The sequence below is a fragment of the Stegostoma tigrinum genome, unplaced genomic scaffold, assembly GCF_030684315.1.
Source record: "Stegostoma tigrinum isolate sSteTig4 unplaced genomic scaffold, sSteTig4.hap1 scaffold_118, whole genome shotgun sequence".
In the NCBI taxonomy this organism is placed as follows: domain Eukaryota; kingdom Metazoa; phylum Chordata; class Chondrichthyes; order Orectolobiformes; family Stegostomatidae; genus Stegostoma; species Stegostoma tigrinum.
The window spans coordinates 305,647-449,825 of NW_026728068.1; the positions used below are offsets into that span (position 1 = coordinate 305,647).

At 45.2% G+C, this 144,179-nt stretch overlaps 1 long non-coding RNA gene across 3 annotated transcripts; it reads left to right on the forward strand.

Moving 5' to 3' along the window:
• Positions 1 to 10,288: 10,288 nt before the first annotated feature.
• On the forward strand, positions 10,289 to 73,742 carry LOC132207663 (uncharacterized). 3 transcript variants are annotated; one of them, XR_009443683.1, is made up of 5 exons: positions 10,289 to 10,476; positions 11,583 to 11,714; positions 18,875 to 19,086; positions 20,618 to 20,731; positions 72,794 to 73,742. It is a non-coding gene; the product is annotated as an uncharacterized LOC132207663 (long non-coding RNA). The 3 variants fall into 3 exon arrangements; XR_009443682.1 differs by lacking the exons at positions 18,875 to 19,086; positions 72,794 to 73,742 and adding an exon at positions 23,016 to 23,212 and having other exon boundaries at positions 10,301 to 10,476; XR_009443681.1 differs by lacking the exon at positions 18,875 to 19,086 and having other exon boundaries at positions 10,302 to 10,476.
• Positions 73,743 to 144,179: the final 70,437 nt, after the last annotated feature.

The following is a 144,179-nucleotide window of genomic DNA, read 5'->3' on the forward strand; positions in this document are numbered from 1 at the left end:
TTAGTCAAAATGCTGCTGATTTTATGGTTGTTATTACTGAAATTCACTTTCGTTACAATTCTTATCATTAGAATTTAAGTTCTACCACCAACTGTGGTGTGATTTGAAACAATATCTTTAGAGTAATAACCTGTGTCTCTGGAATTACCTGCTGAGTGACTTAATTGATCTGACATGATGTTCCTATCGTTGATTACTTCAGAAACAAGAACAAGGGTGTGATCAAATTAATTGTAACTTGGAAGACAGGTCAGAAATGAGCTGGAACTATCAAGTCTGAATTTTACCACGTCATAGATAATGGTTTATTCAGTAACAGTACAGAGGCAGAGGGGGAGAGTGGGGACATTATGGAGCTGGTGTTGGACAGGTTTGGCGATGGAGACAATAGCGAAACATAAATCAATAAAGGCCCTCAATGATGTGAACAAGTCTTCTTCTCAGATGCCTTTGAAGGATGAGTCTGAAATTCATGAACAATGAAGTGAGGTTTTAGTTAAACTGAAGATAATAGATTCCATCTTTTCCAAATGTCGGCAACAGAAACAACAATAAAGTTGAATATACTTTGTGGAAGTAATGACTGGACAGAGATAGAGAGACTTACCAGGAACACCAACAATAGCGAGAATGGGATAGTAACCAACTTGAATAACCCACAGTACACCAAGTATCCGCTCTGGTAATGTCGACCTATAGTTAGTAAGATAGTAAAGACCCGAGGATAAACTCCTGCCCATTGTTGTAACATTCCAGTCTATTGTTCTCAGATTCTGATCCATTGTTGTAACATCCCAGTCTATTGTTCTCAGATTCTGATCCATTGTTGTAACATCCCAGTCTATTGTTCTCAGATTCTGATCCATTGTTGTAACATCCCAGTCTATTGTTCTCAGATTCTGATCCATTGTTGTAACATTCCAGTCTATTGTTCTCAGATTCTGATCCATTGTTGTAACATTCCAGTCTATTGTTCTCAGATTCTGATTCATTGTTGTAACATTCCAGTCTATTGTTCTCAGATTCTGATCCATTGTTGTAACATCCCAGTCTATTGTTCTCAGATTCTGATCCATTGTTGTAACATTCCAGTCTATTGTTCTCAGATTCTGATCTCTCCGCCCCCTCTCTCTGCAGCTGCTGATCCCTGTTAGTGTGTTTGCTGATGTCTCACTTGTACTGTGGGATAACACACTGAATGGAGCCCCTTAGTAATAGGAGAGGGAAAGCCTCCTGTGACACAGTTCGAATCTGTGGAGACTGACATCAATCACAGTCACCGAACAAACAGTTCCAGATAACGCCTTTCAATACACCTTCAGTGAATCTTCAGTTCACAATTAAAACTGGACTGGATTGCACGTTAACATCGTTGGCTGTAGGTCTTATATACCATTAGCTATTGCTCTAATGACGTCTGTCGTGGGGGAGAATGATGGATGTTTTCATTTTTCAGGCTAAATGGCTCTGCCCTGTTGTCCATGTGCAATGCTGTAACCACCTGCACCAACACCCTCCCCCTCCAAAAAAGAACACAATCAAAATGTTATTACTGTGCTGATTACTCTGACACAACCAACAACAACAAAAAATAATCGCTGGGCATAGTCGGGCTGACCTTGCAGAGTAAGTGTGGTTTTCTCGCTGCTGTAATAAAACAACAATGTATCTTCAACATGCAAAGTTCTTCATTGCAGTTTATGTGCTTTAACACACTAACATTTACATTTCTTGATTCAATTGACCAAAACTAAAATCAAATGCAGCGTGTACAATGACATTGTCATTAAACATCATGGACGAAATAGTCAGGGACAAAATGAATGTGACATTGGTTCAGAGACGAGTGGAATGGTGGCAGTGGCTGTAGTGACTGGAGCGGAAGACAGTAATATCCCAATGTCACCAGTATTTAACTAGCACTTATTCTGACAGACAGAATGAAATGCAAAGCAGAGCAAGTCAATACGTTATACTTGGGAGATGGAGTGCCAAACAACAATATGATCATAGTATGATAACTTTAAATGTGATGTAGGAAATTACGTATTATGTATACACTTTTTAATCATGGGGTATCCCCAGGATATTCAAAATTAAAAGCAGATCAAGATTTCAAAATGTTAGGTGTATCTCGAGATGACAGAATAATAATAGTAGGAATACAGTTCATCCCCAGCCGGTACAGAGATGATGGGCTGAGTGACCACAGCTTTGCTGTAAATATTCTGAGATTTGTATGAAAAGTTTTCAGAGCCTGAGGGGAGATGCTTTCAGTGAAGGGCACGGATTGTGCTGTCATGAGTCATCTATTTCTGTTGTCTCATGAAGTGCAGCCACCTCTAAAATTACTTTTAATCAAAATTGATTTCCAGATATTCATGCATTTAGGATGATATTCGCATTTTTTTGGAACTTAAAAGAAGAAACAGACACTGGGGCATGATGGGTGTAATCGGCAGAATAACGCTAATGGAAACAGGAATGGATGATATTGTCAAAATCCGACCAAGCTGGGCCAGTCCAGAAAAGCAAAATGCTGGAGATTATGGAAATTTGAAACAGAAACAGAAATTGGTGGAGATGAGGCAACATCTGGAGACAGACTTTGAGTTAACATATCTAGTCTGTTATGAACCTGTTCTGAAAAAGTCATATTACAGATGCTGCTGGACTGGATAAGTTACATTCCAGAATTTCTTTTCTTTCTTTTGGACTGTCACAATTTGTCTGATCTGGATCAGAACAATAAAGCTGCCATTTGAGTTGACCTTCAAGTATTTGTGAATGATCATTAAATGAGTCATTGCAAAGTTTCCGCATTAAAGATCCCTAATATTGATGCCATGTCGCATTGAGATAAATTGCCAAGAATGGATTGAACTCAGTGCCACTGATATCGCATGGTCAGTCCTCTGATTGAAAACGATGAGGATCCTTACCACAATGTCATGCCATGCTCCTGATGTTGCTGGGCTTATACTCATTTGGCAAAGTCTTACCTTCCAAGACTTTAGACTCAACTTTGAAACCATAAAGTATCTTGATATTCTTAATAAGACACACTCATCCATGCATTTTAGCAGGCACGAGCAAGGACAATGTTTATTTTTCATCAAGAGCTCTAGAGAACGTAACATGAAGCTGCCTTCCTGAAACGCTTCCAATCCAAGTGGTGCAGAAGTACACACAGAACTGTTTATAAGGGGTTCCAAGATTGTGCAGGATTGTCTCCAATTTGCATTGATCACGTTTTTACTTCGGGTCCATGATGCCATAATGAGTGAAGTAGCATGGGCGGCATGGGAAGTTACTCTGATCTCACTTCAAATGATATTGGAACACCAGCTGAAACAATAAAGAGTGAAAGTACAGAACACTGTGCTCACTGTCCTCACAAAATTCCGAAGAATTTTCAGTATAGACTTGCAATTCTGTCAGGTGATGTTTGTCCTATTTGTGACGAGGCTATTTGGTGTCTGAAATGTACTGCTTAGGAGGATAGCTGAGGCAGGTAACATGCCAAACTATAAAAAGCATTTGGATCACCTGGTAGTGCAGTCTCAATGAGATTTTTCTCAATTGTCTGATTCTATGTGGTAGCAGCCATGAAAGGCCTGATATATTCCAAAGTACTAGCCAATGGCACTTGTTTGTCTGTTCCATCAACTGTGTTCAGAAAGTTTTTTTCAAAACCGCATCTCTCATAAAGTATCAGCACTCACTCAACCTGGGACTGCCCAGCTGTCTCTGAAAACATCCAGCTTTTTTCAAATGGTCAGTGCCAGATTATTCCAGCTGTTAATCACCGTTATTTTAATGAAGCTAATAAAATGGATACAGCTTTCCCTTCATTAGAATAATGTATTTTAGCTGTTATGTTGTCATTCCTCAAAAGAACAATAAACTCCTTGTTCCCAAATGCACATTTTGATGATGTATTTGTTTTCCTGCCAGTTCTTAACCTCCACTCCCTTCCAGTGCTGTTTCCATGATCCGGTTCCATGTTTGTGTCACTCGAATATGCATTGTCAAAGAGACTGTTTCTGTTTGAGCCAGGATTGTGAATGCTCACAAACTAACAGAACATATTGACAGGAGATTAAAACATCAGCAACCCAACTGTACTGAAACCGAGTCCTCAGCACCATTTCATGGTCCTCAGTTACTGCAGTCATCTGTGTCGTTATTCCAAAAGATGTGGGCACCATTCAGGTTTAGCTGATGAATGGCTAACAAGAGTAGTCCTTCAGTGCTGTCTGGCAGGAATTATCTCCAACAGGAGGCAAACCAAAAGCCCTCCCTTGATATTCAATGAAATAATCAACTTCCAGAAACAAATATCCTGCATGTAACTATTCATCAGAAATTCACCAAATCATAGAGTCAGAAAGTTGTGAAGAACGGAAACAGAGGCTTCAGTTTCACCTCGTCCGTGCCAACTACATATTCCAAATAAATCTTCTCCCATTTGCCACCATTTGGCCCATATCCCTCTAAACCCTTTCGAATCACATACCCATCCTTTCAAATGTTGTAATTGTACCAAAATCTAGCACTTCCCCTTGCAACTCATTCCACACACACTCACACCACCCTCTGTGTGAAAAAGTTACCCCTGACGTCCCTTCTCAATATTTTCCAGCTTACCTTAAACCCACACCGTGTAATTTTAGACTTCCCGACCCCAGTGAAAACACCTTGTCTGGATGCCCTATCTATTCCCCTCCTGACTTTACAAACATCAGTAAGGTCACCCCTCAGCCTCCGAATCTCCAGGAAAAAGTTTATTCAGTTGCCCCCTGCAGCTAAAACCTTCCAACCCTGGCAACACCGTTATAAATCTTCTCTGAACCCTTTCAAGTTTCACAACATCCTTCCGATAACAGGGAGAGAGAATTGCATGCAATATTCCAAAAGTGGCCTAACTAGTGTACAGCTGCAACAGGACCTCCCTACTACGATACACAATGTACTGGCCAATAAAAGCAAGTTGTACCAAATTCTTTCTTCACTATCCTAGCTGCCTCTGAATCCACTTTCATGGAACTATGCGCCCACTAACAGGACACGTTTTCCAGCAATACTCTCCAAGGGCTTACCATTTAGAGTACAAGTCCTGCCCTAATTTGAATTCCAAAACACAGCACATCACATTTATTCAAAATAAACTCTATCTACCACCTCGTGGCCCAGTGTCCCATCTGAACAAGATCCCATTGTACTCTGAAGTAACCTTTTTAAGTGTCCACGACATTTCCAATTTGGTGAAATTCGGGCTGGAAGTTTTCAAGGTCAATTAGGGCTGATCTAGCTACATTAAAATCCCAAATGAATTCAAAAGAAAGTCTGATTTTCCCGAAGATTATAAAACAATGTAGACATTTGTAATGATCTATCGAGCTAATCACTGTCTTTGATGTTGTGGGATATATTTGCAAAACGCAGTTCAAGCATAAAGTGAAAGAAAAAAGCAAAATCTCAGGTCACAGATAATTTAGATAACTCAGCATTTGAGAAGCAGCTGGAGGAGCATTCAAAATGCCAGAGCCTAGTGGCTGTAGACTTCTAGGTAAGTGTGATTAATGCAGTTTTGTTTGTTTGACTGGAATAGACATGCTGAGCTGAAGGTCCTGTTTGTCAACTGAATGACTCTCTGACCTTAATTTTTGAAAACAGAAAATACAGTCTTACAATTTCCATATGTTGTGAGCATCAAATGTTGAGGATTACGCTGTCCAAGGCCACACAGCATCCTGGTTTGGATATATATCATTGTCCATTCACTGTCACTTGCTCAGAATCCTGTACTTCTCCATGAAACATATCTGTTAGTGTCCCTGGGTTTCATCATCATATTCTGAATGGGAATTAGACAGAGGCAATAAATGCTGCTCTTGTCAATGAAACTCATCTCACCAGAACAAATAAAAGTAATCTGTTCTATTAAAGACATATATTCAGCCCAATCTGTTTACTAAAGCAGTTTTAATGAGAATTTAACTTTGTTCTATTCCTCTGTTCTTTCTGGAAAACCATGAAACTTTCCCGAATATTTTCATAGTGCTGTTTAAAAATCGGATTTGGAAGTTGTACCCATTGTTCTGAAAGGGAGAGCCTTCGTGGCCACATGAATTCTTTCCTTATTTTCCAGTTTATGAAGACAATAGACGTACAAACTTGGATCAGAAGTAAGTGATCAGAAAAATCAAACCCAGTCTGCCATGCCATGAGTTCTTGAAAGATCTGGATGTGGCCTCAAATAAACATTCCTCTCCACCCCTTATAACATTAGTGTGCCATTCTTAGTCAAGAATCTTTCTGCCTCTCCCTTAAGAATATTCAATTTTTTATCCTCCATCTCTCTCTGGAAAGACTTCCATAAGCACACAATCCTTTGAAAGGGTAAAAGAAATAAGTCACCATTGTCTAACTGAGATATTCTCCATTTTACAGTCCATCCACTGTTCACAAATGGAAATATTGTTTCAGCATTCAACTTGAAAAGACTGCTCAGAATATTTTGGGTTTAAACAAGACCATGTGTCATTCGCCTAAAGTCCAATAAATCCAGGGCCAGTCTGGTTATGATTTCCTCTGAAGATAAATATTTCTCACAGGAATCAGTTCAGCCAATCATCTCTGGATAGCTTCTGATTTCATCGTGCCCACAGTGCTCTCAATGCAGTCTCACCATTACCCTGGAAAAGCTTCCAAAAACTTCCCTCTTCAGCCTTGAAACTGCTCGACCACATCCTGAACAAACCAGGTACTACTGCCACATCACCTTTCTGCGTCCCTGCCTATGGAACCAGATCATCCCCGTTGGACTACAGTCCACATTCAAGCCTTCCCAATTTGACCCCGAACGTGACAATGTCTACATCCAGAACTTCAGAAGCGTTCAGTACATTAAGACATTTCAGAAGTGTTTCTCCCTGTGCCTCCTGAAACACACACTCGCAACAATGCGCCGGCATCTCCAGGCACTGCAATCCAGCCTTCCCCAGCTCAGAGCCTCCCTCTCTCAGACCTGCAAAGGAGCTCTGTTTTCTTTTATTCTTCGTAGGATCCACAACCTGAACTCACAATTCTACTCAGCTTTAGTGGACACAAAAAACCATAAGTACAGTAAACTTACTGGTGCCTACCATCCAAAACGGGCTTCCTCCACCACCCAAATCGCCAACCCTACCCAGGAACTCCCCCACAATGTGCCCGCCACCATTGGCCATGTGGCCACTGTCGGAGCCACCAGGAAAGATGTCACATCCTCCGCCGCCGGATACACCGTTTCCAGGACAGTGAATGCCACTGCCTCCATTTCCGAGTCCAACACCATAGACACTGAGGACACACCTACCGTCACCGCGGCTGCCACCTCTTACCATGCTCCGCCCACCGCCGATGCAACTCCACCCACTGCCACCGTACGTAATTCTGCCCACTGCTGACGCTGACGCAACTCCACCCGCCATTGCCGAAGCAACTCTGCCCACCGCCTCCACAGCCAGCAGCTCCAGAGGAAACAGAAAAACTGAGCCCTGCCAAGTCTACACCTTCCCTTCCTTACTACCCCCCTTACTGAGGACGAACGGTCAGTCCTCAGTAAAGGGCTCACCTTTGTCCCCCTCCACCCACAATTCAACGAGAACCGCTCATGCTTGGACGCTGAGTAGTTTTTCCACCGCATCCGCCTCCACGCTTACTTCTTCAGTCGTGAGCCTAACCCTCCCTCTACTGGCCCCTTCTCCCTCCTCCAACGCACCCACCCCTCCTGCACACCATCCCAAGACCCCCGACCCTCCCTCAACCGCTTCATCATTAACTGCCGTCATGACATCAATCGCCTCGACCTCTCCGCCCCTCCCACTCACTCCAACCTCTCCCCTGCAGAACGTGCAGACCTCTGCTCCAATCCCAACCTCACCACAAAACCCAAGGACAAGGGAGACGTAGTTGTAGTATGGTGCACTGACCTCTACATCGCTGAGGCTGTATGCCGACACTCCTACACCACCTCCTACTGTCTCCTTGATCATGACCCCACGCCCGATCACCAAACCATCGTCTCCCAAACCATCCACAACCTCATCAACTCAGATGACCTCCCACCCACAGCCTCCAACCTCATCATTCCCCAACCCCAAACTGCCCACTTCCATCTCCATCCCAAAATCCACAAACCTGCCTGCCCTGGTTGACCCATTCTCTCCGCCAGCTCCTGCCCCACCGAACTCATCTCCACCTATCTGGACTTCATTTTCTCCTCCTTTGTCCAGGAACTCCCTACCTGCATCCGTGACACCACCCACACTCTCCACCTCTTCCAGAACTTACAATTCCCTGGTCCCCAAAACCTCATTCTTACCATGGACACCCAGTCCCTGTGCACCTGCATTCCCCATACAGATGGCCTAAAGGACCTCTGCTTCTTCCTGTCCCACAGGCCTGACCAGACCCCCTCCACTAACACTCTCATCTGCTTAGCCAAACTCGACCTCACACTCGACAACTTCTCTTTCAATTCCTCCAACTTCCTACAGATGAAGGGGATGACCATGGGTAACCGCTTGGGCCCAAGCTATGCCGCCCTCTTTGTAGGTTACGTGGAACAATCCCGCTTCCGTACCTACACTGGCCCTAAATCCCTTTTCTTCCTCTGTTACATTGACGACTGTATCAACGCCGCCTCATGCTTCCAGGAAGAGCTCAAACAGTTCATCCACTTCACCAACACCTTCCACCCCAACTTTAAGTTCACGTGGACAATTTCTAATACCTCTCTCTCCTTCCTTGGCCTCTCTATCTCCATCTTCAGCAACCACCTAGAAATCGATATCCATTTCAAGCTCACCAACTCCAACAGCTACCTAGAATACACCTCCTCCCACCTACCTTCCTGCAAAAATGCCATCCTCTATTCCCAATTCCGCCACATCTGCTCCCAGGACGAGGCATTCCACCACTGTGCATCTCAGATGTCTTCATTTTTCAAGGACCACAACCACCTCTCTCAGTGATCGAGAACGCCCTCAACCATGTCTCCTGCATTTCCCACAACTCATCCCTCACACCCCCTCCCCGCAATAACAACCAAAACAGAATCCCCCTCCTCCTCACGTACCACCCCACCAACCTCCAATCCAACGCATCATCCTTCGACACTTCAGCCATCTGCAATCCAACCCCACCATGAAAGACATTTTTCCCTCCCCACCCTTATCTGCTTTCTGGAGGGACCACTCTCTCCATGACTCCCTTGCCTGCTCCACACTCCCCTCCAGCCCCACCACACTCGGCACTTTTCCCTGCAACCGCAGGAAGAGCTACACGTGCACCTATACCTCCCCTGTCCCCCCCATCCCAGACCCCACATCTGTTATTGCGGTATACTGCATCCGCTGTTCCCGTTGTGTCACCCTCTACATCGCGGAAACCAAGTGGCGGTTTGGGGACCACTGTGCAGAACACCTATGCTGGCTTCACACTCAACAACTGCACCTCCCAGTCGCAAAACATTTCAAACCCCCCTCCCATTCCTTCGACGACATGTCCATCCTGGGCCTCCTGCAGTGCCACAACGATTCCACCTGAAGGATGCAGGAACAGCAACTCATATTGGGAAACCTGCAGCCCAATGGTATCAATGAGGACTTCACAAGCTTCAAGATCTTCCTACCCTACCGCATCCCAAAACCAGCCCAGATTGTCCCCACCTCACTAAACCTGTTCTTGCCCCAACCTATCCCTTCCACCCACCCCATTTCCTACCTCCTAACCTCATCCCGCCCCTTGACCTGTCTGTCCTCTATGGACTGACCTATCACCTCCCTAACTCCCTACCTACACTCACCTTTCCTGGCTCCATCCCCGCCCCTTTAACTTGTCTGTCTCCCCTCCATCTATCTTCTCCTCTCTCCAACGTCTATCCACCTCCCCATCTCGCCCGATTTATTTAAGCCCCCTTCCCCTCCCCAACATCTGATGAAGGGTCTAGGCCCCAAACGTTGGCCTTCCTGCTCCTCTGATGCTGCTTGGCCTGCTGTGTCCATCCAGCCCCACACCTTGTTATCTCAGATCCTCCAACATCTGCAGTTCCTACCATCTCTGTTGGAAAAGCTCAGAGATCATGGGAACTGCATTAAAACTGCCCGAAACACCAGCTTTTGTGCCCCTGAGATGCTGCTTGTCCTGCTGCGTCCATCCAGCCCCTCACTTTGTTTTGGTGGAAAAGCTCAGCCTGTCTGCAGCATCTGTGAAGGATCAGGCAGAGTTTAACGTTTCGGATCCGGGGACCCGCCCCCAGAATTGTGGCCTCGTCCTCTGATTGGTTGGAGAACAAGCACATCCGGGGCCTTCTTCCTGTTCCGCCTCTTGCTTGTTATTGGTCGTTAGATGTTTTGGTCAGCTATGGAGCATGCGTATTGGGAGGGATATCCGGAATGAAATGGTCCTCCATGAGAGCCACAAGCGGTGAGTACAGGTTGAAGGGGAGGGCAGCTTCGGTGCTGTATTCGAGTAAGAGGGCTGCATGACAGCTCAGTTTAGGTCTCAAGTCTCAAACAGGGGTCTTCTGGTGCTGCGTGTAGATTGCAGAGAGCCTCAGGCTTCCTCCCTGAAACAGGCCCAGACTGTCCTGTGAGAGGGAAAGCCCTGTCAGGTTTTACCCTGTCAAGCCACTTCAGAATGTGATTACAGCAATGAGAGGTGTTCTCAGTAAAGCAGAACTCCAATGTGCACTCATTGGTTAGAGGTCTTTCCACTGTGACCTGTGTTAGCACCCTCGCTGAGTTTTTAAAAGTCATTTTGGCTTGAACCTGTGAGTTGAACGGTGACGTCTGGGCTGTGAGCAGCAGTTGTGCTTAAAAAATACAAAATCAATTATTGGTTTCTGAGGCCAGGCCTGAAAGTTAATTGCTGGATGTTTCTTATTCAAAAACTGTGTAGACTCTTGGCCATTAATAAGGTCAGCATCTGAGAACAGGTGCCAGCAAGTCTGGGAGGGAACATGGTCAAACAGAAGGACTTTACAACAGGGGCTTTCTGAGAAAAGGTATTTATCTGCTGATGTGACAGGGTAAAGATTTGACAATCCTCTGTCCATGTGAAACAGTGCATCATGGAAACTGCTTATGTAATGTGGTCAGTTTTGTTTTTTTTTAATTTATCTTGTGACTGTCTTTGGTGTGAATGGGGCTGGTATCAATAGCTAATGATTTAAATCATTGCTGTGTACACTGAAGACTGTTTGCAATATGCTTGTCCTCGTGCCTGAGACTGATGGAAAAGTGTCCGTCTTCATGCACATCTTTGCTGAGCTGACTGCTGGTGTGGCAGAGGCTCAGAGAAAGACCAGAGTGGAGGGAGAGAGCTGCACAGGGTGTGGCTGTGTGGTTTGCATATTGGGGTTATTCTTCGCCCATCACCCCAACACAAAATCCAGCCAGTTGTTTCTCTCATTGTCCCTCTTCCCCAACTTTACCCCCTCCTGTACCCCCAGCCACTGTCCCACCCCACAGGTCCCCCAGTATCAGCAAACGTCCAAAGATATTTCTGACATACTATGTTGCTTTTCTCAGGGCATTCAACAACTTGAAAACTGGATTGAAAATGAGAGACAGAGCAGCCACTCCAGAAGCTTCCAAAATCACGCTGCACCTTCTTGAACTGCTGCGATCCATGTGGTGACGTAGCTCCCATGTTGCAATTTGGTAAGGAGTTATAGGATTTTCATCCAGTGGTGATAAGGTTGTGCTGATATTTGTGTCAGTTGTAATCATTTTGTTCTTATTCCACCTTCACCATATTAGAAACATAGAAAATAGGAACAGTTGCAGGCCATTGTAGCTTTTGATCCTTCTCCGATAGTCACTTTGATCATGGCTGATCATTCTACTCAGCCTCTTCCCACGTGATAGTCATACCCTTTGATCCCTTAAGCCCTCACAACTATAATATCGTCGTCGTCGTCATCATCATCAGCATCAGTGTTTGGCCTTAACTGCTTTCTGTGGCAGCAAATTTCACAGGGTCACCAGTCTCTGTTTTTTTTAAAAAAGGTTTCCTCATTTCAGCCGTTAACAGCTTAGCCCATGCCCCTAAGATCTGACTCCCTGGTCATTGACAACATCCGTCCTGAATTTAGGCTTGTTAGAATGTTATTGGCTTCTGTGAAATCTTTCCTCATCCTTCTAAACTAGGGCGGCACGGTGGCTCCGTGGTTAGCACGGCAGCCTCACCGCACCAGGGACCCAGGTTCGATTCCAGCCTCGGGCAACTGTCTGTGGAGTTTACACATGCTCCCTGTGTCTGCGTGGGTTTCCTCTGGGTGCTCCGGTTTCCTCCCACAGTCAAAAGATGTGTAGGCTAGGTGGATTGGCCATGCTAAATTGCCCGTAGTGTTCGGGGGTACGTGGGTTGGAGGGGGATGGGTCTGTGTGCGATACTTCAAGGGGTGGTGTGGACTTGTTGGGCCGAAGGACTGTTTCCACACTGTAGGGAATCTAATCTAATCTAAACTCCCGTGAATTTCATCCTAACCAATCAGTGCTGGACTTATACGTAAGTCTTGCCATTCCAGGAATCAGTCTCATCAACTTTGTGAATAGCGTCCATAGACAGAACATCCTTCTCCAGATAAGAATTCCAAATTTGCACATACCATCCCAGGTGTGGTCTCACTAAGATCCTGTACAATTTCAGCAAGACATCCCTGCTCCTGTACTCAAATGCTGTCACTCTGAGGGTCAAAATACCATTAGCCCTCTTTGCCCCCCGTTGCACCTGCATGCTTACTGTCAGTGACTTGTGTTTTCCTAGTTTTGTAATCCAACTGGATAGTCTTGAACTTATCCACATTATATTTCATCTGCCTTGCATTTTTGCCCCACTCACTCAACTCCAAGTCACACTGAAGCATGCTTGCATCTTCCTCACAGATCACTGTCCTAATCCTACAAGCTTGCAGATACGATATTCAAGTTTTCTCATTTAAATAGCTAATAGACGATGTGAGTACCTGGCGTCCATCACTGACCCCTACACTATCACACTGGTCACTGGCTGGCACACAGAAGCAATCAGATCTCATATGCTTTAACTTTATTTGCTAATCTCTTCTGTGGGACCTTTTGAACGCCTTCTCAAAGCGCACATGAGCATCATCCACTGGATTTTCAACTCCAAATGAAACTTTCCAGCAGTTTTGTCCAGCATGACTTCCCTTTCATAAATCCATACTGACTCTAATTCTGTTACTGTCTTCCAGTGTTACATTAAGGTCTATAATTCTCAGGCTTCTCCCGACATCCCTTCTAAAACAAAGGCATAATATTAGCCATTTCTGGCCATCTGGCGCCTCACCCATATTTATAGATGATACCAACATTTTTGCAATTTCTTCCCTTCCCATAATGTCTTGGGATACATTAGATCAGGTGCTGAAGATTTATCCATCTTCATATTTCCAAGACATTTAACTCTTCCTCTCCTGCAACATGAACTGTTTCCAAAATGTCAAAAATTATTTGAGTTCTGCAGCCTCCTTCGTTCCAACTTGTCCATGCCGACCAGTTTCCCAAACTGAACGAGTCCCACTTGCTTGTGTTTGGTCCATATCCCTCTCAACCTTTCATATTCATGTACCTGTATAAATGTCTTTTAAATATTGGAAGTGTACCTACATCTGCCACTTCCGTTGGCGGTTCATTCCACATAGAAACAACCTTCTGTTTGAAAGAGCTCCCACTTGTCTACCTTTAAATCTTTCTCCGCTCCCTTTAAAAATATACCCTCCAGTTTGGACTCCCCTCTACAAGGGAGAAGACCCTTGCTGTACACATTATACCCCTCATGATTTTATAAACCTCTCTAAAGTCATCCCTCAACCTCCTATTTTCAAGTGAAATCCTAGTCTCTCCTCATAACTCATACCCTCCAGTACTGGTAAACTATGGACTGTAAGTGTGGCATGAAGCCACCCAGAGTAGAAAGTTAATCCAACCACGAGAAGCATCACATAGTCTCCATCTGTTTGGCCCTTCGTCAAATAGTTTGGCAAAAGGGACTGTCCAACTTCATACATAGAGAGTGAACGTTTCAGCTGGTTTTCTCCAGCCCCCTAGTCTTGAAATACCTCACGTGAATGAAAAGGGAACTTCCATTCACCTTATCTGTACTCTTCATGATTTTATAAACATATAAGTCCACGCCTCCAATTCTTAGACTGCAGTGGAAAAAGATCCCAAGCGATCAAGCCTCTCCTTAGGACTCAAAGCCTCCATTCCTGGCAACATCCTGATAATTTTTTTCTGAACCCTTCCAAGCATGATGATATTCTTCGTATGACAGGAGATCCGAAGTAGACACATTATTCCAGAAGAGGCCTCACTGATGTTCTGCACAACTTCAACATCACATCCCAACTCCTATACTCAAAAGATCTGAGCAGTGAAGGCAAGCAGGCTAAACACCGACTTAACCACCCTTTCTACGTGTGATGCCAACCTCACAGAATTAAGGGCCTGAACCCTGAGGTCTCTCTGTTCGACAACACTAACCCCAAGACCCTACGTTTAATTGTCTACGTCCTGATCTTGTTTGTTTTACCAAAATGAAATAACTCGCCTTTATCCAAATTAAACACCACCTGCCATTCTTCAGCCTGTTGACCCTATAAATCAAGATCTCTTTGTAATCTTGGACAGCCTACTTCGCTGTCCACTATCCTGCTTATTCTGGTGTCATCTGCAAACTTACTGACCATGTCTCCACTATTCTCATCTAAATCGCTTTTTTATATAAAGTCAAACAAAATTAGAGCGAGCACTGAACCCTGTGCAACACCTCTGGGAACAGGCCTCCGGTCTGATAAACAACCCTCCACCACCAGTGTCTGTGTCCTGTCACTAAGCCATATTTGTATCCAGTTGACAAGCTCCCCCCGAGTCCCATATGATCTAACTTTACTAATTAGTCCTCCTTGTGGAACATTGTCAAAGGATTTAGTCTTCTCAATATAAACTACTTCCACCACTCCGCCCTCAATTATCTTCTTTGTTACTTCTCCAAGAAAATCAATCAACTAATCATTCCTATCTCTCCAAATACATAAATCCTACATTTCACAATTACCTTCAACTACATACCCAAAACCGAAGTCAGACTCTCAGCTCGATAGTTCCCAGGCTTCTCCTTATGTCCCTTAAACGAAGGCACAATTTTAGCCACTCTCCAGTGATCTGGCACCTCACTCGTAATTATAGATGATACAAATATTTCTGCAAGGGGGCCCCATGTTTTCTCTTTAACTTCCCACAACATGGTTTGATGCACTAGAGCAGGACCTAAAGGTTTAAAGTCAGAGTGTAACACAGCACGGAAACAGGCCCTTCGGCCCAAACTGGTCCATGCTGACTCTGTTGCCCACTCAACAAGTTCTAATTGCCTGCATTTGGTCCACGTCCCCCTACAAACACTTTCCATCTATGTACCTGCCCAAATGTTTTTTTTTTAATTGTTCTTTTTGAGCCTGTCTCAACCACTTTCTCTGGCAGCCCGTTCCAAATATGCACCACTCTCTATGTGAAGAAGTTGCTCCTCGCATCCTCCTTAAATCTGCCCCCTCTCACCTTAAATCTGTACACTCCAGTTTCCCATTCCCCATCCCTGGGAAAAAGACTACATGCATTCTTCCTATCTAAGCCCCTCATGATTTTATCCACCTCAGTAAGGTCAGCTCTCATTCTCCTACATTCCAAGGAATAAAATCCAATCCTGGCCAACCTCTCCTCAGAACCCAGGCCTACTATTCCTAGCAACATCCTTGTAACTCCTCTTTGCACATTTTCCAGTTTAGCTATGCCTTTCCTGTAACAGTATGACCAAAACTGTGCACCGCACTGCAAATGTGGCCTCTCCAATGACTTGTACATCTTTAATGTCCCAACTCTTATAAGCACTGCCTTGACCGAAGAAGGCCGGCCTGCTAAATGCTTTGCTCACCACCCTGTCTACCTGTGATGCTGCTTTCAACCAACTATGTACTTGTACTCCTCAGTGTCTCTGTCCCACAATACTCCTCAGAACTTACGATTCACTGTATGGCTCTGACCTCGGTTGAACTTTCCAAAGGCCAACACCTCACACTTAGCTGTATTGAATTTCATTTGGCAATCCTCAGCCCACTTCCCGCTGTAATTTTTGATAACTTTCACTGCAATCAGTGATACCTCTTAATGTTGTATCATCCGCAAACTTACTAATCATGCTGTGTACATTCACATCCAGATCGTTTATGAAAGTGAAAAATAACAAAGGTCCCAGTACTGACCCGTGTTACACCATGAGCCACAGGACTCCCGTCCAAGAACCAACCTTCAGCCATCAGGCTCTTATTCCTACCATCGAAAACATGAGCTAGCTCTCCCTGGATCCCGCACAACCGAACCTTCATGACTAGCCTGCTGTACAGGTCCTTGTTAAAGGCCTGACTAAAGTCCACATAGACAGCATTCTCTGCCTTACTCTCATCAATCCTCTTGCTTACCTCTTCGAAAAGCATGAATAGATTTGTCAGACATGATTCTTGTGCACAAAGCCATGATGACTATCCCAAATCAGACCTTGAATATCCAAGCATTTGTGCACCCACTCTCTGAATATCTTCTTCAATGCCGTGTCTACCACTAGTTCAATGGACTGTAGTCCCCTGGCTGGTTTTTGCTACCTTTCTTAAACAATGAGACAACACTAGGCACCTTCCAGTCTTCTGGAATTTCAGCAATGGCAAAAGATGAAGCAAAAATCTCTGCAATTTCTTCCGCAGCCTCCCGCAGTGTCCGAAGCTGGACTTCATCAGGTCCAGTGGATTTATCAACCTTAAAGTGCTTTAAGGCTGTAAACACCTCCGCGATGGTCCAGAACATCCCCACTTACTTCCCTTTTTTTCCTTAGCATCCATGATTCTCTACTTAATAAACACTGAGAAGAAATTCATTAAAATCTCCCCCATCTCGGTGAACTGTTTTCAAACCAAAATATTTCTACTCCTGACTTGTCTAGCCTCCATTTCTTTCTCAACAGTAAAAACTGATGCAATATATTCCTTTACGATCCCTCTCTCCTCCTGTGGTTCAACACAAAGTTGACCTTTTTCAACTTTATGGAGCCCTGCTTGCTCTCTCGGTGCTCTCTTCCTCTAAATGCACTTGCAAAAACTCTGAATTATTCTGAAGCTTATTTACCATGGCAGTTTCAAGTTGCTTTTTTGCCGTCCTGACGTCCTGTTTAAGAATTCCCCTAACACTATTTACACTGTTCAAGATATTCATTTGAGCCAAGTTGTTTGCATCTAATAATTTATTATTATTATTTTCTTGACTGAAACCTGAGTATCTTTTTCACCCATTGTTCTCTAATCCTACCAGCTGTACCTTTCACTCGAAAAGGGACATAATGACTCTAAATTATCACACTTTTGAAAGCCTCCCACTTATCAGACATCCTTATACCTGCAGTCTACTCCTGATACCTTTTGAAAGTTACAAGAACAGAAGTTGCTGGAACAGCTTACCAAGTCTGCCAGCATCTGTGAGGAAAAATCAGAGTTAACATTTCGGGTCAGTTGATCCTTCCTCGGAACTTTTGAAAGTTCTTGTCTTATATCATTAAAATTTGCCTTCCTCCAATTGAAAACTTGTAATTTTTTTCTGGAAGACACATCCTTTTCAACAACTGTTTTAAAACTGATAGAATTACTATCACAAGATTCAAAGTTTCTCTGTTCTGCCACTTCAGTCACTTGCTGTGCCTTATTAACCAAGAAAAGCTTTTTATTTTCATAGGAACATTGATTTATTGGTAAAGAAAACTTTATTGAACACATTTCACAAATTACTCACCATCCAAATCTTTAACACTCTGTCAACCCATTTAAATGTTTGGAAACTGTAGATCACTAACTATTATAATCTTATTATTCTTACACCTATCTGAGATCTCTCGGCACATTTGTTCCTCAATTTCCCTCTGACTATTAGGAAGCCTATGGTACAATCCCATGAGATGATCGTTCCTTTTTATTTCTAATTTCAACATATGTTTTCATTGGATGGTGTTTCTAAAATATCTCTTCTGGTGATAGCAGCAATGTTTTCCTTATTAATAAAAGCTACTCCCTCACCTGTTTTGCCCCCCTTTCGATCTTTCCTCTGAAATCTGGAACATTATTACAGGAAAAATATCTTGCAGGAGTTGGATGAAGTGGAAAAATTCTTCCTACCAAAATGAATGGAGCAAAATATTCATTAAATGGAATTCTGAAGTGCAGAAGAATTTAAATTAAGAAATTGAGTTTCAGAGTTAGTGTGCAGATATAGAATGTTATCAGAGGGTCATACAGCATGGAAACAGGCCCATCGATACAACTAGTTCATGCCGACCATGTTCCCAAACTAAACTAGTTCCATCTTCCTGCGTTTGGCCCATATTCGCACTCAACCTTTCAAATTCATGTACTTATCTGAATGTTTTTTGAACATTGTAACTGTACCCACATCCACCACACTGAGCACTCTGTGTAAAACAAAAAGTTGTCCGTCATGTCCTTTTTAAATCTTTCTCCCCTCATCTTAAAAAAATGCCCCTGGTTTTGAAACCCCCCACCTGAGGGAAAATACCTTTGCTATTCCTTATCTGTGTCTCTCATTATTTTATTAACCTATATAAGGCCATCTCTCAACCCCTTAGCTTCCAGTGAAAGAAGTCCCAGCCAATCCAGCGTATTTTTATAACTCAAACCCTCCATTCCCAGCAATATCCTGGTAATTTTGACCAAACCCACTCCAGTTTAATAATAATCTTCCCATAACAGGACGACCAGAGCAGCACACAGTCCGACCGAAGAGGACTAGCCAACATAACTTCCCAAGTCCTGTACTCAGACCTGAGCAATGAAGACAAGTGTGCTAAACGCCTTCTTAACCACCCTGTCTACCTGTGATGCAAATTTCAAAGAATGATGTACCTGAAACCCGAGGTTTTTTTCTGTTCTGCAACACTACCGAGAGCCCAACCATTAATTGTGTAAGTCCTGCCTTTGTGAAGTATTGTGTTGTGGTAAAACAAACATTTATGCAGATAAAATTCAATCTGCCATTTATCAGCCCATTGCTCCAATTGATCAAGATCTCTCTGAAATCCAGAAAGCCACGAGGCCATCTCCCTTGTTATGACAACAAGTAATAATCAATTAAAAGATGTTCTGCTTCATTTGTACAAGGAAGGGGTCAGACCAAATCTCAAATACCGTATCAGGTTTTGGCCTTCCGTTCTTTTATTCAAAGTGTCTCAGAGGAGGTTTACAAGATTGAAACCTGCAATCAGTGGGTTGTCTGAGGAAGATGGACTGGGCAGGAAAGATGGTAAAGGATTTGTCAGGAGCTGCTGATTAAAACAGGAAACTCATGTGAGCCAGGATATAGGGTGTAGTGAAGTAGAGTCTGTTTGGGTTGAGCTGAGAAACACCAATGGACAGAAAATGACCTTAGTGCTGCATATGGACCCCAAGCTGCAGTAATATTGGGGAAGGCATTAGGGTGGAATTGAGAGATACAAGGCATAAAGTTATGGCTTTAATTACAGGTGACTGCAACCTACTTATAAATTGCCCAAATCACACTGTACCAGTACAGTGCAGGAGGAATCCTTAGTGTCTATACGGTACAATTTTATGAATCAACATGTTGAAGAAGCAGATGGGTTTTGTACAATGAGGATGGAATAATTGACAATCCAGTTGAGTATGGGCCCTTAAGGTTGGATGAGTGACCACAATAGGATAGAATTCTTCACAAAGCTGGAGAGTGATCATGGGATGTGCGGGAGTGGAATGTCTTATCGTGGGAGCAGATGCAACGGAGGCGGAGGAATTGGGAATAGGGGATGGAATTTTTTGCAGGAGCGTGGGTGGGGGGGAGGTGTATTCTAGGTAGCTGTGGGGGTCCTGCACTTTGTAACAGTACAGTGCAGGAGGAATCTTTAGTGTCTATATGGTACAATTTTATGAATCAACATGTTGAAGAAGCAGATGGGTTTTGTACAATGAGGATGGAATAATTGACAATGCAGTTGAGTATGGGCCCTTAAGGATGAGTGACCACAATAGGATAGAATTCTTCACAAAGCTGGAGAGTGATATTGTAGTTTCTGAGACTCAGGTCCTGTAATTAAATGAAAGAAGTTAAAATGGTATGAGACACGAGCTAGTTGTGATAAATGGTGAATCAGTGTTTAAATGGATGATGGGAAATGGGTAATGACAAACATTGAAAGAGGACAATGACAAGCTGTGGAAGTTATTCATCGCAGCCTGGCATAATAACAAAATGGGAAACATGATCAAACCACAGCACAGAAATGGAAATGAACAGGTATTAAATTTAAGGAAGCAGCATACACAATTAGGCCAATAAAACAACTGACAACAGGATTGGGAGCAGTTTAGATTTCTGCAAAGGGAAACAAAGGGATTCAATCAGAGTGACAAAACAGAACATGAGTGCATGCTTGCAGGGACCATACACCCAATAAAATGTTGTTTTATATTCATTTACAGGACATGGACTTTGCTGGCTTGGCCAGAATTTATTGCCCATCTGTGATTGCACAGAGGGCTATCAAGTGTCAGCTGCATTGCTGTACGGCTGGAGGCACTCACAGACCAAACCAGGTAAGGATAACAGTTCCTTTCCCTGAAGGATATTAGTGAGCCAGATGGGTTTTTCCTGACGATCAACAACGGTTTCATGATCATCATTAAACTCTTAGTTGAAGATTGGCAGTGAAAGACTGGTCAAGAAGAATATAGGATCTCCTTACAAGCAGAAACAAGGAATTTATAATGGGGTGCAAAGTGATTGCAGACCAATTAGATATGTCTGACGTTTTCAATAAGGAGGATACAAATAACGTCCCAAAATTAAGGGGGATCACAGGGTCTAATAGGAAGGTGGAATCAGTATTAGTAGGAAAATGATATTGGGACAACTAATGGGATAACAGGCAGATAAATCCCCAGACACTGATAACCTTCATCTCAAAGTACCTTAGGAAGTGGCTGTAGAAATAGCAGATTCACAAATGGTTTTCCTCCAAATTCTCTAGACTCAGTTTTTATGGATTGGAGGATCGCTAATGTAACCCTAATATGTAAGAAGGGAGTGAGAAAGAAAACAGGGAATGTGCATAAAATTGATAGTTGAAAAAATATTTTCGGGTCAGCTATAAAAGATGGAATAACAGTGCACTTGGAAGGTAGTGTCAAGATCAGCCAGAGCCAGTGGAGCCTTTTTCCGTGCTGTAGACTCTGCGTTGGACGTGAATTCCCTCTACACCACTCACCATCCTGACTTGGAAATGTATTGCTGGGTCAAAATCCTGAATTCTCTCCCTCAGAGCATTATGCGTCCACCTACCATTCATGGGCTACAGTGGTTCATGGACACAGAACACTGCCACCTTCTTAATGACAATTAAACACAGCCAGCAATGCCCACAGGATTTTGTTTAAAAAAAAAACTATCGAGGCCAAGTGGGAAGGTTGAATTGAAGACTAAATAGATCAACTTTGACCTTTTTGAAGCTCGAGAGGCAGAATGGATAACTGATTCCTAATTTGTGTGTTCTCTACTCCTATTAAAATGCATCATCTCACCAGGAATGATGTATTCCCTGTAAGTTGGAAGGATGACAGCTGATGTGATTAAAACTTTTCAAATGTAAATTGAAGCTGGTCGGGGTGTAGAGAGGAACTAATCCACTGGGTGAGTGAAGTGGGAGCACAAACACCCTCCTCACCCACAGTAATCAGACAAGACTTGAGCTTCTTTGTCCTGCGGTTTATTCAAACGTAGGAATGAGGAACAAGTGTGGGTCACTCGGCCCCTCGAGCCTGCTCTGCGACTCAATAAAATCACTGCTGATCTAATTTCAACCTCTGCTCTATGTGCCTATATATCTCAGAATATCTTTCATTGTCTTGGTCAACAAGAATCTGTCTCTGCCTTTAAAAAAAAATAGATGCTGCATCCACTACCTTTTTACGAAGGGAGTCACAAAGATTCTCAGCCCTCAGAGAAAATAAATGTTCCTCACTATTTCAAATGGACTCACCCTTACCTTTCAACAATGACCCTCAGTTCTAGATCCTTCCACAAGAGGGACCATGTTTTCACCATGCATCTGGTCAGGTCCCCTCAGGATCTTTCATGTTTCAATTTAGTCTCCTCTTTCTTTTCTAAACTCCAGACAATACAGGCCGAGCCTGTATTTTCCTCTAGATCATTCCAGATATTAGTCCATTGAATCTTCCCTGAAATGTTTCATAACAACCTTCTTTAAGTCGGGTGACCAGAACTGAACACAGTACTCCAAATACAAATCCCACCAGTGCAAAAGGGGAATTAATTATCGAAAGGAGGACCATGAATTCCGACTTGCTTACAGGAATGCATTTTCAGCAAGCCTCGGTCATTTACACGTATCCAGTTACAGAGTGACACAGGTTATGGTCAGATAGGTGTACGGTTTGTATTGTTACACCGACAGCATTGTTGTGGTCTCACTGAAACCTCCCACTCTGGCTCTGCACAAATAATGATTGGCTCTGCAGCCAGTTCCCACAGCCTGATTTGTCCTGTATTTTTCATCTTCTGTCCTTTCAAAGATATCAAATGATCCAAGTGAAATAGCTCAGCAGGACTGACAACATCTGTGAAGGAAAGAACAGAGTTAATGTTTTGAGTTCGGTGACCCTTCCTCTGAACTTCAGAAAGGATCATCAGACCTGAAACATTAACCTGTTTTTTTCATTCACAGATGTTGCCAGACCTGCTGAGCTTTACTAGCAAATTATTTTTCACTCCTGATCTACAGCATCTGCAGTTTCTAATGATCCAGGTGACAATCTAGCAGCTTTCATTCTACTTTTAACTGTTGTAAATTTATTTTTCCAGGGAATTGGAAAGGAAGTATTTACTGACAGGCTGCTCAACTCAAACTTTGGATCAAGAACTGTCAGATTCACTTCATTCTCAGGAGCTTTGAACATTTAAGGAACAAGTGTCATTCACAGTGAAGAGAAACCATACAGGTGGTCTGTGTGGACAAGCCTTCAGTCAATTGTCTGGCCTGTCGATACGTAAATGCAGTTCCCTGGTTTCTCTGTGCTGTGCGTGTCCTTGTCTCTGTCCAGATTGGGCGATCAGGTGAAATTGAGACAATGCAGAGAGAAGGCCTATTTTTTTCTTGTTGTGAATGTGTTTTTGTTCTTCCTTATTCTCCCATAGGAGGTGGGTATTGCTGGTCAGGACAGCATTTGTTGTTCATCCCTAATTTACCTTGAACTGATGTCAGACAGCAGATAGGGATCAACCATGTTGTTGTGGGCCTCAAGCCACTTGTATGCCAGACCAGGCAAGGACTTCCCTTCCAAAGGGACATGAATGAATGGGATTTCAGGAAATTAAAGCCATGGCCTCTGTTCCTGAAATTCAAGTTTACTTTCCAGATTTTATTCATTGAATTTAAACTCCAGCAGCTGCTGTGTCTCAGTCCCCAGGGATTATCACCACTGCACTGCTATCTCTCCGCTGTATTGCCTTACTGTAGAGGATAATGTTCACTGTTCAGATCATCCCAGAGTGACAGAGAACAGGAGAAGGCCATTTGGACCATCACACCGGTGTTGGTTCTTGTTGAGAAAGGGATTGAGTGAAAGGAAAAAGTACCAGCTGATGCATGTTTGCAACATTTACAATGTGTGTCCATGTCAGGATAAATGTGGTTTAATGTAGATTGAAGTGGTTACTGAGAGCAAGAAGCTGATGCAGAGACAATGTGAGCAAAATTAACTTAGCTGCTAACAAACATCAATTTGTTGGTGACGACAGCAGAGAATGGTTTCAATCCAGTGACCTTCTGGGTAATGGGCCCAGCATGCTCCCTTTACACCACGCCCTGCCAGGTAACTCAACTGGAACACATTTGACTTCCTTCTTGCTTTCGAATGGCAGTGCGCACACACACACACACAAACACACACACAAACACACACAGACTCACACACACCAATGTATGATTAACTTACACACAATGTCACAAAGCTGCATTAGAACATTATTCAAACGAGCCACCACACACTGCAGCGCAGAGCAGAAGAAAATCACCTATACAGCGTATTCAAAAAGAATGGGAACCCTATGAACACAGTCTGCCGATTCCGCAGCAATAAACCCAAACAAACAGGCAAAACGGGCTCAGAAACCATAACCACGCTCCCCTACATCAAAGACATTTCCGAAATGACTGCCAGACTACTCGGACCTCTTGGCATCAGGGCAGCCCACAAACCCACCAGCACACTAAAACAGCAGCTAATGAACTTAAAAGACCCTAAACAGACAACAAACAAAACAAACGTCATCTACAAAATACCTTGCAAGAACTGTGACAAACACTACATTGGACAAACTGGCAGAAAGCTAGCCACCAGGATACATGAACATCAACTAGCCACAAAACGACATGACCCACTATCATTCGTATCCTTACATACAGATAAGGAAGGACACCACTTTGATTGGGACAACACATCCATCCTAGGGCAAGCCAAACAGAGACACGCACAAGAATTCCTAGAGGCATGGCATTCCAACCGGAACTCCATCAACAAACACATTGGCTCCAAATCAATCTACCATCCCCTGAGAAAAAGAACAGGAAATGACATCACCAACCCAAGGAAACCTAACCGGATAAATAGAACGCGGGACATAACGCCAGTGCTTCATCGGAGGCTCACTGATGATGTTACCTAGAATGATGACGCAACGTCTGAAAAATAACCTTCCAGCTCAGCGAGCAAACTCACATCCAGAACAGTTCAAGATCCAACAAAAGAAGCTAGTCTTTTTACAAATTCTGTTCATACCAACATCGCTCTGTGATATTTCCCACAGCCTGATGACCTAATATTCCCTGCTCCATGTTAATAAAAGCAGCTCTGGGTGAGGTTCAAGTTCACAGCCTTGGCATTTTACGCACCTCTGTACCATCACAGAAGGACCGCACGCTCACCGATTGTGTGATAGGAACCACAAAGTAGCCCAGAGCGCTCATTGCCATTCCCCATTTCCCGTTGTATCCTCGTATCTGGGCCACTGCGGCTCTGATTCCAGGCCTGGGAACTGGGATTATCTGGTCTTCTGCAGCAGTACCTTGTGCGAGGGAATTTTGGTGAGGTTGCTGATGTGAAACAGACAACAATAGAAGGACACAGTACGGCCTCACACACTGGCCACACTGTCATACATCAAGAATATATTAGAAGTGACAACAAGACCCCTCAGACCACTGAGAGTCATGGTGGCCAGACACACCCACAGCCGCTCAATGACAAACACGTACAAGAATTAAAGATCCCATTCCCACAACATGCAGAACCAATGCAGTTTACAAAATACCATGCAATTACAACTGTAAACATTACATCGGACAGACAAGAATAAAACTAGACATCGGAATTCAAAAACTTCAACCAGCAGCAAAACGGAATGACAAACTCTCCTCAATATTGAGACACGCAGACAATGAAGGCCATCAGTTCAACTGGGACAAGATAACCATAGTAGCCGAAGCCAAACATAGACACACACAGGAATTCCTCGAGGCATTGTTCTCCATCCGTCATGCAATCGTCAAACATAAAGAATTGGACCCCATTTACAAACCCACACAGATCAAAACCAGAAATGACACTCCTCACCATAACAGAGCAAACAGTATAAATTCCAAGTGGAGGAGAAAAACATTGTTTCAACGGAGGCTCTACTGATGATGTCATGTAGCATGGTGATGAACCATCTGAACAAGAACAAGCCAGCTCGGCGAACAAGTCAACAACTCACCCACAAACTGAGCTATAAATCTTTGCCAAAACTTTGAGCCGAGTTCAGCGTGAGAGCTGAAGACCAGTTTTCCTGTTTACCCTGGTACACAGATCACTCCGGATCAATCACCCACATTGACAATCATTTGTGTGTTGCCCTTTCCATGTCTCACCTTGGTTCAGCTTTCTGAGGGGTTCCATGCAATTTTCATTTTGCACATTTTACTGCGGAGAGTTTTGCAGCCTCATTTCAAGACCATTGAGTTTACAAACAGAAAGAGACCATTCAGACCATCACCTCTGCTCTGCCATTCAATGAGATCCTGTCTGATCTGCACTTTGTTGCCTTTCCCCATAATCCTTGATACTTTTATTGCTTAAAGATCTGTCAATCTCAGCCTTAAATATACTTATTGGCCCAGCCACAACAAACCTCTGCTGCAAAGAATTCCACCAATTCACAACTGTCTGAGAGAAAATTTCTTCCTCATGTCTGGTTTAAATATGAAACCCCACTCTGACATGAGATATTCTGGTCCTAGACTGTCCTAGAACGGAACCAACCTTTCTGCAACCAAACCGTTAATTCTCCAAAAAACCTGCATGTTTCAATAAGGAGCAAGGTTTTTACTTTGCAGTACAGTGTTTGGGCAGATGAAGGAAATGAATTCCAGAGCTTCAGAGCGTTAGAAAAGGATTTGCAGATCAGAAACTTGCTTAGATACAGCAAGATCTAAGCGTGCCACTTGATTCTTTAATCATTCATCACTGGATAATATTGGTCTTTGAATGTCAGTATTGAGAAAAATAAAAGTAACATTAAGTTACTTCCTTTCATCTCCCAGTAACTATTGCCCAATATCTTAAATCTCTGTTTCTAATAATTTTACGATCAGTGAAGAGGAACAGCTGCTCTTTACCTACCTGATCTAAATCTATCATAAACCTAGACACCTTTGTCAAAGATCACCTCAGTCTCCTTTGCTTTATGCAGAAAAGCTTCAGTTTCTCCAACCTGACCTTACAACTAATATCCCTCAGTTCCTGAATCATTCTGATCAATCTCCTTTCAATCACTCCACAGACCCTCACATCCTTGGTGCACACCACCCGTTTGTGCAGACGCGAATGCTCTGTGTTCAAGTGGGTGATGTTATCACACACGGGCAATTGCTTAGTGACATCACCCCAATTCATGGGCATTTCATGAACTGTGGGTTTCCTCTGACCCCAATGGTTCTGATGCCTTTTGAGCTGCAGACTCCAGCATTTGGTTTTAAAGTTGAAGACAATGAATTTATTTCAGTATTTTTAACCAGTAATGTACACATTTTGTATCAGAGATAATGGGAACTGCAGATGCTAGAGAATCTGAGATAACAAAGTGTGGAGCTGGATGAACACAGCAGGGCAAGCAGCAGATTAGGAGCACAAACCCTGACGTTTCGGGCCTAGTCCCTTCATCAGAAAAGGGGAATGGGGAGAGGATTCGGAAATAAAAAGGGAGAGGCGGATCAAAGAGGGAGAGTGGAGAAGATAGGTGGAGCGGTGAAGGCAACGGAAAAACTGCTCGATGTCCAAACATGTTTGGTATTCGTTGATGTGTGTGTAGAGGGGGATAAAGGTGAGTCCCTGACTGAGGACTGACCATTTGACCTCAGTCAGTGGGAGGTCTAGGGGTGACGGTGAAAACTCGGCAGGGTTCAGCGTGGCTGTCTCCTCTGGGGCTGCTGGCTGTGGAGGCGGTGGGCTTTTTGGCCTGCTGTGTTCATCCAGCTCCATGCTTTGTTATCTCATGTACATATTTTGCTTCACGTGCTGTTCTCAGTTATCTGACTCTGGTGTTGGTGTGATGTAAATCACGTCCCACTAACTTGAGTATTTTGCAGAGGTGACTAAGAAGATTGATGAAGGCAGAGAGGGTAAACATTGTTTGGATGCACTTCAGAAAGGTGTGTGAAAAGGTTCCTCATGGTAGACTGGTTAGATCACATGGAATACAGTGGAAGCTAGTGGTTTGGTTCCAAGACTGGCTTGAAGGCAGGAGGCACAGAGTGATCGTAGAGTGTTATATATCGGACTGGAGACCTGTGACCTGTGGTTTGTCACAAGAATCAGTGCTGGGACACTGCTTATCCATAATTTTATATAAATCATTTAGATGGAAGCATAGGAGGGATGGTTAGTAAGTTTGCAGATGGCCCCAAAATTCATGTTGTTGTGGACAGTGAGGAATGTTATCGCAGAGTACAACGCGACCTTGATCAGATGGGCCAATGGGCCGAGGAGTGGCAGATAGAGTTTAGTTTAGATAAATGTGAGGTGTTGCGAATTCGTAAGGCAAACTAGGGCAGGACTTATAAGTTAATGGTAGGGCCTTGGGGAGTGTCACCAAACAGAGACATTGGGGTGCAGATGCATAGTTCCTTGAAAGCGGAGCCACAGTTAGACAGGGTGGCAAAGAAGGCATTTGGCATGCTGGCTTTTATTGATCAATGTATTGACTATCGGAGTTTGGACGTTCCAATGCAGATGTACAGATACTGCACTCAGTTATAATATCCCTGCTACAGGGAAGTTGTTGAACTGAAAGGTTTCAGAGAAAAAAAAGATTTACAAGTATGGGACATGGATTGAATGGTTCGAGCTACTGGGAGAGGAGGCTGAATAGGCCGGGACTGATTCCCTGGTACGTCATAGGCTGACGCGTGACCTTACAGAGGTTAATAAAATCATGAGGGGCTTGGATGGGGTGAATTGGCAATATCTTTTCCTTAGGGAAAGGAATCCAAACCTGAGAGCATGGGTTTAAGTTGAGAGGTGCAAGGTTTAAAAGGGACCTGAGGGACAGTTTTACATGTAGAGAATGCTGCATGTATGGAGGAGGTGGTACAATCCCAGCTCTTAAACAGCATCAGGATTGGGAAATGAATAGGAAGGGGACAGAGGGATATGAGACAAATACTGGCAAGTGGAACTAAAATTATTTTGGATATCTGGTTCGAATTGACAAGTTGCAGCATTCAGTCTGTTTCCATCCTTTATATCTCTACAGCTCTTGGATCTTAATTTGCAATTCTAAATTAGCAGATTGTAATTGGAATGTTTGGAGTCGAAGCCAAACCATTTGTGACTTATTCAATGTACTGAATTTCATATCCACCATCCATGAAGGGATGGGAGTGATGTTAGGGATGTTGGAGTGGCTTGGGAACCAGAGTTCAATATATTCCAGATAAGATGGATTAGTCTAAGAAAATCTATTTATAATTGTGACCCAGTACTTCCTGACAGTGATATTACTTGATCAGAATTAGAATTTGTTTCAAGTATTTGATTTGATTTGGGAAGAGGCAGGCATTTTTTGCATTGCTAACAGTTCAGTTTGTTTAGTGTGCAAAATAGAACAGCACAAAATCAGACCCTTTCAGCAACTGCAGGCACATTGACACTGCAGGCAGTTGCACATTCCAAAGAAACAGATGGGGTGGGATCGGTTTGGAGGGAGGGGGTGGTGATTTGCCTTTTTTGCAACAAAGCGTCATATTTAATCGAGGGAGATAGACCCAATGTCTTCAGCGAGTGGTTCCTGCCGGCTGTGCACTGCCTGAGAGGGTGCTGGAAGCAGAATCATTCGTGACACTCAGGAGAGAGTTGAATGATGAGAGATTTAATAGGGCATCGGTAAGAGCATGGTGGGTGGGATTGGTGAAGTTGCCCACACAGACAGCTGATGCAGACAGTGACAGGCTGAAGCACCTTCCTCTGTGCTGGGACATTCTCTGAGTGTGCGGTTCTGTACCGATTGTTGCTGCAATCTCACTGACCCTCTGCTAGGCAGGGAGCTGGTTGATGAGGCTTGTTAGTGACATGCCCCACCTGATCTGATTGGTACATTTCCAATGATCTACACTCATTGCGAAGAGATTTTTATCGAAAAAGGTCTTGAAAAAGTACTGGTGTAAACTGACTATCGGTTTCCCCCGCTTCGGAAACCCAGGAGTACAGGAACAACAGTAAAAACTGTCAGCAGTGATTTACAAATCTTTGCACTCACTCAGGCTGATGGAAAATATGGAAGGTAACTGGGATCTAAGATATTCCAGTATTACAATGGCATTGCTTCTTGCCTTTTTTTGGCTAAGATCAAGGGTGTGTTTTTACCTGTTCTTATAATTGTGGACTAAGATAAGGTTAGAGCGAGTGTGTTGGAGGTGGAAGGAAGTTGTCAGGTTGATTGCAAGGGTGCACAATCGGTGCATCTTAATGCTGGTTTTGGCCTAACGCTGGTTCAGGGGAGCAGCAAACCTGCAACGATGGCTGCAGCAAGTGCTCGGGCCCCAGGTCAGGGGGTCCGGAACACCATCCATGTTTCCGTGAAGAAGGTGGATGAAGGTGTGGACTGCATCTTCTGTGTGAAGCGGGTTCTTTTGGACAGTTGTGGGTTTGCTGCTGCAGACATTTACTGCCTGCAGGATTTCCCTGGAGGAGGTTTTTAACCATGTAACCTTCAGGAATGCCAAGCTCTGCGAGCGCTTCCTGGAGGTTTTCAAGGAGAAAGGAGGTGAGGGGCCCCCACTCTGCATTGACCGCTGTCCTACTGTTTGTGATGCCTGCGCCGAGGAGCCATATCGTGACTGTACACATGTACAATCCGTATGTGCCAGCAGCTGATGTCCTGGCCTTCCTTGGAAGGTACGTGAAGGTGGAAGGGGACCTAACCAACATCCTGGACCCCTTTGGGATCTGGACAAGTAAGAGGCAGGTCAGGGTGATGCTGAGGATGAGCATGGACGGGAACATCATACATCCATCAGCCAGCTTCGCGATTGGCGGGAGCAAGGACTACCTGACTTTCGCAGGGCAACCCAAAGTCTGCCATGCCTGTGGTAGGTCAGGTCACGTGGCGGCCGACTGCAAAGTCACCATCTGATGGAACTGCAAGGAGGAGGGACCCCTTGCAAAGGATTGCCCAAAGGAAAAAAAGCTGCAACCTTTGTAGGGAAGCAGGCTACATCTGCAGGCCATGACCGCGGCGGGGGACCACCTACGTCCAGGTCGCTAGCAGGGGCAATGCGGGGCAAGTCCCCGCCGCCCCCGTAGGAGAGGCATGCACCAGGCCCATGCAAGGACCTTTGTCCTACTGCGCAGGAGGGACCAGCCCCACAGGATGGAACCGAGGCAAGCAAAGCGCCCCTGCATGTTCCACTTTCTCCGCCCCACCCCTCCGACAACCCGGAGTCGATGGAGGCGGCGACAGGTGACCCAGGGGAGTGGACAACGGTCCGGAAGCCGAGGAGGAAGGCGCGCTGGAGGGCCCCAGCGGGTCCAGAGTGAGAGGTTGGCCGTCCTGCAGCAGCTTCCACCCCTGCTGGCTAAGTCTAGGCCAGTCATTCTAGGTGGAGACTTCAACTGCATCATTGATGCAGATGGAAGATCCAGCGTGGGGACAGTGGGTGGGGAGAGTAAACTAGACGCCACGTCCAGATTCCTGCTGTGAAGGACGCCAAGCTCCGACGTCTTCGGCACCCCTGCAGATGGAGCACAGCGGAGATACACCTGGTCGCGGACAGACGGGTCTATCTGCTCAAGGGTAGACTTCCTCTTTGTGTCACGAGCGTTCCTCGGTCAGGTCCACTGGCATCGAGCCGGTGTTCTTCTCTGACCACTGCCTCCTGCTAGCCGAGTGTCACATACTGGGCGACCAGCAGGCCGGCAATGGGGCGTGGAACATCAACACAACTCTGTTGACGACAGAGAACGTTGAGGAGCTTAAGAGGGAGTACGCCGGTTGGAGAACCGTGAAACCCCTCTTTGAGTGTCCGGGCAACTGGTGGGATAAGGTGGAGGAGACCATCAAGAGGTTCTTTGTGCTCAAGGGTGTTCGGAAGGTGAGAGAAAGGCGGGGAAAGCTGTCGCGACTCCAGAAAAGGACGCAGAACCCGCTCCTTCTGCAGTCGATGGGGGTCAATGTCACGGAGGACGTCTGCAAGGTGAGGGGCCAGCAAGCCTCCCCCTTTGCCACGGAGGCCTCCAGGTTAATATTCCGGTCCAGGGTCCGCTCCGTGGAGCAGGACGAGATGTGCTCACGTTTCTTCTTTCAGGGGGTGCACAAAGAGCTCTGTGCTCAGCCGGCTGAAGGAGACCGATGGCTCGGTGACGTCGTCTTGGCCTGACATTTTGAGGATCAGCAGATCCTTCTATGCCAGACTGCGTGACGCGAAGTCCACGGCCAGCACAGCCTCCGACTTGCTCCTGTAATCTATCACGGAGGTCTTAGACGGCGGCACGCGGGAGTGGCTGGACCGGCAGTTATCCCTGGACGAGCTGAGCAGAGCCCTCAAGTCCTTTGAGAGGAATAAGACTCCCGGGAGCAACGGCTTACCAGTGGAGCTGTATTCCGCTCCGTGGGACCTGGTCAGCCAGAACCTGCTGGAGCTGTACGATTGTGCGCTTCAGGCAGGGGAAACGTGCAAGTCCATGAGGAAGGGCATCATCACCCTCATTTACAAGAGGAAGGGGGAGAGGGAAGAAATTAAGAATTGGCGTCCCATTTCACTATTGAACGTGGACTACAAAATCCTGGCCAAGGTCATAGCCAACCGGGTCAGGTCTGTCCTGGAGTTGCTGATTCACCCTGACGCAACCTGTGCTGCGCCGGGCAGGAAGAGCGCTGAGAGCCTCGCGTTCATCGGAGATACAATCGCCTACGTGCAGGACAGGCGGGTGGACACCTGCCTCGTCAGCCTGGACCAGGAGAAGGCCTTCGACAGGGTCTCTCAGGCTTACATGAGGGACGCCCTCTCCAAATTGGGATTCGGGGAGGGCATCCACAATTGGATCTGGCTGCTCTACACCAACATCATTAGTGCAGTCTCGATCAACAGGTGGGAATCGGACAGTTTTCCCGTCAGATCTGGAGTCAGGCAGGGCTGTCCGCTCTCTCCTGCCTTGTTCGTGTGCTGTGTGGAGCCCTTCGCCGCATCCATCAGGAAGGACGTGAGCCTGAAGGACGTGACTATCCCAGGCTGCGGAGGCCTTCAGGTCAAGACCTCCCTGTACATGGACCATGTCACCGTCTTCTGCATCGATCGTCTGTCGGTGAGTAGGTTGTTGGAAATCTGCGGCCAAAGTCAATCGGGGTAAGAGCGAGGCCATGTTCTTCAGGAACTAGGATGACCACTCTTTCATCCCCTTAACCGTAGGGACAGACTACCTGAAGGTGCTGGGTGTTTGGTTTGGTGGAGCTGGGGCGTGCACTAAGAATTGGGAGGATTGTATCACCAAACTGAAGCAGAAACTGGGCAGGTGGACGTTCCGGTCCCTCTCCAAAAATGATAAGAACCTGGTTGTCAGGTGCGAGGGGCTTTTGGTACTGTTGTATGTGGCGCAAGCCTGGCCTATTCCCTGGACCTGTGCCGCTGTGGTCACCCGGGCCATCTTCCACTTCATTTGGGTGTCGAGGATGGACCGGGTCCGCAGGGACACCATGTACAAAGACCTGGAAAATGGGGAGAAAGGGTGTACCAAACGCGAACCCTCACCGTGATGGCTACCTTTTGTGTGCGGCTGCATCAAGCTGTGCGTAGATCCTCAGTACGCAAACGCCAAGTGTCACTCCTTACTGAGGTTCTACCTGTCCGTCCTCGGTGTGGCAAAGGATGGGCATGGCCTCATTGCCGCAGAACACTCCAAGTAGTTGGACCGTCCTCTACCACCTGTCGTTCGTAGAGAAATTTTTGAAAGGATACACCTTTTTGACTACAAGGCTGTCAGGCAGTGGTCAGCACGTAGTATCCTCGAGACCCTTCGGGAAAAGGAGAGGGTGGATCCCGTCGTGTGGGTCCCCACGCAGACTGCCAAAGTCATTTGGCAGAATGCCTCATCGCCAGAACTTTCAAACAAGCACAAGGACATTGTTTGGCTGGCGGTGAGAGGGGATCTGCCAGTGAGATCCTTAATGCATGCCCAGAATCTCTGCGCCACTGCGCGCTGCCCTCGAGGTGGCTGCGGGGGCGACAAGACTGTCTATCACCTCCTTCTGGAGTGTGCCTATGCACAGGAGGTCTGTAGGGGGATGCAGTGGTATTTGTCGAGGTTCATTCCGAGCAGCTCCGTGACGTGGGACTCCGTGCTCTAAGGGCTGTTTCCCGGGACGGACACCGAGACCGACATCAACAGCGCCTGGAGGACCATCAATGTGGTGAAAGACGCTCTTTGGTCTGCCTGCAACTTGCTGGTATGTCAGCTGAAAGAACTGACCCCGACCGAAAGTTGCAGACTGGCGCACTCCAAGGTCCAGGACTACGTGCTGAGGGACGCACTAAAGCCTGGGGCAGCCGCTGCCAAGGCACGGTGGGGAAAGACCACCGTATGAAGCCCCTCGTCCAGAATAGAAAAAAGGGCCCTATCTGGTAACTGTGACCAGCTGGCGCCTTCCACAACTGGTCAGGGGGGCAACTGGGACCATGCGGGGTGACGACTGCCGGGGTATTTTCTTTGCTTTGTTTTTTTTCTTCTTTGTTTTGTTTTTTCTTCCTTTATTTGGAGTACGTACCACCTGGGTAACCCGGTGCGGCTTGCATGACTGGGTAGGTGTATAAATATGGTGGCCATGGGCACCCGCATGGGCCACAGCTATGCCTGCCTCTTTGTAGGTTAAGTGGAACAGTCCGTCTTCTGCACCTACACAGGCCCCAAACCCCACCTCTTCGTCCGTTACATTGATGACTGTATCGGCCCGCCTCTTGCTCCCCAGAGAAGCTCGAACAGTTGATCCACTTCACCAACACCTTCGACCCCAACCTTCAGTTCACCTGGGCCATCTCCAGCACATCCCTCACCTTCCTGGATCTCTCAGTCTCCATCTCAGGCAACCAGCTTGTAACTGATATCCATTTCAAGAAAACAGCTACCTAGAATACACCTCCTCCCACCCACCCTCCTGCAAAAATTCCATCCCCTATTCCCAATTCCTCCGCCTCCGCCGCATCTGCTCCCACGATAAGGCATTCCACTCCCGCACATCCCAGATGTCCAAGTTCTTCAAGGACCGCAACTTTCCCCACAGTGATCGAGAACGCCCTTGACCGCGTCTCCCGCAACACATCCCTCACACCCCGCTCCCGCAACAACTGCCCAAAGAGGATCCCCCTCGTTCTCACACACCACCCCACCAACCTCCGGATACAACGCATCATCCTCCGGCACTTCCGCCATCTACAATCCGATCCCACCACCCAAGACATTTTTCCATCCCCACCCGTCTGCTTTCCTGAGAGACCACTCTCTCCATGACTCCCTTGTTCGTTCCACAATGCCCTCCAACCCCACCACACCCGGCACCTTCCCCTGCAACCGCAGGAAATGCTACACTTGCCCCCACACCTCCTCCTTCACCCCTATCCCAGGGCCCAAGATGACATTCCACATTAAGCAGAGGTTCACCTGCACATCTGCCAATGTGGTATACTGCATCAACTGCACCCGGTGTGGCTTCCTCTGCATTGGGGAAACCAAGCGGAGGCTTGGGGACCGCTTTGCGGAACACCTCCGCTCAGTTCGCAAAAAAACAACTGCACCTCCCAGTCGCAAACCATTTCCACTCCTCCTCCCATTCTTTATAATGACATGTCCATCATGGGCCTCCTGCAGTGCCACAATGATGCCACCCGAAGGTTGAAGGAACAGCAACTCATATTCCGCTTGGGAACCCTGCAGCCTCATGGTATCAATATGGACTTCACCAGCTTCAAAATCTCCCCTTCCCCCATCGCATCCCGAAACCAGCCCAGTTCGTCCCCTCCCCCGACTGCACCACACCTCCAGCCCAGCTCTTCCCTTCCACCCACTGCATCCCAAAACCAGTCCAACCTGTCTCTGCCTCCCTAACCTGTTCTTCCTCTCAGCCATCCCTTCCTCCCACCCCAAGCCGCACCTCCATCTCCTACCTACTAACCTCATCCCACCTCCTTGACTTGTCCGTCTTCCCTGGACTGACCTATCCCCTCCCGACCTATACTCTTTCCACCTATCTTCTTTTCTCTCCATCTCGGTCTGCCTCCCCCTCTCTCCCTATTTATTCCAGAATCCTCACCCCATCCCCCTCTCTAATGAAGGATCTAGGCCCGAAACGTCAGCTTTTGTGCTCCTGAGATGCTGCTGGGCCTGCTGTGTTCATTCAGCCTCACATTTTATTACCTAGGTGTATAAATATGTTTTTTTTGTACATCTTATGAATAAAGTACATTTTTTTCAAATAAAAAAAGCGACGAAACTTGTGAAAATGAACCTTCCAGCTCAGTGAGCAAATTTAGATCCAGTCTTGTTGTCTATTCCAAAACATAATACCATGCCACAACTACCATAAAACATGGCATTGGACAGACCGAAAGGAAATTAGCCATCAGAATATGTGAACATCAGCTAGCAGCAAAATGGCACAATGAATTCTCCTCAATATCTGTGCATTGAGACAATGAAGGCCGTCAATTTAACTGAGGCTAAGTGGCCACAGTAGCCCACGCCAAACACAGACATGCATGGGAATTCCTGGAGGCATGATTCTCCATCCATACTTCAATCAACAAATATATAGAATTGGACCCTATTTACAAACCCACACAGATCACAACTGAAAATGACAGTACTCACCATAATGGACCGGACAGCATAAATTCCCAGCGGAGTAGAATAACATCGCTTCAAAGGCTGTCTCCAGGCACGCTGACAGAACGCCTGAACAAATACAAGCCAGCTCGGTGAGCAAGTCAACAGTCTTATCCACAACCCGAGCTATTGATCTTTGCCAAAATTTTAGACTACATTTTTCATTCTGTCCCATTGGAGAACAATTCTTTGTAGCTCACAAAACTGCTACTTCAAAGTAACATCAAAAAAAAAGTCCAAATGAATGCGTTGATGAGGGGAGTTCTGGCCAGTCCTGTCGATGTGGGGATCACCTGACGCATGCAGAGTGCTTTCTGACTAGAGCTGTACCAGATGAGTGTCAGATACACAGACAGACTGGGCAAATAGATTTACATCACAGCTCACATCTCCCAGCCTGGGAATCTGAGGCGGTGCTCAGACATTTAAGTAATCAGCCTCAATATCAGCTCAGCAAGATCTCACAATTGCATTTGCAGATACAAACCATTTTGTTTTACAATTTCATGATGCAATCAGGAAAATCCATGATACAAAAAGTAACCTCCTTCTCACTCCACACCCTTTCTACCTTGGTACCATCCTACAGGTAATAAACATCCCCCAATCTCTAACATTCTGCAGGATCCCACCTTTTCCTACATTTGCACTATTCTCCCATGTCTGCAAATGTCCCTTTCTCTGGAACATGTCCAGGTTCTATAACATTCCTATCTCTGAAACATCCCGAGAACAGCATCGGAGGTAAATGGAGGTGACTGAGATCAGGATGATTTTGTGCACGTGAGAATTTTACATAAATACGGAGGGTTGCAATCACAAGAAGGGGTTTCAGGGAGCTAAAAAGCATATGATCTGAATGTGGTAATACAAATAGGAAGGGTTGTCAGGAGTAGAGGAGATTACACAGACGTCAATAGATGTCAAGATTGGGAGGGCTGTGCTCAGTGGATGAGATTTCATACGTAGACAGGACCTTAGAACTAAGAGGAGTTCACATCAAGACAGAGATGTAGGAGCTGCATGAGTTCATTGTTGGAGGTTAGGAGGGCTGGAGCAGTTTGCAGGGGTAAGGATGCTTATAGGATGGGGGTGCTTTACAAAAAACAGGGAATGTTTTATGGAATGGTGCATTGTACACAGAAAATAGGATCCAAAACAGAAATGGACGCCATTAGCGACTGAAGAAATGTGATGAAACTCGGACAATTCATGTCCCTTCAACATCTTTGTATTCTCTATGCAACTCACAATCCCATCTATGTTTATGCCATTAACAAACATGGAAAAATTTTATTTGATCTGTGCGTCGAACTGATTGATAGATACTGTGAATAGCTGGAGCCCAAACATGAATCCTTCCTCTAACTCAAAAGGTACAGCCTGCAAACACACAAATCAACAAAATTATAAGCACATGCTTTCCCATCTGTTAAACAATTTTCAACACATGCCAGCACATCACCTCCAAGTCCACGTGGTCCAAATTTATTAATTTGCTTTTCCAGTGGGAACCTTTAATATACATCTGAAAAAGCAAATAAAGTTTCCTCCTACCATCATTTTTTAGGAGATAGATATAATAATTCTACGTTTGGATGTCATAATGGAAAATGACAATTTAGTACTGAAGTTAAGTGTCTAAATTTGAGGAATGCAGCTTATTATTAGATTACCTCTACCATTAGGCATTATCACTTTCATTAGACAGGACCTGGCACATATAGATGTGGGGAGGAACTACTTGCATTTGAGTCTATATTCGGAAAGTGGAACTGTTATAAAGTGATACAATGAGAATGCTTGATAAAATAACAAGGTGTAGGGCTCGATGAACACAGCAGGCCAGGGAGCATCATAGGAACAGGAAAGCTGGCGTTTCGAGTCTGGAACCTTCTTCAGAAAAAGGGGGGGGGGGGGAGAGGAATGGGATTCTGAAATAAATTGGGGGGAGGTGGTGGTGGTGGATGGCTAAAAAAGCAGATTAGTGGAGAGGAGATGGACAGGCCATGGAGGCAGATCTGGAGCCAGTCAAGGTGAGTGTCGGCAGGGAGTTGGGATGGGGACGGTCAGTTGTGGGAAGATCGACAGGTCACAGAGGCGTGGATGTGGCTGGTAGGTAGGAGGTGGGAGTGGGGAGTGGTCAGTGAGGTTGGAGGAGCAGGAAGTTGGGAGAAGGGACGGAGAGGTCAAGGAAGAGGGGACAAGCTTCGCTGGTTTTGGGATGAGGTCAGAGGTGGGGAGATTTTTAAGCTTGCAAAGTCCACACTGAGACCATTGGGCTGCGGGGCTCCCAAGCAAAATATGAGGTACTGTCCCTGCCGCCTTCAGGTGGCATTGTTGTGGCTCAGGATGGTGAGGATCTCCAACATGTTCCAATTAATAAGGAGCAAGAATTAAATGCTTTTCAAGCATACTGGTGGATAAATTACCAGCGCCCATTAAAATTTATCCCAGGCTACTATAAGAGGCAAGAAAGGAGATTGCAGAGGCCTTGCAGATATATTTAATCGCTTAGTGGCCACCAGTGTCGTGCTGAATGACTGGAGGATAGTTAATGTGTTTAATTTGTTCAAGAAGGGGAGCAAAGATTGGCCAAGTAATTGCAGAAAAGATAGCCTGACATCGGTCGCAACAAAATTACTGGAAGAAATTCTGAGGGAAAGGACAAATCAACACTTGCAAAGGAAGGAATCATTGGGCTCATCAGCAGAGATTTCTTCAAGAGAGATCCTGTCTGATGAATTCAGTTGAGTTCTTTCAAATTTTGCCGAAAAATATTGATGAGGTCAGTGCAAATGGAATGGTTTGAATGAAAATCAGTGAAGCCTTTGACAATGTTTCACATGGAAGGCTGATTCAAAAGGTAGGAACCCATGAGATTGAGACAAGTCGGCAAAAATAGATCCTACACTGGTGGAGAGTATTTTTTTGTGATTGACAGCCTTTGACCATCAGCAGACTGCAGGGATCGCTGCAAGGCCCACTACTGTTTATTCTGTACATTAATGTCTTTGTTGTGAAAGTAGATGGTATCATCAGTAGGGCTGTAGATGACAAAAGTTGGACGCGCTGTCCATCGTGAGGTGGATGGTCTCAGACAAACGTCTGATATTGATCAGCTGATAAACTGAGCAGCGCAATGGCAGATGGAACTTATTTCTAATAAGTTTGAAATAATACACTGTGCGAGGTATGGCAAGTGAAGGACATACATAATGAACAGTAGGTACAGGCAGAGTACTGAGAAACAAAAAGGACCTTGGTACACAGCGTGACAGGGTGGTGAAGACACATGAACTGGGGCCACGTCCTCACAAGGTGAATTAGTCGAGGTACCCGAAAGGATCTATCCAGCCTAGGAGGGGTGTTGGACCCGAAACAGCAGAGACGGGCAAAGACGTTGAAGACAGCAATTTAAATAGACAAGACAGGCAAAAGCATGGCAAGAAATGAAGTAAAAGTGATTAATTGAACTGTACTTATTTCCATGCAATGGACTTGACAGGAAAGGCAGATAAACTCAGAGAATGGATGAGGACATGGGATTGGGACAGCTAACGTATTACAGAAAAATAACAGCTGAGGGAAAGAAAAGGCGAGCAGCTCAATGTACCAGGGTACAGACACCACAGGAAGGTTCGAAGGGGAGGCAAGTTAGGAGGGGAAGAGGTATTTTTGAATTGGAGAAACATGACGGCAGCGTTTAGAGAGAATATTCCAGGGGTTTGCCCAGCAAAACTATTTTTGTGGAACTGAGAAATAAGAGTGGGCAATTGCTTTGGTATAATTGGACAACCCAACAATTGGTGTGAAATTGAAGAGCAAATATGTTCAGAGGTCTGAGCTATCTATCAGAACAATGGGGGTGTAATGGTAGGGGATTATAATTTTCCAAATTGAGACTGATACCACACAGTGTTATGTGCTTTCAGTGGGTGGAATTTGTTAAGTGTGTTTAAAAATAACTCCCTCAAACAATACTTAGATAGCCCGACTGAAGAAGGGGCAAAATCAGACCTCCGCATGAGAAACAAGGTTGGGCAAGGGACTGATGTGGTATTGTGGCAGCACTTTGGCAAAGAGATCACAATTTTATTAGTTTGAAAACAGCAATGGAAAAAGATTGGCCTGGTGCACAAAATAAAGTTATAAAGTAGGTCAAGAGCAATTATGATGGTATTTGACGGGAATTTTCAAAAGACGGTTGGGGAGGCTTTTTGCAGGGGCATCTGGCAAGTTGGAAGCTTTCAAAAATGAGAGGTCAGAGCCGGCATATTCCTGTTAGTGTGATGGACGATGCTGACAGAAGTAGGAAACTCTGAATGACTTGTGATATAGAGGCTCTGATCAAGAAAAATGGGACACTGCTGGATCAAATGAATCCCTTGAGGACTATGGGAGTGTAGGGATAAACTTTATGAAGGAAATCGGGAGAGCAAAGATGGGGTATGAGATAACTTTGGCCGATAAGGTTAAGGAGAATCCGAAGAAATTCAATAAGGATATTAAGGGCAAAAGAGCGACTGGGCAGAAAATGGGGATTTGTACAGATCAAAGAGGCCACCAACATGGGCAACCACAGGAGATGGGTGAGACGCTAAACAGTATTTCATATCAGTACTCACTGTGGGGACAAACTAGTAAATTCAGGTAAATAAAGAGTAATATCCTGAAAAGAGTCTACACGACAGAACAGTGATGTTAATGTCTTAAAAAGCTTGATCAAGTGTACCTGATGTCTTTTGGGGAACCAGGGACGAATCTGTTGGACCCCGAGCACAGATATTTCACTCAAGCACAGGAGGTTGTGGGGTGACCATTTACAAGTTAATTAATGCCTGAGGAGCATCAATAAGATGAATAGCCAACATCTCTCCCCCAGGGTAAGGGCGCCCAAAACTAGAGGCCATAGGTTTGAGTTGAGAGGGGAAAGGTTTAAGGAGACATGAGGGGTAACATTTGCCACACAGTGAATGGTGCATATATGGAACGAGCTGCCAGAGAAAGCTACAACATTGAAAAGATAATGGGGCAGGTACATAGACAGCAAAGTTTTGAAAGGATATGGGCCAAACTCAGGCAAATGTGACTTATTCCATTCAGGAAACCTGGCACTTATGGATGAATTGGGTCACATAGTCTGTTTCTGTGCTGCAAAATTCTATGACTCCAATTACTGGAGAAAGAGACGACTAAGACGAGACAAGTTGCAGACATTGAAGCAAGTTATAGAGATAGGGATAGTAGTCAGGATTGGAGTATATTTCAAATGTATGGAGGGACTGTCGAGCGGGGAGGTGGTCACAGAAATAGGAGCAGTTAGTGGAGTTGGTACAGTTGAAGACTCTGGTCCACAAGAGTCTACATTTGACCACATAGACACAGTCATAGAGGAGGAACACAGAGCAGAAAGATCAGAGGCAGCATTACCGCCCTCTTGTTGGAAATTTGCTTTCACTTTTATGTTGATCCTCACAAAGACAGCACAGGCCTGCAATGATAACTGAACTTCCTATGCTATCTTTGGAAGGCATACTACAAAAATGCTTAAAGTAGGCCTCCCATGACAGTAGTGAACGAGTTTGGCTCAGTAATTAGGGAAAGAAGTCTGCCATTCTCACTTGGTCAGGTCAGACCCACAGGGATGTGGCAGATTCTCAACTACCTTCTGGCTTGCTGTGCCATTTCATTCAGTTCAAAGCAGTTTAGGCTGTGTAATAAGTGCTCTCCAGGCAGAGACACGCACATCTCATGAGTGAATAAATAATAACTGGAACCACTGTCCTGGTCAATCAAGTCGGCAGATTTATGGACAGGCCTGTAAACTGACAGAGAGGATGCTGAGACTGGGGTCAGGTGAAAGGAGATTCCCAGACCAAAGCAAAAGCTGAAGAATTACAGCAGCACGGTGATGTTGGTGAAGACAAGCAGATCGGGATAGGAAGCAACAAAACTGTACATTTGTGAATTGGTATGTGTTGGGGAATGTTGGTAAAATGTACCTCACAATGTTCCTTTTGGGAAGGGCAAGTATATGCAGTAAGATAGTGTCATTCGAAGGGGAGCTCGGAGATTGTTTGTGTCAGCGTTCCTTTGAATAACACGTTGTGCAACAGGCTAGGGACGTAGCTGTCCCAGATCGTCCGCTGTATCATGAAGTTGAGCAAATGAGTAATGTCACACCGAGAGATCCTCAGGGAAATAGTGAAAAAGTGGAATTCAAAGGAAGTATGAAGTTTTGAAGTGATCATACAAATTACAAACAAAAAGAAACAAGGCCAATTACATGAGTTTTGTGGCGGGTGGGGGGGGGGGGGGGGGGGGGAGAGAACCGGCCAAGTTAAACAGTGTAAAGAGACTGTAATGTATGGCCGCAAATGAACACAGAAACACATTTGAAGGAACAGTGTAAAATATTAAAAAGATATTCCACTGAAACAGGCAAAATCTCAGCAAGAAATTCCTATGTGCATGTCACTCGGAGTAAATGATCAGATGCAATTAATACAGGCTGAGAAGACAACCAAAAAATACCCTAAAATTCTGAAGAGGAACAATGTGGTTCAAAAAATGACAGCAGACTACCAAAGTATAGAAGTCGGTGTTAAACAGATTGTAAGGGGTCTCTTCGCAGGAGGAACATGGTAGGAAGTGGAATCATTGTTGGGGTTCCATGAGATGACAGGATCAAGGAGTGTTGAAGGTAGTGAGAGCGTTGCAGAGTGTGGCATTGGCCTGAACAATGTCACAAACCTAGTACGAATTGCTGCACTGTTTGCAAAGGTTGTGGAGGGAAATACACCCTTTTATTTCTTCATTCCTGGGACTCGGCTATCACTGGATGGGCCAGTATTCAGTGCCTATTGCACTTTTGAGTTAAGAGTCAGCCATTTTGTTATGGATCTGCAGTCACATGTCGGCCAGGCCTGTTCAGATGCTGTTCCCCAAAGGGCATTCGTCATTGAGTTGAGATTACTTTTTCTTTTACAAAAAGATGATCAACAACGGACATACCATTCATGATTATTTTTATTGAATTCTAATTCCACAATCTGCCCAGGTCCCCAGAACATTATCTATGTCTCTGGATGAACAGCCCAGTGGTATTATCACTAGACTGTGGCCGACCCCATAATGGAGTTGGTTGAGGTGATATGGAGTGTTACAGAACATGGAGACCATTACAACTGCAAAGCACGTTGTGTAATCCATAACAGGCTTCAAAAATGGAAACTGTCAAAGCGGTATGAGATATACCAGAGGCCAACAGGGCAGGTGGCGATGAAACAGGTTCGATATTGTGAGGAGATGTCACAACAGGATGATGTTAGGGCTTCTGTCATTTACAGACATAAGGAATGCTGTGGGGACTGGATGAAGTCACAGTAATGAGGGTGTGTTTGTTATTTGAGGAGGAGGTGCCAACATATATGCAAAAATGGAACATTCACCGAGCACACAAAGACACACGTATGAATAATCACAATAAAGATCAGCTCCACATTCATGACAGTTGTGTGTGATCTTACTACTCCAAACTCCACAGCATAAAACCTGCTCTCCACACAACACTGACTATTTACAATTCATTTGATGAAAATTAGATCATAAAAATCGGCCATTTGAAGTCCACAGGATAAATAAAAGCTCCCCACAGATCATGCACAATTTGTAATTCACAACATATGAACCAGCAGTCCACACAGAATTACCGAGACGCAGGCGTGAAAGGATGGGGAGGATTTAAAGAGGAGGGAAGAAGAGCTGAACGAGATGTTAAATGGGTGAGAGTGTATGAGCGGAAAGAACAGGGTGGATAGACTTGGATTGTTTCTGCTTGAGGGTCAGTGGCTGAGCGGGCAACTTGTCGAAATATATAAAACTGAGAAGCAAGGATAGTGAATAATCGGAGTCTTTTCCCTCAGGTGAAAAATATCAAATACAACGGTCATAAGTTTAGGCTGAGAGGGGAAAGTTTAAAGCAGACATGAGAGTTTTTATAGAGGTGAGTAAGTGCCTGGAACAGATTGCCAGGGTATTTGGTCAAAGCAGAGATGAGAGTAATGTTTAAGAGACATTTGGACAGATACATCAATGGGCAGGGAAGAGCGGAATATGGATTATGTGCAGCCAGATAGCATTATTTTCAAATAGTATCATGGTCATCGCAGAAATGATAGGCTGAAGGACCTGTTCTGGTTCATGACTGTTGTATGCCCTATACCCTAACAGGTGAAATTAAAGCTTTAAAATTAAACAAAGAACTGTGAAATCTGAAGATCTGAAACAGAACAGAAGTTGGTGCACAAAGTACGTAGGTTGGCAGCATCTGTGTAGAGAATTGAGCTCTTCAGAAATGAGAGACATACAGATGCACACACACAGAGACATGTCTAGCCATTAAAAAAAACAAAGAATAAACTCAGTTCCCCGCAGAGAAATTAAAACCAGCTCTGCACACACAACTGACCAGAGTCCACAAGGTCAATTGCAGCCTTCAAACAGAAATGACCACAGTCCACAGAATAAAATCAAGCTCTACAGGCAGAACTGACCATTTACAATGTGTAGGATTAACCAATGCCATACACAAAACTACCTGCTTACAGTCCGCAAGATAAATAAAAGCTTCCCAGACAGTATTGACCATTCTCAGGTCACCGGTTGAGAACCAGCTCAATTGATCCACCTAACCATTCAAAATCCAGGGATTAAACCCAAACCCTAGACACAATTAGTGAAACACAATTTGTTGGTGTGAATCCACTCCACACTTCTGCAGTGTTGGGGAAAACAAACAAAGAAGGAAAAAAGAAATTAAAAAAAAGAAAAAAGATAGCAAAAAGAAACCAGCACTTTTATAATCTCCTGAGTGCTGGAGAATGACTGAGAGCTGGCTGGGCACAGGCAAAGTTCTGTGCAGGAGTGAATAAAGGGTGACTTAGTAATGGCATACCGGCCTCGGTGCAGTTGTATAGAACATAACAGCACAGTACAGGCCCTTCGGACCTCGATGTTGTGCCGACCTGTCATACCGATCTCAAGCCCATCTAACTTACACTATTCCATGTACGTCCATATGCTTATCCAATGACGACTTAAATGTACCGAAAGTTGGCGAATGTACTACCATTGTAGGCAAAGCGTTCCATTCCCTTACTACTCTGAGATAAGAAACTACCTCTGGCATCTGTCCGATATCTTTTACCCCTCAATTTAAAGCTATGCCTCCTCGTGCTCGCCATCACCATCCTAGGAAAAATGCTCTCCCTATTCACGCTATCTAACCCTCCGATTATTTTATGTTTCAATTAGGTCACCTCTCAACCTTCTTCTCTATAATGAAAACAGCCTCAAGTCCCTCAGCCTTTCCCCGTAAGACCTTCCCTCCAGACCAGGCAACATCCTAGGAAATCTCCTCTGCACCCTTTCCAAAGCTTTCACATCCTTCTTATAATGCGATGACCAGAACTGTACACAATACTCCAAGTGCGGCCGCACCAAAGTTTTGTACAGCTTCACCATAACCTCTTGGTTCCGGAACTCGATCCCCCTATTAATAAAAGCTAAAACACTGTATGCCTTCTTAACAGCCCTGTCAACCTGGGTGGCAACTTTCAAGGATCTGTGCACATGGACACCGAGATCTCTCTGCTCATCTACACTACTCTGAATCTTACCATTAGCCCTGTACTTTGCCTTCCGGTTACTCCTACCAAAGTACATCACCTCACATTTGTCTGCATTAAAGTCCATTTGCCACCTCTCAGCCAAGCTCTGCCACTTATCTATGTCTCTCTGCAACCTGCAGCATCCTTCGTCACTATCCACAACTCCACCGACCTTAGTGTTGTCTGCAAATTTACGAACCCATCCTTCTACGCCCTAATCCAGGTCATTTATAAAAATGACAAACAGCAGTGGACCCAACACCGACCCTTGAGGTACACCACTAGTAACTGGTCTCCAGGATGAACATTTCCCATCAACTACCACCCTCTGGCTTCTTTCAGCAAGCCAATTTCTGATCCAAACTGCGATATCTCCCACAATTCCATTCCTCCGCATTTTGTACAATAGCCTATTGTGGGGAACCTTATCGAACGCCTTGCTGAAAGCCATTTACACCACATCAACCGGTTTACTCTCATCTAGCTGTTGGGTCACCTTCTCAAAAGAACTCAATAAGGTTTGTGAGGCACGACCTTCCCTTCACAAAACCGTGCTGACTATCCCTAATCAATTTATTCTTTTCTAGATGATTATAAATCATATCCCTTATAACCTTTTCCAACACTTTACCAACAACTGAGGTGAGGCTCACTGGTCTATAATTACCAGGGTTGTCTCGACTCCCCTTCTTGAACTGGGGAACCACATTTGCTATCCTCCAGTCATCTGGCACTATTCCTGTAGACAATGACGAGTTAAGTATCAATGCCAAAGGCTCGGATACACACAATAGCAGTTTACAACACAGGACTGACCAATGGCAGCCCACAGGTTGGAAACAAGTCCTCTCGCAGGACTGACCATATGCAGTCTGCAGACACACAAGAGCGAAAAATCAGTGTACAGCACTAAAAAAAACTTGTTCTGCTAGGAAATGAACTGTTTGCTCTCCAAATACTTCTATCAAAAAAAAGTAACACTTCACACTTGAACAACCGCTGGCAGTCCACAGAATGAAAACAATCACAACCGAACAAGCAGAGACCTGGGCACTCACAATCAACAAGAAAATAACAGACTGCTCCGTGTACAGAACTGGCCATTCATCATTCACAGGATAAAATAAATCTTCCCAAACACAGGACTGATATTTTGCAACGAAAAGGAATTTTAGAAACAACAACATTTCATAGAATGTATGCTGCCCATCTACATTGCACAGGTCATCAATGTCAAAGAATATTCTCCTCCTGCCTGGGTGAATGCAGCTCCAACAATACTCACTGAGCTTGACACTAACCAGCACAAAGCAGCCTCATGTTTGGAATGATATTTACTCACTTCACGCGTAACACACTGTGACAGCAGTGGCTACAAGCTACAAGGTTCAGCAGCTGCAGCTTTTCACAAGACCACAAACAGCCTGGAAGAAAAACAACAGGTGTACGACATGAGCAGTATTTCCAAGTGCTCCTCCAAGCCATGCTCCTTCCTCCCAGCGCCTGTGGCTGTCTGCACTGCCAACGGATTGCAGTGGGTCAATCAAGGCAGCTCACAAATAAAAACAGAAGTTGCTGGAAAAGCTCAACATGTGAAAAGAAATCAAAGTTAACATTGCTCAGAAGCACCACCACCTTCTCCAGGCAATTAGAGATGGGAAGTAAATGTTGGCCAAGCCACGTATGTCCACATCACATGCATGAATGTGTGCCAAAACTCAGACAATTCATGTCTCCCTTCATCCCCTTTGCATTCTCTGCACAGCTCACAATCCCATCTATGGTTTGGCCATCAATAAACACAGAAACATTAGTTTTGATCTGTACATCTCATTGATCGAGCGATTACGAATAGCTGGAACCGAAACATGAATCCTTCCTCAAATTCACAAAGTACAACCTGCAAATTCACAAATCAACAATTCATTAGCATGTGCTTTTCTGTCTGGTAAACAATTCTCAACGCATGCCAGCACATCACTTCCAAGTCCATGTGGTCAAATATGCTGATTTGGTTCTTCAGTGGGACTCTGTTAAAATGGATCTGAAAAGTCAAACAAAGTTTCCTCCTACCTCCAATTTTTTGGGGATAGAGATAATAACTCCAAGTTTGAATGTCATTATGGAAAGCGAAAAGGATAGTGCAGAAGTGTCTAAATTTGAGGAAAACAACCTATCATTACACCACTTCTATCACTCGACATTATCACACACGAGGCAGGAGCTGGCACGTATAGACTGGGGGAGGAACTGCTTGCAGTGATTCTATTTTGGAAAGTGAGACTATTTTCAAGAGATACAATGAGAATCCAGGATCACTGTGTTCCATGAATGAATGACTTGAGGATGAATGAGCATGAACGACAAAGGCAGCAATATCATGAGTTTCATAAAGAAAATATAGCACAACGAAAAAGGGTAAAGCCCTTCAAAATTATAGTTTACAAAAGGAGGTCCTTAAAATTGGAGAGCAAACTATGGCCATGAAATGTCTTTGGCAGGTACTGTTCAGGAGAAAAGCCACAAGGTGTTTTATATGTATACTTAGAGTAAGAGAATTACCAAGGAGAGTGGAGCCTGTTAGAAACCAAAGGGGCAAATTGCCATAGAGTCAGAAGTAAGTGAGGTCTTGAATGAACACTTCTCATCTGTGCTCACAAAGGAGAAACATGTTGTAGCTGTGGATTTCAGTTAGGATGCTGAGGATCTAGAACGTGTTCAGACAAAAGTTGGGGGTGTTGTCCATAGTGAGGTGAATGGTCTCTCACTACAGTCTGATATTGATCAACTGATAAACTGAGCACAGTAATGGTGGATGGACATTACTTCTAAGAAGCATGAGGTAATACACTGTGGGAGGTATGCTCAGTGAAGGACATACATAATGGGCAGTAGGTACACACAGAATACTGAAAAAACAAAAAAAGGACCTTGGCACAAAAGTCCAGAGATCACTGAAGGTGTCAGCACAGAGACGGTGTCGGGGCAGGGGGTGAAAGCACCTGTACGGGGTGCGGGGATCACATGTTCTGGCAAGGTGAATAGTTTGAGGCATTGAAAGTATTTAAACCAGCCTGTCAGGGGTGTGGGAGCCTAAAGAGCAGTGAGGCAAAAGAGAGGCTGGCACAGAAGTTCAGCAAAACAATTTAAATAGACAAGGTAGGGAAGAGCAGGGCAGGATATGAGGGAAAATTGATGAATTAAACTGCATTTAGATCAACACAATGGACCTGACAGGCAAGGCAGATCAACTAAGGGCATGGATGGGGGCATATGACTGGGATATCAAACATCTTACAGAAACACAGCTGAGGGAAAGAAAGGACAAGCAGCTCAATGCTGCAGGGGGCAGGCGCTACAGGAAGGATAGAAGAGGAGACAAGATAGGAGGAATCAGGAAAACATGATGGCTGTGCTTAGAGAATATTTCTAGGGTTTGCCCAGTGCAGTTATACTAGCAAAACAGAAAAATTAGAACGGGTGATCACTTTGGTGCAATTGTCCTACAGGCCCCCAACAGTCGGTGAGAAATTGAGGAGCAAATATATTGAGAGATCTTAGATAATTCTGAGAATAATAAGGGTGAAATGGTCAGGGATTCTGAATTTTCCAGACCTAGACTGGTACTGCCAAAGTGTGAAGCGCTTCGATGGGAGGAATTTGTTAAGTGTGTTCAAGAAAACTCTCTCAAACAATATGGAGATGGCCCGATTGGAGAAGGGACCAAACCTGACCTGCACGTGTGAAACACGGTCGGGCAAGGACTGTGGTGTTATTAGGGAAACACTTTGGAAACTGACCACAATTTTATCAATTTGAAAATAGCTATGGAAAACGATTGGTCTGGTTCACAAGTTAAAGTTATAAGCTGGGGTTAGACCAATCTTAATGGTATTTGATAGGAATTTTCAAAAGATGATTGGGGAGGCTGTTGACAGATAAAAAGGACATCTGGCAAGTTGGAAGCGTTTAAAAAGTGAGATAAAACGAGAGATCAGGGCCAGCATGTTCTTGTTCGTGTGATGGGCAATGCTGACAGTAATAGGAAACACTGGATGACTGGTGATAGAGAGGCTCTGGTCAAGAAAGAGGGGACACAACTGGATCAACGCATCCCTTGAGGAGTATGTAAGTTTAGAAATACACTTTATGAAGGAAATCCGGAGGGCAAAAACAGGACACGAGATAACAATGTTGTGCCAACCTGTTATCCAACTAAGATCAATCTACCCTGCATACGTTTCATTTTACAATCCTCCATGTGTCTATCCAAGAGTTGCCGAACAGTCTCTAAATTATCTGACTCCACGACCATTGCCAACAGCGCATTGTACACGCCCACCACACTCTGTGTGAAGAATCTACCTCTGACATCACCCCCTGTACCTTCCTCCAATCACGTTAAAATCATGCCCCCTCATAATAGTCATTTCTGCCTTGGGAAAATGTCTCTGACTATCCATTCTCTCTCTTGCCTTTCATCATCTTGCACACTTCTTTCAAGTCAACTCTCATCCTTCTTCACGCCAATGAAAAAAGCCCTAGCTCCATCAATCCTTCCTCAGGAGACCTGGCCCCCAGTCCAGGCAGAATGCCGAATTCTCTTCTGCACCCTCTCTGAAGCTTCTACACCTTTCAACTGATGAGGTGACCGGAACTGAACACCACATTCCAAGTGTGATCTAACCAGAGTTTTATCGACCTGCAGCATAACGTCACGGCTCTTAAGCTCAATTAAAGCCAACACTCTATATGCCACCTTTACAACCTTATCAACTTGGGTAGCCACTTTGGGGGAATCTATGGACGTGGACCCCAAGATCCCTCTATGCCCCCACACTGCCAGGAATCCTGCCATTTGGCCTGCATTCTGCACTCTGCATTCAAATTCGACCTTAAAAATGAATCAGTTTGTACTTTTCTGGATTGAAGCCCATCTGCTACTTCTTTCTCCAGCTCTGAATCCTGTCAATGTCCTGTTACAACCTCCAACAGCCCTCGATGCTGTCCACAACTCCACCAACCTTCGTATCATCGAGAGACTGACTGACCCACACTTCCACTTACTCACTCAAATCATTCATAAAGTGCACAGGTCCCAGAAAAGATATGGAGAAGCAAGGTGTTTGAGATTCTAAACAGTTTCTCATCAGTACTTACTGTGCAGAAACAAACAAACAAACAAAGAAACCTACAGCACAGGAACAGGCCCTTCGGCCCTCCAAGCCTGCATCCTCTGTCTAACCTGTCATCTATTTTCTAACGGTCTGTGTCCATTTGCTTCCTGCCCATCCATGTACCTGTCCAAATATATCTTAAAAGGTGCTAACGTGTCTGCGTCCACCACCTCCGCTGGCAACACGTTCCAGGCGCCCACCACCCTCTGCCTTATCTAGACAGAAGGACTAGTAAATTCAGGGAAATAAAGAGCGATGCATTGAAAAGAGTCCAAACGACAGAAGAGTGCTGTTGGAGGTCAAGAAAAGCTTGAAGAAGTGTATCGGAGGACATTGAGGAAACCAGGGCTGAAATTGTGGGAACCCGAGCACAGATATGACCCTCAAGCAGAGAGGCTGTGGAGTGACATTTTAGAGGTTCATGAATGCCTGAACTGCATATAAATGGTGAATAGACAAGGTCTTTGCTCCCAGGGTAGGGGAGTCCAAAAGTACAGAGTATCGGCTTGAAGTGAGAGTGGAAAGTTTTAAAACAGACCCGAGGGGTAACGTTTCCCACACAGAGTCGTGCAAATATGGAACGAGGTGCCAGAGGAGGTGTTGGAGGTAAGTACAATCACAACAGTGAAGAGACATTGGGGCAGGTACACAGACAGGAAAGGTTTGTAAGGATGCAGGCTCAACGCAGACAAATGTGACTTGTTCAGTTTGGGAAACCCGGTCAGCATGGACGAGTTGGGCCAAAGGGTCTCTTTCCATGCTTCACAACTCGATGACTCCAGTTACTGGAGGAGGAGATTCCCGAGATAAGGCATATTGCACAGACTGAAGCAATTTACAGAGATCAGGATGGTGGTCAGGATTGGAATATGTTTCAAATTTATGGAGGCATTGCAGAGAGGAGAGGTGGTGACAGAAATAGGAGTTAGAATGATTGAAGACACTGGTCCACAAGACATGACACAGACACAGTCATGGAGGGAAAGCACAGAACAGGAAAATCAGAGACAGCATTACCGTCCTATCGTGGGAGATTTGCTTTCACTTCTGTTGGGCTGATCCTCACAAAGACAGCACAGGCCTGGATTGATAACTGTGAACTTCCTCTGTCGTCTTCGGAAGGTACAGTATCTCAAAGCTGAAAGTAGGCCTCCCATGATGACGTGTGATTGAGTCTGACTGTAATTAGGGGAGAAAATCTGCCACCCTCACTTGGTCAGGCCTACATGTGACTTCAGACCCACAGGAACATGGTTGACTCACAACTACCCACTGAAATGGCACAGCAAGCCATTCAGTTCAAGGGTAGCTCGGGGTGGGTAATAAACGTTGGCCAGCCAGAGACACCCACATTTCGTGAGTGAATAAATAATAACTGGAACCGTGCTGGGACCAGTGTCCTGGCCAATCATGTTATAATGTTTGTGGAGAGAGCTTTAAACTGACAGAGAGGATGCAGGGACAGGGTTCAGGGGAAAGGAGATGTCCAAATCCAAACAGAAAATGTGATTGGAACAGCATGGTGATGTGGCTGAAGACAAGCAGAAAGGGACAGGAAGCACGGAGCTTCACAGAAACCATACATCAGTTTGTGACAGGAACTTGTAGTATAAAGTACATGATAATGTTACTTTTTGGAATGTTCAAAGTATGTGCAATAAAATGGTGGCATTCGAAAAGGAGCTTGGAGAATATTTTTGTCAGTGTTTCTTTGAATAACATGTTGTGCAATTGGCTAGGGACGGAACTATCCCAGGTCGACTCTTGTGTGATGAAGCTGAATAAATGAGTCATGTCACACAGAGATCCAAAGGGAAATTATGAAAAAAGTGGAATTCAAAGGTATAATGAAGTTTTAATGTGACCAGACAAAGAACAAGCAACAATTAAACAGAAACAAAGCCAACTGTATGACATTGAGAGGGGAAGTGACCAGTGTAGACAGAGTAAACTAACTGAAATGCAAATGAACAGTGGAAACATTTGAAAGAACATTGTAAAATATCCAACAAAAAGGGCATTCCATTGACAAAAGCTCAGCAAGAAATTCCTAGCTGTGTCTCACTCAGGGTGTAAAGGAATATATTCAATTGAAAGAGCCCCAGAAGACGACAAAAAAAAAAGAACAAAATCAGAAGAAAGAGACTGTTCAGCAAAAGACAGCTACCAAAGTATGGAGATAATGGGAACTGCAGATGCTGGAGAATTCCAAGATAATAAAATGTGAGGCTGGATGAACACAGCAGGCCAAGCAGCATCTCAGGAGCACAAAAGCTGACATTTCGGGCCTAGCCCGAAACGTCAGCTTTTGTGCTCCTGAGATGCTGCTTGGCCTGCTGTGTTCATCCAGCCTCACATTTTATTACCAAAGTATGGACGCAGGTATTAAAGGGATTTACTAGCAGAGGAATGTATTAGGAACATGAAACATTGTCGGGATTTATTGAGATGATAGGAACAGGGAAAGTTGAAGGTGCTGGAGGTGATGAGTGTGTTACGGAAAGTGGCAAGGGCCTGAACAATGTTACAAATCCAGGAGGAATTGCAGATCTGGAGGTGTCTGTAGAGGTAGGGAGGGAAATATGTACTTTTATTTAAATCATTCATGGCATGAGGATGTCACCAGCTGGTCGAGCAATCATAGCCCAACACTAACTGCCACAGCACAGCTCAGAGTCAGCCATGTTGCTGTGGGTCTGAAATCACATGTCAGCTGGAGCAGCTAAGAATGTCAGATGACCTTCACTAAAGGACACAAGTGAACCAGTTAAGTGTTTCCTGATAATTAAGAATGCTTTTATGGTGACCTCATGGATATCCTGTACAGCCACAGCACGACATCCCAATCTCCTATTCCCAATGCTCTGGCCAATGAAAGCAAGCATGCCAAATGTCACCTTCATCACCCCATCTATCTGTGACACCGCTTTCAGGGAACTATGTATCCGTGCCCCTAAGTCTCCCTGCTTGACAACACCGTCTAGGGCCTGAACATTAGCTGTTTGTGTTCTGCACTGGTTTGTTTTTGCAAGATTCAACACTTCACATTTATCCACCTCAATCTCCATCTGCTATTCCTCATCCAATCAACGTGATAGATCATGATCTCACTGAATTCTTAGATAACCTCCTTCGCTGTCCATGATACCACCAATTTTACTGTCACCCACAAACTTACTAAACATGACTCCTATATTCTCATTCAAATCATCAATATAAATGACACATAACATAACCGAACCTGGTGGCACACGCATAGGCCTCCAGGAAGAACAAATCTCTGCCAGCACCCACTGTCAAGCCAATCTTGTACACAACTGGCAAGCTTTCATAGGACGCCATGTGATCTAAACTTGCTGAGAACCAAGTACCACTCTGCCTTCATCTATCTCCTGGCTACCTCCTCAAAGCAAAATCAATCAACTTTCTGAGCCATGATTTTCCACACACAAAGCCGTGCTGACGAGCCCTAATCAATCCTTGCCTTTCCAAATGCACGAAGAGCCAGTCTCTCAGGATCTCCCCCAACAAACTACCCACCACTGACGTCAGTGTCACTGGTTTGTAGTTTCCAGGCTTTGCCTTGCAGCCCCTTGAGTGATGCAACAACATTACCCACCGTCCAGTCTTCTGACATCTCACCATGGCTGTTGATGATATAAATATCTTGCTGGAGCAGCTCACAATTTCTTACCTAGCCTTCCACAATGTCCTGGGATAAACCTGATCAAGGCCTGAGGATTTATCTGCCTTTGTGCATTTTAAGACTCCTAACACCTCATGCTCTCAATTGTGGACTCTTTTCTTGTGATCACAATTTATTTCACCAAGTTCCTGAGGTGCTATATTTTTCTACACAGTAAATACTGAAGTGGAATACTTGTTTAGGATTGTATCCATCTCTAGTTATCCCACATATAATGGCTTTGTTGATCGTCAAGAGGCCCTATTCAGTCCCTACATGCTCTCCAGCCCCTGTTCAAACTCGTCAAAATGATTTTGAAAATTCAAGTTAACCATATCTCCCTAATGCCAATCCCCTCCCTCCCCTTACTTATTCTGCAATTGATAGCCACACCTAAAAAAATGCAATCGAACAGGATCATCAAAAAATTCCCTTTCATAAACTCATGTATCTTCTGTTGTTTCAAAGGGTGCAATTATTGTTTATTGTCATATTCTTTACAAATACAGTCCAGTACATTTCTAACTTACTGTCAGGCTCAGTGTTGGCTTCAGACTGACTGCACAAAGCTTTTCGGGAATTTATAAGTATCAATCTGAAAAAGGGCGCTTACAGGTTCAGCAGGTCATAGAGAAGGCAAATCAAATTCTGACAATTATTAAAAAGGGAATGAAGTTTAAAAATAGGGAGTCCTTGCTAAAATAAATAAGTTGTGTCAAACTATACCAAGAATATTATGAACAGTATGACAGCCCTTTGGAAAGATATCCTTGAATTAGCGACAGGCCAGATAAGGTTCACTGGGCTTATCTTGGGAATGGAGGGATTTTCTAACGAAGACAGGTTAAGTCGTCTGAGCTTGTCGCATTGTCATTTAGAAGAAGGAGGGAGAAATATAATGAAATATTTGAGATTCTTAGTGTTTCTTTTCCCCAACGGCATTAAAAATAAAACGGTATAGCTCAGCACCAGGCCCTTCAGGCTACCACGGCTGTGCCTACCACAATGTTATTCTAAACTAATGCCATCTGCCTGCACATTGTCCATATCCCTCGATCCTCTGCCTGTTTATTGCATTTGTCTCAATCCCACACAACTTCATTCATGCGCCCCACAGATCTCATTTGAAATTTCCTCCATGCCGGGCACCCAAGTATTTGACATTTTTTTCACTGGAGAAAGAGATTTTGACTATCCACATTATCTGCTAGGGTGATTCTTTTCTTTCCTCCTTCCTCTGCTTTTAACCAGAATCCAGGCTGTTTGAGTTCCTTTTCCTGTCCAAGCTGCTTCATCTGCAACTGAATCCTAGCCATTTCCAAAGAGTGTTGTCAGTCCCTTCCCTTTCCTCACAGACGAGGGTAACCCCAACTCCAGCCTGTCTGCCAATTCCAACAGCTTTGCCGTGGTCACTTTTTGCAAAGACCCCAAAGTCACTGCTTCCACCCCCAGAAATCTGAGTGATGACTGAAAGAGCCATTCCTACACAAGGCACCCCCTGTTTAAACCAAGGGAATGCAACACCCGAACCAAAAGACACTGACAACAACCACTCACCACCCTGGAGTCAATTAACCCGAAACCCAAAGTGGAATTGTAGAATTATTGTGGCAAGAGCGCCCAATCTGTTATGGGCCAGGCGGGAATTTCCTCACAAGATTTTAACAAAGGAGCCGAAACCCTAATTTTGAGATAGTCAGAAGGATAACCAAGTGTGGGGCTGGATGAACATAGCAGGCCAAGCAGCATCTTAGGAGCACAAAAGCTGACGTTTCAGGCCGAGAAACTTCATCAGAAAAGGGGCCATTTCTGATGAAGGGTCGAGGCCCAAAACGTCAGCTTTTGTGCTCCTAAGATGCTGCTTGGCCTGCTATGTTCATCCAGCCCCACACTTGGTTATCTTGGATTCTCCAGCATTTGCAGTTCCCATTATTCCAACCTGAAATGCCAACTTTTCTGCTCCTCTGATGTTGCCTGGCCTGCTGTGTTCTTCCAACTCCACACTTACCTTTCGACCCTAACTTTCTTATTTTAAGAGGCAGATGTCATGTGGGTGTTCCAGGTATGATGCACTTGGTTTGAAGCAAAACAAATTTATTTAAACACGACAATTAAAACATGAACAGAAGAAAGTGGAATTTAGAATAACAAAATATCGGAAAGCCTAACACACCCAATACAGTAACTATTACAAATTAACTGCTCCAATCTTGTCACATCCCATAAACACACCCGTTGGCTAAAAGGTAATTTCAAACACAGATTCTTAAAGGCAGAAGGGAACAACATCCAGAGAGAGATTTCCGAGAAAGCCAGTTAGGAATTATTTACTGAAGCTTGCAAACCTTCTGGACGCACAAACCTCATGGCTGCTCCAGCTGAAATATAACTAGAGAGCCTGAACTGGCCACTCCTCTTTCATTGTTAAGTTTCTTTTAAAACAAAAAACCTAAAGGCCTCCTAAAACCCCTGAAACACTTCCCACTTCTGCCTTTACAAGCAATCTTCAAAAAATAAATGACAAAATAACCTTTTTAAAGTCACACACTACACCCGCCTACCACGAGCTGAGACCCTTGTAAAAGTGGAAGCAGCTTCAGTTCATCCAGTATGGTGCTACACTCTGTACATACCCATGAAAGACCGATGCATCCCCTGGGACCCGCCATAAATACTGATGCAATCCCCAGGACCCCTGGAACCCACTGGAAACACCAACACACTCGCTGAGACCCACAGTAAAAACTGATGCAATCCCCAGGACACCATGGGACCCCACCGTAAATACTAACACATTCCCCATGGTCCCTTTAACATCCTGGCCTGCTCACTGGGGCCCCTTAACATACGTAAGAACATAAATATGAATAAGGAGTAAAAGTAGAAGATATCTGCCCACTCAAACTTGTGCTACCAATAACTATGACCATGGCTGGTTCTCGAACTCGGGCCTCTGATCCAGCTGACTCCCTAATATCATGTGCTCTCTTTATTCCCGTAATTCGATTAAACTTCTTCTTGGAAACATTGAATGGTTTGGCCTCAACCACTTTCTGTGGCAGTGAATTCCACAGACACAGAGGCAATGGCCCAGTGGCATTATTACTGAACTATTAAACAACAGAGCCAGATAATATTCTGGTGAATATAGGTTCTGGGGACCTGGATTCAAATCCCACCATGGCACAGGGTGGAATTTGAATTCAACAAATACCTGGAATTTGGGGTTTAATGATGACCATGAATCCAGTGTTGATTATTGACAAAACCCATCAGGTTCATTAATGTCCTTCAGGGAAGGACACTGCCATCCTTACTTGTGCTGGCCTACATGTGATTCCAAGCCACAACAAAGTGGTTGACTCTTAACTGCCCTCTGGGCAATTAGGGACGAGCAATAAATGCTGCCTAGCCAGAGACGTCTTCATCCCATGAATGAGTGAAAAATAAATCTCTGGCAAAGACATTTTTCCTCATTTCAGTTCTAAGTGGCCTATCCTGTGTCCTCAGACTGTAAGCCCTGCTTCCAGATTCTTTAGTCATCGGGAATATTGCTCTTACTGTTATTATGTCTAGACCTGTCAGAATTTTGTACATTTTCATGAGATCCACCCTCATTTTCATAAACATTGAATACTCTACTAATCAATCCAACGTCTCTTCATGTGTCAGTCCAACCTGGTATCAGTCTGGTAAGCATTGCCTCTATGGTCAGGACATCCTTCTTCAGATAACAGAAGCCAAAACTGTACATCGTACTCCAGATACAGTCTCACAACGGCCCTGCACAAATACAGCAAGATCTCCCCGAATCCTCTCCCTATTAAGGCCAACATACCATTTGCCTTCTTCAACCCCTGCTGCACCTGCACCCACTGTGTAAATACGAACACGCTCACTGGGGAATCTCTATACACACTGACTCATTACCCCACAAATCCTTTATAATTATGAACACACTCCCAAAGGCACAAATTCCTGAAACTGTCCTTGGACACACCTGAAAATTACCGTCAGTCACTGGAGACTCACTGTGGTCTCTCTGTGGAAGCCTATTACGCAGACACACCACCACCGGACCCATGTAAACATGGACACCATCTTATGTAAACGATGACACACTGTCAACAACATTCTGTGAAATACACCCTGTGAGAATCCTGGCAAATACTAACAATTTCCTTATGAGAAGCCTCTACAAACTGACACCCTTCTTGGTGATTCCTTGTGAACTCTACCTCATTACATTGGAACACTTTTTAAAATACTGACACGCACACAAAGATCGCCTGTAAATACTGACAGTCCCACTGAACTCAAGTAAACAACATCAGAAGAAGGGTCCCAACCTGAAATGTCAAGCTTTCCTGCTCCTCGGATGCAGCTGGGCCTGCTGTGTTCATCCAGCCTCACACCACGTTATCACCAGAGTCACCCTAGACCGGCTGTAAATGCTGACAGACTTCCCTGGAGACGCACTGTACAGACTGTTGTATTCCATCTGGAACACCCAGTAATTATTGACACGTTCCCTTTGGATTCGCTGCAGATACTGATATACTGCCCAGAGACCCCTCAACATACTAACACATCGTGCACAAATTCCCTGTCAACATTACTCACTCCCCAGTCCCTCCTGTAGATACTGAAACACTCCCAGTCAGGTTCCCAGAAATTGTTAACACACTCCCAATGGATTTGTTGTAAATATTGATGCACTCTCCTGGGATTTCCTGTAAAAGTCCGTCACACTTCTCAGGAATGCCCTTTAAATATTAAGGCCCTCCCCAGAAACACCCAGGAAATGCTGAAAATCCTCCCAGGACATGCTGTAAATACTGATGCATCCCCTCTGGAACCCCTGTAAATATTAACACACTCATCCTGACTTCCCTGAGGATACTGCTTTTAGAGATACAGAACCATATTGCCTAGAATCAGATCCTTCAGTCCAACCAGTCCATGCCAACCATAAACCCAAACTGAACTGTGACCAAGCACAGGAATGTGGGACGTGCCCCTCTGAATATTTCTTATTCATGTACTTACCCAACTGCCTTTTAAATGCTGTAACTGTACCCGCACCCAGTACTTCCTCCGGAAGGCCATCCCGTACATGAACCCTGTGTAAACAAAAATAAAATTCCATGCATTTATTAAAATCTTTCTCCTCTCCCCTGGTAAGTATGACCCAGCCTTGAAATCCCCACCCTCTTGAATTGCAATCTGCCATTCACTTTATCAATACCGCTCAGGACTTTTAAACCTGTCGGGTTACCCCTCAATCTCCTCTGCATGGGATCCATCAAAATGCTGTCACGATTCCCTGTAAATACTGACGCACTCCCCAGGGATACTGTATTAACATCAGAATCTCCCCGAACACCCCCGCTGTAAATAGTGATACACTACCAGGGACCCCCAAGTAAATAATGACAAAGTCCCTCTGGACCCACTGTATATATTGAATGAATACCCCAGACACACTGCCAATACTGTCACACTCCCCAAGGATACCTTAAATACCTTTCACTCACTGCAGTGAGGACAAACTCCCCAGCAACTCCCTGGGGTACTGAGATAGTTCCAAGTGATCATTCTGTAAATAGCACCCCACACAATCACTGGAAAAATTCTATAGATATTGACTCATTAACCACAGGCTCACTGTGAATATTGACACACTCACTGGGAAACCTGCACAAGTGCTGATTCAAGCAGGACCCAGTTTAAAAATCGACAACAGTAAAACATTTCGACCAATCCTGCGTTTCTGGGCAGAATCCTAGACTTCCAAACTTTTCAAAGAGACAGTTGGACTGAATCTGCGAGAAAGACACAACACAATAATCATGCCTGGGAACGGAGATTGCTGTGTGGGTTTATTGAGATAACAGGGTGTGGAGCTGGATGAACACAGCAGGCCAAGCAGCATTAAAGGAGCAGGAAAACTGACATTTCGGGCCTAGACCCTTCTTCAGAAAATTATTGTTCGGCCTGGAATCCCATGTTGCACCTCCTCACTTAAAGGACAATTAACCGAAACCAACAGACCCTGATCCAAAAGGAACTGATCCAAGACAGCTTTTACACCTCGGGCTATGCAGCACAGATAGTACGGAGCCTACAGAGATACTTGACATTCCAATCCATTCACACACGCTCTAACCATCGGAAAGCTAATTAACCTCAGAAAAGAACATCAAGAGCAGAGTGAAAACTACAAATCTGGTGTGAAGTTAATGGGACTCTCAGTCAGTATAACTGCCAGCCCCGATCTTATGGGAGGAGGAAACTGAACAAAGAGCTTCCGAACACGGGATCCAAACTTTCTGAACTGAGAACACCATCAGCAAAAACCTGACCCAGGCCATCCAAACCAGACACTGACCAGCACAAGCAATCATTGACTTCACCGAAGCCACGAGTCCTCAGTCACAACCTGAGGTGAGAACCCAAAAGGTGAACAGAAATGGCTACTCACCAAAACACACCTTTGCGCATCAGCCGACTCAACCCAAACGTACAAACCCACACAGTCCCAAGTCTTCATCCAGGCTCTAGGTGTGGTAATCCAGAGGGACCACTGGGACTTGAAAAATCACATTCTGGGATGGGAGCAGAAACCCTGAGATCCCAAATTCCAACATCGGTGGCAGAGCATTGGGACCCTATTGGGAGCAATTCAGGCAGACAGTGTAAATGCTTGTTTTCTGTGTGTCAGTAAATAATGTCTAATAGTGGTGGTCTCTTTCCATAGTGTATTGTATTAACTTCATAGAATTTACTGAGATACCCATTTCTTAAATTCTAATTACCTTTATGCTACTAAATAAAGAGAGATTCCTTTGCCCTTAAATACTTGTCTAAAGTCTCCTCATTCACATCCCCATAAATAAATCTAGTGTTCAGAATCACAGGTTTGGGAGCCGCTTAGACATCAGGAAAGTTCTGCAAACCAGAATCCGATACTCATTCCCCACAGACACTCTGTAAATAATCATACACTCACCGGAGGTTCTCAATAAACACTGACACCTTTCCACAGGCACATTTTGATCGTCCCCATAAACACTGACATTCTCCCCCCCGCACCGCCCCCCCACCCCGAGAAAACACTGATACATTTCCCAAGGAGCTCCCTGAAAACAGTGACATGTTTCCTCAGAAACACCTCTAAGGACTGATACATTCTAGATCCCACTTGAAATGAAAACTACAGGCACATCCATAAATGATTAAAATGAACTATCGAGACAACACAGTTCAATTACTTCTGTGAGAACAGTGACGACACTTCAAGCAGTCTAACCTTCACTATAACTAAATATTTTGTCAGGAATGTGTTCTGAGGGAAAATGTGGATAGTGGATCTATGCCGGTTTGTCCCATATATAGGGAATGTGTCTACATTGAGATCCTCTTACTCAGAATCATGAAGCTGGGGCGTGGGGAAAGACAGGACTGTTTGAGTACGGTCGAGCACATCTGACTGTGTTAATCACAAAAAATAGCCTCTAGGTTTGAGTCCTGTCATGGTCAGCGAAGATCAGTGATCGTGGGCTGATTCCCTGCGTAGGAGAAAGCCTTCCTGATCTTCAACAAAAAAAAAACAGAATTTTCAATTGAAGATTCCAGTGTATCAGAACTCCCGTCCAGTCTCAGCGATGAACAACAGACACTAATTTATACCCAGACATCACTGAGACACAGAAAGCATCTTTTCTGTTTCAGTAGTGCACTCTCAGTGCCACAATCAAACAAACGGGAAGATTGCTTCTCTGAAAAAGAACTTCAGGAGATAGAGATAACAAGGTGTAGACCTGGATGAACACAGCAGGCCAAGCAGCATCAGATGAGCAGGAAGGCTGACGGTTCGGACCTCGACCCTTCTTCAGAGACTGAGTCAGATTTACATTATTTCACACCTGGAGCCTGACTTGCAGTTTAACATTGATAATGGGAACTGCAGATTTGGAGAATCCAAGATAATAAAATGTGAGGCTGGATGAACACAGCAGGCCCAGCAGCATCTCAGGAGCACAAAAGCTGACGTTTTGGGCCTAGACCCTCTCTGATGAAGGGTCTAGGCCCAAAACGTCAGCTTTTGTGCTCCTGAGATGCTGCTGGGCCTGCTGTGTTCATCCAGCCTCACATTTTATTATCCTGCAGTTTAACATTGTTTGTTCCAAAGGAGAATCACATCAGACCTGAAACCTGAACTCTGTTTCTCTCTCCACATGTGCTGCCAGATTGGCGAGGTTTCTGCAGCATTTTCTGTTTTGTTTCAATTTGCCAGCATCCACACTTCATGTGAGTCACATCACTGTTGACTTCTCAGCACTCATCCAGTTTTTGCAACGTGTTTTGATCCCCTTAGCATCACAAACATTGCAAACCATTTTTTGGAATGTGGTCAGATTCACTTCGAGGTGGACATGATCACAGATTCACAGGTATTTGAGTGAAGATATTTCTGCTTATCTCAGGCACTCAGGCTGTTCTACCACTTTCAGACTGATCCATAACGTTACATTCCTATCAGCAAAGATAGCTGCCAACATGTATCCTGTCACTGTCTTTGGTAATAACATACAGTGCAAACAGAACACCTCTTTATTCACATGCAATACAGGATATCCAGATTTAGCCTACTCAGTCGCACCTCATTATAATCTCCAGTTGCAAGAATGAGTCTGGTGCCCCTGTGTTACAATCACTCAAATGCTAATGATTGCTTCCTTAAGTGTGGAAAACAAATCTACACACATTTGTGTATCTCTGGCTTCAGAAGGTTCTACAAAGTACATTGATGGAATTCACACTGCAATGAACACATCCTTTTTCCAGGTGCTCCAGTAACATCATGTGTAATTTGGAGACAAAAGAACACTGTGTTCTAGGGAACGTAATCCCATAAATGACAGGCTGTTGCACACAGCAATATCACCCCCTCACAAATACAAACCATTGTCTTATGTTTTAAATCAAAATGCTAAACAGAAAAAAAAAGTCACGTAAAAAAAAAATCACTCCTCGTCACTTTAATGAAAGAATTTGCTGATAAGATAATGCTAAAAAAAGTACAATACAGACAGACGGGGTAAGTTAGTGTGGCGAACTGGTGAAACCGGCTCATAACGACTTCAGACTCCACAGTGAAGCAATAGATTTACCGAATCATTTACAAAAATAGCTCAGCAACAAAGGGTTGAATTCTCATAAAACTGACAAGTACCATCAGATCGACAGGTAGAGATTGGAATTGTTCAGAAAAAAAACTTTCCAGATACACTGGTGGATGGTGTGTGCTAGAAACCATTCTGAGTGAAATAACTTTATGATCGAACACTTATTCACTGAGAAATGAATCTCTGCTGCGCCAAAGAAAAGCCGGTGCATAGTTTACTGGCCGCCTGATTTGCAGGCAAAGGAAACCTGATCCCAGGACTCTCGGGTAAATTACACTGTTAGTGACAGCCCATCATGCACAAGAAGAGCCTCTTACACTGAGAACAGAACAGATTATAGTTAAACAGACAAGAATCCCAACATGAAAATCTGCCACTTATTCTGATGTCATCTGCAAACCTACCTCCGACATTCACAGTCAAACCATTGATGTAAATGACAAAAAGCAGCATCCTTTTGTCCCCGACTGTCCATCCAGGTTTAACTTTGATCCACATGTTGCCTCTATGAACAACATGAACATGTAGCCAAAATACTTGGACTTTTAAACTGTCAGTTATAACTATGTAATCTTTTTCAATTCAATGATCATTTGGCTTCTATATATTTTTCAAGCTACTTTGAGCTGTGTATTTACAATTAGTTCCTGGGGAAAACTCTCTCTTGTGTATTCTGTTGAATAAACACATTTTCAACCTGTATGCTCCTTGGTCCGATTATCTTAGCAAAATGTAAATATTTTTAGCCAATTACAGTAATGATCTTTTAAATGGCTAATTCATAATCACAATTAATTTCTAATTATTCCGAGTACAGAACACCTTGTAAACCAAATTATTTTTCTCAGAGCCGATATTATATATCTTTACAGTTTACAGTGCAGTCATCCAATTATTGCATTGGTCCATTATCACAGTGAAGCTAAAATTAAAGTCTTCTTTTTAATTGACATCATTGTTACTGTATTCTTGAATTACAATGACTAGCGTAGTATTTTAGAAACATTAAACAAGGCTGGATTTTCAATACAAGAATTAGTGCAAATAATCATATTGCTTATTTTGTTAATTATTGTTAGCTCCTAATGATTTTTTTTGCTGTGATCACATTAATATCACTTTAATAATCAGTCTACTTTCAGCTCTGTAGATATATAAAATGAATGTCAAGTTATTATTAAGTGAAGTTTAAAATGTCACACTTTGTTCTTCTGTATTCTAATAATCACAGAATATGTTTCATTATTATCAAATCCATGAATCAAAGTAAATATATTTCACTGTACAGTTTAACAGGCACCATGAATATCGACTAATTGTCTCTCGGCCCCTCTTTTATATTTCTCCTCCAACATTCTGCTCTGTGAGCAGAATATTAAACCAGTCAGTGATCAGCTGTGGATCCTAATCACGTAAGTATCTTCAATATTTACCACACTTTAGGCAGACAGTAAACCCCAGAATCGCTCTTGGCAATATAATAAGAACAATGAGGGAGAAGGGAGCTGTGCTGAATTCAGTGGACAATTGACAGACCTCATCCACACCTGGGAGGGGTTGAACCGCACAGCAGGACATCGTGGTGGAAAAGTGGGGCACGAGGGGAAGCATAAGCCCAAGGTGGCCAAAACGGATTCTGAATGGGCCCTATCTAAGGACAACAACAAAAAAAAAAGGCCTCGAGGGGTGGTTGTTACAAATTGTATTGGATTGCAAAAAGAAACTGATCATGAAGATGATCAGGAAGGGTTAAGACCTGGGCGCCCTAAAACCAGAGCAGAGACCCTGGTGGAATAGACAAGAAAAATATGTCAATATGAGAAGGCAGCTGTAACTCTGACAGCCTCCATCAGAAATATGACCAATGAGAAATGGGAACAAGCAAAGGTGGCAGCTCTTACACGAGGGCTTAAAGCAAAAGGTCAAGATGGTTGTTATAGGAAGGGAAGGACGATAACACTGACTCAAATGGGTTGGATGACAAAACACCCATTTATGGGCAGAGGGACAACAATGTGTGGGATGACCTGGAAGTGTGAGAAGGCAGTGCCTATGGCACCGTTGTGGATCAAAGTTAAACCTTGGACAGACAGTGACGGACAAAAGGACGTTGTTTATTGTCATTTACGCAAATGATTTGCATGTGAATATAGGAGGTAAAGTTTGCAGATAACATCAAAAGCAGTGGTGTAGTGAATAGTGAAGGAGGTGATCTCCAGAGTACAATCACATCCTTACCACATGGGCCAATAAGCTGAGGAGTGGCAGATGGAGGTTAATTTAGATTAATGTGAGGTGTTGCATTTTAGGAAGGCAAATCAGTGCAGAAGTTATGGATTTAATGGGAAGTCCCTGGGAGTGTTGCTGCACAAAGAGATCTTGGAGTGCAAGTTCATAGTTTCTTGAAAGTGGAGTTGCAGGTCGACAAGGGAGGGAGGAAGGCATTTGGTACGTGTGCCTTCATAGGTCAGAGTCTTGAATCTAGGAGTTAGTGTGTCACGGTGCAGACATATTGGGCATTGCTTAGGCCACTTTTAGAATAGTGCATTGAATTCTGATCTCATTGTTACAGGAAGGATGTTGTGAAACTTGAAAGGTTCAGAAAATATTTACAAGGACGTTGCCATGATTGGTGGGTTTGATCAGAAGGGAGAAGCTGAATAGGTTGGGGCTATTTTCCCTGCAATGTTGTCGGCTGGGGCTGGGGGGCACGAGGAGGGGGGGGAGAAAAGAGGTGGGGAGTCAGTGCTTACAGAGGCTTCTATGTCATGATGGGCATGGATTGGGGTGAATGGTCAAGATCTTTTTCCCAGGGTTGGGAGTCCAAAACCGGAGGGTATCGGTTTAAGATGAGAGGAAAAGAGTTAAAAGGGATTTAAAGGAGCAATGTTTTCACACAGAGGGTGGTGTATGTATGTAATGAGCTGCCAGAGGAAGCAGTCGATGAAAGTAGAATTACAACATTTAAAAGTCATCTGGATGGGTATATGAACAAGAACGGTTTAAAGTGATGTGGGCCAAATGCTGGCACATGGGACTGAATGAATTTAGGATGTTTGCTCGGCATAGAAGACTTGGACTGAAGGGTCCATTTCCATGCGGCACATCTCGATGACTCAGTGATAGATGAAGTGAACCTTTTCAGATGCAGATTGGGAACGTGACATTCTGGGGGTTGATTTCTGAAAACAATGAGGAGCATCTCACGTTGTAGATTCCCGAACTACGACGGGGGACCCTCCAAGCAGGACATGGGAAGGAGGAAAAAGAAGGCTGCATCTCCAGAGTAGCGACACTGTAGGGAGACTGGGACAGTCAGGCAATCTGGGAAGTTACACTTGGGACCCAATCACAAGCAGGAACATGGGTTATTATCTGTAAACCCTGGAAAAGATCAAGGGCCCTCTCATTCCACCACAAAAACAATACCCCATCAAAGCTGGGGCTGAGGAGGCAGCAATTGTGATCATGAACAATTGGCCGAAGCAGGTAATTGTCAGACCGACAGCATCCCAAACTAAGATAATAAAATGTCAGGCTGGATGAACACAGCAGGCCAAGCAGCATCTCAGGAGCACAAAAGCTGACGTTTCGGGCCTTACCCTTCATCAGAGAGGGGCATGGGGTGAGGGTTCTGGAATAAATAGGGAGAGATGGGGAGGCGGACCGAAGGTGGAGAGAAAAGAAGATAGGTGGAGAGAGTATAGGTGGGGAGCTAGGGAGGTGATAGGTCAGTCCAGGGAAGACGGACAGGTCAAGGAGGTGGGATGAGGTTTGTAGTTAGATGGGGGTGCGGCTTGGGGTGGGAGGAAGGGATGGCTGAGAGGAAGAACAGGTTGGGGAGGCAGAGACAGGTTGGACTGGTTTTGGGATGCAGTGGGTGGAGGGGAAGAGCTGGGCTGGTTGTGTGGTGCAGTGGGGGGAGGGGACGAATTGGGCTGGTTTTGGGATGCGTTGGGGGAAGGGGAGATTTTGAAGCTGGTGAAGTCCACATTGATACCATTAGGCTGCAGGGTTCCCAAGCGGAATATGAGTTGCTGTTCCTGCAACCTTCGGGTGGCATCATTGTGGCACTGCAGGAGGCCCATGATGGACATGTCATCTAAAGAGTGGGAGGGGGAGTGGAAAAGGTTGGCGACTGGGAGGTGCAGTTGTTTGTTGCGAACAGAGCGGAGGTGTTCTGCAAAGCGGTCCCCAAGCCTCCGCTTGGTTTCTCCAATGTAGAGAAAGCCACACCGGGTACAGTGGATGCAGTATACCACATTGGCAGATGTGCAGGTGAACCTCTGCTTAATGTGGAATGTCATCTTGGGGCCTGGGATAGGGGTGAGGGAGGAGGTGTCGGGGCAAGTGTAGCATTTCCTGCGGTTGCAGGGGAAGGTGCCGGGTGTGGTGGGGTTGGAGGGCAGTGTGGAGCGAACAAAGGAGTCACGGAGAGAGTGGTCTCTCCGGAAAGCAGATGGGGTGGGGATGGAAAAATGTCTTGGGTGGTGGGGTCGGATTGTAGATGGCGGAAGTGTCGGAGGATGATGCGTTGTATCCGGAGGTTGGTGGGGTGGTGTGAGAGAACGAGGGGGATCCTCTTTGGGCGGTTGTGGCGGGGGCGGGGTGTGAGGGATGTGTTGCAGGAAATACGGGAGACGCGGTCAAGGGCGTTCTCGATTACTGTGGGGATAAGTTGCGGTCCTTGAAGAACTTGGACATCTGGGATGTGCGGGAGTGGAATGTCTTATCGTGGGAGCAGATGCGGTGGAGGCGGAGGAATTGAGAACAGGGGATCATCTGCCAATGTGGTATACTGCATCCACTGTACCCGGTGTGGCTTCCTCTACATTGGGGAAACCAAGCGCAGGCTTGGGGACCGCTTTGCAGAACACCTCCGCTCAGTTCGCAACAAACAACTGCACCTTCCAGTCACCAAACATTTCCACTCCCCCTCCCATTCTTTAGATGACATGTCCATCATGGGCCTCCTGCAGTGCCACAATGATGCCACCCGAAGGTTGCAGGAACAGCAACTCATATTCCGCTTGGGAACCCTGCAGCCCAATGGTATCAACATGGACTCCACCAGCTTCAAAATCTCCCCTTCCCCCACCGCATCCCTAAACCAGCCGAGTTCGTCCCCTCCCGCAACTGCACCGCACAACCAGCCCAGCTCTTCCCCTCCACCCACTGCATTCCAAAACCAGTCCAACCTGTCTCTGCCTCCCTAACATGTTCTTCCTCTCACCCATCTCTTCCTCCCACCCCAAGCCGCACCCCCATCTACCTACTAACCTCATCCCACCTCCTTGACCTGTCCGTCTTCCCTGGACTGACCTATCCCCTCCCTACCTAAACTCTGTCGACCTATCTTCTTTTCTCTCCATCTTCGGTCCGCCTCCCCATCTCTCCCTATTTATTCCAGAACCCTCACCCCATCCCCCTCTCTGATGAAGGGTCTAGGCCCAAAACGTCAGCTTTTGTGCTCCTGAGATGCTGCTTGGCCTGCTGTGTTCATCCAGCCTCACATTTTATGACCTTGGATTCTCCAGCATCTGCAGTTCCCATTATCACTGATACTATAGCATCCCAAACTAATTCACTGAAGCCTGATGACTCAGATTGCCTCCCTATTGATTATACCTCCCTGAACACATCTGTCTCTGAACAGTATCCTACAGTAGCAAAAGCACACTGTACTTAACAGGCTGAAATCGCAACAGGATACTATCTCAGTCCAGATCTGTACCTGTGGACCTGGAATCCCAGAATAAGAATACTCTGAGGAAAACAGCACACATGTTCCCAGTTGTTCTGGCAATTCCACAATATTCCAGCCATATTCCACTGACGTATGGTTCACGGAATTAGCCAAACTGATCTTACCAAGACCTCATCACCTCAGTCAGTCAGAAAGAGCATATCTGGATCTTCAATAGAGTATTGAGTCACATGTGCCAGGCAGGGCTTAAAATTAAACCACAGAAAGCAAATTGGAATGACAGGGAGTGATTTGTCTGGGATATCAGTCAGGTAGGGACACAGGATAGTCCCGCAAAAACAAAAGAATGCGATTTTCAACTACCCAGTCACACACCGTGAAAGGAAAAAGGCAAACTTGAGGGTTGTTTAATTATTGTAGGAATTATGCGGAAAATGTTCAGAACTGGCACAACGACTAAAAGCCCTGACATCAGCCAGGAGCCAGAGAGTCAACATATACACAGACAGTCCTGATGACTTTGGTATAGTTCACGACCATATATTGGCCTGGCCTCAGCGCGGGTACGTCACCTTGTCTGGAGGCCACATACAGCACGAAGACCAGATTAAAGAGTTGATGGAAGCAGCTAATTTTGTGACTGAAGCAGCAGTAATGAAGATTAGAGCTCACAGGAAAGTAGAAACCCCACAACAACAGGGCAATGAGTATGCGGGTCAGGCAGCTAAAATACTTACTGAAACAGTACAGATATTTGAGGAAGTGGCAGTGGCAGCAGTTACTGGAGGAAGAAAAGTAAGTTTGAAGACATTTCAAGAAACAGCCCCACAACACGAGAAATGTGAATGGGAAAAGGGTGGGGCAATGAGAGGACAAGATGGAATCAGGAAGACATAGGATCAGACAGTGCCACCACATACCATCGGCTGGCCCATGCTGGGTGGTATAAAATGCAATATCAGATGCCTCATTGCTGGTGGTGGCCTGGAGTAGGGGATGATATAATAAAGTGTTATCGAAGACTCTGCACACAGTGTCAGGGAAAAGATTAAATGCAGACAGTAGCCATAACCCAGGGGGCTAATGGGAACAATTGCAGATGGATTCAACGGGTTCCCGACCCCAGAAAAATAAATGCTGAATGTCTAAACATATAGAAACAGAAAAGTAGATGCAGGAGTTGGCTATTTGACCCTTTGAGCCTGCACAACCATTCAGTATGATCATGACTGATTGTGTAATCTCAGCATAACATTCCTACCCTCTCTCCATACTCCTTCCTTCCTTAAGCCATAAGGGGAAACAACCAGCTCCCTCTCGAATATATCTAATTCATTTGCCCCAATAGCTTTCTGTGGGAGAGAATTCCACAGGTTCACATTCTTGGTGAAGGGATTGCTCTGCATCTCAGTCCCAAAGGCTTTATTCTTAGACTGTGACCCCCAGTTTGAGATTTCCACATCATCCGGAATACTCTTCCTACGCCTAGCCCATCCAGGCTCATTAGAATTTTATGTTTCTATGCCATACCCTCCTCATTCTACTAAATTCCAATGAGTACACACCCAGTCGATCCGGTCTCTAACCCAGCTGATCCAGTCTTTTCTTAGATCATAGATTGTAGAATCCCGACATTTGGGATGGGTCATTCAGCCCATCAAGTCCACACAGACCCTTTGAAGAGGGACCCAGTCCACCCTATCCCTGTAACCCCACAACTACCATGGTTAACAGATTGAGCCTGCACATCCCCGCACGCTATCAGTAATTTTACATGGCCGCCTCACCCGAGATTTACTGGGTGCGTGGAAGCATTCCCCTGCAAATTCTCAAAAAGGGACACATTTACAGGGAAAGTAATTAAACAGTACGTGTGCTGTTAGGTACTAAATGGAGATTCCATCTCCCGTACCAGCCCCAAAGTTCACGTCGAACAAATTAACCAAACACTGGAAACTGGTCTAAGACCCTGAAAGAGACAAGGCAAGGATGGTTTAGAGTACACCCCACTATTCGAATGAAACTGAGGTTGACCCCCTTTTGAATTTGTGACTAGACAGGCTATTCAGCTGCGGGAGGGTGTGGTAGGAGAACAACTGGAAACGTGCGATGGAAATAATAGGGTGAAACAATCTGAGAGAGAACTGGCAAAACAGCTGCATGAGCGGTGAGGGGAAGTTGGAGACGGACAGAGAATCAGAGATTTAGAAAGGGAGCATAGCAACATCTGAGCTGGCATTCCTAATCCAGGAGATCAGGTCCTGGTGAAAGTATTATCCCATCATGTGCCACTGTGACCACGATGGGTCAGCCCCTACTAGGTGATTATTACAGTGAGATATGCGCTCTTGTAGATATGAAAAAGTGGGGGCCAAAGTGGAAGCAGTGGTCCCAAGTGAAGACATACAAAGTCCAAACACAACCATTCACCCTTATGGCAAGTTGTGTTGGGTTCCTGTTCTTTACAGGCTGGTGGCCACCGCCATCACCCGCTTTGGGAATTATTCATATTCAAACCTCACTGGCCTTTGTCCTAAGCCCATAATTCAGGCTTGATTATATGTAATACTTATTGGGGTCCATATTAATCAATTCACTCTCATTCTTATTTCAGTCTGCTGCATGCCTGCCACAGCCAGCTTCACCCCTTCCCTTTCCATACTGCCACGAAGCCCATTTCTATCACTATCACTCCTAGAGTCATGTGCTGCACACAATTCACAATTTAACCTTCTCATTACAGAGCCAGGAGCGGGGACAAAAGATGGCTGTAAAAACGCAGTAATTAGGACTGCAGAAGGGCCACCCAGTGATCAACGGAAAAGTGGCAGAAACAGATTACAAAATAGAGTGAAGATGCGGTTATGGCGCCTAGAAATTTGAAGAATATAAACAAGTTTCTTTTAATGACATGGTAAATTTGTGAAGAGATTGAATTCCACAGATGAGAGTGAAATTCAAATTGATGCTGTCTCACTAAGTAAAGAAAATTAGTGATGCAGAGTGTTTAGAGAAGAGGCAGTAAAGATTTATCCATGAGTTAAATACTGATTCAAAACTCACTGGCCACATCTGAGTGCTGGAGTGTGTAACTGGAACTGCAATTCAGAGAGACTGTTTGTTTGATTTCTCAGGTCAAGTGAGAGAGCCGCTGTTCCCAATCTGTCAGCTGTCACAGAACTGTAGTAACGTTAGAGTTTATTTTAAAGAACTTACAATAAGTAGTAGAAATTAATATCATTTCTAATCTTATGAATTTGGGTTAACAGCGAAAATAAAGCCCAACCAAATTTGGAAGAGCCCTCAGTGATAACGGAGCATTGAGGTTATTCGTAATTAATGTGGTGCAGCTGGTAAATGTTTGGGAAGGAGTACAAAACTGTCAGGATTGAAATGTGATTTAACAACAGGTATTCTAAAGGCAAATAATAAAGGAAACAGTTAAACATCAACAGACTGTGGGAGCACCAAGTTCTGTAGAGCCATTAACCATGCGTTTACTGGACTGGATGTATCGCTTAGGCAAATATGGCTAACAATTACATTATAACATTGCGTGTCATTGCTGTAATGTGAAATGCATAAAAATGTTACACTTGGTTGGGTGGAGTGAGACAGCACCAGAAAATCTCCCACAATGAATTGCTAAGGAGCTCCGCATAAAGGTTGCTCATGCTGCTGAACACAGAACACAAGACTCCTGTTTGATATTTCACCCGTCAACAGTTGTGGAGTGTGTTTTTCTGACTGGAGGTCAGGGCTAGCGCTGTCCCACAAGGATCAGACCTGAGACCATACACACACGCACACGTAACTGTGAGGTGATGCATCCTGGGAGGCCAATTGCAAGGGGAGCGTAAACAATAAATGGAAGAACCCTGAGTAGCACTGATATACAGATGGATCTGTAGGTCCAAGTCCATAGGTCTCTGATAGTGGCAACACCTATGCATAAAGTGGTAAAGGAGGACTATGGCATGCTGGCTTTCTTCTGTCAGGGGGCTGAATAGAAAGTTGTAATTCGGCCACCTTTGGAGTGATGTGTGCAGTTTCGATCACTACATTACAGGAAGAGGGTGGAGGCTTCGGAAAGGTTGCAGAAGAGGTTTACCAGGATTTTGCCTGGCTTGGACAAACTTGGATCGTTATCATTACACAGAGCGAGGGGCTGAGGGGCGACCTGAAAGGGAGACAGTGGACACTGAGCCTTTTTCCTCAGGTGAAAATGACAAATTCTAGGGGCAAATGGATTAAGGTTAGAGGGGGAAAGTTTAAAAAAAGAGTTGTATGAGGCACGTTTCTTATACAGGAAGTGATAGGCGGCCACAATGTACTCTCTTGGGAGGTGATAGAGGCAGAAACGATCAATCACGACATTTAAGAGGCACTTGGGCAGACATATGAACAGGCAGGGAAGAGAGGGATATAGATCCTGTACAGGCAGATTGTATCACTTCAGAGTGGCATCAATATTAGAACAGATGTGGTGGGCCAAAGGGCTTCTTCCGGTGCTGTACTGTCCTGTTTTCCAAGTGGCAGGAATAGTGGAGCCACAGTTAATATTTTGAATAAACATCTCTTCTTTAGAACACACAGTGAGTTTATGCATCTTGAGGGAAACAACGTGGAAGGGGAATATATATTTGAATGGCACAGACGCAAAGTGCATGGAGCGGGGAGTTACTATGTACAAATCTTTATCGAAGAGAGAACATAACTAAAATGCATTGAGGAGACTGTGTGGGATCTTGGGCTTCATTAATGGAACCTGCAGTTTCATCAGAGTTCGACATATGTTCAGCTGTACGACCCAGCACTGTTAGGAGAGATGTGTGACTGTTAGGATAAGTAAGAATGTCTCCAGTGGTATCCCTCTGCCAGATATTCAGCTTTTGGAACTGTTGAAGGACGTGGTCTCTCTGAGGAAAACGGAATGGCCAGTCACTTTTTCGACACTTGGAATGATTCTTATGTTATGCAGAATTTCGGGAGATTTAATAGAATTATTTTTGTAGGGGACTCTCCTGTCAGAGGCTTAAACAGGAAATTCTATAGCAGTGAGTGTAAATTTAGGATGGTTTGTTAATTGCCTTGTGCTCAGATTAAGGACGTCTCGAAACATGTCAAATCTCTTGTCAAAGGTGAGATTGAGAGGCCAGAAATTATTGTACACATTGATAGCAATGACATTTTTAGGGAAAAGATTAAAAGCACTACAAAGTGAATTTGATCAGTTAGGTAAAATATTTAAAGAAAAAACTTGATGAGTCGTGCTTTCTTGTTTACTCCCAATGCCAAACGAGGTAGGGAGAACAAGGTTAAAGGAGACAAATCGATGGTGAAGATCTCGTGAATTGTTCAGGGATTCAGGTTTTTGGACAATTGGAATGTCTTTCGGGGTAGAAAAGACAAAGAATGGTCTAATGTAAACTGGAAAGGGATCAAGATCTCAGCAGGGAGCTTTGCTCATTCCATTAAAGGAGACTTTATATTGACAGAGATGGGGAGTGGGGGAATTATACGTAGCAGCGTAAACAGAAGGATTGATGAGGAACGTTCTGAATGTGAGGAGAGCACAGCAATTACAAAAGAAAGATGAGAGAATCAGAATATGTAGTAACTCTGAAGAACTTTTCTTTTCAATGCAACGAGTCTTAAAGTTAAAGCTGATGAACTCATAGCTATGACAGAAACTTGTCTGTGAGATGGACAAAACGGCAGCTCACTGTTCTAGGTTTTAGGTGATGTAGGAACAATAGAAAGGGTGTGTGTCTGTGTGCATGTGTGTGCTTAACAGCAGGAGCCAGAGAGTAATGGCAGAGGGTTGCTTTTCAGACTGGGGGCCTGTGACCAGCAGGGTTCCAGCAGGATCAATTCTGGATCCTCTTTTGTCATTTTATATAAATGATTTGGATGAGAATATAGAAGGTACAGTTCGTAAGTTTATGGGTTACACCAAAATAGGGGCATAATAGACAGTGAAGAAGGTTACCTAAGATTACAAAGGGATCTTGATCAAATGGGCTCAAAAAAAACCATATTGTATTCAATCTGAATAAATGTGAGGCGTTGAATTTTGGTGTAACAAACAAGGGCAGGACTTATACAATTAATGGTAGGGCCTTAGGTAGTGTTTGAGAACAGGGGACCTATGGGTGCAGGTACATTTCTTTCTAAAAGATTGCATCACATATACCCACAGGGTGGTTAAAAGGCATTTGGCATTCTTACCTTCATTGCTCAGTCCTTGGAGTATAAAGAGTTGGGATGTTATCTTGAGGTTGTACAGGACATTGGTGAGGCCTTTTCTGGAATACTGTGTCCAGTTATAGGAAGGATATTATCAAACTGTGCATTGTTCTGAACACTTACCAGGATGTCGCCTGGCATGGAACAATTCAACTATAAAGATAGGCTGGAACTTTCTTCATTGCAGTGTAGCAGGTTGAAAGGCAATCTGACAGAAGTTTATAAAATAATGAGAGCAAAAGATAAAGTTGATGGTAGTTGTTTTTAGGTGGGGAATTTCAAAACTAGGGGACATATTTTTAAGGTGAGAGGAGAAACATTTAAAAAAGTCACGAGGCTTTTTTTTTAAAACACAAAGGGTGGTTTGTGTGTGGAATGAACTTCATAAGGGTGTGGTGGATGCAAGTATAATTACAATATTGAAAAAGCATTTGGATAGCTACATGAATGGGAAAAGTTTGAAGGGTCAGGAGCAGGCAGATGGAACTAGTTCAGTTTGGGATTATGTTCAGCTTGGACTGAAGGGTCTGTTTCTAGAGGGTCTGAAGGCTCTATGACTCTGGCTTTAAGAAATAATAGAGGTAATGAGAACACACTCACGGAAAAGATGCTGAACCTTGATAAAGATCTGGTGAGGTCACAGTCAATCATTGCATCCAATTCTGGTCAGAAAAGATACGAGAGCCCTTTAAGTTGTGGAGTACAGATTTACTGTGGTAGTTCATTGAGAAAGAAAACGCTTCCAACCCCCAGGTCCTCAGTGCAAAGCAGGGACCATTCTGTCCGAAACACGCGGGGCTTTGGGGCCAATAAATATTCTGGCGGTAACCTGGGCCTCTCGCGGCCTGAAGCCTGCAGCCCTTTTCAGTTTACTGAAAACGCATGACCAAGAAGCTGTAATTCGGATCTACAGTTGTACAGAAGCGGTGATAAAGTCTCCCAGACCACACTAACCTTCACTGTTTCCCAAATAGCTTATTCTTTGTTCCTTTACCAGCTCCGACAAAACCGGCAATCACCAGCGTACGGCGGTCAGAATGACGCTGCGCCTGCGTGCAAACACCGGCCGGAACGTTGCTGTTCTGAGGAAGGGTCACCGGACACGAAACGTTAACTCTGATTTTTTTTTCACAGATGCGGCCAGAGCTGTTGAGCTGTTCCAGTAACTTCTGTTTTTGTTCCTGATTTACAGTATCCGCAGTTGTTTCGGTTAAGATTGATCACGTGTCGTCGCACGCCCCCACCCCGCCGCACCAGATCTGTCCTCCAGTCCCACCCCTTCCTTTCTATTGGCCGAGCCCGCTGCCAATCACACGTGCGCTGGGCTTGGGGAGGGGAGAAGAATGTTTCGAGTTTCCCGTTTTCCCTGCTGTAGCTCAGCTTCAGGAGTGAGGGTCACAAAGTGTGGAGCTGGATGAACGCAGCGGGCCAAACAGCATCTCAGGAGCACAAAAGCTGGTGTTTCGGGCCTAGACCCTTCATCAGAAAAGGGGGATGGGGAGAGGGTTCTGGAATAAATAGGGAGCGAGAGGGAGGCGGACTGAAGATGGAGAGAAAAGAAGATAGGTGGAGAGGAGAGTACAGGTGGGGAGGGGATAGGTCAGTCCAGGGAAGACGGACAGGTCAAGGAGGTGGGATGAGATTACTAGGTAGGAAATGGGGGTGTGGCTTGAGGTGGGAGCACGGGATGGGTGAGAGGAAGAACAGGTTAGGGAGGCAGAGACAGGCTGGGCTGGTTTTGGGGTTCAGTGTAGGGAGGGGACGAGCTGGGCTGCTTTTGGGATGCTTGGTATTCCGCTTGGGAACCCTGCATCCCAACAAGCTTCAAAATCTTCCCTTCCTCCACTGCATCCCAAAACCAGCCCAGCACGTCCTCTCCCCACACTGCATCCCAAAACCAGCCCAGCTCGTCCCCGCCTCCCTAACCTGTTCTTCCTCTCGTCTATCCCCTCCTCCCACCTCAAGCCGCACCTCCATTTCACATCTACTAACCTCATCCCGCCTCCTTGACCTGTTCTCCAGATCGACCTCTCCCCTCCCCACCTCCACTTTCCCCTCTCCACCTGTCTTCTCCTCTATCCATCTTCGGTCCGCCTTCCCCCTCTTTATTTATTTCAGAACCGTCTCCCCATCCCCCTCTGTGAGGGGTCTAGGCCCAAAACGTCAGCTTTTGTGCTCCTAAGATGCTGCTTGGCTGCTGTGTTCATCCAGCTTCACACTTTGTTATCTTGGATTCTCCAGCATCTGCAGTTCCCATTATCTCTGTTCAGGAGTGATGGTTCATTGTGAGTTAGGGAAGAAATGTGTCTCAGCTGCTCTCGTCCATGGTTCACAGCTCCTAGACTCGGAACACTGCAGTCAGTTAGAACAACGGGAATGCTGAAAACGGGCTGTCAAGATTAAGTTTCCAGTTTGAAAATGATTGTGGCCATGATGGTCCGAGAATGTAAAGCCTTTGAGTGATAATCCTGTTCCTCTCAGTGTAAGCCAATAACAGCAACGATTTGCATTATTATGGAAAGTTTCAGATATTTATCAAACTAAAATGTTTCAAGCATTGAATAAAAAGGTTTATTTTACATTGTCTATCTTAAAGAAGTTTTAAGAGATTTAAGGAGGGAATTCCAGAGCTTGTAGTCTCCACAGCTGAAAATGGTGAATGTTGTGTTAGAATAGGGTTTCGGAAAATGTTTGTAGCAAGTGTGCCTGGAGGGGTGCCAGGAACTCATTGGGTCTTAAGGCCGGAGGAGTTTAGAGAAACTGCAACAGACGCCACAGCTGTACAGGAGGTGTCTGCTGCCTGAAACAATGTGATGGATACTGTTCGGAGGACAAGTCAGTCAAACCGAAACTTTAGGCATGATTTCTCTCTGCAGATGTTGTCAGACCTGCTGAGGTTTTCCAGCAAATTCTATTTTTGTGTTAATAACAGGTACTGTATCATGCCCTTACAAATTGTCACTGATTTCTGGCAAAGAGGTCTTGGTCTGATTGGTACTTACTGGTGTTCCAGAAGAGGGTGTTGACCTCCACACAACGTTGTAGACTGGCACATTCAAAGTCTAGGACTTCATGATGAGGACTCAATAAAGCTTGGGGGGAACTGCTGCCAAGGTGCAGTGGGCAACAGCCACTGTACAGGGCTACCTGCTAAAGTTAAATGGGTGTCCATTCAGGTAGTGGACCCTCCTGGTGCCTGGAATGCATGTAAATACAGGTTGGGTGAAGTAAATAATGCCTTTGGTTTGTTTGGATGCAGACATAGAGTTGTGCTGCATGGACACACACCCTTCAATCAGCCCATCCATGCCAATCAGATATCCTAAATTAAACTACCCCCATTTGGCCCACAACAAAACCCTTACTCCTTATGTACCCATCCCGATGCCTTTGAATGTACTTGCCTCAGCTTCTACCATGTCCCATGCTATCTCATTTCATACGCTCAGACCTTCTGCATGAAAAATTGCCCCATATGTACCTTTTATTTCTTTCCCCATCACCTTTAGCGGATACACTCTTGTTTTGTACTCCCTCACCCCATGGAAAAGACCTTGTTTATTTACCGTATCCATACGCCTCATGATTTTATAGACCTCGATAAGGTCACCCCTCAGTCTTTGATGCCTCTCTGACAAACATACCCCACCAACCAGGCTATTCAGCCTCTCCCTATAGCTTAAACCTAGCCACTCTGGCAACATCATTGCAATTTTTTTTTTCTCAACCCTTTCAATATCCTGCCTGTAGCAGGGAGAACAAAAGTGCACACTGTATTCCAAAAGTGGACGAACCAATGTGCTGTGAAGCAACAACATGACCTCCCAAGTCTTCTACTCAAGGCAATGACAAATAGAAGCAAGTGCAGCAAACACCTTCCTCACTATACTGCCCTTAGGTTCATCTGAAGCAATTATCTCAGGCAATTGGTCTTCAAAATTACGAACCTCATCTTTAATGTCCAGTATGGACCAGCCACTTGTTAGTTTAATCCTGTATTATCATTCATTTCAGTTTTACTAGTGTTCCCTGATGCCACACAAATTCAAGTGAGTCCCATTTTGTGATATCACACCACAGCCTCGTGCCAAACATCAACATGATTCAAAGTTTGAGTTTCTGGTTAATTTCAGTATGGCACCTTGGAATTCAAATGGCTTTTGTAAAGTTAGTTGTAATTCAGAATTCACAGAGAAAGTAAAAAGAATGTGAATAATATGATTGGTATCCAACAATCATAATTACTAAAAACTCACATTCCAATTTTTCATGCTATTTTATCAAATGTATTATCAGGTATGAAGATGCAACATGAATGTTGGAAATTTGTCAAATTCAGAGCCTGACTAAAGTCTGAGTCTTTATAAAAAGTGAATGCAGTCTGAAAATTAGATCAGTTTCTGGCTCAACCTTCACATAAATTGAAGTTGCATCATTTGAATGGGCTGTATATCCCACAGTCACTAGTTTAGTGAAAGTTTTAGTTTCCGTTTGTTGGGTAATGTATGTTTGGTTGATGTGCTGCTGTGTATATACATATGCACACACATACATACACACAAGACTTTTTTTTAAGAATAAAGTATATTTTTGGAAAAGGAAAAGGTCTGCAGCAGAGTGGGGACATTGAGGTAACTGCTTCCCAAGGGAGGAGTGATGGAGGACACAGGGAATTCGGTTCTCTCTACAACCAAACCAACTGAGTGCAGTTTGGTTTCGGGAAGTGGTGTTGAATGATCCTAGAGAAGTTACTTCAGTGCATATTGGTCTTGGTCAAAACTATTGCTACTTTCCACCAATGTTGAAGGGAGAGAATGTTGAAGGTTGTCATTGGAGTTTGATTCACATAATTGATGCAGCACACAAGGAAACCATTTGACCATACTATCTGCACTAGCCTTCAGAATGAGAATATCTCACCCAATACCATTCTCCTGCCTCTGCCTCTAAACCTGTACATTGTTCCTTTGCAGCTAATAGACTAATTCCCTTATTGAATAATTTGATTCATGGACAAAGATTATGGTCTGCTTTGTGCAGGATGAATTTGAGTTGCTTAGTATTTTTGAAGCTGCACTAATCCAGGCAAGTGGGGAGTATTCCATCACATTGCTGACACATGCCTTGTCGATGGTGGGCGGACTGTGAAGTCATTGTAAATTTCCTAGCCTCTGACCTATTGTAGTCACAAAGTTTATATGACTGGTTACGTTCAGTATGTGGCCAAAGAAAACTCCAAAATGTTGATCGTGCAGGACGCAATGATGAAAATTCCCTTGATTGTCATTGCAAGTTCCTTAGATTCATTCCTGTTGCAGATGACCGTTGCCTGGCAATTGCCTGTAATCATTCCAAGACTCGATCTTGTCAAAGTCTTGCTCGACATGGATATAGACAATTTCAGTGATTGAGGCAAACTGAATAGCCTGGAATATTGTACAATCATCAGGGAATATCTCCATTTCTGACCATCTGAAAAAGGCAAGCTCGTTGATAATGCAGCTGAAGGCGTGAGAGGCTGAAGACACCACCCTGAGGAATTCTTGCAGAGATGCCCTAGGGCTGAGATGATTGGACTCCAATAAGCACAATCATCCTCTTTTTTTGATCAGGAGTACTCCAACCAATGTAATATTTTCACACTCATTCAAATTTTGGTCCTGGATACGACACTCCATCCAATGCTTCCTTCATATCACAGGTTTCTCTGAGTCAACAGTACATTTATGTTCTGATCGGCTGAATCCTTGTCCAAACGTAGAACATGTGTATAGCTTCTCTCCAAAGTGAACAGTGATATTTCCTTTAATGTTCAAAATCCAGGAATATTCAGGTTTCTATGAATTGGTTGTCTGTCAGATTCTGATCTGCTGTTTGGGTTGAGTTTCCCAACTGCACATCCAATCATGTATTCCTTACAATGCAGAAAGAGGTCATTTGGCCAATCAAATTTGCACCAACCCGTCGAGAGTCATCCGACCCAGATCTACCTCCTATCCCATTCACATAGCCCTACATTTCCCATGGTTAAACCACCTAACCTGTACACTCCTGGGATTAATATTCAATTTAGCATGGTCAATCCACTGGCCTGCACATTTTTGATCTGTGGGAAGAACCCACGCAGACACGGGGTGAGTGTGACAACCCACACGGTCAGCCAAGTCAGGAATCGAAGCCGGGTCCCTGGCCGTCTGAGGTAGCAAGGCGAAACATTGAAACACCGTGCTGCCTTCCTCTAATATTGTCTGTAGCTTATTAATCTGAAATTTAATTAAAAAAACTAGAAAATAGAATGCAAGAGAGCACACAAAAGCAAAGGGCAGGTTGTGAAATGGAGCTGAATGAAACGATATTTGTGGGGCTGGTCGTCGTGAAATTTGTCGTGAAAGCGGCTGGATTGTCATTCAAAACACAACTCGTTCACTCCCATTGGTTGGAGGACCAGCCGCTCCCGCGCGGCCATACAGTCCCGCCTCTCCTTCACTCCCAGTGGTTGGGCTAATTGATTGATAACCTTCTCTGCAGATCCAGCCGCACGATTTGCAATCGCTTTGAGCATGTGCCGCCCACACAGGAAGCCGACTATTGTACTGAGAGCGGTTTCTGTGCCTTTTGGAATTGTGGGTTTTTCTGCTTCCATCAGCCAGTAGGAATTGGTATTTGCATCTTAAGCTAGAAAATGGATCGATAGCGTTACAGCATTATTCAGGTGAAGGTGTCTCGCCAACCAAAGGCATTTATGAAGGTGTTGGCCAATTATCAATAACAGAGCAAGCGTTTTGCTGGAACAGAAAAGGAAATTGCCAGGAAAATGCTGGAGGTGTGGCAGCATCAGAACAGAGAAAGAAGTTACAATTTCAAATTCAGTGGCTCTTTGTCAGAAATGAAATTGTTTCAGTTTATTACAGTAGCTGTTCTGCTCCAGCTCGTATTTTGGTCAGAGCTTGATTTTTGACCCAGAATTCCACACGAGTCAGGATGCTGTTGATCTTCATTAGCACGATACCAAGCCACTTAGATATTTCACATTTTGAAAAGCATTGTCCATCCATACTCACCCTTTCTCTGGTCAACAGACTCAGAACGTTTACTCTGACTCTTCTTCACAGAGACTGCCAAACCTGGTCAGCTTTTCCAGCAACTTGTTTTTGTTCCTGATTTATGGCATCTGCAGTTCTTTAGATTTTTGCGAAGGGTCACTGGACCTAAAATGTTGGCTCTGATTTGTTTTTCTTCTTCACAGATGCTGCCAGGCTTGCTGAACTATTCCAGCAACTTTTTCTTTTTGTTCCTGATTTACAGCATCCACAGTTCCTCCAGTTTTTTAAAAAATTATTTTGCATTATATCTGTTCTCTATCTATCTTCTACCCTCCACACAGTTTCCATTTATGTTTATTGAGGATTTCCTATTACTACCAAGGACTGTGATCGAATCGGGGAGGTGGTTACATTCCAACGACATCGGAATCATCTCCCAACTGAGAAAGAGCTCGAAAATTAATCACAGTTTCTGAGGAGGCTAAAAATTACAGACAAATTAAATGATTTAGGCCATTTTTAGGATGAGAGAACTGGAAAACACTGCCGATGGTTTAAATCTGAAAGACTAATCGTGAATTTGAGTGACAATCAGCAAATCAGGACACAGTCTGATGCAGCTCTCCCCCCCACTCCAACAAGATCACCAGAGGAATGGGGAGGATTTTCTTTCATTAAACTGCGAGACAGGGACCACTGCAGGAGGTTGGAATCACTAGGAAGGGAGCAACGGGAAAAAAAGTATATGATTGGGTCAGTGAAAGAAGATCTCAGTGAGGTATTGAGGTACTAAATTTGAACTATCCCACTCCTCGGCATGGCTGCATTAAGGATCTGGAAGCTGTGAGATGGAGGTTTGCTCTGAACTGGGCGGGAATTCGGGTGTGAGTGACAGGCCTGTGGGGATATTGAGCCTGGGATTTCGAATTGGTGAGCGTTTCTGAACTGTCTGGCCCTGTATTGGTCGGGTTGATGGATTTCAGTTCTCTGCAAGTGTTAGATTTATTTCGTTCCCCATTTTTCTTGCCGTTTCTCCCATTCCCACTTACAGGATGCAGACTTGGGGTCTCTAGCGAATGAGGGACTATGGCCTACCTCAGCGTTGATTTGGGTGTGCAGGAAGTATTTGTTGGCAATGGCAGATCCTCCTCCCCAGAATGTCTGGCAGGGTAGAATCGAATCACTCTCCATCAGCAGGGAACCACACAGCCCGCAAAGTTTGGGGTTAGTTTCTTTGGAGCAGAGAGAAGTGAGAGGGGACATAATTGAGATGTGTAAAAGTGATGAGGGACATAGACAGAAGAGGCAGCACGAATAGCTCCCCTTGTTGGAGGCATCAATGACTGGGGGCATGAACTGAAGTAAAGGACTGAAAGTTTAGCAAAAATGGGAGACTTTTTTTCACCGAAGTGCAATGAGAATCTGGAACTCATTGCCTGCAAGTGTGGTAAGTGCAGAAATCCTCAGTACACTTAAGAAGTATTCAGGTATATACCTGAAATGCCAAAGAATTGGAAGCGGGTCAGGTGCTGGAAAAGGGATTACAGCAGTTAGTCTGTTGGTGTTTTGACTGGGACAGACTCAATGGGTCGAAGGGTCCCTTTTGTGGCTCTGGATATGTGGACCATGAATCCAGCCACGTCTGTGGGAACAGAAACTGAGTGAATGTTCAGGCCAGTGAGCAAGGAGTGGAGGGTGACAGTGAACAAAAGGAATGAGTGGGTGAAGAGCAGGAATTATTGACTGACAAAAGGGTTCACGTTGCAAAATCAGAGGGGATGATGGTGCAGAAGTAAAGAGATAAAAGAAGTGTCCAGATGAAGGCCGTGACTAGGCCGTTAGCAACCCCGAATGCAAAGTGAAGACAATCAGTGAAAAAAACAGAAAGAAAAGGACCAGATGAAAACCATTTGGACTGAGGTGAGAAGATTTTCTTTTAACTCAGAAAATGCCGAGTGCGTGAAATTGTTTGCAACAGGACATGGCTGAGTCGAATACGCTCACTGTTTTCCAGGAGGAGTTAGGTATAGTTCTGAAGGCCAAAGGAATCGAAGGATATGGGTTTCCTGACCTGGACAATCAGCCGTAATCATACTGGTGAGCAGAACAGGCATGAAGGGACGAGTGGTCTGTACTTGCTGCTAGTTTTGAAGTTTCTATGACTACCACAGAAATGGAGAAGAGCGGCCAGAATAAGTAGCGGGGGCGGGAGCAACAGCATAATGTATAACTCACTGGGAATGGAGAAATGGGAACAATCCAGAGAATGAGTACAGAACAATTGTTGTTCTGCACCAGAAATGCCCAGACTGAGTCTGCACACCAAGGCCCATCAGGTATCTACAGTCTGTGTTTACAGGGCCATGGGGATGGTGAGGGAGGGTCAATTTGGGATAAGAAACAGGGCAGGAGATCATCCAACACCGATTCCCCCCCACTCCTCCGTCCCACCTAACTGGTTACAGAGGCTCATCTTGGTCTGACCCACTCCTGAACAGGACTGGGTCAAGCTTCAGGAAGTTGCCAGCTGACAAATGGCTCTCTCAGCTGTGCGGGGTTGAAGTGGTTCCAGGAACAGGTTTTGAGTGATATAAGTGTAGGCATCTTCCCTGCTCCTCTTTCTCCTCCTCTCATGGCTCTCTTACTGGAGCTGTGTTGGTAAGCGTTTCTAAACACTTTTCTCCCTGCATCCTTCTAACTCCATTTTGCTCCACTAGCTATTTTTTTTAATAAAACTCCATTCTTGAATGTGGACAAGTTTAAGGAGCAAGAGACCAGGGAATATGGTCAATCCCCGGGAGTCTGTGAGCAGTTAAGAGCGAACCACGTGAACCATGAGCATCCATATGCATTCTTTCTGAGAATTCTCACACCGTAATGATGAACGAACACTGATAGGTGTATAAGTTACCCAACAAAATTGACATTTATGTAGCAATCTCAGGACAACGAAATGCTCTCTGGAATTTCACAGACATATGATATCGCAGGATTTACCACCAAGAGACATAAAGCTGATGATCAAGAACTTTGTTTCATGTATCAGCTTTTGAAGGGGAATTTTGAAAAGGAGGGACTGTTGGAGACATTTGAGGAGGCAACTACAGAACTTGAGGCTGAAGTTCGAGGTTATTAATGGGCGGAAAAGGACAATTTCAGATGCTGCCAGGACTGTTGAGTATTTACAGCATTTTGTTTCTACATCTATTCTTAGTTCTGAGGAGTAAAGGGATCAAATTGTTTGGGGAGAAAGCTCGTTGGCTCCCGAATCTCCCACCTCTGTAGTTTTGTGTAAATACTGACTGATTTTTATGGTACTCATACAGTTTACATTTTAATTTTTCCCCAAGTCTTGGCTTCACAAATGGCCAGATTAATTTCTCTCAATTTCGCAACACGTGTGTGTTCTTCTGTTTTCTCCTGTCTTTTTCTTTTCTGTTTGAAAGGTTGGTTTGCAATTTAAGATGCAGATGAAACCATATCCAGATCTGACAGTCCCTGTCTTTATCATAACCAAATTGTTAGAAGGTTTTGAACACTGAAGGAAGAAACAGCATTCGTACTGGGGAGAAGCCCACGTTTTCTCTCTGTGTGGAAGAGTCTGTGAAGATTCATCTAAAATGTCAAAACACCAATGCAGCCACAGTGGAGAGAGTGTGGAATTTTTTTTTCACTCATCACAGCTGAAAGCTCACCAACTCAAATCGTGAATTTGAAGGCTGGAATCTGGAATTTGTTGTAAAATAATGGATGGGTCAAGAGTGCATGGCCTCATTAAGAGGTCAAGTGCTTTTCTTAGCTTCGGGAATTATACACAGAGAGAAAAGAATGTGCCTGCATGTAGCTGATGATGCACAGCCAGTTCTAAACCGGAAATGTGTATCAATTAACTGTGTGATAGGAAACCTTAGGCTTGTTTTGATGTTTTGGCAACGAACTGGAATCAGCCAATTAATTCAAACCAGTGGGGAGTGCTGTCCATTTTAACCTTTTGCATTACTGCTTCTGCAATCAGTCCTGATTGTTTTTTTTTTGCATATGTTGTCATTGAAGGTGAAGTGTGTTGTGAGGCACAGATCTAGTAGTTTCATGTTGGTTTCTTTATTGAGGTTGTTGGTCTCCTGGGTTGCCTGCCTACTTTATCATCTTCTATTCTGGTGTCCTTCATGATATTGAGGAATTCCTGGGATGAGTGAATGTGAGTGGGTAGCATTGCCCACAAAGTATTTCAATTTGTTGTAGTTCATTGGCAAGTCTATATGTTGGTGTGCCTGATAGTGGGACAATGGGTCCGAGAGGGACCCCTGGTTTGTGTACCTTGGGGTGTCCATAGAATCGGGATGTGTTGGATCCCTCTGGTTTCACTTTTTTTTTTGGTAGTATGTCTTGTTGATGTCTCCAAAGTTGTGTAATTTGTTCAGAGTAATTGTAATCCTGTTCCCGAACGGTGATGCAATTGTATTACTGTTTAAAGTGGACGTGCACATCTTATTGATGAAAGATACTAACTCATGCAGTATAGAATCTTATTTATATTTATTTATTTATTTATATATTTATTTATATTATACTCTTATTTCCTTGTTTCTCAATTATCTACATGTAGAGTGTTATATGGAGCACCAAACTGTAGTGATGATGTTGAGATGGCTTTAAGCAGGAAATCAGAGATGCATGTGGTAAAACAATATCTATCGTTGTGAGAGATGTTAATCTTCATACAGATATGGTGAATAAAAATACCCACAATACCATGGATGGGCCATTAGTATAGTGTGTACAGGATGGTTTTCTTGATGAATAGTTTGTGGAACCAATGAGTGAAAAGAACATTGAGATTGGAGTATTTAAGCAATGAGAAATGAAGAATCGACAATGTCATCGTGGAAGGCCATTTGGGGATGAATGACCATAAAATAACAGAATTCTTCATGAGGTTGGGTATAATGGATTGAGAAATGTTTCTCACATGATAGTGTTCCAACAATGGCAAACATTCAAAGAGTGAATCAGTGAACGACAAAAAATGTCATTCCTGTATGCTGCAAGAGGACAAGGAAAAGAACGGCCAAACCATGGCGTAAGTGGCAAGTTAAAGTCAATGTTAGATGCAAAAAACAGGCATTCAGATTGGCAAGTAAAAAAATAGATCTCAGAATTGGGAACGGGTTAGAAGTCAGCAAAGGGGGACCAAGAGATTAAATAAAAAGGGGAAGTTGAGTATGAGAGTAAACTTGCAGGCATGTAACAACTGACTGGAAACATTCTGTGTGTATATAAAGGGGAAAGGATTGGTTGTAACTAATATAGGTCTATTCCAGTCAGAAACGGGGGAATTTATAATGGCACAAGAAATGATTTTAGACAAATTGATGGGATCAAAAGCTCATACATTCCCAGTTGACTTAAAGAAGGGGTCTTCAAAATAATGGATGCATTGCTGGCTCTCTTCCACAATTTCTTTGACACTTTGACAGTCCCTCCAGACTACAGGGTAGTTACTGTAATCATAAGATTTAAAAGGGAAGAGAAAAACCCTTTAATTATGGACCAGTGAGTTTGAGATAAATCTTATGGAAGATGCACAATTCCATTGCCAAGAATTTTGGAACACAGTACGCAGAATACAATAACAGAAGCAAACAGTCTCCATAGATTTGCAAAAGCGAAATCATTCTTGACAAATCTGATGACTGCCTTTCAGGATGTCACAAGTGGAGTTGATCATGGTGACCCAGTAGATGTGTTTCTTAGGTTTTATGAAGACCTTTGAAGAAGCGATTAGAGATTAATGTGTACGGTTGAAATACAGGGGATTGGGGTGAGTGTAATGAGTTGGTTATGAAACTGGTCAGCACGTAGTCAACGTGGATTCAAAGTAAATGTGTCTTTTGCCCAATGGCAGACAGTAACTAGTGGGGTATAACAGGGGTCTGTTCTTGAACCCCAGCTGTTCACAATGGCAGACAGTAACTAGTGGGGTATAACAGGGGTTTGTTCTTGAACCCCAGCTGTTCACAATGTCAGACAGTAACTAGTGGGGTATAACAGGGGTCTGTTCTTGAACCCCAGCTGTTCACAATGTCAGACAGTAACTAGTGGGGTATAACAGGGGTCTGTTCTTGAACCCCAGCTGTTCACAATGTCAGACAGTAACTAGTGGGGTATAACAGGGGTCTGTTCTTGAACCCCAGCTGTTCACAATGTCAGACAGTAACTAGTGGGGTATAACAGGGATCTGTTCTTGAACCCCAGCTGTTCACAATGTATGTTGCTGATTTAGATGAGGAAACTAAATATAATTTTTCAAACTTTTTAGATGGCACAAAGCTGGGTGCATGCATGTTGCAGTGTGATTTGGAGAAGCTTTGTAAGTGAAAATTAATATTGGTTACGTTATATTTGGATAAATGTAAGCTTATCCATTTTGTAGCAATAAAAAACACAAGGCAGATTATCGTTTGAATGGCACATGGGAGTGTCAATGAGACCAGAGGATCCTTGCGCACCAGTTGCTGACAGTAAGTGCACAAGTGCAGCAGGCAGTAAGGAAACAAATTATCTGTTGGCCTTCACAGAGTGAGGATCCAAATAAAGGAACAAGAATGCTTTGCTGCAGTTACACAGGGCCTAAGTAAGTCCACACCTGTTATATTGTGTACAGTTTTGGCATGCCTATCTGAAAAAAAGTGTTCTTCCTTTCGACGGCGTTCAGCACGTGTTTACCAACTTGACTCCTGGGATGGTAGGAATAACGTATGAAGAGAGATTGAGTCGGTTAAAATTGTATTCACCGGAGTATAGAAGAATGAGGGGATCACATTGAAATCTCCAAATTCCAAACAGGACTGGACAAGTTAGATGCAGGAAGGATGTTCCAATGGTGGGGAATTACAGAACAAGGGGCCACAGTTTAAGGATATGGGGTAAATATTTTAGGACTGAGATGAGGAGAAACACCATCACCTGGAGAATGCCTGGAAGTGCATTCCTTTTTTCTCTCCCTTTCAAAATAAATTGATCTCCATCTCTTGTTTTCACGGTTTCTTCCTGATACCACACTGGCTTAACAGGGACCCATTTAGGAAAAGCATCCCAAGCAGATAACAGACGTCTCATTTCATTCAGTCAAATGTCTCAGCTTTTACTTAAATTTTGATCTTTTGAGCTTACACCCGAATGTCTGTGAATAGCTTCAATATGACTATACATGTACATGTCAGCACTAGGAGCAGATATGTGCCATTTAGCCACTCTCGCCTGCTTGGTCATTAAATAAAATCATGTCTGAACTGAGTGTAGCTTCAACTCCACAAGCTATTTATCATAATACCCTTTTGACTCTCTTGTTGACCATCAATATATTTAGCATTAATATAAAAAAACTACCTCCTTCATCTTAGATAGCAGCCCACCAATGTGTTTTTGTTGATTTGTTTGTGGGATGTGAATGTTGGTAGCTAGCCAGCATTTATTGCCCATCCCTCATTGTCCTTGAGGGAGTGGTGGTGAGCTGGCTTCTTGAACTGCAGCGGTCTTAGTTTTATAATTCGCCCCACTATGTTGTTTGGGAGGGAATTCCAGAATTTTGACACAGCAACTGTGAAAGAATTGCGATACATTTCCAAGTCAGGATACTGAGCGATCAGCAGGGGGAATGGTGGTCATTGGTTTTCCTGTGTATCAGCTGACCCAAAACCCATTGGTGTAACTGAAGGTTGGTGGTGGAGGGGGTGGATGTTTATGGGTGTAGTGCCAGTGATGTGGTTTGCATTGTCTTGGATGGTCTCAAGCTTCTTCAGTCTTAACGGAGTTACACCCATCCAGTGGGAAGTTATTCCATTTCACTTTTATGGAAGATGGACAGGCTTTGGGAAGTCAGCAGGTGAGTTACTCACAGCAGTATTTCATCGGTTTTGACCCACACTTGTATTCACTGTGTATATGTGGTAAGTCTAGTTGAGTTTCTGGGAAATGGGATCCACCTGCATGTTAACAGTGGGGCATTTAGTGACGGTAATGCCATTGAATGTCAAAGAAATGTGATTATATTTTGTCTTATTTGAGAATGTCATTGCTTGCCATTTATATGGAGCAAATGATACCTGTCACTTGTTAGCCCAAGCCACGATAGTGTCCAGTTCTTTGGACTTGTATTCCTTTACTGTGTCTCCGAAATCTTCTCTCCCCACAAGGCAAGCATCATTTCTGGACGCTCTTTCTCTTTGCAGAGAAAAGAAAAGTAACATCTTAAAACAAAGGATAGCCGTGCTGATTTGATTTGTTCTTGGAGCTGTCATCTAACTCCTGTGCTAAGCCTGACGGACAGATTAAACACGGAAAATGTTTCCACTAATGTGTGGACACAAAAAAAAAGATACGAGTCACAAATGAATTGATTGTACAATTCAGAAATCAGTTCTTTGACTGAGTATAAAACAAGAAGATATTGGAAATATTCAGTCTCGATGATAAGTCCCTGGCTTGAGAAAAAGAGTTAATTTTCCCTTTCTGTGGACTGATGCAGAGAAGTCATGTAATATAAAGTGCATTTCTCTTAAAACTGTTGCTGAATATTTCGAGTTGATTGAGTCTGCTTTTGTTTATTCAAAGAGTGCTGAGACAATGAAACTCATGACAGCAAGTGATTGACATCTCAGTCTCTTCTGAAGCTCGTGTGTAACATTTCACGCTTGCCTGAACATCTTAAACTACTGACATATCAGCACAGTCACCGCACAGGAAGACTCTTCACACTTCAGTGTGAGAACGGATTTATTTAGTTTTCCTACCTGACATCGTTCAGCTTTGAAATTTGAAATGATTTTATCACCAATGAATGAATTCTTCTTGCGGCGAAATTCAAATATTCTACACAGGAAAGGTGTATATTTTGTTCACTTTATCCGTTGAGTGTGTGTTCATATCTTTTTGTTCTGCTGTTTATTAGAACCAGGACAGACAGGGACCATGCACTTGTATCAATGGATTCCTGTATCTTTCGTCCTGGCATATTCCTTCATATCTTCGTTTTATCAATATTGCTGCCCAATGGCAGCGTGTTTTTCCCAGCATTCTGGGCGGGAATGCATTTGCCCAGATGACAAAGTGTGGAGCTGGATGAACACAGCAGGCCAAGAAGCATTTTAGGAGCACAAGAGCTGATGTTTCAGACCCACACGAGTTATCTCGGATTCACCAGCATCTGCAGTCCCCATTATCTCTGAATGTATACGCCCACTTGTGCGCGCGCAATCTGAAGCGTTTCAAACATGCGCAGTCCCGGAGGCAAAGGAGAGCCGGAGGAATCGGATGAGGAGCAGGCGCGATAAGGATTTGAAAGGTGAAAATTAGAAATCAAGTGAGTGAGTATTCCACGAAGTGGGCGGAGAGGCTTTATAAAATCTGACAGTAGCTACCGTCACTGAATTGAAAAATACCGACCCCGGTTTTGTCACGAATAGACTGGAATTGCTGAATTCCTTTGTTAGCCGAGGCAGGGCTGGGCGCCGCGAATGTTTTCTGAGCCGTGTGAGCCCGCCATCTTTATCCGGGGCCATCTGGAAGCGGAGAGTGCGCTTGTCCTTTACTTGTTGGGTACGGGGCGAGGGGAAGGCGAGCAGGATTTACGAACAGCAACTTCAAACCAAGAGAAATGCTTTTCTTTTTCTGTTCTGAATCTCTGTCCTGGATTGATCGTGATGGATTTTACACTCTTACAGATCAATGTCAGCAGAGGAATTTGGCAGACTTGAACCTCAGAAAGAGTGAAAGAGTAACTCGATTGATGAGGATCTGAATGTTATCAGCATGTGAATGTGGTAGCGTTCAGGTATGTATGTATGTGTGTGTGTGCCTGTGGGAAAAGATTTGAGATATCAGAAAATGAGATACACTATCTGTGGTTAGATTACAGTTGATTAGCTGTTTTTAGTTCTCGGACTTGCTGTCAGGAACGGTCTAACAACTATGGAGTGGATGTAGCACAGATTCACCTGATTGATAACTGAATCTGTAGGTTTAGAATACAAGAAGGCCCATATTTAAAAAAATCAAAAAGTGCAAACCATTTAGCCCATGCCAAATGTCTGGAGCAATCCAGTCAGTCCTATTCCCTTGTTTTATCCCTGCACCTTTGCATTTTTCTCTCAAATGCTGATTCAGTATTTTTTTGAAATCAATCAACATCAAATTTGCTTTGACGAATTAATCTATTTATTACTTTCAAATATCTGTGCATGTGAATCCCTCAGACTCTGCACACTCTTTAGTGTTGTGTTATTGCCTCTTCCTATCCCTTCTGCGAAAACACATCACTTCATTCTGAGAGAGGTATCCCTGGAAATTGATTAATAAGAAATATTTTTGATCAAAGTCTTGGGAATATGATTAGTGACTGTTAGCGGAGTTACAGAGAAACTATTTCCACTGAGTGGGGAATTGACGACGAGCAGTAACAGTCTGAACATGACATCAGTACCAGCATATTTCCAGGTCAAGTTTTCCAGATCCTTATAACTGTTTGATGGTTCAGGGACTGCAGAATTCCACATTCAATCTGGAAGATTGGAAAGTGTCAAATTGAAAGAAAGCTGCTGTGCGTTCAAGTCGTGCGAGCTTCATTAGAATGGCGCAGTAGTCTATCAGGGCAAACTGGTACAAAGGATGATGTCACATGAGCTGGAGAGATAGCTACATCGAAGACAGGCTGTAGCAGTGGAAAGATACTTTTCAGAATGGAGGGTTTTGATTAGTGGTGTTCCACAGGAATCAGTGCTGGGACCTCTGCTGTTTCTGGTCTATATAAATAACTTGGAAGAACACGTGGCTGGTCTAATCAATAAGTTTGCGGACAATACAAAGGTTGGTAGAGTTGCAGATAGTGAGAAGGATTGTCAGATGATACAGCAGAGTATAGATAAATTGGAGTTATGGGCAGAAAGATGACATGTAGTTTAATCTGGACAGATATGAGGGGATGTAATTTGGAAAGTCAGGTACAGGTTTAAATTATAGAGTAAATGGCAGAACTCTTAGGAACATTGATATGCAGAAGGATCTGGGTGTGCAGGTCCACAGGCTACTGAAAGTGATGGTGCAGGTAGATAATTTAGTATAAAAGGCCTTTGGGATGACTGCCTTCATTGGAAGGTGCAATGGCGATATGGACAGGCAAGTTATGCTGCTGCTTTGTAGAACTCTAGTTAGGCCACACTTATAATATTGCATTCAGTTCTGGACACCACATGTGGATGTGGATGCTTTGGAGAGGGTATAGAATAGGTTTCCCAGGATGTTGCATGGTTATGGGGGAGTTTAGCATTGAAGAAAGGTTGGAAAGACTTGGTTTGTTTACACTGGGACGCAGCAGGTTGAGAGGGTGGCCTGAGAGAAGTTTATAAGATTGTGAATGGCATGGATAGAGTGGAATATATGAGACTTTTTTCCCCCAGGGCAGAGGGATAAATTACTAGAGGACACAAGTTCAAGCTGCAGGGGGAATGTGTGAAAGAGATAAGCAAGGCAAGCTTTTCACACAAAGGTTGCTGAGTTCCTGAAATGTGTTGCCACAGGAGGCAATGGAAGTGGACGCAGCAGCAGCAGTCAAGAAGCACCTGGCTGAATACATGAACAGGAAGGGAAGAGAGGAATGCGGATCCTGTGAATCAAGGCATTTTTAGCATGGAGGGTTAGAATGTGCAGGCATAGGCTTGGAGTGCTGAAGGGCTGGTTCCTGTGCTATGTTGTTCTTTGTTCTTAACAGAGGATTTTGTCTGGGTTGGGAAGCTAAAATGAAAGTCAAGGCGCAGCTTGCAAACTGAATGGATTTTTTTTCTGCAGAATAATAGCCCAATCTGTATTTGCTATTCACTATGTGGTACAGTCCCCGTCATAAGCAGTGAGGACAGTAATTAAAATATGTAAGGTACAAATGATTCATCATTTATTTTCTTCTTGCAAAAACTTGAAGATAGCCTGAAGAAAGATGTTATTTGCAAGAGTAGGTTATATGATACAGAAAATCATTGGCCAAGTATTACATTCTAACTGAACTAGAGGCTAAAATAAACTCTGACTGTCAGAGTCCCTATTTTTTCAGCAGGTTTAATTTTTAATAAAATGCATTCTGACATATTGAGCAAGTCAATAATCTTTTCCAGTCTGAATCTGCTGCTAAGAGTCCTGGAAGTGATGGTTTTCCCATGCACCACCTGATCTTGTGTTTCTGTCTGGTGAGTTTGGGAGGTTGTTAGAATTACTGGCAGATGAATTAGATTCCCGACAGTGTAGAAACAGGTCCTTCGGTCCAACAAGTCCACACCGCCCCTTGAAGCATCCCACCCAGACCCAGACCCATCCCCCAATAACCCACACCCCCCTGAACACTATGGGCAGTTTAGCATGGCCAATCCACCGAGCCTGCACATCTTTGGACTGTGGGAGAAAACCGACACAGACAGAGGGAGAATGTGCAAACTCCACAGACAGTCGCCCAAGGCTGGAATCGAACCCAGGTCCCTGGTGCTGTGAGGCTGCAGTGCTAACGACCGATCCACCGTGCTGCCCATATGAAGCCCATCTCCATTAATGCTCTCCATATTTCTCAGTTTTCCCACAAAGAACACCTTTATGCAGCCCCAGATTTGGCAGCCAGTTCCTTTCACTGAAGCTTAATACTGAACCAGTTCTATTGTTATAACAATCCAAGAGCTTTCATGGTCACATTGTCCACTGTCTATTGCACAAATGATCAGATGTATTCAGTCCAGTTTTAAAGTTCTGCCTTTTTCCCTGTGGGTCACATTTTCTTCTTACTGTCTGTTATTCATTTTACAGGAAGTTGGAGCATTTGCAGTCAGTGAACTCAAATCTCACTGCAGATTCTAACGGAAATGTTGAATTCATCATGTCTTGAATATCACCAGGCTTTGATCATGGAAGCCAAAACCAGTGTTTGCACTGAGAAACCATGGAAATGTGAGGACTGTGAGAAGGAATTCAAATATCCATCTTCCCTGGAAAGTCATCAGTGTGGCCACACTGGAGAGAGACCGTTCACCAGCCCTGACTGCGGATTAGGGATTCATTTGATCATCCAGTCTGCTGACACACCAGCAAGTTCATATACGAGAGAGGCAGTTCATCTGCTCTGAGTGTGCGAAAGGATTCACTCACTCATCCCATCTGCTGACTCACCGGCACGTTCACACTGGGGAGAGACCTTTAAAAGATCCACACTCTAGGAATTGCGAGAAAAGTTCGAGAGAACTAATATCTCACACTAGTGAGAAACCATTCAGGTGCTGTCACTGTGTGACTCAGTTCAAGCGATCATCTAAACTCCCAATACACCAGCACATTCACACTGGGGAGAGACCGTTCATCTATTCCATATGTAGGAAGCGTTTCATTCACTCATCCGACCTGGTGAAACACCAGAAAGTTCATTCAAATGAGAGACCTTTTCAATGTTCAGGCTGCAGGAAATGCTGTAAATGTTCTGGAGAACTGATGTCCCATCAACATGTTCACACTGTTGAGAGCCCAGTAAGATACTCTCATCTTGGGACTGGGTACAGATGAATATGTAACCTCGTTGTACACCAATGCATCCACACAGGGGAGATACCATTCACTTGCTTCATGTGCAGGAAGAGATTAGTCAGATCATTTGTACCTGCTGAAACAAGAGCAAGTTCATTCTGACCAGAGAATGTGGGAAATGATATAAATATTCTGAACAATTAGCCCCCATGAACTTGTTCAAATTATTGAAATAACTTTGAATGTTCAGATTGCAGAAAATGCTTTAAAAGTCCTCAACAATTGATGATCCATCAATGTGTTGACACAGGTGAGAGACCGTTCCAGTGCTTTCGCTTTCAAACTGGGTTCAGATGATCATTTCACCTCATTGTATGCCAGTGATGTCAGACTGGAGGGAGGTCGTTCGCCTGCATTGAATGTGGGAAGGGATTCACTCAAACACCTGACCCCCCCCGCCCCAAAACATGAGTGAATTCACAAATAACCACAGTGGTTGCATTTTGCTATTAATTATGTTCAGTAATGAACACATTTCATTGTTGTCTGTTTCTACTGATGTTAAATTGACTTTCCTGAAAATATAGGTTTTTATTTTCTGGATAAAAGGCAAATAAATTAGCTTTGTATTTAACACAAAACTTACATTTTGTTTTCAAATGTCCCAAGCACAAGTTAGTTTCTTTTGGCCTTCTTAACGAGAGGATTCAGATACAGGAGCAGGAATGTCCTTCTGTGATTCCACAGGTCTCAGTGAGCCCATAGCTGGATTCTTGTGTGCAATTTTCATCTCATTATTCTTGTGGAAGAATGCTTTGGCTGTGAAGGGAGTACAATGAAGGTTGACCAGAATGATTCCTGGGATGACAGGACTGACATGTGAAGAAAGACTGGATCAGTTAGGACTATATTCACTCGAGTTCAGAAGAGTGGCCTTTTATAGAAACAAAAGAATTCTCACAGGGTTACACAGGATAAACACAGGAAGGCTGTTCTCAATCAACAGGGTGTCCAGAACCATGGGTCAGACATAAATAGGAGCATAAAGATGGGACCCTAGTGTCTCTTTAACCTGTCATCGACAAACTATTTAGGACTGAGATAAGAAGAAATTTCCTCACCTCTGGAATTATCTGCCACAGAAAGCACCTGAAGCCAAAACATTGAATGTATTTATGAAGGATTTGGATATAATCCTTGGGGTGAAATGGATCAGAGTATGGAGAGAAAGCAGGAACAGATGGCTGATCAGCCATGATCGTGTTAAATGGGGGAGCAGGCTTGAATGACCAAACGGCCGACCTCTATTTTCTTTGTCAATGTTTATTATTTTCCCAAATACTTTTTCTCTTCTGATCAATATTATGGTTCTTTCCTCCCCTTTTGTGCTGCTGAACTACTTAATTTTTTTGTAATGTTGTAAGTGTTCCCTACTATGAAGATTGATTTAAAATTATTTGTTCAACTCCCCTGCTCTTTCCTGGCTCCCCGTTATCACTTACAAACCTCATTCTCTAAGGGGCCGATGTTCACAGTTCTCTTTTTAGCTTTTGAAATACTTCATTGACCACAGTATGTTTTCTCCTGTTATGGTTATTTCCTCCCCTTTTTGCTGCTTGACTATTTTTGTGTATTTTAAAGTTGCGAGAATGCCCTAATGTGAATATTGTTGGAAAGTATTTGTTTAACTCTCCTACCCTTTCCTAGCTCCTCAATGTTACCCTTTACAAAGCTCATTTTATAAGGGGCCGACGCTCACAGTTCTGTCCTCTCTTTATTTATTGAAATAATTAATCAACCACAATATACATTGTTCCTCCATAATCATCTACAAGGCCTTGTGTGGTAGCATTGTGAGAGAGGCCGAGCCACAACAATGTACAACAGTTCAGTAATGTCCAACTGCATGCAAAAAAGGCAAGTTTCATCAAAGCTTTTTGTCTTGCACATTTCGGTTCATTCACAATAAGCACCAATGGAAAGGGAACAAACGTTTTATACTGTAATGACCTGACTGGGCGAATAATAGACTCTGATTCGTCAAGGCATTACTAGGAAAATGCACCAGTTAGATGATGACCAAACTTTGTTTAAATTTCACGCAGACAGATTGACTCTGATTTTTCAAAGCATCACTGGAGACCTCAACTAAAGAAGGGCTGGCCCCTGTCTGGTTGAGTTGAAGGAGGTATTATTAATATTATTTGGGCACTATTAATATTTGAGCACTGTAAGCACAAACTGGTTGGCTGTGGCTAATGCGTTATCTGTTGTGAAGAGACAAAAGGAAATGCTGTTTGCCAAAATCTCCCAACCTTTAGGTGGAGGTGAGGAATGCTGCAGAATGTGATTGTAAATATTATCTCCGAAGTGGAAAACAGGTGGACTGTTGCACTTAAGAAACAATTCCTATGGAAGATAATGTGGGAACATCATGCTGGTAAGTCAGTCGCACATAGTGAGGGGATGGGCAGTGGGAGAAGACACAGGAAATGTGTAGCCCGAAACAGAATCTAAAATACATGCATGATTGGAGGCAGTGGAAGTTCAACAATGGCAGAGAGGTGATCAAGGAAAGCAAGGGTCATAAAGCCATACAGATGGACAGAGTTATACAGATTTACAGCACAGAAAGAGTGCCCTCCGCCCACCATTCCAATGCTAGTCATCAAACATCAGTGAAAGAGAGCAATAGATGAACATGGATTCAAAGTTGTCACTCCAGATGCAGAGACATTGAACCTCTCCCAAATAACACAGAGGACAGCAATAAAATCCCTAAATTATTAATGACTCATTAAAAAATATTTAGCCCTGAAACAGTCTTATTGATTACAATATTCAAATCTGCTGGAATCTGCAGCTGGAAAGATTTCAAAAGTTCCGTGTCAGAGAATAGTTTCAAAATTAAGGAAATCCCTTGGAATCGGGTGATGTAACTGAGGTTATTCCGTGGAAATTCTATGAGTTAGTTTGTAAAATCAATCTCCATCAGCCATAGCGAGCCATTCAGAAGAGATAATCATTTCAATTGATTTGAGTTTTGCTGTGTGTACCAGCCACTCTGAGCTCTGATAAAATGAGTTTCAAAAATCCATCCGTCAGTCCAGGACAGATGTTCATAACATCCCCTCTTCATAGCTCAGGATGACTGACTATCCTCCCTGCTGTACAATATCCCTCAGCGTGGCCAGCAGTCACTCAATTTGAGGATAGCGTCTCCTCAGGGCCATGAGTTTCTATCCTAGGTTTTCATATGAATGAATCAGGCTTCTCCATCCACCCAACCAGACAATTGGCTGCTTGCTCTTGCTGCAATCCTAATGTGTCTGAATGAAACCCAGAAACAAAACCCTGGTCATTGCCGTTGAGAAAAATTAAGTAAATTAATAAATCATGTAATATTGTAGATTCTATTAAGTTCTCTTCTAATCCGTCCTTCTATATTCAAGTACTTATGCACATATGTACCCAAGTCATTCTATCCTTGCCACCCCTTTAGAGATGTACCCTTTATTTTATATTGCTGATGTACATTCACCCCAGTAAAATGTATGACCTGACACTTCTCCACATTGAAATTCATCCACCTCTGATCCACACACCCCACTAACTTTACACAAGTTTCCAGAAAATTACGAGATGCATTGATTGAATGGAGAGTGAAGTATTTTCTCAGGTGAAAATGTCAATTACTATGGGACCTAAGTTTAAGCCAAAAGGGTGTATGTTTAAAGGAGATGTAAGAGGCAAGCGTTTCGACAGAGGGTTATAAGTGCTTGGAATACACTAGTAGAGGGGGTGGTAAAGGTGGATATGAGAGATAGGTGAATAGGCAGAGAATAAAGTGATATGGATTGCACAGAAAGAAAAGGTTTTTAGTTTAGAAAGGCATCATGTATCAGCACAGTCTTGGGGGCCCAAAGGGCCTGTTCCTTTGCTGTGTTGTTCTTCTTTGTACCATTCTGCTCACATTTTTCTCTGTTTCCAAATCCTAACGTATGCACAAATATTGATCCTGTCCCCTGTAGTCCTATGTTTAGAGCATTAATATATATTTGGAAAACACAAGGGTCTCAACATTGCCACCAAGGGAATTTCAATAGATTCATTCAACTGTCCCAAAAAATATTCAAAGCCACTCTTGTATTTCCTTTCTCTCAGCCAATTTTGTACATGTATTGTTATTGTAGTTATTTTCCCCAAAAACATAAACTCACGGGTCAGCTCGATAACATTGAATCACATACTTTCTGGAAGTCTTGGACAAACATGAACTGTATTCCTCTGATCAACCCCATATTTCACACGTTGAAAAGAAAAAGTAGGTCATTAACAGCAAGTTAACTAACATCATGTTTCCTGGAGAAATGTATGGCAACTTCCCATGAATTGACTGATCTCTGTCCGTGTGACTCTTCATTTTGCCTTCACCGTTGCCTCTACAAGTTTCCAAGCAACCAAAGTAAATTGGCTTGTCTGTAACAGTTGGATATATTCTTGCAACTTCTGTTTAACAAATGACTGAACTTTGCAATTTCCCTGTATTCCAGCACTACTCTTGATAAACTTACAAATTCAGCAAAGTTTCTGATCACTTCGAGCAGACTTTGAAACTAGACATGGAGACCCCCAGTGAGACAGTTCTCATTCTTCCATGTGGCTCACGATCTCAGAAGATACCCATTTTGGAAAAGCCTGATTGGTATTTTCTTGCCGCTGAATACCACGGGATTGTTACAGCTCCACTTGTCTCACGTTCAAAGCCATTTTCAAAACTTAAACACAAGCACAAGACTGATGAATGTAGAAGGGGTAATGTGCACTGAGCACATTCACTAACTAATACATGGGAGAATAAGGAAGATGAGATCCTCGTGCCTCTCTAGCCTGTCATTGACAACCCCATCACGTTGTAACACCTTGTGTCTTATGTTCCTCCTGCTCGCTTTCCAGGCAAACATTGGATTTGCCATTGGCCTGCATTGGCATTGAGCACTAATTGACCTTGGATATAGCCAGGCTGAGGGAGCTGAAGGTGAGACAGGGACAGAAGCAAAAAGAGATGCAAAATCGGAGTGTTGTGAATCAGTTGATTTCAGTGGGGACCACGTGCTGTGAGTTGCAGCCCGAGTTTCCCAGGAGTTACAGTGATTGGGCTAGTGTTTTTTTTTAATTGAACGTTTTCCTCAAGCATGGATTCCTTTTTGTAAACCATGCTGACTCTGCCTGGATCCGATCTGATCTGTACCACTCATAAACAAAACATTTTACTGTATTTCAGTACATGTGACAACAAATCAATCTATGCATCCCTCTGTTTCCCTCTCGGTCTGTCTGTTGATCTCTCTCTGTGTCGGTTCTACACTTTTTCTCTCCCTGTGAACCAGCCGCACTCTTCTCCAAGAGCAAAAGCCTGTAAGCCCATCCCCATTCTGTTAAGCTGGCAATGGCCTGTCAACACATCTCCACTGTTCTACCAATGACCTGTGAACACGTCTGCATTCCCTTCTTCTTGCAACAACTTATTAACACATGACCAGTCTTTTCTTGTAGCTACAGCATGTGAAACATTCCCAATCTGTTCCCCCAGCAACAATCTGTGAGCCCATTGCCACTGTATTGCCCGAGTCAAGGCCTGTGAGCAGATCCTTAGACGGTTGCCCTTGGAAAGGCCTATGAATCCATCCCCACTCTGATCCCCTTACAACAGGCTCATACCCATCCCCAATTTCATTGCAAATGTCTGTGACCACATCTCCACTGTACCCCAAGCAACAACCTGTTGAACATCCACAAAATGTTCTCGTAGCAACAACGTGTGAACTGATCCTGCCTCTGTTCTCTTAGTAACAGTCTGTCAGCCAATCCCTACTCTCTTCCCCTAGCAACGGCCTGTGAAACCACCTCCACTCTGCTGCACTGACAACTGCCTGTGACCCCATTCCCAATCTGCTCTGCTAGAAACAGTCTGTGAAACCATCAATACTGTATCACTTGCACCAGCCTGTGAACCAATCCTCACGCTTTTGCCTTAGCACCAGACTGTTCAACCATCTCCACACTGTTCTCCTAGCCGTGACTTGGGAACCCAATCCAAATTTAGTTTTATAGCAATAGTCTATGATCCCATCCCCATTCTGTTCCTCCAGCGATGGCCTGTGAGCCCATCTTAATCTTGTTCCCCTCGCAATGATCTGTTAACCCACTCCCACTGTGTTCTCCTTGCAATGGCCTATGAACCCATCCTAACAATGTTACTCTAGCCATAGACTATAAACCCATCCCACACTCTGTTCTCCTAACAGCGATGTGTGAACGTATCCTGAAACTGTTCTCATAGAAAATGGCCTGTTAACTCATTCCCACACTATTATACCTAGGAATGGCCGGTGAGCCCATCCCCATTCTGTTGTGCTAGCATAGGCCAGAGAACCCTTCGTTAGTATGTCCCTGTGCAGCAGCCTGTGAATGCATCCTCTGTTCTCCTCGCACCCCGCCTCTGTTCTACCAGCTATGGCCTTTGAACACAGCCCCACACTGTTGCTTTAGCAATGATCTAGTGACGCATTCCCACTCTGTTCTCCTTGCCTTGGCCTGTGAACCCATCTTCATTCTGTTACCCTAGCATTGCCCTCTGAACCCATCCCCATTCTGTTACCCTGGCATCAACCTGTGAATTCATCCCCACTCTGTTCTGCTTTTAACAGCCTGTGTACAGTGGATAGGGGGAGATTTGAAGGATGGAGGGGAGATGGGGATTTATAGAAAGCTGTGAGAGAGACAAGAAGCTGGGAATATGGGGGCAGAGAGGAAGGCAGTGAAATCTGTGGGATCAGACTGTGCAGCAGCCCCATTTCTGCCCCTTTGTCTCCCCCAAGCCCCAGCCCAGGTCTCACGCCCTTGTGGTCCAAACTCCAGAGACTGCCTGAGCCCCATAATTCATTTTCCCTGTGAGCATGTGAGTGTGGAATTGAACAACAAGGACACGAGATGGTTGATTATGATTCTCTCGGTCTCTCTCTCTCTGATCCCAGCTCCTGTCTGACGATTCTTCACTGCAGAATGATTTAATTCTCTCTGTCTCTGCATCATCCCGAGTTTCAGCTCCTGAATAAAATCACCGTGGGGGTGGAAGTAAGACAGAGAGAAATGAAAATGGATTAAAAATTTTTAAAAAACACCGAAAGCTCAGCAAAATCACACCGCTTGCTGCTTCAACAATGTGAGACATTCCCCACCCAGCACAGCAAGATCCCACTGCTGGTTGTCTGAACACCCACAATCTCACAGTCTCCTCACCTCACCCCACCCCGCCCTCCTCACCCAAACACCAGCACAGCTCCTGATTTTAAACCCAGAGAACGAGGAACAGGAAGATGTCTCCAACTGCCTCAGGACTGTCCCAGTGTTTCTGTTTGAGGGGAAGGGCAGGAGAGATATTTACTCCAGGGCCGGGATTCACACCCCCTCACACATCCCCCATCCCCACTCCCAGAATCTGTGTGCCTTACTCTGCCTACAAGCTTCAGTGTCAGATATCTCCCCACCTGCCCCAGCACAGAGACAGAGAAACAGAGACAGAGATGGTAAGGATGTGGGCAGGGGGAAGAGAGAGAGAAAAACAGACAGACAGAAATTGATCAAATCAAAACCAGGATATTTTGAAGTAAAAATAAACAGAAACAAAGGCAATCCTGCCACTGGCTGACCTCCAACATTTCCCCATTTTATCAGCATTTCCCCTGGTTTTGAACCCAAAGAAATGGAAAAGATTTCAACTGAGATCAAGGGGCAGATGCTTTCTGACTGCCCCCAGGGTTTATTTTTGTAGAGGCTGGACAGAAACTCAGTGGTGGGGAGTCACTCCCCAGAGCCTGTATCTCTGTCCCACTCTGCGTCCCCATTTAATGTTTAACCTGTCCCCACCAGCTTGTTCTCTGACACTCCCGTGAGCAGTAGCCAAAGAAATGACCAATGTTCCCCTCTGCCCACCCCCATTCACCAGGCACAAACCCCATGCCCACTCCATCTGGGATTGGTGCTGTTTCTACATGAAATATTAATGATGAACCTTCCAAAGTGTCCAGTCATCTGTCTCTCTCCCTCCCCATCTCTGTCTTTGCCCCTATCCATGGATCCATCTCTCTTGACTTTCTCCTGCTCGAGAATCGAGCAATGTTGCTCACTCTCTCCATTTTCTCCAAGTTTCAATAGCAATTCCCTCTCCTGCCTCACGTTTGCCATGAGTTCCCATCTCCCCACTGTGTCTCGTGGATATTTGCAATGTCAATGTCACATTTTGTAGGTTGAGGGTGTGACGGGAGGTGGGGTGGGTCTGGGCTGTGTGGGGCGGGGGGGGGGCGTCTGGGGATGGAGGGATGACACACCCACTCACTACACACTATCAGGCAGTCAGCAGACTCAGGCCACGACCCTGCAGACAGCCTTGCGTTGCACATGAAGGTGACGTGCAGGCTGCAGTGGTGCACAGTAAGATCCCACCCGTAGATGTGTGTGGGACTGCTGAGGGATTCCCTCAACACCTTGTCAGAGCCCAGCCCACCCCCTCCATGGGCTGCAATGTGAAAACAAGCCTCTCCCCCACTGAACCCGCCAGCAAATATTACACTCCCCCATTTCAACTTGGAGCTGGGTCAGGCTGAACACGGGAGTTAGCCTCTCACCACCACCTCCCTCGATCCTGTACCTGGCCCCACTAAGCATGCCCACCTCTACCTGTTTCAGCTGTATTCCTTTTCCCTCCAACACTCCCATCTTCACCCCAACCCCACCCCCACACTCCCTGCTGTGCAGGATCCCACAAACAGCAAAATGTGAAAATGGCCACACGTTGATGGAGAAGGTTAAGCTTATCCTGAACACTGGCGTAGAGGGAGTGGGGGTGGGATGTCAGACCCTGCAGTTTCTGCCCTTTGTAATGCTGAGCCCCGCCCCTGTGCCAGAGCCTGCATTGACCCCCAATTCCTCACCCCCACCCCTCCCACATATTAAAATAAGGTCCCAGTCAATGGGAACAATTCCCTCCACTCACCCCAAAACCTCATGGACAGGCCGAGAGGGGCCAAGAGGCGGGATTGGGACATGGGGCTGTTGAGGGAGGTTGTGGGACCCTAATCCTCCCTTCCCACAACCTGGCATCCCCATCCTACCTACCCACCTCTCCATTAAAATGGCAATAAGTCCCAGCGGAGTTTCTCCGAGATTTTCCAAGATGAATTGCAGGAAAGAAAACAGTTTGATGGATGGACAGGAGTACCCAGCTCACCCCTTCCCTCCCCTCCCTGTAGCCTTCAGCTCACCAATACACTTCATTCGAGTGGCGCCTGTACCTTCCATTTATTGCTTGCTGCCACATGGCCCCATCTGAAACACAGATATGACTCACACAGTATCACATTGGATTAGGACTCCTGATCTCCCCCCGCCCTCCCCTCTCCGCATCCCCATACACAACACCCAGAAGTGGCTAAAATTGGAATGAACGAAAAACCACACAGCAAGATCCCAACATAGTCTCACTGCATTCCAGTAGAAACACATCACAAACACAGCTTGAAACCAGAGGCTGCAAAGTTTGAGACAGTCATCCCCCTCCCCTCATGTCTGTGTATCTCTCCGACTTGTCTCTGTCTCATTCTCTCTAACCCAGGCTTCATCTTACTCACGTGTTATGAACAATTTCCTCTGCATTTTAAATGTTCAATGACTGGAAACCCCACCCCCACCTCCCCCAGCCCTTGTATCTATTCCCCACCTCCCATACATCCTCCCCACTCCCACTGCCCTCCGATCTCACTCCCATCCCCCCCTTTCTAAGCTTCTGCTTTCTGTCTCCATCTCCCTTTCCCCCTAACAACGTCTCTGAATTATACCTCTGTGTCTGAAATGTTGTCACCCCCGCCATTTAGTAACCCTGGCCTGTCACACTGTGGCATTGACTGTCTAAAATGGTGGGACAGTCTGGAGAGAGTGGTGGGAGTGGGGAAGACCTAAACTGAGGAATGGCAATGGAGAGAGGGAAAGGGGGAAGAGATATAGTAAGAGAGAAAGAAAGAGCCAGAATATGGTCAGAGAGAAAGGGAGGAAGACCCCTGCCTGAGGAAGGTGCGTGGAGAAGGAAATGGACAGAGTGAGACAGAGAGACAAAGAAAATGTAATAGCAAAGGCTCTGTAAACAACATTTGGACACTGGGCATCTTGTTGCAATGTAGGCCACACTACAGGTAATTTGACACACAGCAAGATCCCACAAGCAGCAGTGTGGCTGCAGACAGATTGTGTGACTCACTGATGCTGGTTCAGGGCTCAACTCTGGCTCCAGGCTGACAAAAAGCTCTCTCTGTCTCTGTGTCTCCCCTCCACCTCTGATATCTCTCTCTCACTCTGTCTTGCCCACCTCTTTGTGTGTCACTCTCTCTCCCTTCTAAATCTCTGATCTCTCTGTCTTTGTTCCTCTCTCACTGGTTCCCTCTCCCCTCCCCTTATCTCTGATCTTTTTCTCTCTCTCTCCCAGATTTAATCTTGAACATTGTAATCTTTATCTTTTTAAAAGACTGTGACATTGATGTTGGAGGATATTCTGTTTGATAAACGGGGGCACTGTTTCCCAGCATTCTGTGCCAGTAATGCTGCAGGTCACTGATACACAGTGTGATCCCACAGGTCACCCCTTCCTGCTCCAAAATGTGTTGAAATCACAATTTCCATTCAGGCAAGAGGCTATCAGTTTCTTCGGGACTCTTCTTTTCAAAAAAAAATCACCCCCCCCATCCCAGGATGTAATTTGGTGGATGGCACTTTCTGGAACAAAGTGATTGGAGCTGGGCAGTGAAGAGATATTGGAGACCCCAGTTCTCTCCCCCACAACATGCCCCCTCCCCCAGATCCTGCCTTCCTTTCCCAGCGCAGATACAAAGACATATTTTGTCCCTTTATCCCTCTTGTCCCAAATTACCTTGTACTGCAAACTATTTCGAACTCCCACTTTTCAAATAATGACGGGTCATGTTGCTGTGTGTGGGATGTTTCCATTTGTTTGACAAAAAAACAATGAAAGGAAGCTGGAGAGGGTTCAGGAGAGGAGACAGAGAGAGAAAGACAGAGATGCCCTCGCAGATACTCAGCAGATTGAAGTAAAATGGCTAAACAAAATTTTATTTTTGTGATTTTCAATTATTTTCATTGTGGCCTGCACACATCACACATTACTCTGACGTGAGAATGAGTCTTAGGAGAGAGTTTCACATTTATGGTTTTAATTTCCTCCGTGGGGAGTCCTGTCAGTCAGACACTCACTGGGAGGAGAATTAACATGTTTGTGTCAAATCCCAAAGCCCCACTTACTTTAACCACAAGCTTCAAACCTGTTTTTAAAAGTTACCTGAAGGCTCCTAAAAGAAAACCGGGGCACACCAGAGGAAGTCAAACCTTGAGGTAATGAACAAACACAAATTGCATGGGCCCTGCAGTGTGCAGCCTGTTGAACAGGCCTCTGGTCAATGCCTGACCCTGCCACCCCTCCTCGCTCTGGAGGAAACTTGTGTCCAAGGGAAGGATTTTTTGTCCCATTGTGGCTTCAAAAGAAATGGATAGAGCAAGAGGGGGAAAGTTATTGGAACTGGAAAGGAAGGACATTGTTAAAGAAATCACACAGCAAGAGGTGAGGGTTTGGTGTTTCTCCTTCACACAAGCCATCCCTTATCAATGCCAGGCTCTGATCAAATTGGGGAAAACTTTGGGAAAGTTCAATCCCAGACTCATGATGCAGGGTTACAAGGAGGAGATTATCGAGACAGTCGTATTGCTGCAGGCCAATGAGACACAGCAAGATCCCACTGCCAGCAATGTGTCAGGAACAAGATAAACCCAATGTTGGTTAAATGGTAAATGTTTTCTGTATCCCCAGGCACAACCATGACAGATACTTAAGAATCTCAAATACCTCTCCCTCCCTCCCTCTCTCTTCTCTCCTGCCCCCTCCCTGTTGCAAGTCTGTCTCTCACTCGCAATGTCGACTTCACATTCTCACATTATTACCCTGACATCAGAACAAGTCTTGTGTGAGATTTCCCATTTACAGTTTTAATTTCCTCCCTGGGGAGCCCTGACACATGTTTGTGTCAAATCACAAGGCCCCAATTACTTTAACCCCAAGCTTCAAACCCTGGGGTGCACCCCGTCCAATAAGCCTCAGGATGATACCCCGCTTTGGAGAAAGCCCTTGTTCTATGTCTTGTGGGACCCAAACGCTTCCCCTTTGGACCTACTAATCCCTTTGGAGAAAAAAAAAGACAGGAATGGTTGAAAGGCAAAGCAGAGACAGTGCAGCAAGATCCTGGGATTTCCTCTCTGTCACACGGACAATCTCTCAGCAACATCTGAACACAAACATGTCGGGTGATGAGTTGAGTTTCCATGCCAGTCCCTTTGTAAAGCTTTGAAATGATGGATCACCTGAATAAAACAGTCACTGCCTGCAACAATGACACTGGGACAATTGATACACAGCAAGATCCCACAGGCAGCAGTGTACCAGCAGTCAGGTAATCTGATTTTGTTCCCCTTCTGTGATGCTGGCTCAGTTTAATTATTTCCTGTGACCCCAGAATCTGACATTATAGTTAATTCACAATCTCAAATACTCTCCCTGGCTCTCCTGTTTGTCCTACTCTTTCAATTCTTCAAATCTTTCTCTCATTGTCACATTTTATCACGCTGTACTCCATCCTTGACCCACATTAAACCTCAGGATCAAAAAGAGATATGACTCATGCAGGTCCCTCATGGGATACAGTGGGAACAGGCATCTGGCCAATGTTGTCCCCATCTGGAAGCAAAGATGGTGGCCATGGGTACCCGCTTGGGCCAAGCTAAGCCTGCCTCTTTGTAGGTTACGTGGAACAGTCCCTCTTCCGCACCTACACAGGCCCCAAACCCCAGCTCTTCCTCCTTTACATTGATGATTGTATCAGCGCCACCTCGTACTCCCACGAGGTGCACGAACAGTTCATCCATTTCACCAACACCTTCCACTCCAAACTTAACTTCACCTGCACCATCTCTAATACTTTTCTCGCGTTTCAGCTATCTAGAATGCACCTCCTCCCACCCACCTTCCTGCAAAAATGCCACACCCTATTCCCAATTCCTTCACCTCCGCCAAAACTGCTCCCAGGATGAGGCATTCCACTCTCATACATCTCAGATGTCCTCGTTTTTCAAGGACAGCAACATCCCCCCCACAGTAGTTGAGAATACCCTCGACCGTATCTTTTGCATTTCCCGCAACTCAGCCCTCACACCCCATCCCCGCAATAACCAGCAAAAGAGAGGCCCCCTCGTCCTCACGCACCACCCCACGAACCTCTGTATCCAACGCATCATCCTCTGACACTTTCGCCATCTGCAATCTGAACCCACCACAAAAGGTATTTTTCCCTTCCCACCCTTATCTGCCTTCCGAGGGACCACTCTCTCCGTGACAACCTTGTCTGCTCGCCACGCCCCTCCAAGCCCACCACTCCCGCCACTTTTCCCCTGCAACTGCAGGAAGTGCTCCACCTGCCCCCACACCTCCTCCCTCACCCCCATCCCAGGCTCCACGAAGACTCTCCACATCAAGCAGATGTTCACCTGCACATCTTCCAATGAAGTATACTGCATCCGCTGTTCCTGGTGTGGCCTCCTCTATATTGGGGAAACCAAGTGGAGGCTTGGGGACCACATAGCAGAACACCTCCGCTTGGTTCACACCAAACAACTGCACCTCCCAGTCGCAAACCATTTCAACTCTCCCTCGCATTCTGCAGACAATATGTCCAACATGGGCCTCCTGCAGTGCCACAATGATGCCACCTGAAGGTTGCAGGAACAGCAACTCATATTCCGCATAGGAACACTGCAGCCCAATGGTACCAATGTGGACTTCACCAGCTTCAAAATCTCCCCTCCCACTACTGCATCCCAAAACCAACTCAGCTCATCCCTGCCTCCCTAACCTGTTCTTCCTCTCACCTATCCCCTCCTCTCACCTCAAGCTGCACTCCCATTTCCTGCCTACCAACGTCATCCCACCCCCTTGACCTATCTGCCTTCCCTGGACTGACCTATCCCCTCCCTACCTCCCCACCTACACTCACCTTTTCTGGCTCCATCCCCACCACTTTGACCAGTCTGTCTCCTCTCCGCCGATCTTCTCCTCTATCCATCTTCTGACTATCTCCCCGGCCTCCCAATTTATTTCAGAACCTCCTCCCCTTCCCCCATTTCTGAAGAAGGGTCTCGGCCTGAAACGTTAGCTTTCCTGCTCCTCTGGTGCTGCTTGGCCTGCTGTGTTCATCCAGCACTACATTGCGTTATCTCTTAATCCCTCTGGAAGTTGTTCTTTTTCGAAGCTTTCCTGGCCCCAGACATTTTGGATCTTCAAATTGTCGCTTTCCAAACCAGAAATTCCTGGGGATAAAAGAGAAAAGATTAGTTGAAAGGAGCAACTGAAGCATTTTGCAGCAAAATTACACAACAAGAGGCCAGGCTTATCTGCACTACCCCACCTCCACGGCGTTACAAAACATCACAGCAATATCCAAATACCAAACAAATCATAAGCTGGTTATAAAACAAAGGTTTAAAATATTAATAAACACACACACACACGCACAATCTCAACCAAACAGGGAGAGCTGCTCACTACACAGTGTAAACCTGATACATTTCTCAGTGAATGGTTTGCAGACTCCACCTCTGACACATTGCAATGTCCCTCAGGCTGCTCATTAGGGAGGCCTCTGTGTGATAGAGATGGTAATTCCCAGGATTGGAGTCTTTTGTTGGATTTTCCTGGTCATTGAGGTGTTAATTCTAGGGCAGCAAAGCATTACCATTCCTCTCTGATGAAGGGTCTAGGCCCGAAACGTCAGCTTTTGTGCTCCTGAGATGCTGCTTGGCCTGCTGTGTTCATCCAGCCTCACATTTTATTATCTTGGATTCTCTAGCATCTGCAGTTCCCATTATCTCTGAAAGCTTTACCATTCCTTGTTCTTCGAAACCTTTTTAAAGCCCTGTTGGTTCTGTCAGTGCAGTTTGAAAATATTTAACACTGGGCTCATAATAGCACCTAAGAGCCTGACTGCAGACGCCCCAAAAGGCAGGAATGGAAATCTGGTGGGGATATTTGCTGAGGATCTCTCGGGATTTTCCTGCCGTCAGTGTGGCTCCCAGAATCAAACTCTCTTTCTCACTCTCTTCTGCTCCTGTCTCTCCCTGGTCTGCACTACATATAGCCATTTCCAACACGGCTTTCAAAATTTTATTTCTTCTCCTCCTCTTAGAGAGGAAGATGGTGAGGAGGTGACCTAATAGAGACATACAAGATGATCAGAGGATTAGATACGGTGGACAGTGAGAGCCTTTTTCCTCTGATGGTGATGGATAGTGCGAGGGGACATTGCTTTAAATTGATAGTGATAGATATAGGACAGATGTTAGAGGTAGGTTCTTTACTCAGAGAGTAGTAAGAGCGTGGAATGACCTGCCTGCAACAGTAGTAGACTCACAAACTTTAAAAGCGTTTAAATGGTCATTGGAAAAACATACGGACAATAACAGAATAGTGTAACAAAGTGTGGGGCTGGATGAACACAGTAGGCCAAGCAGCATTTTAGGAGTACAAAAGCTGGGTTTTTGACGTGTTTCTATTGGAAAGCAGTGAGACAGTGTTGGGATCTTGCTGTGCAGTTGTTTGTTCATCCCAATTTTAGCCCCTGCTGGGTGTTGTGTGTGGCGATGGGGAGAGGGGAGGGCGGGGGCTAGAGCAGGAATCCTAACCCTGTGTGAAGCTTTGTGAGTCATTTCTGTGTTTCAGATGGGGCCACGTGGCAGCAAGCAATAAATGGAAGGTACAGGCGCCACTCAAATGAAGTGCATCGGTGAGCTGAAGGCAATAGGAGAGGGGAGGGGTGAGCTGGATACTCTCATCCATCCGTCAAGACGTTTGCTCACCTGCATTTCATCTTGGAATATCTGGGAGAAACTCCGCTGGGACTTATTATCATTTTAATGGAGAGGTGGGTGGGTAGGATGGGGATGCCAGGAATTGGGAAGGGAATAGTAGGATCCCACGACCTCCCTCACCACCCCGTGTCCCAATCCCACCTCTTGGCCCCTCTCAGCCTGTCTGTGAGGCTTTGGGGTGAATGGAGGGAATTGTTCCCATTGACTGGGACCTTATTCTGATCTCTGGGAGGGGTTGGGGTGAGGAGTGTAGGTCGGTGCAGGCTCTGGGACAGGGGAGGGGCTCTGCATTAGAAAGGGGCAGAAACTGCAGGGTCTAATGTCCCACCCCGACTCTCTCTACGCCAGTGTTCAGGATGAGTTAAGCTCCTCCATCAACATGTGGCCATTTTCATATTTTGCTGTTTGTGGGACCCTGCACAGCGGGGAGTGTGGTGGTGGGGGTGGGGTGAAGATAGGAGTGTTGGAGGGATAAGGAATACAGCTGAAACAGAAAATATGGGAACTGCAGATGCTGGAGAATCCGAGAAAACAAAGTGTAGGGTGGATGAACACAGCAGGCCAAGCAGCATCTTAGCAGCATAAAAGCTGATGTTTCAGGCCCAGACCCTTCATCAGAAAAGGGACGAGGCCCGAAACGTCAGCTTTTGTGCTCCTCTGATGCTGCTTGGCCTGCTGTCTTCATCCAGCTCCACACTATGTTATCACAGCTGGAACAGATACAAAAGGTGGGCATGCTTCGCAGGGCGAGGTACAGGACCTAGGGAGGTGGAGATGAGGGGTTAACTCCCATGTTAAGTCCGAGCCCAGCTCCAAGTTGAAATGGGAGAGTTTAGTATTTGCTGGTGGGGGAGGCCCTTTTTTCACACTATGCAGCCTGTGGGATCTTGCTGTGTGGGAACAGCCTGCAGCCGTTTGCTGTACAGTAGCAAGGCTACACTTTCCAAATTCAGATGAGACGGGGCGGTGGGGGAAAGGGTTTCTGAAAGTGGGTGGTATTGATACAGAAACTTTCAGGCTTCTTCAGTCTGTGGGGGGTGGCACAGGGGCACTGCAGGAGACAGCAGGTGGGATCCTGCTGTGCAGAATGTCCTTCATTCCTATGTCAGCTCCTCCCTTTGTGGGGGTGCTGTGGTGGTGGGGGGGTGGGCTCCTGCAGGTTGTTAAGGGAATCCATCAGAGATCCTGCATACCGTAGTCTGTGGGATCTTGCTGTGTACCCCCGTGGGCTCCATATCTCCCTCAGGCTCTCTGCAGGGTCCCAGGCGAGTTTTCTGACAGTCTGATAGTGGGTGGGGTGTAACATCCCTCATTTTGCTCCCGAGGTGAGACATGCCCCTCCCCACCACCTCTCATCACCCCCTCACCCTCCAAAATGTGACAGTGACATTGCGAATGTCTCCCAGACACAGCGGGGAGATGGGAACACGTGGCAAATGTGAGGTAGGAGAGGGCATCAATGTCAAATAGAGAGGGAATAGGGAGAGAGTGAGGCATTGAGCAATTATCGAGCAAGAGAAAGCTCAACAGAGATGGAGACATTGATAGGGACAGAAAGAGAGAGCACAGGGCTGAAGGGAAAGAGAGAGAGAGAGAGAGGTGACTGTACCAGTGGAAGGCTCATTTTTAATATTTCACGTAGAAACAGCACCAATCCCGGACAGAATGGACACGGGTCCTGAGCCCGGTGAATGGGTGTGGACAGGGGCGGGGGGGGGGGGGGGGGGGGGGGCACTGGTTTTGTTTTTCAACACACCCCCACCCCATAATGTCAGAGAACCAGCTGGAGGGGGCAGGTTAAACACAGAGGGAGGGAGAGACACAGGCCCTGTGGGGTCACTCCTCCCACTGAGTCATTGCCCAGCCTCTCAGAAATTAAACCCCGGGGGCAGTCAGAAAGCATTTGCCCCTCGAATCCAGATGAAATCTGTTCCCATTCTCTAGGTTTAAAATGAGGGGAAAGTGCTGAGAAATTGGAGAGACTTTGGAAGTCAGTCGTTTTAATCCTTGTTATTTTTGTTTCAAAATCTATTGGCTTTGATGGGATCAATTTTCTCTCTCTCTCTCTCTCTCTCTTTCTCTCCCTGGGGGATTTCTGAGAGACTGAAGCTTGGGCACAGACAGAGGGAGACAAACAAGAGTCTGGGAGTGGGGATGGGGGTGTGAATCCCACCCTCTGGAGTAAACATTTCTCCCGCCCCGGTCCCCTCAAACAGAAACACTGGGACCAGCCTGAGGCAGGTTGAGACACCTTCCTGTTCGCCGTTCTCTCAGTTTAACATCAGGGGCTCTGCTGGGGGACTGGGAAGCTGTTAGGTTGTGACGTCCAAACAGCAGTGGGATCTTGCTGTGCTTTTGTTGTTTTCTTTTACATTTCAATCAATTTTCATTTTCCTGCCTTTCCACACTCGCCCCTGAAGAGATTTGATTTGGAAGCTGAAACCCGGGATGATGTGGGGCTGCTGCACACTCTGGTCCCAAAGATCCCACTGTCTTCCTCTCTGGCTCCATATTCCCAGTTGCCTGTCCTTCCCACAGCTTTCTCTAAATCTCTGTCTCCCCACAGAATTCACAGCTCAGCATTCACCATCACCCCACCCCTCAGATCCCTCCCCCAACTCTCTCACACCTTTTCCCAGTTTTTGCAGGAACTGTTTTAACGTTCAGCCTTTCCCATTTCTGAACTTCCCTGTCCACCTCTCTCCACACCTTTCTCTCTGCCCAATGGGATCTTGCTTTCTTGCCTGATGGTCATTCTATCTGTGACCACCCCTCTCTGTCTCTCCATGGTATCTATTTGCTCTCCTCTCCTTCGATTTCTCTCTGTACCTGTCCTTCCTCGTTCTCTCCCTGGGATTTCTCTCACTCTCTCTGTCAGTCCTTCTCTCTCTGCACTCTGGATTTATACCCCACTCTCACCTCTTTGCCCTTTTCCTTGCTGTGAATGAAACTTCTCTCTCTCACCCTGTGGCTTTATTCTTCTCTCTCTGCTCCTTTCCTTGGGTTTTGTCTTGTCTCTCTCGCTGGTTTCTTTTGCTCTCTACTCCCTCTGTCTCTATCCCTGACTTGTTTCTCTCTCTCTTTCTATATCTTTCTCTATTTCAGTCTGTCCTCTCTCTCTACCTGTTTCACACTCTTTCTATCGCTGTTCCTCTCGTGCCTCTCCTTCCATCTCTCTCTGGTCTTTCCGTCCCCCTTTATCCATCCCTCTGTTTCTCTTCCTACCTGTCTGTTCATCTCACTCTGTCTCTGTCTTGCTGGGGTAACATATTTACGGGGTAAAAGCCAGGGTGGGCAATGTTTAAAGTGGGCAAACATTTGTTGGAGGGGGTCAATATTTGACAGGACATAACGTGGGGTGTTGATGAATTGGAATGGGGGCAAACTTTGGGGGCAATTGAAGTGGGCAAACAAAATATTTGCGGGAACAATGTTGTGCAGGTCGGGGCAAAATATATCTGCGGGGGGAATGCAATATCTGAGGGGGTGATATTGTTTTGCGGGCACAAGATTTGGGAATAATGTGAGGGTGAGGGAGACAGACTGAGGAAGGGGAAAGACATGGGAGAGAGGGACCATCCCCCTGCAATAACTATTCAGCCCCCTCCCCCAACTCTGGCACTGAATCCAAATCTGACCCAAGAGAGAGTGAGAGAGGGATAGGGATACACAGGCAGACAGAGAGTGAAACTCCCAGGGAGAGAGAGAGAGAGAGAAGGGTAGAGATTGGGAGAAACCCAGGGAATAGTGCGAAAGAGATAGATTCCAGTGAAACAGTGCAGGACAGAATGGGGAACACCCCTTGGGGTCGGGGGTGTAAAACTGGGAGGCAGTGATGCAGACAGAGGAAAAAAAGAGACAGAGAAAGACTGAGGAAAAAGACAGAGAGAAAGATAGAGGGAAAAACAGGGTGGGGGGAAAGGTGACAAAAATGAGAGGTTACCAGTGAGGGAGGGGAGAATGAAATAAAGAAATACAAGAGATGACTGTGTGAGACAGAAACAGAGGTGCAAGACAGTGAAAGAGAAAGAGAGAGAGAGAGTGAGAGAAATGGACCAGGAAAGTGACAACTGCTGAGACTTTAAGAGGAAGTGACAGACATAAAGCGAGAAGAGAGAGAGATTAAGAGACAGTGTGAGAGACAGAAAAATCAGAGATAGAGATAGGAAAGACATAATCTGAAGAAGTGATCCTCCCCATTGCTGTGAGTCCCAGCTCTCTCTCTCTCAATCGTTTCTCACACTTTCCCTCTGTCCCATGAGGGACCGATCCAGCTCCTCAGGCTTTCTTCAGCCTCAAGCTGCTTCAGGGAGCGGGTGGCAAAGGTTCAAAACTGGCATTGAGTTTCCAGCAGTACACACGTGTGTGCACACACACCTCTCCTGGCTCCATCCACATGGCAACAGGAAGTATGGCTGAGATAACAAGGTGTAGAACTGGGTGAACACAGCAGGCCAAGCAGCATCTTAGGAGCACAAAAGCTAATGTTTCGAGCCGAGACCCTTCATCAGAAAAGGGGGATGGGGAGGGGGTTCTGAAATAAATCAGGAGAGAGGGGGAGGTGGCCCCTGAGGTTGGTCCAAGGGGAGGAGGGTAACCTCTTCAGGTTAGGCATCCCTGGAAGAGGCTTCGCAGTGAGGTTAAAATTGTATCAGACATAATGGGAACTGCAGATGCTGGAGAATCCGAGATAACAAAGTGTGGAGCTGGATGAACACAGCAGGCCAAGTAGCTTCTTAGGAGCACAAAAGCTGACGTTTCGGGCCGAGACCCTTCATCAGAAAGGAACCCTCTCCCTATCCAACTTATCTGATGAGGGGTCTAGGCCTGAAACGTCAGTTTTTGTGCTCCTAAGATGCTTAGCCTGCTGTGTTCATCCAGCTTCACACTTTGTTATCCCAGTTCTTCCAGTCAGTTCCCAGCTCTCTCTACCTGATATACACCTCCTTCCGGTATAGAGCAGAGTAAGAGGCTTGTTTGTGAGATTAAAGGGGGGTGTGAGGAGGTGTGAGAGAAAGCAACAACTCAAACGTTCCATCCAATGGCTCCTGTTTGTCCCTCCCCTCCCCATTCAAACAGCCACTCTGTCTCTCACACTCCTTCCCCTTCTCTCTCTCTCTCTCTCTCACACACACACACACACACACACACACACACACACACACACATACACACACACAGACACACACAGACACACACGCCTGAAATCCACACAGATGCAAAGCTGCAGTTTCAAACTAGCTACAACACCCTTTCATTCAGACAAGGGAACAGAGTTTTCTGCAGCCAGGGAACCCAGATTTATCCCACAGGGGAAGACCATATTTTCACACAAACACAAGATGTGAGTGGGATTGAACTTAACCAGGACAGTTGGCGAGTTTAGATTTCATGATTTTCTGAGAATGAATATCAATCAGTTTCACAGATGGACATCAAGTGATGATATGGATCTGTTGTACCATTGGGCGTATGTACATTGCACAAATGCTCATGTGTTTCTTAAACACATTCACCTTCTCCCTGACAGTAGCCAAGAGACATCACAGCACTGTCCCACTTTCTCATCGGCATTTCATTCGTAAAAGCTGGGAATTATCTGACTGACAAAAACTGTCATAAAGATGGTTAATCTCAGGGCAGTGCCTGCCACTGCACATGGAATCTGTATGTGTAAGATAACAAAGTGTGAAACTGGATGAACACAGCAGGCCAAGCAGCATCTCAGAAGGAGCACAAAACCTGACGTTTCGGGCCTCGAACCTTGTAATCTTGTTTCTTTGTGTCTGTGTGTTTGAGGTGTGTGCTTTTGCGTTTGTGTGTGGCTGTGTCTATCTGTGTGTTTCTGTCTTTGCATGACTGGGGCTGAGTGTATATGTGTGGACATGTGTGTGCATAAATGTGTCTGTGTGTCGCCATGTCTGTGCGTATATGTGTGTGTCTCTGTGCCTGTGTGTGTATGTGTTTGTATAAATGTGAATATTTCTCTATTTGTGAGTATGTGTTTGAAAGTGTGTATGTGTCTGCTTTTCTGTGTATAAATGTGTGTGTATGGGTGTATAAATGTGACTGTGTTTGTCTATCTGTGTGAATGACTCTGTACAAATGTGTATATCTCTGTAACTGTCCGTGTCTGTTTCTGTCAAACTATCTGTGTGTTTGTATCTGTGTGTGTGTGTGAGAGCTAGTGCATCTAAGTGTGTGTTTTAGTGCATGTCCTTGCGTCTGTGCCTTTGTGCAGTGGGCTCTTCGTTGTTTAGGGTGTGACTCCGCTGAAATGGGGTTATCACCCTTCCCCCATTTTACTCTGCCCACCCCTCTTGTAGCTAAAGTGAAACAGTTGCAATGTTGATGTGTGCCATATGTGTGTCTCTGTGTCTATCCCTGGCCAGAGTGGGACTTACTGGATGGAAGTTTGAATGAATGAATTAAAAAGTTATGAATGAAAAGCTCAGAGTCTCTTTCTCCCTGTTGTGTTTAAAGTGACACAATGCCACCCTCTGGTGGCCGCTACACAAGCAGCAGATAATTGTCGAGAAAACTTGTGAATCTCTCGGGTTGCACAGTTGTTTCCTTCTGCAAACAATGCCTTTGGGGACTGAGAGCAGTTTTTATCTATCGGTGTTGCCCCTGAGATATCAGCAGAATGAGAAATTAACACACTGCTAGCCTCACCCCTCCACTTTTGAATTATTTTCCCAATTAGAATCTAAGAGAGTAGATTACAAAACATTACAAATTGCAGAAATTGCAATAACATTCACCATGTCTCCTGGCAAACAAAGATGTGCCTGAATAGAGTTACAATGATTGTGTATAATGTTCAGAAAACTGCCAGAAGACAAATCATTATCACATTGCAGACGGAACATAAACATTTCTGAACATGAACATATTCACTCTGACCAGCGTCAGTACAATTGCAATCCTCTCCACACCAGCACACTGTGAGTGTGTGTGAAAGCGTGTGTGTGCGCCTACCTGTGCCTGTGTGTATTGATGCTGCTGTGGGCTACTCTCTCTCTCTGACTGAACCCCCTGCTGGCTTTCACCATCTCCCATCCCTGTGCAGTGGTGGGAGGAGGCCAGCAGAGGATGGCATTGGTTCAGAGATAGGAGGAACTGCAGATTTTGGAGAATCTGAGACAACAAGGTGCAGAGCTGGATGAACACAGCAGGCCAAGCAGCATCAGAGGAGCAGGAAAGCTGATGCTTCAGGCCTACACCTAGACATTTTCTGAAGAAGGTTCAAGGTCCAAAGCATCAGCCTCCCTGCTTGTCTGATGCTGTTTGGCCTGCTGTGTTCATCCAGCTCTGCACCTTGCCATCTCAGAGGCTGGTATTGTTTCATTTTAAACACGAGGGAACAATTGGGAGTGAGACGCAGATCCTTCTCTCTCTCTCTCTAACCCCCACCTCATTCTGTCTCTCCCCCTTCTCTCACTGCCTCTCCTGCTCTCTCATTCCATCTCTCTACTCCTCCACCCTCTCTCTCTTGCACTGTCTCATCCCTGGAGTTTGGCCCACCATTAGGAAAGCTCATGTTTGATGTGATGGTGGGTGAACGCCCCCTTCCTGCCAGAATGTGTCGAAGGAAGGTGATAAATCTAATGCGCGAAGCAAAATGGGACTATGGACAAACTAAGACAGTGAACATTAGAAGATATTGAGTGTCTGTGAGCAGTTTATTGTTGAGAGTGTGATGCCTGAGCGCCCTGTCCACTTCCCTTCCATCACTTCGCTGAACATTGAAGATAACTCACTCAGAGACAGTAGGAACTGCTGATGCTGGAGTCTGAGATAACACAGTGTGGAGCTGGAGGAACACAGTAGGCCGGGCAGCATCAGAGGAACAGGAAAGCTGATGCTTTGGCTTGGGACCCTTCTTCAGAAATGGGTGAGGGGGAAGGAGGCTCTAAAATAAATAGTGAGAGGGACGGCGGTGGTAGACGATAGATAGTGGAGCTGATTGGGTGGGAGAGAAGACGGACAGGTCAAGGAGGAGTGGGTGAAGCTCGTATAGGTGAGTGTAGGTAGGTGGTTGTGGGGGTGGTCAGTGAGGTGGGAGGAGCAGATAGGTGGGAGGGAAGATGAGCAGGTTAAGGAGGCAGGGATTGGCGGGGTATGCTGGTCTTGGGATGAGAGCTAGTGGGGAGTGTGGAGGATACGAAGGATATATTTCCCTCTCCATCCCAACTGCCTTTTGAGGGACTGCTCTCTCCACAACTCCCTTGTCTGCTCCACACTCCCCACTAGCCCCACCAGCACTGGCACATTTCCCTGCAACTGCTGAAGGTGCTACACCTGCCCCTGCACCTCCCCCCTCACCCCCATCGCAGGCCCCAAAAAAGCCTTTCACATCAAACAGATGTTCACCCGCACATCCCCTAATCCGGTCTATTGTATCTGCTGTTCCCGATGTGGGCTCCTCTACATCGGGGAAACCAAGCGGAGGCTCGGAGACCGCTTTGTGGAGCACTTCCAGTCAGTTCGCAACAAATGACTGCACCTCCCAGTCGCGAACAACTTCAACTCCCCCTCCCACCCCTTGGACGACATGTCCATCCTGGGCCTCCTCCAGTGCCACATCGATGGCAACCGGAAACTGGAGGAACAGCAACAATGATACAGTTCACTCTGCTGCTTGGCTCTCTTTAATGTACATATTTATCAATTATAATTTGAAGTAATAATTACAGTCAGTGGAATGGTGCCTTTTCTCTTTGGCCTGTGAGTTGAGAGAAACATTGACATGTTTCCCTGTAACCCCCTGTGGGATAAGGTTGGATAAACCAGCACTACCCTCAGTCTGTTACCATAGCGACAGGCTGCTTCATTGCTGAAACATTGAACTGAAATGAGAAAATCCTGGATGGATTGATTAATGAGTGAATTTGATTGATTGATGAATTTGGGTAAAGGGATATTTCAGCACATTCTTCAGCTGCTGCCTGAACTGAGTCTGGGTCACGGCATAAATCGCGGTGTTTGTGCAGCAACTGAGGAGCTGCAGCATGAAGCCCAATTCCATCACAAAGTAACCTAGGAACACAGACTGATACCCAAACCCATACATCCGGAACCATATAGAAAACACCATTAATATTGACCATAACAGGATGAAATTGGCCGAGATCACAAACAGTAAAATGATGGATTTTTTTCGATTTCTCATTTCTGTGTCACGCTGAGCGTCCCGATTGGTGTGAGCCCGGAGTCTCCTGCGGGCTCTGCTGGTCACTAAAATGTGTCTGACGGTGAAAACATTGAGCAGCAGAATCAGGAGAAATGGGAGAGTCGGGGTTAGAATGTGGTGGAGGAACTCGATTGTGGTCCAGGCACGAGATGATTGAACATCGTCTGTTACATCACAAAACCAGGGGAGGTTCAGCAGCCAATAGTGAGCTGAGAGCATAAAATACCAGAAAATGTTCTTTAAACAGCTCAGCACAGTCACTGTTCCCAGAGCCACAGCCGCCGTTTTCTCACTGCAATATTTACTTTTCAGCTTCTGGCAACAAATGGCCACAAATCGATCAAAGGTGAAAGTGACAGTGAACCAGACAGAACAGTCAGTGGCTGCATAAAGCAGGACGGCGTGGATATTACACACAGGGATGGAGAGCAGGAAATAAAACTGTTCCCGATAAACAATGGGAATGTGTCTGAATATCAGGTCGAGGATAATGACCAGTAGATCCGTCACTGCCATGGCCCCCAGGTAACGTCTGACACATGGAGACAATCCACAATCTTTATAAAGCAGGACGTAGATCGTCACTACGTTAACTGTGAGGAAAGAAAATAAATAAATTACACATCAGTCTGGAAGCAAAGTTACCAGTTTGATTGAGGGCTCAGTGACATTTTCAAACGTATCCCTGATTTATTGAAAAAAAAGATGAAGTTGAAATAACAAACAGTAATGTCTCATTTTTTTTTACAAGAAACGTAACGTAAAACACAAGAAACACTCCCTCCCCAAACACACAGATAAACATCCAGGGAACAGATGGTTTCTAGAACATTCCCAGGGACTCGATCACTTGAGAGCAGGCACAGGTTACTTCTTTACAGTTCCTGATATAAAGGTTGAAGACATTGCCTTCCTGAAGGATTCAAAAAGGAATTTTGGAATTTTGTGTCTCTTCGTCTAAATTGTGGCCAATTTTCGGTTGTGAAGAAACATGAACGCAGGGAAAATATATTCATTCCATTAACTGACGGAGGGGATTTTGAAACAGAGTCTCCATCTCACAGGAACGGGATCTTTTCCCTCGGGATCGAATCTTTTGTTCAATTAACTGGCATCCAACCATTCACAAACAATGTCAGTTATAGAATGTTCCGGAGAATGTCTGTTACAGAATGTGATAGTGTCATAAAGATCCACATCACAAAGGCCCTTCTGCCCATCAGTTTTGGTGAGACCCACTCAGCCTCGCGGTGGGAATCTCTCCACAAACTCAACACAACTGGCAAACACAAATTAAAGTCATTGCCAGATCAGCTGAAGTGGTCATTTATCTCACATTCTCAATCCACCTCACAAACCAGCCCAGACACCACAAACCCAGATGGAATACCTGTTCAGCACGGAACACTGTGCAGACCAGGCTAGTGTCCTGCTCAATACAACCCGGCAATCTGTCCAGAGTGGGACACTGTGCAGGCCTCACCAGTCACATAGATATCAGTCCAGCACGGGGAGCTGTGCAGGCCGCACCAGTGCATTGATGTGTAAGTCCAGACCAGGTATCTCTCCAGCACTGGGGGCTGTGAAGTGAACACCACTGAACTGATCTGTAAACCCGGAGCAGTTACCCTCCCAGCGTGTAGATCTGCACAGACCACCCCAGTGCAGTGCCCGGTAAAGCTGCGTTAAATCGCTGCCCAGCCTGGGGAAACTTGCAGCCCATGCTGGAAGTGACAGGATGTGCGGCTCCCATCCATTTACAGCTCCATATCTCCAATGTGCCATGACAAGGGATGCCATGGGTGTGAAAATCACTGCCAGAGAGAGATGGTGGGGAATCAGTTTAAATATGAAAATTGGGAGGGGTTTGCGATATAGACAGAGAGGGGAAGGTGAGAGACAGTGCCATGGAAGGATGTGTTCACAAGTTATAGAATGCTGACATGTAGACATTTTGATAGCATCTGGCAACATGGGTCAGTTTTTCAGGAATGATGTGTGAATAGGATATTGCTGTGAATTCAGATAATGGAGAGTTTTGAATGAGCATTTTGTTCTGCATTTATGACTGAGTGTGGTGAGCACAGTCTTTGGCTCATTGGGCTGAATCTAACAATAATTTGTCTCAGTGATATGTTAATTGATTGTGCCAGAGGGATAGTCTGCAGGAGGCTGAGCTAGTTTTCTGATGTTATCTCATCAAACTCCCCTCAGTATCTACCTACCCCAGCACATGCCATTCCTCCTATTCAATGCCAGTCTGATTGTCCCAACCATAATGGCTGGTAATAGTTCCCATCGCCTGGATGACCCAGGTATCCCATGACCCCTGGCGCAGGTGCCAACTTTAAAAAGCCAATGGGCACACATTTGAACTTTCTCAGTTCGACCCACCCTGTGCAATTTACACCGAGCCTGGCAGATAAGGGGCAATTGCACCAAGATTTGTCGAAAGGGACATGGAGGTCCTGATGGACGGCCTAGTACAAAGGAGGAGCATTCTTTTAGCAGAGGAAGCCACACCGAACATGGTCTGAGCTCACCACCCAGCTCAGTGCAGTTTCTGCAGTCTGAAGAAATGTCCAGCAACACAGGAAAAGCAACAATAACCTTCCCCGCTCTGCCAGGATAAGTATCACCGTATTCTCTCTGCTCCATCTCTCTCTCTCTCACACACACACACACACACACACACACACACACACACACACACAGACATACTCCCCAACACTGAAAACACTGCATGGATCCAACACTGTTGATTGATTCAATCTGGACACCTCACATTCACCTTCATTCCCTCCCTTCCATTCCGTCATTCAAAGAGAAACAGCCTGGAATAGGACAGAAAAGGCCAAGCAGGGCAGTGGTGTTCCCCACATCAGTTCCCTCACCCACCTTCCCCCGCCGCATGGGGTGGACCCTGGAATGAGCCGGAGAGAACCAGGACGACCCGTGTGGAGATTTCAAAATATACACGTCCCACTGACCGAGTAAGGAGTAATGTTCAGTGAAGGGTAATTCTCACTTTAACCCCACTGTCAGTTCCATTGCCACCTGGTACAGCTTAGAAACTGTGTCCCTGATGCCATCTCCCTTTTATATCGAGCCGGTACAAATGGAATCCCCATGGTCTCGGTGGGCAGGAGGGTGGGCTCACAACACATCGTCTCCACCAGCTCCCAGGAAGGGAGCACGGAGTCTCCCTCCTGCAGCTCCTTCTTCAGACAGCTCAGATACTGAAACTAACCTGTAATATTTACTCGTCTCCCAAATTGTCCTTACATCTTCAATAATCAAGCATTGAAAATCTCACAGAGTCACAGTCCCCATGGAACAACTGAAATACTGTCACACTCACTGGAGAGAGCAAATACTGATGTACTCTCATGGAGTGACTCAAATAATGAAATGCTGTCCACGGAATAACAGGAATCCTGCCACACACCAAATGGAATGAATGAAATATTGACAAACCACAGAGCCAGAGAAATTCTGATAGGTTCCCCTTATTTGTGTAAGTATCGGTGTATTTGTGTGTGTATCTGTGTGTCTCTGTGTGGGGCAGGTCTGACAGTCTCTGTGCTGTTTGATGTGATGCAATGCCTCCCTCTGCTGGTCTCCACACGCCACTGCACAGGCAGCAGCAGAGGATGGGGAGCCATCAGGGATTTATACAGAGAGGGCCTGGGAGGGCAGCGGCTCACAACACCATCTAAACTGATTTCTTCCTCATGTACTTATCTAAATGTCTTTTAAACATGGTAACTGTACCCACTTCCACCATTTTGCCTGGAAGTTCATTCCATACATGATCAATTCTCTGAAAATTATTGCCCCTCACGTCTTTTCTTTTAAAGAAGCTTGCTCCTCAAAACTTGAAATATCCCCATCGTCCTGAAATCCTCCACCCTCGGAAAAAGGTACTGACATTCAAATTATCTCTATCCTTCTTGATTTATAAGCCCCCATCAGGTAATCCCGCAACCTCCTACGCACAAGTGAGAAAATTCCCAGCCTCTCCTTATAACTCAAACCATCCATTCCCAGCGACATCCCGGTAAATCTCTGCTGATCCCTCTCCAGATTAATATTATCCTTCCTATAACATTGCAACCAGAACTGGACACAGTACTCCAGAAGATGCCGCAAAAACGTCCTGTGTAATCTGAAAATGACATCCCAACTCCTGAACTCACAGGTCCGAGCGATGAAGGCCGCGAACTAAACACCTTTTTAAACACCCTGTCCATATGTGACACAGACTTTACAGAACTGTACCTGACAGTCTATATGCGTTTCTGCAACACTACCAAAGGCCCTAATTTAAATTGGATAAGTCTTGCCTTGTTTGTTTTTCCAAAAGCAATGTCTTGCATTTCTGCAATTTGAACACAATCTGCCACACCACAGCCCAGTGAGTGATATTCCCACCCCCCCACACAACCCTGACATGTTTTGAAAGACCCTCCCATCCCCAGAAGGCCTACAAACTCTGGCCTTTATTTTCCCAAAGACCCTGTGCTTGCTTTGCCTTGTGCGGGCAGGAGGAGGGGTGGGGGTAGATTGCAGACCAGCCAGTGGTGAGGAGACGCTGGAATATAATTTGTTGCTTTGTAACATTTAATTGTTTTAGGAGAAGGGCAGTCACACGTTTGAGGTGGGAAATAGTGACCTTCAGTATGGTCTTTCGGGGTCTGAACTTATGGTCTTTTGTCATCTCTGGTGTTCAGTAATAATATCTATTTGAGAATTTTCATAATGCAGAGTATGCCTGCAGGATTTATTTCCATAATGATGCAGTCTACAGATAATCGTCATTTAAGCTGGAAATCATGGCCAAGCTATTAAAGATGTTAATAGTTTATCTCAATGGCACAGCACATGCACTCAACATCCTGTAGTTGAGGCAAGTACCTTGCGTTTGTTGAACACTGAAAAATCTTCCCTGTGTAATTCAGTAAATTTAACCAGAATTTGATAAATCCAAACTCAGCTGAAATCTGGCGCGCAAAATGTGACCCAAAACATGGGCATGACTTTGGTCTTGTGTAATGGGTAGCGCCAATGCCTCTGTGCCTGTGCTCTGATTTGATTCCCATCCCCGAACCTGTGGTAATGTCACTAGCTCTGGATCAAAAGTTCTGGATTCAAGCCCTGCCAGTCACAGAGGTGTATCACAGCCTGTCAGAACAGGCTGATGGGCGACTGTACAGGAGAGTAATGTTGCAGAATCAGGGGCCATCGCAGTGTGGTGCTAGTGTCTCCACCTTTTGGCCCAAAGGTCTAGATTCAAATTCCCCGGATATGTTTCATAATACTTCTGAACAAGTTGGTTATTTTTTTCTAGAATTGTGACTTGATTGAGAAAGAAGCGGTATCAGTGTTGAATTTCACAATTTAGCCCCAGGGTAACAGAAGAATAATGTTGCGGGATCAGGGACGATTGCAGTGTGGTGGTAATATCCCTACCTGTGGGCATAAAGGTCTAGATTCAAATCCCACGGAGCTGACTCATAGTATGTTTGAACAAGTTGACTGAAATTTTTTTCTAGAATTAGATTAGATTCCCTACAGTGTGGAAACAGGCCCTTCGGCCCAACAAGTCCACACTGCCCCTTGGAGCATCCCACCCAGACCCATCCCCCATAACCCACACACCCCTGAACACTATGGGCAATTTAGCATGGTCGATCCACCTAGCCTGCACATCTTTGGACTGTGGAAGGAAAGCCGAGCACCCAGAGGAAACTCATGCAGACACGGGGAGAACGTGCAAACTCGGCACAGTCACCCGAGGCTGGAGTCGAACCCGGGTCCCTGGCACTGTGAGGCTGCAGTGCTAACCACTGAGCCACTGTGCTGCACTATGGGGACTTAATCGATAAGCAAGCGGTATCAGTGTTGAATTTCAGAATTCAGGCCTGGGATAACAAAAAGCACAGCCATTCATGTTGATTCGAGTAAAACTTGCACTTTGTATGTGTGGATAAAATCATGAAGGGTATGGAGAGAGTGAATTGTCAACGTCTTTTTCCCAGAGCATGGGGAGTCAAAAGTTAGAAGGCAAAGATAAAAAAAAATGGAATGAACTGCCAGACGAATTGCTGGAGGCTTGTGAAAACAACATTTTAAAGGTATCTGGATGGGTATATGAATTGGAAGGGTCCAGGGGAATATAATCCAAATGCTGGCAAATGGGATGAGATTAATTCGGATATCTGGTCGGCATGGACATGTTGGACCAAAGGATTTGCTACATCTTTAGGTTCAATCATCCAATTTTTCAAGATCTCTTTGTAATCTAAGACACACTTCCCTCTGCACATTCAAATAATCTCAGTGTGTACACACACACACACACACACACACACACACACACACACACACACACACACACACACACAATCACACACACACACACACACACACACACACACACAGCTATGTCTCTAAGACAGAGATAGATACGTTTTGATCAATAAGCAGATCGAGGGTTACGGTGAGAAGACAAACATGTCAAGCATAATCAAATAGCAGAGCAGATTCGATGGGCCAAATGGCTAATTCTGCTCCAATTTCTTATATTGTCTGGTCAGAAGGTATCAGGAATATTTTCCTAAGAGAGCAGTGATGGCTGAGATTGGTAAATACTTTACAGAACAGAGTCATTTGGAATACGGAATAGGTTTGAGGGGTTGAATGGCCTACATCTGCTCCTATTTGTTGTGCTCTTGAAAGAGGAGGTAACCTGCTGTGAGGGTAACACACTTTAAGGAGTCTCCTAATTAACATTGAGATAAGAATGTATCTTTCTCTTTAATATTGTGCAGTCTGTGGTGTTCTCATCCCCAGGGCACAGTGAAGACTGGGTTAGTGAAGGTATTCATGGCAGAGCTCAACTGACCTTTAATGGACAGGAGAGCCCATTATTGGGAATAAACAGGAAAGGGGTGTTCAGCCACAAACAGATCAGCCATGATCTTTTTAAATTAAGCAGCAGGCTTCAGGGTCCAATTTGCCAACTGCAGCTCGTATCCTGTGTGTTGCTCTCTCTTTCCAACCCTCAAGGCTGTTACAGAGGGAAAGGAAGTCCCCATTCAAACAATGAGATGGTTCTGGCAATGAGATAGGAGATCATTTTTCCTCTCTCAGGAGTTACACAGGATTAAAATGACGTATTCAGACATGGAGTCAGAGAGACATAAAGATATACAGTATACAAACAGACCCTTTGATCCAACTCGTCCTCGCTGCCCAAATACCCTGAATAAATCTGGGCCCATTTGCCAGCATTTGGTCCATACCTCTCTCAACCTTTCCCAAACATTTACTCATCATGATGCCATTTAAATGTTGTAATTGTACCAGCCTCCACCACTTCATCTGGCAGCTCATTCCATAAACACACCACCCTCTGCATGAAAATGTTGCCCCTTAAGTCCCTTTTAAACCTACCCCCTTTCCCCTTAAAGCTGTGCCCTCTCGTTTTGGACTCCCCCACCCCGGGGAAAAGATCTTGATTCTTTCCACCTCTCTGCCCCTTATGGCTTTGCAAACATCTGGAAGGTCACTCGTCAAAGACATTTTTTAAACCTTTATTGTGTACCAATTGTGGCATTTTTCCACACAGCACCCACAGCCAAAAATGAAATTAATCATTAAGATTATCTGTGTTCATGGTGTTGTTAAAGGGACAAATGTTAACCAGACTGATAGGAAATCTCCCCTCCTCCTCAACACATGTCCGGGGAAAATTGGGCACCTGATTGAGAGGGCAGACTAGTTTTATTGCTGCATCTGAAAGACAGCATTTCTGACTGTGCAGCATTCCACTCAAATGTCAGTCTATATTCTGTGCTTGTTTTTTCAATGCTCAAGGATCAGAGTCATTGACAGTACAACCTCTACCTGATGATCTGACAACAAATAACCCTGATGGTGTGTTGCTGAGCACAGAATCACCTGGACAACCAGCTGCACACCACAGGAGAGGCCCTGCAACCTTTCCCAGCTGCTACACAGCGAGCCCTGGTTAGCTAACAGGAAATGCAGAGTAGGGATAATTATTTATTTTCAGTTTGGGAAGCTGCAACTACTGGAACTCCTCAGGGATCAGTGTGAGGTCATCAACAGCTTACAAACTAGATTCCTGCTTTGGATCAAGGGCTGATAGGATTGGAGCTCAATTTGCTAGTACACCAGCAGAGTCGTCCAATTAGATGTCAAGTGGAGGCAGAGCATCTACAACGGGCTGTAGACAGGGGATGAGAATGAGCAAACTTTCGGCAATGCAAATGAAACAGTACAGTGTGTGTTATGGGACGTTTGTATTTCGGCGAAAGGATAAAACAGCAGTAAATTATATGACTGGAGAAGGAGCGCAGAGGTCAGTGCCACTGAGGGATTTGTGCGTCCTGGTACATAAATCATATAATATTGCTCTGAAGATGTTGCGAGTGATTTGGAAAGTGAATTGAATGATGTTGTTTCTTGCAAAGTGTGCCCGGTATGATCTTAGGCATGTTTCCCTGCATCTGTGCAGTGCAAACACGACAATGTTTGAAAATTTTCAAAGATGGTTCTCTATACACTGCCCTGGGAAGAAGGCATTGTGTTCTGGAGGATTAACAGCTCAGGCCTGAGAATGAGAAATGTTCTTTTTGATTATGTAAAATTTTCAAGATGGTGCACCTGGTGAATACCTGATGGGTATTTCCTCGTGTATGGGAGAATAAAACTGAGGAAGTAATTTTAAAAAATAAAACAGGTTCTGAGGAAGATTCCCTGGGCCTGAAACATTAACTCTGATTTCTCTTCATCAATGCTCCCAGCCTGCTGAGCTTTTCTAGCAATTTCTGTGTTTATTTAGGAATAAGCCACATTCATTTTAACACAGATATTGTGAAGACATTAAACATTTTATTTTTAAATTACGCAGGCACATATAAACATATCTTTAAATCAAGTAGGCCCACTTGTTGCGAAGGAAATGACTCTGTGTCCAACAGCAGCAATGATGCACCGACATGGAGCAGAGAATGTGGTGGAAACATATAGTTCGGTCAAGCAGATCATGTTCCACTTTGGGGATCGAATAACATTATTGAGTGACTCAACTCAGAAAGGGAAAAATAATGTAACCTCCCTGTTTAGCAATGGCCTATTGCTCCCTCTCTTTTTCCTTCTTCCTCATCACAGAAATGTATGAGATCTATACACGGTCAGTCATCTTTACCGCTCATGGAGGATTCATGACAACAATTCACTCGAGTCTCCCACTGCCTGTAGCAAAGGGAATTCAGCCAAATCTAACTGTTCCAGGAAGGAATCTCATTGCCAACAACTTGTGCGAACAGAACATATTTGGAAGCAGAATAACATTTGGGGAAGTCTCATACTTTTCCTTTAATCGTGAGCTCATCTCTTACGTGGACAAAGTTATTTCAAATTAACATTTCAGTTTGTCTTCAAACATACGTACGATTGTGTGTGTGTGTGTGTGTGTGTGTGTGTGTGTGTGTGTCATTATTTTTAGAAAGGAAAAATATCAATGTACATATTTGCAGACGCAAACTGTTTTACATTCTTCTTTCCAGCATAGCTTGAATAATTCTATTTTGGTCATAAATCTGCTTTTTAGCAGATTAAAGAAAACTGCCTGTCTTGTTCTTAACACCGACCCTGACCCAGCCTGATACATATATCATCGGCCACATCACCAACCTGGTTACATATAAAATTTGTTGTGATCAGTGGAGGAGTGGGACTGGAAAAGGAAACAGTGACCAGCCAAGCCAGGGAACCATAGACCAGTGAGCCTGACATGAGTGCTGGGTAAGTTTTTGGAGGGGATTCTGAGGGACAGGATTTACAAGCAATTGGAAAGGCAAGCATTGATTAGGGATCGGCAACACGGCTTTGTGCGGTGTAAAACATGTCTCACTAACTTGATTATTTTGAAGAGGTGATAAAGAAGGTTGATAAAGGCTGTGTTGTCTGTATGTGCTTTAGGATGGTGTTTGGTAAGATTCCGAACGGTAGACAGATTATTAATGGGAGGGCACATGGGATCCGGGGGAGATAGCCAATTGAATTCAAAACTGGCTTGAAGACAGAGGATTCTTTTACAGACTGGAGACCAGTGACCAGCGGTGTGCCGCAAGTATCAGTGCTGAGTTCCCTGCTTTCCATCATTAATATAAAGGATGTGGATGTGAATATCAGAGAAATGAAGAGTAAGTTTACAGATAACATTAAAGAGTGGTGCAGTGGACAGTGGTGAAGTTTATCTCAGAGTGCAAAGGGACATTGATCAGATGGGCCAATGGGCCAAGGTGTGGCTGATGGAGTTTAATTTAGACAAATGAGAGGTTTTGCATTTGGTAAGGTGAAGCAGGCAGGACTTATACAATTAATGCTAGGGCCCTGGGGAGCGTTCCCAGATAAAGAGACCTTGGGTGCAGGCACTTAGTTCCTTGAAAGTGGAGTAGCAGGTAGACAGGATGCTGAAGAACACGTTTGACACCCTTGCCCTAATCAGTCAGAGCATTGGGTATAGGGGCTGGGATGGCATGTTGCTCCTGTACAGGACGTTGATGAGGCCACTTTAAGAATACCGTGTATATTTCGGTTGGCTTTGCTAAAGGAAGGACGTTGTTAACCTTGAGAGGAGCAGAAAAGATTGGCAAGCATGCTCCTGGATTTGACGGTTTGAGCAAGAGGGAGATGCTGAATAGCTTGAAGCTTTTTCCCCTGGAGTGTTGGAGGCTGAGGGGTGATATTACAGAGGTTTATAAAATCATGAGGAGCATGAATAGTCTGAAAAGCCAAGATCTGTTTCCCAGGAGTCAAGAAGTAAAGTGCCTGTGTTGAAGGTGAGAGGTGAAAGATATAGAAGGGAATGTGGGGCAACATTTTCATGCAGATAGTGGGGTGTGTGCAGAAAGTGCAGCCAGAAGTGGTGGGGACGGGTGCATTTACACAGTTAAAGGGAACGTGGATTGGTAAATGCATAGGAAGGGTTTAGATGGATATCGGCCAAATACTGGGAAATGGGAATAGATCGGATTGCATTGTTACATTACGTGAGTTTCTGATTCTATAAGATGGATGAGAAGAAATTCTAAACGTGCATTTTGAATGGGAATTCTCTTCCCCAGAAGTGTGTGGTGCCTTTCCGTTTACATTTATTCAGAGCTACAGTCGTGAAATAGTTAACAGATGTTGTGAAAAAAACCAAAGCCTCTCAAGCTATTTACTCAAGTTTTATTAACTAGACAGCTTTGTGCTCTTGTTCAATCCCTCTCTTAAAAGAATCCAGGACAAAATAACCTCATACAGTTACAGCATTGTCACACTAGTTCGCACATCGAGCTGTTACGCAGGAACCCGGGGAAGCCCAATTTGGCACTTGGCCCTGCTGTACAGCCCCTTGAGCCACTGACATATGAACAGGAGGAGGCCATTCAGCCCCTACAGTCACTTACATGGAAACAGAGTGAGGTAACTGATGCTCCAACATGACAAGCAAATGGGGCAGGGGCTGCACAGATAGTCTGCTTCACGCTGTTCCTCATGTGTCCAATGCTCGTGGTATACATGTGGTACTTTAATGCAGTTTTACAGCAGTGAGGTGGGAAGCCTAATGTTTTGTGCAAAACCTCAAGCTCGCATCCTCCAACAAGACAGACTTGTGTTCGCTATGGACGTCAGAATCTGGTTGGAGTAGCTTTCTGTTTCAGAAGTAAGGTATTATGGCTAATGTCGGGATTGTGAACAACATGACATTCAGTGTAGGGTCACACATCAATGTGGAGAGAGTTCATTCAGAGCCAGCACTTCATGCTCAATCGACATGGAGCTCTGTGTAATTCTACATGTAAAACCAAGATGTATTTACATCGGCAACGTATGGAATTTCTCACCATATCAATGTGTTGTTTGGGCATAATTGTTCATCGCCAACCCTAAGTTTTAATGGAATTATCTGTTATTCTTTCACAACTCTACAGATTAAACAGTCCGTTTCCTCATGGTGCCATCATCTCAGGGATGAGACTGGTGATAATCGCCTGCACAGTGCCTGTGGGAAGGTGATCTTTCCTTACAAAAGAGACCAAATTGTACACAGTGACCCTAAATACTCTCGGATCAAGGCTCTACAGGTGCAGAAAGATGGCTTTATTTTTGTACTTGAATCATTTACAATGAAGGGCAACATACCATTTACTTCCCTCATTACTGATACCCCTGTGTGTACTACATTTAGGAACCTTTGATCACAGACAGGCAGGTCGTTTTGGACAACAACACTTGCCAACCTCACACCATTTAATCAACACAAAATGAGATGTATACTCTTGCAGGCCACATCCAAATTGTCTGCATGCCTTTCAAATTACTGTGGTCCAAACACGTAACAGTGTTCAGTCTGGAAAAGGGATTAACTCTCTCTATGGTCTCAACTAAACAATTCTCAATCCACGTAGTAGATTCCCCCTTACCCCTGGACTCCAGCTTTATTCATTCACCTGTGTGCAACCGTATCAGAAGTATTCTGTTAATTCAAATACACCGCTCCCACTGGTTCTCATGTGTGGATGCTTCAACTATTATATACATATTACTCAGCCGTGCACGCACTGGATAAAGGACCACAACACACAGGAATAGCCAGAACAAATAGGAAAGTACATCTACTTCTGTCGATATTCTAGTTTTCTCTATTTTTACATCTCATCATCCATATTCTCTCTCACTTTCTCTCTCTCTCATACATACATGACATATACTGAGTTAATAAATACTCCAATCTTTCTCCATGTCTTCTCTCTCAAGCCTCCCTCTTCCAGTTTAAATGAATTGCTCACATTTGGATGTGACTTGATTATAATTGAGAAATGAAACTACAAAGACATGAGTGAGGAATTGTAGCAAAGAAGACTGTGAAGCAGCAATGGAAGATGTTTCTGGGGATAATTTGGACGCAGGTCCAAAATTTGTGGATGCTCTAATTAACACAAACTCCACAGGTTTATCAAAGATGATTTCCCTTTCCGAACCTAAGTTGACTTTGCCAAGTCATAAAATGATTCCCCAAGTGTCAAGTTTTCACAGTCCTCATAAAAGATTTCAATATTTTCCTCAAAACTGGCAACAAGTTGTCCAAATTTTCATTTTTTTCCCCTCCCACTCCGGATTTTATCTGGATTACAACAGTTATTTCCCAATCTGCAGGAACAAGAAATTCCACAATCTTAAGACTTTTGTATGGTAGCAAATAATTCTTTCTTGTAGTTACAAGTGTTAAATGACATTTGGATAATTGCATGAACAGGGAGCAATTGGAGAGGTATGGGCCAAGCCCAGGCAGGTGAGACTAGGATAGTTTGGGATTATGTTTGACATGGACTGGTCAGACTGAAGAGCTGTATAGCCCTGTAACTCTTTCACTAGCTCTATTGCCACCTCCATGTATACTCTGGGACGTACCAGAGCAAAGTAGCAAACTTCAGTTCAATTAGTTTTGTGTAATTCCTCTTTATTAATTCTAATCTCCCACAGTTTCTCATTTTCACATTCACTCTGCCCTGTGGAATTTCTGGAAGATTTTCTGTATCTTCTTCTGTGGAGACAGGGTAATGTATCCCACTCAGCAGTGGGTCAGTGGGGGTGAGGTGAAGAGAGATGTCCTCTGTCACCAAATGAATACATTGGAGCACTGCACTGAGGAGATGATGGACATGGCTCCCACTCATGGCTATCGACGGGTTATGCTGAAACTGGTGACACAAAGCTGTAACCACCTCATTTTAGAATCAAACTGCCCTCACACTTTGCAACTGGCATAGGAGCAGGGAGAGATAAGAATAAGTACACAATTAAAATATTAGTCACTGCAAGTGTGGCCAGAAGAGAACTGCAACTGGAAAGGAGAAGATTTTAGTTTATTCGGAAAGAGCATTGAATAAGAAGTGAAAACTGGGAATATTATTGGTGATAAAGGGAATATTGTGATCTAAATCAGATCAGGACAAAATGGGCCCATGGAGGTTATGAACTCGTTTGTTGCTCCACGGGTGCTTGTAAGTGAAGGTGAAAAAAGCCATGGAATAGGAATAGAGTTTGTAATTGAAAGTGAATACAGTAGCTTACAAATTTGTCAGATATAGATCACAGAAATTGAGACGCTGTTCACAACGTTTTACACAATAAAGGAATGGACAGAGATAGAGAGACCTACCGGGAACTCCAACAATAGCGAGGATGGGATAGTAACCAGCCTGAATAATCATCAGTACAGCTTCTATTCGCCATGTTAACGGTAACCAATCGATCGAAAGCCAGTAAAGGCCATTGGATAAACTCCTGTCCTTTGTTGGAACATTCCAATCTATTCCTGTCAGATTCTGGTACATTGTTGTAACATTCCCGTGTGTGGTTCTGAGATTCTGATCCATTATTGGAACATTCCTGCCAGCTCTTCACAGATTCTGATCTCTCCCTCTCCCTGGAGCTGCTGATCCCAATCGTGTTGAGGATGACACAGCTACTGATACTATAGGATAACACATTGGAAGAAACCCCTTATTAATAGCAGAGTGAAACCCTCCAGTGACACAGTTAGTATCCATGGAGACTGACATTAATTCAAGTCACGGAACAAACAGCTCCAGTTTCACTCCTTTCACTCTGACACTTTTAATGTAACAACAATACCTGGTCTGGGTGGGATGCTGACATTGCCTGCTATTGGTCTTAGTGTCCATCCCCAATTACTCTCACAGTGAGAGAAGTAAAGGAGAAAGGTGATGCTTTCTCTACACAAGCTCAATGATTCTGCCGTGTCATCCACATGCGATATCACACGTAACCGTTTACCTAAGAGCCAATCGAGAGGTTGTTACTGCACTGATGTCTTCTCCACCACAACAACTGCCAATCTAAACACTGTCTCTGGCCACAACTGCCTGGAGAAGGACTCGAAATGTGGATTTCGCTGAACTTTCCTCTCACTGCCCTAATAAGGCAACATTTTATCTTTAACACAATACTTTCAATAATTTGCTTCTAAAGTTACAAAGAACTTTTTTTGCAGTTTATACAGCTTTTCTTTCCCGATTTTTTGGCTTTCGCCCAAAAGTAAACATTACATTTCCAATAGCTTTGCTTATTGGGAGCAAAGGGTCAGGGACAATATCTATGTGAGTGATTAAGAAACAGTAAGGAAGAGGGGACAGTGGCTGTGCAGACTGGGCAGGACTAACGTGATATCACCCAGCAGCCAATTTCTTCTTCATAGGCGGAATAAAACAAATCACAGAGAAAGAAACAGAATAAATTTGGCTGAAGGAATGGTGAGTGACAATGTAAACAAAACACGGTAGTTTGTAATGGAATGGAGGGGAAATGATTTTATATGCACTGTTTAATCAGTGCGTGTGCAGATAGATAAGATTGCTTATATATGCACACGAAATTCAGAGTTATTAATGGAGACATGTTGAACACAATATGATGCAGAAGATGTGACCTTGTCTTGTTTGTGTCTTGTTAACATTGCGCTCAATAGAGAGAGCCCATCTCCCCCATTCACACCTTTATTTATTCTCACTGTACATCTGCTCCTCTTTCACCACAATTAAAATCCCATTGTATCTTACACGGCGTCCCCACACCCGCTGGTTCCTGTCACCACTCCTCTACCTCTGTCAAGGTATTAAAAAGATCATTTTCTAATCCTTTCTAGTTCTGAACAAGGGTCTCACTGGACTTGAAACCTTAACTCTGTTTCTCTGTCTCCTAGACCTGCTGAGTTTCTCCAGAAATGAATCGGCACTGACTGAATTTTCAACAAAACAAGGAACCGTGCATGCTGGAAATCTGAAGAAAGAAAAATTGCTGCAGAAACTGGGAGCTTTGAAAAGGCATCACTGGGTCCAACAGCTTCACTTTGCTTTCACTCTGCAGATGCTGCCAGACCTGCTGAGTTTCTTCAGCAATCTGTGTTTTTGAATGAATTCTGAAAAAGTGTGTCAAAGTTGCTCAAACGCCCTGTCCAACATGGATCCCCAAACACTGAGAAGTGAGTGACAGCACAAGGTGCAGAAATGCATTGGTTCCAAATGACATAACGCTGTCATCACTGACACTGCAGAGCTCTTAGTCATGGTCAGGGAGAGAAACATTCACTTTAAAAACTTTCATACAGTGTGGAAACAAGTCCGCCAGCCTAACAAGGCCACACCGACCCTCAGAGCACCCCATCCAGACCAATCCCCTTGTTACCAGCCTAACCTACACATCCCTCAACACTATGGGCAATTTAGCATGGCCAATTCAGCTAGCCCGCACATCCTCAGACTGTGGGTGGAAAGCTGACCCCCTGGAGGAAACCCACGCAGACACCAGGAGAATATGTAAACTCCACACAAACAGTTGGAATTGAACCTACATCTTGGGCACTGTGAAGCAGCAGTGCTAACCACTACGCCACCGTGCCACCCGAAGGTGCCCCTACTGGAAGGGAAAAGATTCAGATGAATATGTTAAATGTGTTTTGAGGAATGTAACAAATTGGAGACGTGACACCACAGAAAGACCGTCAGAAGAACGAGAATATTAAAATGGAAGTGCTACCAAATCAGAAAACAGAGTAGGTCACTGCGTACAAGGGCAATGATGACTCGGTCTGACCTGAGGGTCATTACATTGCACTTATTGCAGCTCAAACATGGGCATCCAGGTGGTGATGGAAACCACAGCAGCAGCAGCAGAAGCAGAATTGTATTCCACCAGGATCTGTGACTTTTTGTCGCGGATAATCCCTCAGTCTATGATTCCCATGAAGCTGGTCAATGGTTCAGTGATGAGTGCAGGCAAACACGCCGGGGTCAGAACCATGTGTACCTGAAACTGATGCCAACTGTTATAGATACTGCATTTGACTGCTTGTATTACAAACAGCAGAACTAATGCATTACAGACAGGGTGGAATGATTGCAAGATCAACAGGTCAACTATCCTGCTCGAGCCGGTCATAAATGGTGATGGGGGCAGCAGGAACTGCCGATGCTAGAATCTGAGATAACAAGGTGTGGAGCTGGATGAACACAGCAGGCCAGGCAGCATCAAAGGAGCAGGAAAGCTGATGTTTCAGGTCTGGACCCTTCTTCAGAAAAAAAGTAGCGGAACAGAGCACTGAAATAAATAGAGAGAGGGGGCGGCAGTGATAGAAGGTAGATCGTGGAGCAGATAGGTGGAGAGAGGATGGACAGGTCAAGGAGTTGGGGATGAAGCCAGTAAAGGTGAGTGTAGGTAGGGAGATTTGACAGGGGTTGGTCAGTGAGGATTGAGGGGCGCGTAGTGGGAGGGAAGACAGACAGGTTGAGGAGGCAGGAATGAGACTAGTAGAGGTGAGGTGAGTCGAGATGGGAAGTGGGGGTGGGGGTTGGTCAGTGAGGGGGGAGTGTAGGTGCTCCACAAAGCAGTCTCCAAGCATCCGAGATAACACGGTGTGAAGCTGGATGAACACAGCAGGCCAAGCAGCATCAGGGGAGCAGGAAAGTTTGACGTTTTGGGTCGGGACCCTTCTTCAGAAATGGGGGAGGGGAAGGGGATTCTGAAATAAATAGAGAGATGGGGAGGCGGATCGAAGATGGATAAAGGAGAAGATAGGGTGAGAGGAGACAGGCAGGTCAAAGAGTTGGGGTTAGAACCAGTGAAGGTGAATGTAGATGTGGAGTTAGTGGGAGGTAGGTCAGTCCAGGGAGGACGGACAGGTCGGTGGGGGTGTGTTGGGTGAGGATAGTGGATAGGGGATGGGGGATGGGGGTGGGGCTTGAGATGGGAGGATTGGTTAGGGAGGCAGGGACTAGTTGGGTTGGTTTTGGCACGTGTGCGAGGGAGGGGAGATTTTGAAGCTTGTGAAATCCACATTGATACACCCTTGGACCAGTAAGAGGCAGGTTAGGGTGACACTGAGGACGGACGCGGATGGGAACATCATACACCCACCATCCAGCTTCGCGATCGGCGGGAGCAGGGGCTACCTGACCGACGCAGAGCAACTCAAAGTCTGCCATGCCTGTGGTAGGTCAGGTCACTGCAAAGCCACCATCTGCAGGAACTGCAGGGAGGAGGGACACCTTGCAAAGGATTGCCCAAAAGAAAAAAGCTGCAACATTTGCGGGTAAGTGGGCCACCTCTACAGGGCATGCCCATGCCGGTGGACCACCTACACCCAGGTCGCCGGCAGGGGCAATGCGGGCCAGCCCGCTGGAGGAGAGGAAGGCACCAGGCCCCTGCAAGGACCCCCTAGTGTGCAGGAGGGCCAGGTCGTGCAGGAGGGACAAGCCCCGCAGGATGGACCCGAAGCCAGCAAAGCGCCCCTGCAGGCTCCGCACCCCCCCCCACCCCACTGGAGTCGATGGAGGAGGCGACAGGTGACCCAGGGGAGTGGACGACAGTCCGGAAGGCAAGGAGGAAGGCAGGCCCCAGCACCGCAACCATCAGGCAGGAAGAGGCAGCTACGGGGGTGCTATAAGAGCTCCTCTGACGAGGGGGATTCGGAAGAGGTCCGCCCAAAGCAGAAGCTGAAGATTTCCAGGGAGAAGGAAAGCAGCACCCGGCTTCCAGGGGATGGGAGGCGTCCTGAGGCTCCCTCCGACACTCAGCCACGTGTCACTGGGGCCCTGGAGGGCCCTCTGGAACCTTCAGATGGGAAGCAGGGAACAGTGTGTCCCCAGCCTGACCCAGAGCCAGACTCTCCTGCCTCCATACCCCCGATGGTGGGATGCGACCCAGAAGGCAGCACGGATGGTTTCCTTAGCCCAGAGAGTGTCCAGCAGTTCGCCTGGGCAATGGTCATGAAGGGACAGATGGAGGGGCTGGACCTTGGACTCGGGGAGGGTACTGCGGTCACTGCCCACAATGGGGGTACGAGTTGCGAGTGTTAATGTGCACAGCATCAAGTCTACTGCAAGATGTCTGTCCACGATGGCCGACCTGACCACCGTCAAGGCAGACCTCCTGTTTCTGCAGGAGTGTGGGATACCGCACCTCAGCAGGTATGGGAAATGGTCGGGAGCCTGGACCTGTGGGCCTTCGATCTGGTCGGGGGGGTAACGACTGTCATTCCTCGGGCCTGGCTATTCTGTTGCGGGGGCACAACTTCACCATCTCTCAAGTTCAGGAGGTGGTGGGGGGGCGCCTCCTAGTGGCTGATGTCACCTACAGGAACGATTCCCTGAGGCTGATCAACATGTATGCTCCAGCGGTACGGAGTGAGCAGTTGGCCGTCCTGCAGTGCCTTCCACCCCTGCTGGCGATGTCTACGCCGGTCATCCTAGGCGGAGAATTCAACTGCATCATCGATACAGATGGAAGACCCGGCGTGGGGACAGCAGGTGGGGGGAGTAAGCTGGGCGTCACGTCCAGATTCCTGATGGTCACGGTGAAGGACACCAAGCTGCTCAACGTCTTCTGCATCCCTGCAGATGGAGCGCAGTGGAGACACACCTGGTCGCGGCCAGACGGGTCTGTCAGCTCAAGGATAGACTTCCTGTTTGTGTCGCAGGTGTTCTCGGTCAGGTCCACCGGCATCGAGCCAGTGTTCTTCCTCCTGATGGCCAACTGTCACTTACAGGATGACCAGCAGGCTGGCAAGGGGACGTGGAAGCTCAACACAACTCTGTTGACCCCCGCGTACGTCAAGGAGCTCAAGAGGGAGTATGCTGGCTGGAGAACCATGAAACCCCTCTTTGAGTCTCTGGGCGACTGGTGGGAGATGGTGAAGGAGAACATCAAGGTGATCTTTGTCCTCAAGGGTGTTCGGAAGGCGAGAGAGAGGCAGGGAAAGCTGTCGCGACTCCAGAAAAGGATGCAGAACCGGCTGCTTCTGCAGTCGATGGGGGTCGATGTCACGGAGGATCTCCATGAGGTGAGGGGCCAGCAAGCCTCCCTCTTCATTGCGGAGGCCTCCAGGATAATCTTCCGGTCCAGGGTCCGCTCTGTGGAGCACGACAAGACGTGCTTGCGTTTCTTCTTTCAGAAGGTGCACAAAGAGAGCTCTGTGCTTAGCTGGCTGAAGGAGGATGACGGCTCAGTGACGTCCTCTCGGCCCGACCTTTTGAGGATCGGCAGAACCTTCTATGCCGGACTGTACAACGCGAAGCCCACGGACAGCACGGCCTCCGAGTCATTCCTGTCATCTATCACGGAGGTCTTAGACGATGGCACAAGGGAGTGGCTGGACCGGCCGATATCCCTGGATGAGCTGATCAGAGCCCTAAAGTCCTTTGAGAGGAATAACAATCGCGGGAGCGACGGGATAAGACCGGTCGAGCTGTATTCCGCTCTGTGGGACCTGGTCAGCCAGGACCTGCTGGAGGTGTGCGATAGTGCACTTTGGGCAGAGGAAATGTGCAAGTCCATGAGGAAGGGCATCATCACCCTCATTTACAAGAGGAAGGGGGAAGAGGGAAGAAATTAAGAATTGGCGTCCCAATTCACTATTGAACATGGACTACAAAACCCTGGCCAAGGTCGTAGTCAACCAGGTCAGGTCTGTCCTTGAGTCGGTGATTCACCCTGACCAAACCTGTGCTATGCCGGGCAGGAAGATCGCTGAGAGCCTTGCGCTCATCAGGGATACGATCGCCTACGTGCAGGACAGGTGGGTGGATGCCAGCCTCGTCAGCCCGGACCAGGAGAAGGCCTTCGACAGGATCTCTCATGCTTACATGAGGGACATCCTCTCCAAATTGGGATTCGGGGAGGGCATCCGCAATTGGATCCGACTGCTGTACACCAACATCGTTAGCGCAGTCTCGTTCAACGGGTGGGAATCGGACAGTTTTCCCGTCAAATCTGGAGTCAAATTTGACGGGAAAACTGTCCTGCCTTGTTCATGTGCTGTATGGAGACCTTCGCCACATCCATCAGGAAGACGTGAGCCTGAAGGGCGTGACTATCCCAGGCAGCAGAGGCCTTCAGGTCAAGACCTCCCTGTACATAGATGATGTTGCCGTCTTCTGCACCGATCGTCGGTCCGTGAGTAGGCTGTTGGACAGCTGCAGCCAGTTTGAACTGGCCTCGGGTGCCAAAGTCAATAGGGGTAAGAGCGAGGCCATGTTCTTTGGGAACTGGGACGAACACTCCTTCATCCCCTTCACCGTCAGGACAGACTACCTGAAGGTGCTGGGTGTTTGGTTCAGTGGAGCTGGGGCGTGCAGTAAGACTTGGGAGGAGCGCATCACCAAATTGAAGCTCCGGTCCCTCTCCATCGCGGGTAAGAACCTGGTTGTCAGGGGAGAGGGGCTTTCGGTACTGTTGTATGTGGCGCAGGCCTGGCCTATTCCCTGGACCTGCGCCGCTGCGGTCACCCGGGCCATCTTCCACTTCATGTCGGGGTCAAGGATGGACCGGGTCCGCAGGGACACCATGTGCAAAGACCTTGAAAATGGGGGAAAGGATGTACCGAACGCCAGCCTCGCCCTGATGGCTACCTTTGTGTGCGGCTGCATCAAGCTGTGTGTAGATCCTCAGTACGCAAACACCAAGTGTCGCTACTTACTGAGGTTCTACCTGTCCCCGGTGTTGCGAAGGATGGGCCCTCGTTGCCGCGGAACGCTCCGAGTAGTTGGACTGTCCCGTACCACCTGTCCTTCGTGGAGAAATTTTTGAAAAGAAACACTTTTGACCACAAGGCCGTCAGGCACTGGTCAGCACGTAGTATCCTTGAGACCCTTCGGAAAAAGGAGAGGGTGGATCCCATCGTGTGGTTCCCCACGCAGACTGCCACAGTCGTTTGGCAGAATGCCTCATCGCCAGAACTTTCAAACAAGCACAAGGACATTGCTTGGCTGGCGGTGAGAGGGGCTCTGCCAGTGAGATCCTTTATGCATGCCCGGAATCTCTGCACCACTGCATGCTGTCCTCGAGGCGGCTGCGGCGAGCGGGCGGGGCGTGGTAACAAGACTGTCGATCACCTCCTTCTGGAGTGTGCCTATGCTCAGGACGTCTGGCGGGGGCTGCAGTGGTATTTGTCGAGGTTCGTCCCG